At 33.7% G+C, this 144,179-nt stretch overlaps 10 protein-coding genes and 1 long non-coding RNA gene across 16 annotated transcripts in view; 5 read left to right on the forward strand and 6 right to left on the reverse strand.

The window, feature by feature from the left end:
• LOC144559619 (Pentatricopeptide repeat (PPR) superfamily protein) overlaps positions 1–3,869 on the reverse strand; it is a 4,546-nt gene extending 677 nt beyond the window's left edge. For both annotated transcript variants that reach the window (XM_078308684.1, XM_078308683.1), the window contains exon 1: positions 11–3,869. In XM_078308684.1, the coding sequence (XP_078164810.1) occupies positions 22–3,762 (3,741 nt within the window). In that variant the 5' untranslated portion in view covers positions 3,763–3,869 and the 3' untranslated portion in view covers positions 11–21. The remainder of the gene's footprint in view (positions 1–10) is intronic.
• A 2,785-nt stretch (positions 3,870–6,654) lies between these two features.
• On the reverse strand, positions 6,655–11,434 carry LOC144559621 (RNA-binding KH domain-containing protein). 2 transcript variants are annotated; one of them, XM_078308689.1, is made up of 7 exons: positions 10,642–11,434; positions 9,895–10,266; positions 9,402–9,653; positions 8,746–8,988; positions 7,864–7,922; positions 7,140–7,201; positions 6,655–6,980 (listed from the first exon to the last, which is right to left on the reverse strand). In XM_078308689.1, the coding sequence occupies exons 1-6, from the start codon at positions 11,260–11,262 to the stop codon at positions 7,174–7,176; spliced, it is 1,575 nt and encodes a 524-aa protein (XP_078164815.1). In that variant the 5' UTR covers positions 11,263–11,434; the 3' UTR covers positions 6,655–6,980; positions 7,140–7,173. The 2 variants fall into 2 exon arrangements, with proteins under 2 accessions (XP_078164815.1, XP_078164816.1); XM_078308690.1 differs by having other exon boundaries at positions 6,655–7,201; positions 10,642–11,433.
• A 14,251-nt stretch (positions 11,435–25,685) lies between these two features.
• Positions 25,686–29,487, forward strand: LOC144559592 (HNH endonuclease). The gene is made up of 4 exons (XM_078308657.1): positions 25,686–26,102; positions 28,904–28,942; positions 29,043–29,127; positions 29,249–29,487. The coding sequence occupies exons 1-4, from the start codon at positions 25,770–25,772 to the stop codon at positions 29,329–29,331; spliced, it is 540 nt and encodes a 179-aa protein (XP_078164783.1). The 5' UTR covers positions 25,686–25,769; the 3' UTR covers positions 29,332–29,487.
• An 8,249-nt stretch (positions 29,488–37,736) lies between these two features.
• Positions 37,737–84,038, forward strand: LOC144559894 (Ribosomal L18p/L5e family protein). Of its 2 annotated transcripts, XM_078309054.1 has the most exons (5): positions 37,737–37,746; positions 82,119–82,286; positions 82,381–82,466; positions 82,807–82,959; positions 83,625–84,038. In XM_078309054.1, the coding sequence occupies exons 2-5, from the start codon at positions 82,157–82,159 to the stop codon at positions 83,778–83,780; spliced, it is 525 nt and encodes a 174-aa protein (XP_078165180.1). In that variant the 5' UTR covers positions 37,737–37,746; positions 82,119–82,156; the 3' UTR covers positions 83,781–84,038. The 2 variants fall into 2 exon arrangements, with proteins under 2 accessions (XP_078165180.1, XP_078165179.1); XM_078309053.1 differs by lacking the exon at positions 37,737–37,746 and having other exon boundaries at positions 82,042–82,286.
• LOC144559444 (cyclic dof factor 1-like) lies at positions 46,883–49,646 on the reverse strand. Its single transcript, XM_078308467.1, has 2 exons — positions 49,411–49,646; positions 46,883–48,293 (listed from the first exon to the last, which is right to left on the reverse strand). The coding sequence occupies exons 1-2, from the start codon at positions 49,480–49,482 to the stop codon at positions 47,172–47,174; spliced, it is 1,194 nt and encodes a 397-aa protein (XP_078164593.1). The 5' UTR covers positions 49,483–49,646; the 3' UTR covers positions 46,883–47,171.
• Positions 48,229–48,826, forward strand: LOC144559445 (uncharacterized). The gene is made up of 2 exons (XR_013513141.1): positions 48,229–48,338; positions 48,385–48,826. It is a non-coding gene; the product is annotated as an uncharacterized LOC144559445 (long non-coding RNA).
• Positions 66,105–73,853, reverse strand: LOC144559326 (putative glucomannan 4-beta-mannosyltransferase 2). The gene is made up of 9 exons (XM_078308341.1): positions 73,432–73,853; positions 72,662–72,760; positions 70,860–71,112; positions 69,549–69,659; positions 68,723–68,859; positions 68,416–68,529; positions 67,696–67,895; positions 66,994–67,194; positions 66,105–66,613 (listed from the first exon to the last, which is right to left on the reverse strand). Exons 1-9 carry the CDS (start codon positions 73,777–73,779, stop codon positions 66,451–66,453), a joined length of 1,626 nt encoding a protein of 541 aa, XP_078164467.1. The 5' UTR covers positions 73,780–73,853; the 3' UTR covers positions 66,105–66,450.
• On the forward strand, positions 75,997–76,554 carry LOC144559382 (uncharacterized). Its single transcript, XM_078308396.1, has one exon. It carries the CDS (start codon positions 75,997–75,999, stop codon positions 76,552–76,554), a length of 558 nt encoding a protein of 185 aa, XP_078164522.1.
• Positions 84,039–87,047: 3,009 nt separating the features above from the next.
• On the forward strand, positions 87,048–93,536 carry ASY3 (asynaptic protein). Of its 2 annotated transcripts, none has more exons than XM_078308949.1 (11): positions 87,048–87,187; positions 88,248–88,319; positions 88,495–90,537; positions 90,819–90,963; positions 91,177–91,329; positions 91,425–91,485; positions 91,636–91,785; positions 91,873–91,931; positions 92,017–92,151; positions 92,239–92,330; positions 93,134–93,536. In XM_078308949.1, exons 2-11 carry the CDS (start codon positions 88,287–88,289, stop codon positions 93,200–93,202), a joined length of 2,940 nt encoding a protein of 979 aa, XP_078165075.1. In that variant the 5' UTR covers positions 87,048–87,187; positions 88,248–88,286; the 3' UTR covers positions 93,203–93,536. The 2 variants fall into 2 exon arrangements, with proteins under 2 accessions (XP_078165075.1, XP_078165076.1); XM_078308950.1 differs by having other exon boundaries at positions 91,876–91,931.
• A 4,256-nt stretch (positions 93,537–97,792) lies between these two features.
• On the reverse strand, positions 97,793–102,551 carry LOC144559272 (ATP-dependent 6-phosphofructokinase 5, chloroplastic-like). 2 transcript variants are annotated; one of them, XM_078308289.1, is made up of 14 exons: positions 102,345–102,551; positions 101,225–101,548; positions 100,897–100,978; positions 100,732–100,805; positions 100,315–100,426; positions 100,123–100,218; positions 99,918–100,019; positions 99,743–99,817; positions 99,513–99,653; positions 99,280–99,396; positions 98,654–98,758; positions 98,477–98,557; positions 98,261–98,389; positions 97,793–98,175 (listed from the first exon to the last, which is right to left on the reverse strand). In XM_078308289.1, exons 2-14 carry the CDS (start codon positions 101,527–101,529, stop codon positions 98,008–98,010), a joined length of 1,587 nt encoding a protein of 528 aa, XP_078164415.1. In that variant the 5' UTR covers positions 101,530–101,548; positions 102,345–102,551; the 3' UTR covers positions 97,793–98,007. The 2 variants fall into 2 exon arrangements, with proteins under 2 accessions (XP_078164415.1, XP_078164416.1); XM_078308290.1 differs by lacking the exon at positions 99,280–99,396 and having other exon boundaries at positions 102,345–102,547.
• A 15,440-nt stretch (positions 102,552–117,991) lies between these two features.
• LOC144559467 (sphinganine C4-monooxygenase 2-like) lies at positions 117,992–120,554 on the reverse strand. Its single transcript, XM_078308492.1, has 2 exons — positions 120,286–120,554; positions 117,992–118,733 (listed from the first exon to the last, which is right to left on the reverse strand). Exons 1-2 carry the CDS (start codon positions 120,499–120,501, stop codon positions 118,185–118,187), a joined length of 765 nt encoding a protein of 254 aa, XP_078164618.1. The 5' UTR covers positions 120,502–120,554; the 3' UTR covers positions 117,992–118,184.
• Positions 120,555–144,179: the final 23,625 nt, after the last annotated feature.

Raw genomic sequence — 144,179 nt, forward strand, 5'->3', positions numbered from 1 at the left:
AACAGCTTACTTATTGTAACATCATCCTTTTAACTTCAACTGGGCCCCACCTTTCAAGGAAAGAACCCTGGGCAAAATCGGTTTGCAGTCTCTCCCTGACTTATCCCCAGAACTGCGCAACTCACTTATAATAGACCACTGCATTTCAAATTTAGGCTTATGCCCAGCCTTTTGCATTTCATGTGTAATTTCAGCCGCCATTTCCAAATTTTTTACCTCATGATATTTCTCAAGTACATGGTTATAAATCTCATAACTCGGTACTGCACCGACCCGTACCATCACTTCCAAAACCGACTTAGCATCTGGTAATCTGCCTAGATCACAGAGGGCTCGAATTAGGGTTTCGGATGATTTTTTGCTCGGCCTCAATTGTTGTAATTCCATTTCAGTTAAAAAATTTAGAGCGGCATCAATATCCCTGTAACGGCAAAGAAGGTAAATTATTCCACTATAAGTGATTTCGCATGGTACATTGCCTCCTTTCAACATTTTGTTTGCCAAAGAGATTGCAGTTGTAATCTCTCCTTTCCTGCAAAATTGTCTGATCAGAGGGTCCAAGTACAAGTTCACAGGGGCCTTTTCAAAAATATGCTTTGCCTCCAAGCACTGACCAGATGAAATCAGGCGTAACCCAAGAGTGTTAACAATCGAGGAACCATACTTCCATTTCTTTAATTTAGTCAAATTAAATAGCTCAATTGCTTTGTCTAAACTACTCTTCCTGCAAAAATGGCTCATGATTATTCTAAGGCTTCTATTGCTCGGTTCAAATCCTTTAGAAATAGAAGCATCAAATGCTTCGACGGATTTGCCCATATTTCCACATTTATGATATCCATACAGTAGAAAATCATAGGTAACATTATCAGGGTCTATACCCCTACGTTGCATCTCAGTTAATACCCGGTCAACAAGAGGCTCACTTCTCATGCTAAAGAGACGAGATATGAGGATATTTTTGTAAATAATTTCACTTGGCTTGTTCACGCCTTGAATTATATTTGAAAGTTTCAAGGCCTTCTCAAAATTCTGTGTTGCACACATTCGACTTGTGAGAGCTCGGTATCCTGAGATGGACATGCAAGCACCTTTTCTTAGCATGTAACAAAGGATTTCCAGGGTATTCTTGAAATTATTTTCTCTGCAACTGCCTTGCAACAAGGTATTCAAGCATGATTCGTCAAAACGTAAATTTTTCAAACTTGTCCCTTGAAAAACTGAGCTCTCTTCTTTCCTCATCTCTCTCAAGCACAAGTCCAAGATAGAATTCGGTAATGTTTTTTCTGAAGGTTGTATCAAACAAAATACACTGTCAACACAGCCAAACTTGAGTATCAGTGGCCACACAAGTTGGAAAGTACCAGCATCTAAGGTGCTATTCCTCTCGATCCAAATTTTATATAGACCAAGCGCTTCAGCAGACTTTCTCTCCTTTATAAACCCCTCAATTAGATATAAAATGCTTGAACTATCCAAAAATAAACCATTGTTAAGGATTGCCTCCACTATTGCACATGCAAAATCTGTGTATCCTGTACTAGAAAGCAATTTCACAAGCACCTTGTATACATAATCCGAAGACCTGCGATGGTATCTCTCAATACTGTCAAGAAGTTCTAGGGTTTCACTTATAGCACCAAAATTGAGCAAAAAACAAAAAATAGCCTCTAATTCCTTTTTATCAGGCGACCAACTGCCTCTTTTTGCCAATTCCCAAGATTTCTTAAATCCATGGATATCTCTTTCTTCACAAAAACATAACAGGAGGGAACTGTAACTTCCTCTCTCTACCAGTATATCGTGAGAAATCAACCTCTCCAAAAGCAAACATGCCTTCGCTGCCATCTTATTCTCGCTGAAAATTCGAACGGCCAAATTCAAAATTCTCGAATCGACATTACATATCGATTCAGGTATCTCATCTATAATCCTCACAGCATCTTTCAAATACTGCACATTAGCAAGAAGGCACCTTAATAGTTCTTCATAAGCTTCTAGAGATAAATCATTCCCCAATTGCACAGCCCCATGTCGTGTCTCGAGTGCATTTCTGACATTGCCCCTCTTCAATTCACTAATCACAACCGAGTCAAAATTTGGCACCATTGCTAGGTTTAGAACCTCATCCAATGTACACTCGAATTCATCAATATCCATGTCCAAGTACAGACCATTTCCCAAATTGTCAAAAAATTCAGCCTTTTGAAACCCGGCACTGTTATCTCTCTTTAGCTTCACCCCAAGGTGACCTAACCCTAGAATTGACATAGCTTTAGAGAAAAAGCAACCTCCCCTTTGAACAGAAATTATGTTAGAATTATTCACCTCATCAATTACCTTTTCAACCTCGTCAAGCTTTCTATATTTACAATATCCTGCTACAAGAATTCTAAAAGTATATAAATCAGGCTTTAGACCTTTCTCGAGCATATCATCATACACATAACTCACATGCCTATACATTCCCTTTCTGAAAATACCTCCAATGATGGAATTATAAAAATACACTCTAGGCATTATTTTTCTCGAAAAACATTCTGATAAATAAATAAAAGCATCTCTTACATTTCCACCCCTACAGCTTTGACAAATTAAATTTCCAAAGGTTGCAGCGTCAGGTTTGAAACCCATCTTTTCCATTCTTTGCACAAAAATCCATGCTTTTTTAGAACCAAGGTTAGTACACAGGGAATTAACCATTTTACTGCAATTTTCAGATTTAGGAATCGCTGCTTGTCCTCTTAGAAAATTCATCATATCTCCAAAATCCTTTTTTATACAAAACCCTTCAGCAATTGCTGAGATGGCCTCCTGGCTAGGTCTAATTCCAAATTGTTTTAGAAGCCGAATGAGCCTTACTGCTTCTGAAAGTTTACCTATGTTTGCCAGCCTAGTAACAACAAATTCCAGCACAGGGTTTTCAGAATACGAGGCGAGTCCAGCATTTATCATGTCTCTATAGACTCTAACTACCAAATCAGCATCTGGAAATTTGATTAGAGAATTAAGAAGAGAATGATAGCATGAACCAGACAAAACCTGACCCATATCTCTTGCTTGATCAAAAAGAGACAAAGAATCGTTAACCTTGGATGCTTCAGCATAGGCTTGAATGACGCCGCTAAACAAAGCACCATAGTCAGATAACACGATGTTGTTTCTTACCATAGATGAAAGTAGAGATTTGGCCTCGTCAAACATCTGAGCACTTGAGAGAAGCGAAACCATAATTTCATAAGACCTTGATAGGTGCTGAAAATCTCCTCTTTGCAACTCACACCACCTAAAAAGCTTCCACAAATATGTCACTTCTCTGAGGTTAACCTCGTCACCAAAACCCAGTAATATTTCTAAAAAGTTTTCGGGTTTTAGTTCTGAGGCGCGCAGGAATCGTCGAAGAATCTCAGGCGAAAGATCGAGACCTAACTTTATCACCAATTGCAGAGGAGCAGCGTAGGGAAAGGTGTCAGCTTTCTTCTCCCAAATGTGATAAAACTTTGAAATAGCGAATTGGGCCACGGTAGTATGTACAGGTGGTGGAGAAATTTCATGGAAATTGAAAGGGATTTCAGAGTTGGGCTCTGAATGCGAGATGGCTTTGGAGGAAGTGGAGAAGGACAGAAACGGACAGAGCGGGAAGAAGTTGAAGAGGAGAGTGTGCAAGGTTGGAGGGAAATGGTGGTACAGAAGGGGAGATGTGCACTGGTGGGATCGAGTTAGAAAGAAAATGGAGCGGAATTTGCTACCCATCAGATGCATTCAAAGATTTCTGTACTTCCATGGAGTCTGTGGATGAACCGTGAACGCGCAGCGACACAGAACTGGTAACGAGGGAAAAGAGCAGGGGATGATTCATGAAGAGATCTGAGAAGCACAAAAAACTGTAGATGACCTCGTTCTGTGATCGTAACCGTTCGATCTCTATCGTGCAGCAGGGTCACATTGAACTGTCAATAGAAATCCTTTCACGATTGCAAATTTACTGAAAATTTTCAAGTGCATTCACGCTCAATTAGAATTTGAAGTTTTAAGTGCGAATTTGTTGAAAATTTACAGGGGAGTTCATATTTTATTATAATTTAAAGATTCAATTATGAATATGTATTTATTTTCTTAGCAGGTTTTAAATCATATTCAGATCTTGCATTAAAATATTTTAAATAAATTGCATGCATGATATGAATGAATATGAAATTATTTTTTATTTTGTAAAGGTACGGATGACATTAAAGAATTAAGTTTTTGTAAACTGAAGTTACTTTATTATTGTAATAAAATTATTTTAATAATCTTTCTATCAAAAAATCAGTGAGAAATTATTCCTTGATCCTTCAATCTTTTAAGAAAATAAAAATGGATATCGTTAAGTAAAATTATCTAATTTCTGGAAATCGTTACATCATTTAAGAAACATGGCATTTGAAAGGAAACATATTATCGCAAGTACCTCCATGATTTCTCATAAGAACTTTCAGTTCTGATATTCTCTTTTTCAAACCTTTCCTCGTAGTTGATTACGACCTTCGTTAACAATAAAGAAATAAACATTATTTTTTGTGCCACAATTTATTCTTCCTTTATATGTCATTTAATCTTCTTAATATTAAAGTGAACATTTCAAATTATAAGCATTATTTTAATCAAATTAATGAAGCCATGCATGACGAGTTAAAATGAGCATTCATATTGATCTATTAAATTTTGTTACGTTGTTCTTTTAGTACCTGTTCAGTGTCATCTCCTTGGGCTTCCTTTAGCCTTAATCTCTCTTAATCCAGCCTAACAGAAGTTCCTTAGACCAGATTAAAACATCATCTTAAATTAAATTACCAAGTCAGGTTCGAAACTTATTTTCACAATAGCTAGTCTAGGATTTGAATTTGATTGTTTGTTCTCGTTTAGTTTAATTGGCATCGTTGCTAAGGTACTATAAATTTAGCCCCTGCTAAATGAATTTTCAAGCTTTATTACTTATTTTTCACAATAGTTATTTCTGTCTACGCAGAATGTATAGAAAACATATATATTTTGTGGCAAATGCTTCTGTGCATACAAGGATCTATTTGTAAAATGAACATATTTTTATTTTCAAAGTTCAAACAGTCGATCCGAACCGTTCAACTTGTTCTCCATATTAATATGTGCTTGGAGACCAAATTTTACATTTTTCTGAATTTTTTTACTATTTATTAAGATGGGTACAAAATTCAATGGTCTGAATTTGATATTTTTTGTACTCATCTTAATAAATAGTAAAAAATTTCAGAAAAATGTAAAATTTAGTCTCCAAGCACATTAATATGGAGAACAAGATGAACGGTTCGGATCGACTGTTTGAACTTTGAAAATAAAAATATGTTCATTTTACAAATAGGTCCTTGTATGCACAGAAGCATCACTCATATTTTGTATACCCCGATCAACTCTACTATTAGAAAAAATAAACTTGCCGCACCAAAAAACATAGATGAAGCAATATTTTCTACATCAACAATTTGCAAAATTCATTAATGCAAAATAAGACATTCTACAACAACAAACCAACACAGAACATAATTCTTTTTCAACCAAACAGACTTCGAAAAAAAAAATGCGAAGGGGGTGAAAAAGGGTACAATTTATCACCCAAGTAATGTCAGCTGAAAATCTCTCTATCTCGGGAAAAAAAAAAGCCCAACTATTATTATGAAGACAGCTTAGAGTACAAATGAATGAATAAAAAAAAACAATTCCTTCAAAAAAAGAAGAAGAAGAGAATGCTCAAATTATGTGCAAGGCGGCATACTCAGATGTATTAATATTCTTCTTGCAAAATTGGTCACAAAAGTACCAGTATGAAGCCTTCCCTGATATCTTTCCCCCTCAAGTAACTTTCCCCAGTGAAAACCAACTATAACACATGTCACCAAATTAATCACCCAACTTATATTGGTCTCTATAGCGGCACAACTTTTCTGTCCCAATCAGGTCATTGGTCTTGCATCACAACTAAACAGACAAAATTCAACATTCCCACTTCTCACAGACAACATTCAGTATACTCGTCTTATTTTCAATTAACATGTGCACCTCTCACTCTGTCTCCTCTTTCCTTGGCCCCTCATTTCCACTTCTCCAATGTTGGATGTAGGAGAAGAAATGGAGCAATGGTGGAAGAGACAAATGGAGAGATGGAGATTTAGTCAAGTGGTTCAAACTAAATCAAAAGTTTAATGAACAAAAGAATTAAATCAAAGTGGAGTGCCAGACTCTAGACATGGTATAGCTCAGGAACCTTTGAAGAAATTTACCCTCGTCTATCCAGTTTTGGTTTGACCAAAACTAGTAAAACTGTTCACATCACCTTAAACATTAAACCCCCTTGTAAAATCAAAAGTTTAATTAACCGAGTAAAATCAAAGTGAAGTGCCAGACTCTAGAAATGAGTTCAGAAACCTTCAAAGAAATTTACCCTCTTGTCTATCCATTTTAGATTTCACCAAAACTAGTAAAACTGTTCACATCACCTTAAACATTAACCCCCCCCCCCCCCCCCCCCCATGGATCCAAAATAAAACATATACAATAATCAAATCCTAGCACCGGAGTGGTCCAGATGCTGTAAATTAGTAAATGTTTAGGTCAGTCTAGTAAAATTGAATAACACCAATATACTGTAGAAGGCTCAAGTGATCCAACTAAAACTCACCAGTCTTAATGGTTTAACAAGATAAGGGTGGTAGATGTTAATTTATAGGTCTGACCATCCTATCACCAATACATAAATGAATCCAAAACACACTTGAAAGCTCAGCTTAAATTTAATAGGGAAAGATAGAGAACGACACAAGGAAAGCAAGTTTTAGGCTAGGTTTAAAAAGTACATAGTTCATCTTAAAACATAATGAAGGTTTCATCAGAGGTAGGTAGGGCTGACGTCATCAAGGCTTCAGGTTTAGAGGGCTTGGATGTAGGCTTCACTTAGGCAGTAGGCAAGGCTGCAGATTTAATCATAGGAGGGTAAAGGTATAAGGTTAGATGTTGGTGAGACATATGTTAAGTCCACTTTAGGTGGCTTGGCTTGTTGGTACTGGAAATTAGTCAAGAGAGAGAGATAAAAGGATAAAGGATAAAAGGATGAAGGGTAGTGGTTCTACCTGGCAGGGACCCTAAACCAGTGAGGTGTAGAATTTAATGGTACCGTCCATGAGAACCAGGCCTGCTAAGAGAAGCTTCTTCATTAAGACTTAGGATTTGTACAGAAAAAATTGTAAGGTTTAGGGATAAAGAGGAAACATGGTACTCAGAAGATCATCAAGTTAAACAGATAGAATAAAATTCCCCAAAACCCCAATTTTATATGGTTTGTAGGGTCCCTCCCTCTCTTCCCATGCATCGGTCAAAATGTGGTTTTATTTTCACCTGCATGTTATAAATACCATGTCTCGTAGTCCTCTCACTAAACAAGAAGCACCTTACGTAGTATGAAAAAAAAAACACCCGTCCCCTCACCTTCCCACAAAAATAAATAGAAAAAAGAAAGGACGGAAGAAAGAAACAGCTCATCTTGTGGTGCCAACCCTTTCCACACAAAAAGCCAATAGACTTAACTTGGTTCTCAGTTACCAAAATTTGAGCCTTTGTCTTTTTCATCCCGATCTCCTTCATAAAACCCCAAGTAAACACAAAACAGGAAATTGTAATATTGAAGAACAGGTTTGGAGCCATACAATAACTGTACGGCACCAAAATCCAAGACCATAATGCTCATTGCAGCAGGTCTATAATAAAGTTTAGGAAGAAAAAAGCAAAATATATTTTTGGTAAAAGAAAGATAGCGAGTTTAGGAGTGTAGGTAACAAAAGCAACAATAGTACATACCCACTGCTGCCAGAACGTCCAGAGTATCCACCATAGGTTCCATAACTGCTTCCTCCACCCTACAGGGATTAATGGCCAATTCAAGCCTTAAAATACTTGATATAAAAGAGGTGGTTGCTTATAAGAAACCTCAAATATGCATGCCGTACCTATATTAGCTTTATAATGGTCCTTTATTGTAAAGAAAAAGGTACTATTTTTGTCCAACTTCAAAGCATGAATAATGTTAACTTCATCTTGTTTGGGAAAGTGATTTTTTTTTTCCATTCCTAAGCCCTTCAACAATTGCCCAAATCAAAGTATTTCAACACAAGTAGAAGCCTTAACAATACAAACTTAAGCTAACCAGTTACCCAAACAGGAGGTGCAACTTAACATTTTCTATAGTTCCACAGTAAAAATACTGGTTCTATCAATGCTGCAACTCCAGGGATATAGAGCCACTAATAGTAACTCTGGTCTATTGCATGCATTCCCCTAGTTTGTCTTAGAAGTTAATTTTACTTGTACAATGTCTACTCAACTTCCTGCACCTCATTACAGTCAGTGTAGTTCTAAAAAAACTCTATTTTTAATTTACTCAATCCTTCAAGCAAGTGTGGGAGGGGGGAAGCATGTATGTGGAAAGGGATCTTAACTACCAATTTATTGAGGGACTTAAGAAGAGAATTCAATTACATTTGCAAGGGAAGATTATAAATACTTCCTTAGAAAAAAAAAAAACCTCCAATGGAAAATATTTATTTGAAATAGCAACTTGATGATCTACAGGAATAATACCGCCTTTCTATATTCCAAATCAGATTGGGCGTAATTTTCTTTTGGTAATGATTGGGACTAATTATTGCAAAACCCAAATAATATATAAATGCAAATACATACATGTGAGCCGCCATATCTGCCATAGCTATTGAGGTCACTAGAAGAACTGTAAATGCCGTGAGAGCCACCATAACGACCACTGTCCCTGCCATAACGAGATGACTCGGGAGAGCGGGTCCGTACCTGGTGGTATGGTATGGAAGGGAAATGGGAAAGCTCATTTTCCCTCTCAAAGAAATTGGCCTTCAGACGTGTTGCCACTTCAATAAGGGCATTTTTAGCAACATCAGCCTCTCCACTTATCTGAAATAAGTGCAAAAGAACACAGTCCGTAAAGCTAATAAAAGCTCACAATCAATAACAAAACACACAAAGTAAAATGAAGCACAAGCCTTTCTGCAAAATGACACCAATATTTCACTGTATCGGAAAGTAATCCCCCAACATATTCCATATTTCCAGCTCAAAAGTTAAATTCAATAGTTTTTTATTTGTTTTGTAGTTGAAAGTAACACCAAGCTGGTAGAACAGAGGTAGAACAAGGTAAACTGGCTGTGTTGCCCTCACTAATCATTTTGTTAAGTGTTGTTAAACCAGCTAGCTATATTTTAGTTCCATCTATCTTAAAATAAAAAAGGATCATAAAAAGAACCTTAGTTCCAAATGCAGCAAAACAGTGTAACTTGGGAGAAAAATGAACAGAAACAGCAAGGTACCTGAACCATCTCATCGTCAAGAGTAGCAACCTTGGGAAGGTTATCTTTGGAAAGAATACGAATGTTGGCACGAGTGCTTCTTCTCATTTCAGTTACAATGCTGCCTCCTTTGCCAATAAGGCACCCAATTCGAGAGCTCGAAACCAGCATGCGGGTGGTGAGCACATCACCGTTCCCCGACTCGGCCCTTTCACTGCACTTCGGCTGGAGCCGTACAGCCGCATCTATTGATGGGGAAAGGTCTTCAAAGTACTGAAAAAGAGACATATCCAATAGGGTTAGGGCACCGGGTTGGTATGTATCCCCCTCTTGCAAAAACTGGCAGGGTAAGATTAGAAGTAACGAACGAATTGTAGAACCTTTATTGGCTGTGTACCGGTATGAACAGATGTTTTCTAGGCCAAATATCATTTATCACTGACTAGTACCCACTATGAAATCATTTCATAAGATGAAAAGATCTGACCTAGATCAGATTAACTAAAAACCATACCTCCTTGGCAGAAATAGAAATTATACAATCATCGTCGATAGCCTCACTATCGACCTTTATTGTGGCACCAGATTCTTGTCTGATCTGATTGATCACACTGCCATTTTTACCAATAACTGCTCCGATTAGCGATGATCGACAGACTATGCGCAAGGTGAACTCACGCGACGAGTGCTCGTCTCGAGGCAGCGGGTAGAAACTGGGCCAGTCAGCAGAACGGTGGTCCCGATCGTAGCTCCCATAAGAGCTGATAATTGGACCTGGCAATGGCGCATTTTGTGTCACTAAGCTGTTAGACCGGGATGGGTTTTCATGCAGTCGGGATGCAACTTGAATTAGAGCTTTCTTCACAACTGTCGGATCGCCTACAATCTTACAGGAAAAAAAAAAACAAGAAGAAAAAAATTGTAAGGTTTAGCAAAAATATCAGAGCTGGTAAAAGAACCTTAGGAACAATTCTGGTATAAGGTACTCCTAACTAAGCTGTGGAAGGTATAAGGTACATTAATACTTCAATAAATTTACTTAACATGAATAAACACGACCATGAATTTATTCAATTTAATCAATCAGCATTCAAGATAGAAGATACAAATAATTCACTGAGAATTTTTTAAAATCCTTAACTTCGTTGATTATGATAAACTTTCTGTCCTTCAATTACAAAATTACCTGCTTTTAGTGTTTGGAACTTGCCAGTTGATTTTTAAATCAAAAAAATGTGAAGAAAAAAACAACAAAATTTACCTGAATAAGCTCATCACTGGGCAAAGCACAAGTCGGCATATGCTCATCTTTCATAATACGAATTTGTGCACCAGTATCGCTCCTGATCGCTTGTACAATAGTGCCTCCTTTTCCAATCACACAACCGATCTGATCTGATGGCACCAACAAACGAGCGGTGACCTGACCAGCACCTGCTTCTCCCTCTTCTCCAACTGCCATGTCATCAACCACGATCTTGTCATGAACCTTGAATAACGCATCTTGCGCGGGACAGAGCATCTCTCCAGTTTCATCCGAGTTGTTGGTCTCTTGTCTGGAGCTCCAGATGGTGATAATTCGCTCATCGCAACCCGGTACGGTTTCGCCGATTCGGATCTTAGCCCTCGTGTCGCTCCTGAGTTGTTTCGCAATTTCACCACCTCGACCGAGGATGCTACCGATCTTTTTACCCGGACAGAGATAGCGATATACGGTGTCGTCCGGATCGGGTGTATAGCCGGGCCCTTCTTTGTTCCGGTGGCGGTCGCGCTCTCTGTCGCGCTCTCTGTCGCGGTCATCGCCAGAGCTACGCCTCTTCCCGCCACCGCCGTCGGAATAGTCAGCGCGGCGTTTACCGGAGCTATTTCTCTGGACGCCCATTAGAGAAAAGGAGGCGCGGACACGAGAGAGAGAGAGGGGGGGGGGGGGGAGGGCGTGGTAGCACGAACAGCGGGGCAGGGTTATCTAGGGTATTTTATGCAAGAACGCCTTTTATTGCACAGGAACTCCCAGTTCTCAGACGGTAGCGCTGGACGCTAGTTGCGGGATTTCTTTTATAAGCATAAACAAATAAAAATTTAATAGAGATGTTTCTGCGGCCATTTTTATTAATAACCTAAAAAAAAAAAAATTTAAAAATGCTCCTGTCATCTGTTTCTGCGGTCTAGATTAATTCTCAGCCTAAATAAATTCAATGTCTTAAGAAAGTATAAGATTATGTTTCAAGATGCGTGTCAAGTTAAAAAACAGTTAAGATTTTATAATTGATCCTCAAGTGTCTAGGATTTGAAGCATCAGACTTTCAAAAAAACGTCGTTTAGGACCTCAAAAATTCAGTTTAAGTTTTCGTTCGACGGTAGACATTAAAAAACGGCGATTTTCAAACCATCTTAATAAATAGTAAAAAAATTCAAAAAAATGTAAAATTTGGTCTCCAAGCACATTTTAATATAGATTAAACATCTAACGGTTTGGATCAGCTATTTGGACTTCGAAACTAGAGATATGAGTGCGAATTAAAACACCTCATTTAATTCACAAAGTAGCGTAGCCTTTATTCTACATGTATATATATGTGTATATAATATAATACATGTATATATATGTGTATATAATATAAGAGGAGGGATCAAGTTACAACACTTGAAAGTTACAACAAAGTTACAACATCATTTTTTTTCATTTTCAAAGTCCAAATCATCGATCCAAACCGTTAGATATTCAATCTATATTAAAATGTGCTTGCAGACCAAATTTTACATTTTTTGAAATTTTTTTGCTATTTATTAAGATGGGTACAAAATCGCTGTTTTTATTAAAATTCTGCACCATTAAAAACAGCAATTTTGTACCCATCTTAATAAATAGCAAAAAAATTTCAAAAAATGTAAAATTTGGTCTGCAAGCACATTTTAATATAGATTGAATATCTAACGGTTTGGATCGACGATTTGGACTTTGAAAATGAAAAAAAATGATGTTGTAACTTTGTTGTAACTTTCAAGTGTTGTAACTTTCAAGTGTTGTAACTTGATCCCTCCTCATAATATAATACATGTATATATATGTATATGGAGATAGGCTAATATGCTTTCGGTAGCATATGGGCCGAAATACACACAGTCCAAATTTGAAATTTCAAAATTCAAAAAGTTGATCTGAACCGTTCATCTTGTTCTCCATATTAATATGTGCTTGGAGACCAAATTTTACATTTTTTTGAATTTTTTTACTATTTATTAAGTCACTTTGAAAATTGCTGATTCAACAGTGGCTTAACAAAACAGTAAAACCGTTGGATCACCGATTTTTAAAGTGGCTTAATAAATAGTAAAAAGATTCAGAAAAATGTAAAATTTGGTCTCCAAGCACATATTAATATGGAGAACAAGATGAACGGTTCATATCGACTTTTTGGATTTTGAAATTTCAAATTTTAACCGTGTGTATTTCGGTCCATATGCTACCGAAAGCACATTAGCCTATCTCTATGTATATGTATATATTTTTATATACATATATTATAAAAAAATTAGTTTATAAAAAAAAATTGTATATATGTGTATGTATATATGTAGGAACCTCCTAGCATGCTACGCGTAGTATAGAGGGCCTCCGTGCAACGGTTCAATATTTGACTTTATTAAAATCTAACGGTCGATCCGAACCGTTCATCTTGTTCTCCATATTAATATGTATTTGGAGACCAAATTTTACATTTTTTCGAATTTTTTTACTATTTTTTTAGATTTATTTAAAATCGCTGTTTTTTTATGGTTAATATTTGCTGAAAATAGAGATTTTCAATAAATCTAAAAAAATAGTTAAAAAAATTTCAAAAAATGTAAAATTTGGTCTCCAAACACATATTAATATGGAGAACAAGATGAACGGTTCGGATCAACCGTTAGAATTTTGAAAAGTCGAATATTGAGCCATTGCACGGAGGCCCTCTATGCTACGCGTAGCATATTAGCATATTCTTATATACGTATATGTGTATATGTATATATGTATATGTATATGTATATGTGTATATGTGTATATGTGGATGTGTATATGTGTATATGTATGTATATATGTATATATGTATATAGGAATATGCTAGCATGTTACGCGTAGCATAGCTCCTCTTCGTGCAACGGCACTATATTTGACTTTTCTAAATCCTAACGGTCAATCCGAACCGTTCATCTTGTTCTCCATATTAATATGTGTTTGGAGACCAAATTTTATATTTTTTGGAATTGTTTTACTATTTTTTTTATTTATTGAAAATCGTTGTTTTCAGCAAATCTGGACCATAAAAAAATAGCGATTTTCAATAAATCTAAAAAAATTCAAAAAAATGTAAAATTTGGTCTCCAAACACATATTAATATGGAGAACAAGATGAACGGTTGGGATCGACCGTTAGGATTTTGAAAAGTTGAATATTGAGTCGTTGCATGGAGGGGAGCTATGCTACGCATAGCATGCTAGCAGGTTCCTCTACATATATGTATATGTATATATGTATATGTATATGTGTATATATTATACATATATTATAAAAACCATAAAAAGAGAAGAAGATTAACAATCTGTCAGAGCTTGAAAATTTTTGAATAAAGATCAAGTCCTTAATTAGTGTTATATTTAGACTTATGATATCCAACTGACAAATAAAATCAAAGTTATAAAGAGTTACGACATCACTTCATAAATATATCAAATGTCTTATTTTTTGGCATACACTTTAAATAAAGAAAATTTTTCTTCACAAAATTATTTAAATCAAAATACTAAGATCTCTAAAAAAAGAAGAGGACCGCCCGTGGGGGGGAGGGGGGGGAGGCGGTTTGGTGGATTTTTTGGGCCGCCTGTGAGCCTGAGGGTCGGGGCAGTTTAAAAAAAAAACAGACGACAGAGGCATTTTTAAAATTAACTTTTTTTTGTAGGATATTAATAAAAATGACGGATGTTTCTATTTATCCAAAAATCAACAAGTACATAAATGTCAAATTAACATGGAATTTTTTTTTTTTTTTTGTGTTGTTCCGAGATTCCAGCGCTAGTTGCGGGATTCTTTTTTAAAAAGTGTAAATAAATAAAATTTTAACATATATGGTTTCCGTTTTTATAAAAATTATAAATACCGTGATGCTAAATTGACACGAATTTTTTTTTTTTTTGCGTTGTGCCGAGATAATATATTAGATCAAGAGCTTTTACAAACTTTGAGTCATAGAAAATTAATTTTATTGTGTCAAAATAGCATGTGAGTTATTTTATTTTTATTTTTTTGTTGTACCGAAATACACGTCCTGTTAGTTTGTAATAATCTAGAAGTCAATAATACGATAATTTATCATAAAGCTTTGTTCATGAATTGAATGTTTATTTATATAGCATTTTGTTGCCTTGAGTATTATTGAATTTATGGATCATTTCGAGTTCATGACTGAAATTGTGAAACTCCATAATATAGATGATATATACTCTTAAAAGGTCACTGACCAAGGTAATTAGCAGGAACACTAATTACCGCGATAAGGTTAGTATGTGGATTAAAAGATGGTTAAGTTTTACAAACCACCTGACACGAGATGTCATTTTAATCACATAGATACATGTTTTAGAAACATGGTATTTGACAGACCCCGAATGAAACATTAAATAGAATTGTGTTCGTGTCATTTATGTTTTCATTCAGTGTCACGTTCTACAGTATGAGGTATTTATCGTTCCCACTGAGAAATATGTATGTGTGATTGTTATCCACCGCTGTCCGTAAAAAGCAGTCATAACAGTAGCTTTTCCATATGTATAGCTTAGCTGAGGAAGTGATAGTTTACCAAGAATACTATTTGTCCCTCGTATCTCTATACGAGCTATAGCATCACTGGGCCCCTTGATAGAGTAAGATTATCTGCTAGCGGTATAATTACAAGAGTAATTATATTTGATAATCTGCTCAAGATCAAGAAAAGATTAAGTTAGCAAGGATGACACACATCTACCTTGAAACTAATCTGATAGCTATGAGACAGAAGAACAGACACAAGTAAATTGTTTACTGGATCGTGATATTGTACAGTACAGCATCATCTGTGTAATTGGATGGTCATGATGTGTTGCCAGATGCCACCCATGACTAACAGAAGTTAAAACAGTTTTAACTCTGTTTACCAACATAACACAGATCCTATTGGGTCACACCATATAGGAGCTACTCGGAGAATCTTACTGATTAATTATAAATTGATTATAATTAATATTAAGATGGTTATAATTAATTATACGTGTTATAATTAAATTATAAATGTTATGTAAAAATAACAAGCAAAAACATTGGTTAATTTATAAACGTGTATGACACGTTGTATAAAAGTTAACCGGTTAATTTATAAATGTGCAGGACACATTGTATAAATTATCGAAACAACAAATAACCGCAAGAAAAATATATATAATTATTCAGAATAATTATACGAATATTATTTGTGTTCGGGCCGAGGGCATTCGAGTCTTTTCAGATTCGTCCTTATCCGCATGACACGTCATCGATCCTATCCAGATGACACGTCATCGATACCGAAACAAATAACCGAAAGAAAAATATATATATAATTGTTCAGAATAATTATACGAATATTATTTGTGTTCGGGCCGAGGGCATTCGGGTCTTTTCAGATTCGTGCTTATCCGCATGACACGTCATTGATCCTATCCAGATGACATGTCATCAATCCTATCCACAAGGGCAAAATGGTCATTTCACACCTATGCCACCTTGCATGTGTAGAAGCATGGAGAAGAATGTGGAAGGGTGTGGAAGGGGTATTTTGGTCATTTCACATATAAAAGGATGAGGTGTCAATGGCATATCTTGTAAATAGGCCGAACTTGGAGGGCATTTTGGTCTTTTGCAACCGAATCTAAACACTATAAATAGGGGTGGAGGGGTAGAGAGAGAAAGATATATTCACATATATACATATGCACATTCACATGTATCTTTTCGTGCAGAAACGAATCGGTATTTTCTCTCTTTCTCGGTTTCTCTCCCAAATAGTGTTTCGGTTGAGAAAAGAAAGTTATACGTAGTTGACGTATAATCTTGCGGGTTGTTGTGGAGAATATTTACGGGATCGATGAATAGTGTTTTACCGAATTTAGCGGTATGTCAGTTTTGCATATTGATGAAACTGAGCAACCGAAAATTCGTGTTTACGGGTTTTCGTCTTTTCCCCGTGAATAGTGTTTTTGCAGAATTCCGCGGTTTACGGTATTTCTGGCAGAAGAAATAAACCGCTCTCCGGTTAGTCCTGGTGGATAACCGATAGAGGTATCACACGTGTGATACTCCGAGTCGATTCCTTCCCTGGTGAGGCTCTACTCGCTCGGTCTGCATTCCAACTGTGATTTGGAAACAAGGTATAAATATGTTATATTAATCTATTTAATTTGTAAGTAGATTAAAGTTTTAGAAATCAATCATGGAGTAGATCTGTAAAAGGATTAAATTGGGTTTTGATGCCAAAGGAATACTGAAGGTGGATCGCCTTGGAAAGTTTCCTGACATACCCCGTTTAATCCTGAGCTTAAGTTGGCCGTAGAAATTTTTGTTCTACGGTCATTCCGCAACTTAAGCCTAAAAGGGGTTTTGGTTATACCACCCCGAAACCCCAACACGTCCGTCATATGTTTTTTGTTGTACCAATATGGCATTTTTGTTTTATTTTTTGCTTATTCTAAAGGAAGCATATAATTGTCTACAGCTTTTTGTCCACAGAAAAACTGTCATTTGACTTCTGTCAATCATATAAAATTACTAATGAGTATGGCTAATATAACATCAGTATCATTTCAGTCTATATAACACTAACTCCAAAACCTATCAAATCGAGTTCAAATGGTGAATCCAAACCGTTCAAACCGATCTACTTCATTAGTTGTGCGTTTACATGTAAAATTTATAAGTTTTTGAGTTTATTTGGTATCAAGTCAAGCGGTCAAATATGTGAGTTTTTAAGTTAATTTTAATACATTCATTTTTCAATTTTTTTTGCCACTTGATTTGATACCAAATAAACTCAAAAACTTATAAATTTTACATGTAAACGCACAACTAATGAAGTAGATCGGTTTGAACGGTTTGGATTCACCATTTGAACTCGATTTGATAGATTTGATAGGTTTTGGATTCACCATTTTTCAATTTTTTTTGCCACTTGATTTGATACTAAAATAACTTGAAAATATAAAAAGTTTGCATGTAAACGCATCACTCATAAAGTAAATTAGTTTGAACGGTTTGGATTCACTATTTGAACTCAATTTGATAAATTTTGAAGTTGATGTTATATAAACTGAAATGACACTGATATTATATTTGCCATACTCATTAACATTACCTCTATTTTGAAGTATGGCGAGTCAGGAACAGTGAATAAATAATGATTTTGTTCGATGTACTCAATTTTTGTAAAAATCATGGGAACCATTTCCGTGGAATTTTCTTTTGTAAGAGATGTTCAACTGACCATTTTTTACGCTGTTTGAGAAAATATTGTCACCGATTTTTATAGAAGATAATATGTTCTGACCTAATATTTTACCACAACTATTACATCCTATTTTCGTGATTTTTTTCACATTGACTGTTTGCTTAATACGTCACATAAGCTTGTTATCTTGAACCGTTTGATATTATCCGAATGGATCATCTATCATAGTATTATGACAGCAGATAACAACCGTTCACAACTCTACTCATGATAAGTATCGAATCAAATTTGATTTGATAGGCAATCTGAATCGCTCAATTCGCGTCGACATTTGTACGGATGGTTAAAATTATAATTCGCTCTGTGAATCTAAACTATACGTGCAAAAATCGTTGCAGATCGAACGGTCTGGGTATGTCCGTCATACCTCTTCGCTCCTAGGATGTGAAACTTAAAATTAAAATATGGTGAAATAGACATATTCTATGACAAATTTTGAATTAATACATAATATAGATAATAGAGTTAAAATTATCCTGTGTATACCTTGGGCTCATCATAAATTGAAAACTGCCCCATTAAAATGTGTATCCAACCTTTTTGCCTCCGCAAGGAAAAAGAGAATTGCAGAGTTATCTATTTTTGAAAAAAACAAAAACTTTTAAGTTATTTAATGATTGTTATTCAAAAAGAATTCTCAAAATAGATATAACTTTTTATAAATTAAATGTCCTAGAAGGATCACAATATTTTCTAGATTACCTAGAAGTGACTTTTGAACCGGGATCAATAACTCAGAATCTAAGCATTTTTATTTTTTTCTAATAACACATAAAGAAATATATTAATTTTTCTTACAGCCGCAAAAAAACCGAACTGAAAAATATTGATCCGGGTTATTTATTGCAGTCTTTCTAATAAATCAAATAATATTGTATTTCATCTATTTTCAAATAAATAAATTCAACATTTCTAATATTTTAATACAAAAAATAAAAAAAATTCTGTTTTATAAAAAAAAAATTGAGACCGTGCGAACCCCACAGTCTGGAAAAAAATTCTGTTTTTTTAAAAAAAAAAAAATTGAGACCGTGGGAACCCCACGGTCCTTATGGTTTTTGAAAAAAAAAATCAATCATATTGGTTCCGTAAAATTTGTTTTATTAATTATGGTTTATGAAAAAAATTCCAATTGAACCCACTTAGTTTTACACAAAAGTACCTTAAAATATGTATATTGATTTCCTTCTAAATAGTATGGATTGACTCTATTGATAATAAAAAAGAAAAGAAAAAAGGACTATCGATAAAATCACTGAAAATAAGCAATTAATCCTCGTAAAGGAAGATGTATCTGGCGAATCTAACCTTCCTAAAATCACAAAAAAGTACAACTGAAAAGGAGATTTAATTTTAAGTAGCCAGACATGCAAATTAATTTGTGCTTAATTTTAGTCCTACTTATTAAAGTACTCGCTGCATGTTGATATGAGACAGTCATAAGTCATAACGATACAAAACGTCAATTATAAACGAAAACATATTCGTCGGGTTTAAGCTTTTCAAAATATCTAAAAATAACCTAAAGAGATTTAATATTTGATTGCTGACCATACAAATTAGTTTGTACTGAATTAATATGAGATGGTCAGAACAACGCAGGATGTCAAAAATATAGATTAGGTCCTGTGTTCAACAGAGATTAAACTAATGGAATATTAGTTAAAGAAAAAAATAATCGAAAGTGACAGAATAATGCAGGATGTAAAAAAATGAAGACTAGGCCCGATGAGGCGATGAGTCGATGAGACGATGACCCGATGTCTAATTGAAACTAAAATAATCGAATATTAGAAGAAAAAAAAATAGACGAAAGTGACGATGTTCCTTTGCCTTTCACGATTTCTTCTCTCTGTGAAATAAGCTACTCGGGTTCACTATTCTCCCTTTCTCTCAACACTTGCTCGGTTGCTTGCTCGTTGCACCTCTTTCTCCTTCCTCGCCAAGCGACGCCACGCCCCCTGTGCCGATTTTTTTATTTTTATCCAAAAATTAAATTGAATTTCAAAAATCAACCGAACCGCATTTCAAATTTTAAAAGTACCCAAACCGCTAAACGGTTAACCGGACCCTAGGTTCGGTTAACGGTTTAGCGGACCAAGGGTTCGGTTAACCGTTTAGCGAACCCTTGGTTCGGTTAACCGTTTAGCGGACCAAGGGTTTGGGTTCGGTTAACGGTTAACCGGATTCGTTGGTTCGCTGAACCGTTAACCGAACCCTTTTTTTTTTTTTTTTTTTTTTTTTTTTTTTTTACTTTTTTTTAAAACAGAAAATTTTCAATTTTTTTTTCTATTGAAAATATACATGAAAATTCGTATTTAGATTTATCAAATTTACACCAAAAATTTTTGTAAATCAAATATAAAATTTAAAATTATAGAAAAATACACATACACATACACATATACATATACATAAATAATATACAGTTACCAATTTTTTTTACTTTTTTTTTACTTTTTTTTACTTTTTTTGAAATATACAGTTACTAATTTAAACTGAGAAATTCATTTTGATGGTTCATGATTACGGATCTTATACGACGAATTTAAACTGAGAAATTCATTTTGGACGAATTTTGGATTAATCCGAGAGTAAATTTTTTTTTGGGATTAATTACTAATTTTAATCGGAGAATTATTAATTTTATTTAATTCTTTGGTTCATATAAATTTTGAGAATTATTATTCTTGAATCAATTCATAATTATTCTCTATTATTAAAATTTATGGGAGATGCAAAAGTTGGAGACCTTTAACCTCCCAAGAGGCCTCACATGTGCATCTCTATTTTTGCTATATTGGATCTAATACAACTTAAGATGAACAAAAATTCGGTCCAACCTCAATGACAGCCATGCATTTTGGCAAAATGGGCCGAACTTGCTGAATTTTGGCCAAAAGTTGATTGCATGGCTAATAAAGGGGAAGGACCAAACTATGTGTTATATGTGTTGTATTGGATCTTGACTATATGTTATATGATAGGATAAGATGGGATTGCATGTACAAAAAACTATATGTGTGTATATGTTGCACAAATTGTATTATGTTGGTATTTTCTATGATTTTATATGAATTCATATATAATTTTCGGCCTAATTAATTTTCTGTTGCAGAAATTTATTATATATATTTTCATATAAATAATTTTAGACCTTATTATTATTATTATTATTATTATTTTAGACCTTAATAATTGGATGTTGCAGAAACTATATATATTCTGTCGGAATATTTATTTTATTAATATTCTATATAATCTATATACACTAACCCTAAACCCTAAACACTATATATTCTATATAATCTACATATACATATAAAATAAAATTCGTATTTAGATTTATCAAATTTACACAAAAAAAATTTGTAAATCAAATCTGAAATTTAAAATTATAGAAAAATATACATACACATATACATATACATATAAAATAAAAAAAATACATATACATATGCATTTAAAATTTTCTGTTTTAAAAAAAAAAAAAAAAAAAAAAAAAAAAAAAAAAAAATGGGTTCGGTTAACGGTTCAGCGAACCAACGAATCCGGTTAACCGTTAACCGGACCCATGGTTTGGGTCCGGTTAATGGTTAACCGAACCATTTTGAAAAGGTCCGGTTAACCGTTAACCGGAAATTTGGTCCGGTTAACGGTTAACCGGTTTGGGTAGATTTCAAATTTGACATCCGGTTCGGTTATTTTTTGAAATTTAATTTAATTTTTGGATATAAATAAAAAAATCGGCCCCCTGTGAGTTATCTTTTCTCTGTCTGTCTGTCTCTCTCTCTCTCTCTCTGATTTTCCATATCTTCAACATATTCCCGTAGGAGATGAAATTCCTTTAAATCAAACCGAATTACCTGAAATTTGATCACAATTCAAAATTCTAAATACAGTATTGTCCGATTAAAAAGTTTACTTCTTAGAGAAGGGAAAAGAGCTGACCGAATATGGATGCTATTTTTTTGACAAAACCCCTCTCCATCCATAGAAACTCAATAACCTAGGTACAATATATGAAGTTTGTAATTGTTCTTCTTTGCTCTTCCTAGTGAAGGAGCCCCCTCACGTTTGCCTTCCCAATTCAATTTTGCAATTTTTTTGTGCGGGCATCAGTTCAACCATAAAAACGCTGTGAGTTATTAACTGGGGTTTAGTGACCTCAAATTCAGATTAATTTGAAGCCCACATATGAAAACTTTGAGCTTTATTCTTATTCTGAGTCTTCTTTTCTGATCCAACGTTTGCCTTCTTTTAATCCCAAATTTATATATTCCAGAAAAGAAAGAAAAATAAATGCCATCTTTGAAAAATTGAAGCATAAGTTCTCTTTGTTGTGTGGCTGCGCGGCCACATGGTACAAGCAGTACTAATCGGGAGTGGCCTCTGACACCTACAGACCCATTCTGGTGCACTAATGCTAGCTTCTCTCTTGCACCAAGTGAGCAATTTTACCGGTACCATTCATGGAATCAGATCTCCTGCTCTCTGGGGTGCAGAAAATTTTTGCCTTCAGAGTCACTGCGGGGTGAGTCCGGTTACTATTAAAGGGTTTAGGATTAAAATAGTTTTGGATTTAGATTTTAATGGGGATCCACTCTGCAGTGACTCTGGGAGCAGAAATTTCCTGCCCTCAGAGGGCAGACGATTCGGTTCCACCATTCATTCCCCTCGCACAGATCTCAAGGCAGCATCGATGGCATATCCTTAAATTCTGCCTCGTCAGATTCCTTGGACGGTAGCGAGAGTTGGGAGAGTTGGGATATGTTTAAATGATTTCTTTTATAGCCGTCCGTGTCAAAGTAGCAAATATTCCACAACTTGCGGATTTTTTTTTTTAATTTTAAAAAAGCGGGGACCATGAAATATGCGATTAATGTGCCATAAAAGGTTCTTTGAACTCATAAACAAACCGAACAAATTGCAAGGCAAAATATATCTTGATTAGTAAATTGAAATGGAAGCGTCTAATTGTCCACAGCCTTTTGTCCACCATTTGTCCACAGCTTTGACTTGCGCGAATACTGTAAAATTACTTCTACATGCTGTATAATTATACAATATATCACATAAAATATATCAGTTAACTACAAAACATCCAGCAACTATTTGAAGTGGTCACATAATAGTTAGAAAAAGATTGCAACTTGCACAACATGACAAAATAAATGTACTTTCAAACTGTTCTTTCGGAAATTGCAGTTATAGGAAGTTATTGGCAGTTAGAGTTAGTTATTAGCGGTTATTGGCACTGAGTTGAATCTTGTATACTGTAAAATTGAATCTTGTATACTGTAAAATTGAATCTTGTATACAGTAAAATTTTCAATTTAATCTTGTATACTGTAAAATTGAATCTTGTATACTGTAAAATTGAATCTTGTATACTGTAAAATTGAATCTTCTACATAGTAAAATTTACAATTGAATCTTGTATATTGTAAATGTACAATTGAATCGTCTATACTGTAAAATTTTCACATAATACTGTAAATTTCAATTGAATCTTGTATATTGTAAAATTTCTAAAACTAAACCATAAAATATTACCATCTATACTGTAAGATAAAATGTAAAAAAATGCTACATTTCAGTTTAAACTACAATCTGCAAACAATCATGTATACTGTAAAATTGCAAAATATAAACCATAAAATAATACCATGTATACTATAAAATTGCTAAATCTATACATACATCCATCATCACACACAAAATCTATTCACCACAAAGTAACATCTGTTCACCACAAACAACATCTGTGTTCATTGTTCAGATGAGTAAGAAGTCTCTCTATCATCTTTTTCCTCCAGATTTTCACAAGATGAATATTGTAAAATTACAAAATGAATACTGTAAAATTACAAGATAAATACTGTAAAATTACAAGATAAATACTGTAAAATTAACAAATCATCTCTTTCTTTCAGATTTTCACAAGATGAATACTGTAAAATGACAAGATGAATACTGTAAAATTAACAAGGCAATACCGTAAAATTAACATATTCCATATCACCTCTCTATCATATATTTCCTCCATATTTTCACAAGATGAATACTGTAAAATGACAAGATGAATACTGTAAAATTAACGGGGCAATACAGTAAAATTAACAGATCAATACTCCATATCGCCTCTCTATCATCTCTTTTCTCCATATTTCATTTGAAATGCTAGATCTGTTATTGCATACAACGAAAACAACAAATTCAATAGAAATAACTTACCAGATTTGAAAATCAAGTGACGTCTTCTAAAATTTTGGAGTTACATAACAATAAAATCAGGCATGCGAGAAAATCCATTTCTATAAGAAGAATTTTGTCGAACACCTGGCAAGCATGGTTGAAACAATGCTCTAATCGAATTCTTCTTGATCTACGTAATATCTCATAAAATCAGAAGTCTACGTAACATATTAAACTAGGAGCGAATAGAGTTGGCTACCGAGTTGGCTACTGATCGTATAGAGCAGGACACGGCGGAGGGCCGATGGCTCCGCCATGGCAGAGAGAGAAATGACGGAGCAAGGTGCGGAGAGAGAAATAGCAGAGCTCGTGTGTACGTCGGTCAGAGCGTGAGGGAGATGGAGGCGGCTATGATCTGGTCGCCTGGATCTCCTCTGCTATCTGGATCTGGTCTCAATTTCAAAATGGAGAAAAGAAAGAGAGAAGAAATTTATGTAGCGTAAGGTTCCATCCGTCGGTGTTTAAATAGGCCGTTAGAAGTGGATAGCGCGGAGATAGTTAAACCGGGAATGGATAGTGCAGTGGACAGATGGTGGATAAAAGGCTGTGGACAGAAATATTTTCTCAATTGAAATATGTGATAAGTTATTTTTTTCCAATAACATACAACGAAATTAAGAATTGCAATAATTGTGAATCTGTATTCTTAAACGATATTTTAAAATTAAAAAAAGAAATACTAATCAGAAAATCGAGTATTTGATAATCAAATAAAAGAATTTAGGAAAAAAAAATGAGAAAATTAGAATATCTACATGTGGCGAGTATGTATCTGCATAAATTTAGACTTTTACATGTACAAGAATATATAAAGATACGTAAGATAGAAAAAGGCATAATATTTAATTGGAGTGTTGATATTCAATTCGAAGTTTCATCTTTTAATCGAAGGCATTGGGAAATCAGGACATCTACGTGCTTAATATAAAAATGAAGAAATGAAAATATATTCGAAGGTTTTAATCGGGTCATTGACTAAATGCAGGTGTAACGAACAAGGCAACAAGATGCAAGTGATTAGATCCTCCTAATCACAGTTTAATTTTCTAATCTCTTTTATAATTTAATTTGTAAATTACCTAGCTTAGGATTAATTTTTCAACAAGTTCATCGGTAGAGCAACCCAATTTATTTCAATCTGTAAGGGTCTAGAATTTAGGATCTAGTTTACTAACCAGGCATACAACCAATAGTTAAGCTACAATTTAACTATAATTTCGATTTAAAGAAAGTCTATATGATGTAATCTCCTGTACAGATTAATCAATAGCAAATTACAAATTCTCTTTACATTCATTGTCTTCTCTATTCCATTACCTATTAAGGTCCATCAAGGCCCATAGGCCAGTCAAAACCGCCGTCTTAGTTTCCTCTATTTTCCAAGTTAAGAGCCCATAATATAATATTAAGGCCTTTCTGTACTTGCACATTTTTCGTCTGCTCGATTGGCCGGGCTTTCCCTCTCTGTCACTCTCACAGAGGAGATGAGAAAGCTATCCGTATCCGATAATTAGAAACACAAACACATCTTTCACTGATTCCACTGTCCATTTTCCACCTCTCACTTTTGCAGCAGTAATGGCACCTCGCCGCCATGGTCGTGGCTATGGCAAGAACAGGCCCAACTCCAATCGCGACCGCAAACGCTCTCCAGCCTCTCCATCCTCTCCGCCCCCCGCTTTGCTACGGGACGACTCCAGCACCCTCGTCATCGACGACGATCGTGAAGGGAACCCTAGGAACTTCACATACACTGTGAAGCGACAGTGCTGGGAGAAAGCCGAGAAGGTCAAGGGCCGAGACCCTGACAGGTGGCGCCGCGACGCGTTTGGTAATATCTTGTTTAGGAAGCTCGTAGGTTGCCCGGGTTGCCTCTGCCATGATTACGACCATATAGTCCCTTACTCGAAGGTCCTTCTCTTTCCTTTTTCGTTTTTCTTTCATCGGTTACCTACTTCCCTCTGCTGTTTTCATTATTACTTTTCTTTGGCAACATATGCAATTAGGGACCCTCGTTGGGCTGAGTAAGCATAACTTTCTTCTTCTTCTTCTTCTTTTCCAAAAAAAGGTGATACATAACACCACTGTCTGTTTTAGCATATGAGGCCACATGTTTTTCACATCAGTACGGTCCAATATATATATGAAAAAAAAAGCCTGTTTTTCACACCACCCCTTCAATCACTTGATATTGCCTTGAGCCTCCCCAGGCTGTACCAGACTGGTACTGATCTCCTGGATCTCTGTCTCCCGGACTAGGAATGTCTTCAACATTATTAGGAATAAGCTGATGAATGTGTTGTCTCCAATCAATTCGTAAACCATCCATCCAGCAAATGGCACCAGGTTTTGGTCAATTTCTTTTTTTTTTTGAGCAAGCATAATTCGATTACTATAGTAGGAGTTACTTTAACATGTAGAAGTATTTGACGGCCTCCTTAAGGATGGAGATTACTATAGTAGGGCTTTTTGTTCCTACTAAAGTAATTGTAGCTTTGGAAGATATAATTTTGTCAATACAAATGACTGATCTAGTAGTCACCGGGAAACATGAAGTAGGCCTACTTGAAAACAGGTTGTGTGATTACAATACTAGAAATTTTCGAACCGGGCTTTTTGAAGTTGCAAAGCTTACTGGGGCAAGATTATAGATTAACCAAATTCATAGTGGTGAAATAGCCTCTCTACAATCTGCTCCAAATTCATCCCCCACGCCTTGTACCTATTGCTCCTTTTGGTAGCTGTCCTTTGTAAATTGGTTTTAACTTTAATGTGTTATAGCATATATAACATGTATCATGGTTTGGGAAATCCTGTTTACTACAAATTGATAGGTTACCTTGTTCTCTGCTATGATTATACCATACCATTTCGTCCCTTACTTGGTCCTCTCCCAAGTATGTAAAATGGGGTGAATGGGGAGAAAGCAAAGGGAAACGGGAAGGAAAGAAAACGGAGAGACGGTAAGATTGTAACCCTCAAATTGGTGCAGAATAAAGCTTGGAGAAATGCATAGAGTGATTCTCTCCATTTTCCTAAATTATTTTCTAAAATTCGAATTTGGGAGCAAGGGTAACATAAGCCCTTTCTTCCCTTTTCGTTCCTTTCTCTCCATTCAACTCATTTTACAAACTCAGGAGCAAACCCCGAGGTTCATCTTTTCAGTTTCTAATAAACTTGTAAATATATCCTTGTATTATTGGATAAATTCCTGAATAAGCCCGACAATGTGTCTGCTTTATGTGATTGGAAGAGGAGGGTTGCTGGGTGTTATTTCAAATGGGGTATTATCCTTTAGGCTTGTAATCCTTAACTAGCTCTTGGTTTTTAATTCTGTTTTTAATAACAGAAATACTCATCCTATGAGGCACTGAATTTTTTTTAAAAAAGTGTTCTTCTTAAGTACTGTTAATCTGCACTTCAAGAATGCTGTTTATTGTTACATGTACATGGCATAAAAATTAAGATCCAACTGATGGCTTCATTTTGCAAGCTCTGACATGTAAAACTAACTCTACTTCTTTTAGGGGTTAATTAGAGTTAATAATGGAACTGCCAGCACTGTCCAAGTGATTAGCAAAATTAGGGGCCACTGAACCATTATTTCATTATTATTATTTTTTTTTCTAGCACTAAGTTTCCAAGTTTTTAAACAGCTGTATTATTAATATCATGTTTCTAGCAAAAAAGTAATAATATCAAGATATGCCAAAAATATATACCATGGGAGTATGGCTAGGGTGCTTTTGTGAAGCATATCAATTGGTACTTTTGGCTCAAGATCTTCATTGAACGGTGGATTTAAGCAGTTAAAAATTTACATGTCAGAATCTTGTAAAAAACTAAATTTTATATTTTATGATGTTTGTTTAGACTATATTTAATTATTTATTGATACAAAGAGAACTGTTGCTATTGGATGGTCCAGAAATTTTGAAACCAATTATCTCCCACCCATTAACTAGTAGAAATAAAAATTATAAAATTTGGTCTCATATAAGGTTTCAATATGGCAAATATTGGTTCTTCAAATTTTGAGCCAAAGAACCAGTAGATCATTGCTTAACAATGAACTGCCTACCTTAAAAAGTAGGAGAGATCTTAAAATTCAACTAGTACTAGCTTGGTTAAAATGCTACAGCATCTTAAATTAAATAAGTACCAGCTTGGTTCATATACTAAAAGTACTCTCATACCAAATTTAGTGGATTTTAGTGGTTCATATACTAAAAGTACTCTCATACCAATAGTGGATGATAAATAATGTTAGATTCAGCTGCTCTATGCTAAAACCGCTAATCTGCAATTTTTATAGTGATTTTCTTTGAGGCATCCATGATAAGATAAAACGTTTTATTCTGCTATCACAAGATTTGTGTCATTACATTGTTGTTAACTCTTTTTATATGTGCATAAGAGTGATATTGTTAAGGCCTGACAACGAAGTTGCTTGTTTTTAATTTCTGTTAAATTCAGTCTCTGTGGTGAAAATTCTGCAACTTTTCACAATAATATCACCTTTTTTTCTACATTTTGATTCCTGTCCTGTTTTAGATTGCATCCACATTCTTTGGTTTACATGTATGTGGCTGAAATTTTAGAATAAATAGCCATACACATTACTAATTATCATTTGAACTGCATAAATTTTGCTCAGATTGAAAGCAGACATTTATTCATTATGTGTAATACTTTTTTTATGAATTTCTCAGGGTGGGAGGAGTACATTAGAGAATTGTCAAGTTCTACAGGTGCAAATTTTATTTATTTTTTTCTTTCCATTTGCAATGCCATAAGTCATACTCTGTTTTTAAATTTTTCTGAAGTCATTTTATTATGTAATTGTTGAAGGCAACTGTGAACCGGTCAAAAGGGAACAACACAGAAGTGTCGAGATCAGATCTTATGCAAAAGAGTGCTTATTGTAGAGTATCTGGTATGTATTATCTAATCTCAGTACGGTACCATTGTACAAACATTTTTTTAAGAGAACAAAACTTACTAATTATAGTGCTTAATAGACTTGAGATTTGATTTACGATGATGACAAATGGCAGGAAGAGACATGGATCTGCTTGAGCTTTCAGCTTTTGGCAATGTCAAACGTGAGCCTGATTCAGGGGGGTGCAATATACAATGATAAATTTATTTAATCATTTTAAGATTTCTAGGTCTGTGAGAACATGGCCTTTTTACAAGTAATATATTCAAAACCAAGTTCAATTTAATTTTATAGTTCGGACTTCGGAGAATTATCCGATCATTTAACTGTAGCAATTTAATTTTAGTGCGTTCATTTTGGACCTCATAATTTTGTTCAAAGCAAATTTTGAAGTAACTACAAAATTTTGTATGGACAAGTTCGGATTTGTTGTGTAAATTTTGAATTTTGAAATATTAACGTAAAAAAAGAAATTACGGTAACTTGTGAAACCCAAAAGTTGTGCGGCGAACCCTCACACCGGTTTATGTTGAAACAGTACAACTGCACAAGGTATGTCAGCTGGTATTTATTTATTCAGATACTTGTTTTGTTTTTCGCACTTTTGAGGAATGTACTGGCATGCCATTACAGTAAAAGCTTATGGCATGCCATTTCGCAGTAAAAGCTGACCTTGAATTTTCAGTCGGATTTGGATTATCTGTGTCTGTCTTATTGTCTAACTTAAAATCTCTGCTTTATTAAAAATTTGGCAGCGGCTGCCAAAACTCTCTCTGCGCTTCTGCAGTCAATACTCAATTATCTGTATTCGATTTATTAATAGGCGGAAATAAATCGGCTGTTATTCCAAAGGGATCCCAACTGTTCAAAATTTTCAATGCGTGAATCTCAATGAATAATTTTTTCCTTGCGCGCATTTCAACAAAATTAACGGTTGGGATCGGAATGACATGTTTCTATAGCAGATTTATTTCCCCGAATTTTTTATAAATATTCAAAAAAATAATTAAATTTAAAAAACTAACCAAAGTTGCACTAGATTTCGAAATCTACCCAAACCGCAATTTTTTTTTGCGGTAATTAAGTCTAAAACCGCAAAAAAAAATTGCGGTTTCAATTTTTTTTTCATTTTTCAGATTTTTTTTATTTTAATAGAAATATTTATAATTTATTTTTTTATTAAAATATTAGAAATATTTAATATATTTCTTTGAAAATAGATGGAATACTATATAATTTGATCTATTAGAAAGACTGCTACAAATAACTTGTATCAACATTTTTCATGCCTGATTTTCTGCGGATGTAAGAAAAATAACATATTTATTTATCTGTTATTGGAAAAAATAAAAATATTTGGATTCTCAGTTATTGATTCTGATTCAAAAGTCACTTCAAGTAAATACAGAAAATATTATCATCATTCTAGTAGATTTAATTTCTAAAAAGTTGTATCTATTTAAAAAAAAATTTAAGTAATTTAATGATTGTTATTAAAAAAGAATTCTCAAAATAGATACAACTTTTTATAAATTAAATGTACTATAAGATCACAATATTTTCTGTATTACTTAGAAGTGACTTTTAAACCGGGATAAATAATCAGAATCCAAGCATTTTTATTTATTTTTCCAATAACTCATAAAGAAATATATTAATTTTTCTTACAGCGGCAAAAAAATCCGGTACAAAAATGTGAATCCAGATTATTTGTAGCAATCTTTCTAATAAATCAAATTATATAGTTTTTCATCTATTTTCAAAGAAATATATTAAATTTTTCTCAAAAAAAAGAAATATATTAAATATTTCTAATATTTCAATACAAAAAATAAATAAATTATAAATATTTCTATTTAAATAAACAAATCTGAAAAAAAAATGGAAACCGCAAATTTTTTTTGCGGTTTTGGTAGATTTTGAAATCCTGTACAACTTTAGTTAGTTTTTGAAATTTAATTATTTTTTTGGACATTTACGAAAAATTCGGTTTATTTCCATTAATAGGCCGACTTAAATGACCAGTTGATTAGTTCACGAGGTCAGGGAACGTTGCTCCATATATTTTCACCAAATTATGTTTTGATAAAATAAATTCTCTATTTTCTCGTATAAAGCACCATCCTTGGTCTGACTTTTTTATGTGATCGGTTGAGTATGGTACATCTCCGTCAAATATATTTTATGTGGAAAAGAGGTCTTTTCCCACTTAGGCTGTGCTCCAGTATCGTCTCATTAAAGGGAAGGGAGGGAAGGGGACAGCGGGGGAGGCTACCCTCGTAACAGTAAAATCTACACTCCGATTCGGGAGTGACAGATTTTGTCCAAAATTGCGTTGGCTCTCCCCTCCGAACAGTGTTTGTTCCCTCTCGTTCCCCTTCGCTCCCTCTCGGATTCTCCTCTTCTGGAGCAGGGGATGAGATCTGGGCTGACCAGATTTTGAGATTTTTCACCTCCGCTGCCGTTCCTTCCCTCTGCGTCCCTCCTTCTGGAGCAAGCTCTTAAGTGAGGCCACCTTGGTTCCCACATACCTTTTTTTTATTATTCTTTCTTCTGGTTACCTTTGATGGGAAAGTGTATTAAGCTACTTCAAAAGTGGGCACTTTTTTGCCTTTTGAAATGTTTTTGGTCAAGTGCGTCACTTATAGGGGGAGGGGCTTTCACTGAGTTGAAGACAGCAAACGCCTCCCAATTTTTCTTATCATTGTTATATCAATTTGGGCTTTGAGTTAGTTGACTCCAAAAAATGTCAAAAAGAGTTAAAAGAGGCTTCATCTTTTTTCCCTCTGCATTGATCAGTAACCGAAAGGAAGTCGGATAAGGTCAGGCTGTTTTTTTAATACTTGGAAATTAAGCGGAGAAGACACATGTCTCACATGACATGTGCTGTCTGTTTATTACAGTACTTGAAGTAAAAGAAAACACTGCCGATCTTTATTTGTACAAGGTTTTTTTTTGTCCTTTCTCATACCGTTATTTGATAAATTAACGAAAATAGTATCTTTATTTGTATCTTTTAGTTAACGAAAAGAATTCTAATTCATATTCGTCTTATAAATATTTAATAAGACATAAATAGAATAAATAGATAAAAAAAAGTAACAATGACCATTTTCTTTAAACAAAATTATTAAATAAGAGAAGGGTTCAAATGTATTTCATGCCTCGTCATATTTCACATTCTTTATCTATGTTATCAACGTCTAAACAATTAATCTAATTGATCAACATGATTTTCATATTACAATGTGCTTGATGACAAACTTTATATTTTTTGAAAAAAAAAATACTGTTTGTTTAGACAAGTACAAAATCATTATTTCTAGACCATCAAAAACATTGATTTTGTACTTGTAAAAAATAGAAATAAAATAAAAAATATATAAATTTTGGTCTTCAAACAAATCTTAATATGAAAATCATATTGATCAGTTTGAATCGATTGTTTGCATTTTGCAAACAAAAATTAAAAAAAAAACATGAGTCATTTTATCCCTTTAAACAAATATAAAAAATCATTAAAACTTTTTTTTGAGATAAAAAGATGGTGGTTTAGCCTACTAACTTTTATTTAATTGTCTATTAAAAACTCCCCATTCAATTTTGAATCCACGATCTCTCGTACAGAGAGTGTTATCTTTTATCACTGGATCAAAAGCTAGTTCTAAAAAAATCTGACAAACTTGTACCATCCTTTTCTAAAAACTCAAGATACATCTGATGGCCTCAACAAGGCACCCATCCACATCTTTAACTGATTATTATATGTGTTAAGCATGTATACCAGTTGCATACTCTCAAAACTAGACACGCAGTAGTGCACTTTAAAAGTTTTCTTCAAAATTTAAAAGAAGAAACACATATAACATCTATAAATTTTCCTAATTTTATGAAATAAGTTGTTATACTACCCGTCGTTGCTCCAAAACACATTTTCCTCTTCATTTTTTATGTCTAAAAAGCATTAAATTTATAAGAATTTAAGTACATAGAAAAACTAGTTTTTGTTCTAATAATATAAGTTAGCATTTTACGGGTAAGAAATCACGGTTACAAATTCGAATGAAGATTCTTTATAAACATCAAAATTTAAAAACTAAAACTTTATTTTTTTAAAAGAAAAAATAATTTAAGTAGATACAATATCCCAAAATCCCAAATACAACTCCAACGAACACAATCACTGATTTGCATTTGTGGTGTCCTCCAATTTCTTTTACAGAACCGGAATTTAATTTTTTTTTCAGCCCCAGTAATCACGCTGCTGATGTCCATATATTAGTGTTTTAAATAGCACACTATAGTATTTTCAGATCTTAAACACTAAGTTATAGGATAAAAATGCGTTATTTCAACTATGACCACTATAGCAGTAATAACGGTCCGCTATTTGCGTTATTTGCGCTACGTGCTATAGTACATGCTATGATACATAGACTTTTATTTAAAGCCCTAAACTGAAAATTTATTTTAAAAATCATTTTTTTTAAGATTCAGGTTGATTTTGCTTTTAATTAGAAAAAGTTACATAGTTTATTCTATGATGCTTAGTTTTTTTTAATAGAAAAAAATTATAGTTTATGTCATGATGTTTAGGTTATTTTGAATGGAAAAAGATAGATAGTTTATGATATTATTAGAAATATTTTGAATGGCAATTTGAACTTTGTACTGGTTCAATATGAATATTCTAATTTCTTAATCAATTTTGTGTTACTTATTGTTTTATGAGACTTTAGATAATGTTGATAATTAGTAGAAATATAAAATATAATTTTTAAAGAAAAAATGCTATGTAGGATAACTTTCGTTATAGCTACGCTATTTCTGATAGTTTTTTTTTTCTAGCCTTTCTGCTATGACACGATAATTGCTATTTAGAACCTTTCATGATATTCCTAATTTGTTACTTTGAATAATGACATACACTTCTCTTGCTTGCAAGTAAAACGGTACAATATTTCATAACACTAGCACCAGGCCCGCATTTCAATGCAGATTTTTTCATGATAAAGGTCCCCATACACCGTGAGACCGAAACACAGGTATGACCGCGGATACGGGATGACACAATATGTGTGTACCGGTTATGTGTTATAATTTGTGTGATTTTTGTCGTAATTATATTTTAAAAAAATAGTACAGTATGTGAATTAGTATGATCACGACATGATGCGTGGTCATGTAAATCAAACGTGGCTATAACTATTTGATTTTGAATGGGATCTAGAGGTTAGACCTCCACATTTCTTCTTCAAAAAAACTATTTGATTTTGATCAAAATGATGAATATTTTTAGATAAACTAACTTAAATAAAGAAAAATAGCTAAATGTGACTAAACGTGATTAATAATACTGTGATTAACGTGCCGTGTCAGTTCCTCTGAATTTGATCACGGTATGTGAAAATTTTACTTGATTATAGTACAACACAGTAAGTGATCCATGCAAATCACCACACAAATTTATGAATTTATCCATAATAGGTGTATGCCATCTTACCAACAACACTCTTGAAAGGAACTATTTCATCTCCGATGAGAACTTAATGCAGTAATACTTGCCATGAATTAGGCATTTGCTAAACCCGGAACGGGTAGAACCCGTTTTGCCCGGCCCGTACCCGTTACCCGTGGTACCCGTACCCGTTGCCCGGGTACAAACGGGTAGACGGGTACGGGTAATAAACGGACCGGACAACCTAATTTGAAAAAAAACCCGTTATACCCGTACCCGTCTACCCGTACCCGTACCCATCTACCCGCATACCCGTACCCGTACCCATCTACCCACATACCCGTACCCGTTACCCGTACCCGACCCGTTTCACTTCAAAAAAATTTGAATTTTTTTGAAAAAAACAGAAAAAAAAAAAAAAAAACCGGGCGGACCGGACCCGTACCCGGATCCGTACCCGTACCCGTCAACCCGCAACGGGTACGGGTAATAAACGGACCGGATAGAGGTTTTGGAAAAATTACCCGTCTACCCGTTACGGGTTTTACCCGTACCCGACCTACCCCTTTACCCGTTCTACCCGTTACCCGTAACGGGTAACCCGGAACGGGTCACGGGTAACCCGTTAGCAAATGTCTACCATGAATATGTACCGAAATTTTTAAAAACACCATTTTCGGAAAATTAATAAACCAAAACACCCTTTTTGAAATTTTTTATTAAAAACAGCATGACCGCTTTTGTGGAAAGCGGCCACATACAATCGGGCCGCTTTGGGGGGCAACGGCCACTGGATTTTGCTTTTTTTTTTTTTTTTTTTTTTGGAAAACAGAAATTTTTATTTTTTGTATTAAAATATTAGAAATGTTGATTATATTTCTTTGAATATAGATGGAATACAATATAATTTGATTTATTAGAAAGACTGCAACAAATAATCCGGATTAATATTTTTTAGGCCGGATTTTTTGCGGCTGTAAAAAAAATTAATATATTTCTTTATGTGTTATTGGAAAAAAATAAAATATTTAGATTCTGAGTTATTGATACCGGTTCAAAAGTCACTTCTAGGTAATCCATAAAATATTATGATCCTTCTAGTACATTTAATTTATAAAAAGTTGTATCTATTTTTGAAAAAAAAAACTTTAATTTATTTAATGATTGTTTTTCAAAAATAATTCTCAAAATAGATATAATTTTTTATAAATTAAATGTATTAGAAAGATCACAATATTTTCTTAATTATCTAGAAGTGACTTTTGAACCAGGATCAATAACTCAGAATCTAAATATTTTTATTTTTTTCCAATAACACATAAAAAAATATATTAATTTTTCTTACAGCCGCGAAAAATCCGGCCTGAAAAATATTGATCCGGGTTATTTGTTGCAGTCTTTCTAATAAATCAAATTATATTACATTTCATCTATATTCAAAGAAATATATTCAACATTTCTAATATTTTAATAAAAAAATAAAATTTTTTTTTCTGTTTTCCAAAAAAAAAAAAAAAAAAAAAAGCAAAAAAAAAACAAAATCCAGTGGCCGCTGCCCCCCAAAGCGGCCCGATTGTATGTGGCCGCTTTCCACAGAAGCGGCCATGCTGTTTTTAATAAAAAATTCCAGAAAGGATGCTTTGGTTTATTAATTTTCCGAAAATGGTGTTTTTAAAAATTTCGGAAATATGTCTGTAGGGTCTAGGGACTTATCATGGCAAGTATTATTATTTATTTCATCTAGACCTACGGACATATTCATGGCAAGTATTATTATTATTTTTATTCGTAAATTATTATTTATTTCAATTAAATTTGCTCACGCAATAAATTTATCCTTTGAATCGAAGCTATTACGCGAGCAGTGACACATCGGACTTGCATATGTCACATGTTACTGGAAAAGAAAATTGGCTAAGGTTGAAAGCGTTCAGCATGTAATAATGAGTTAATAGACCCTACATCCAAATTTCAAAGTTTATAATTTTCAACTATTTTGGACTTGGACATTTTCCTACCTCCACTAATGATTTATTAGGTGTATGATTACATGTTTAAAGGAAAAATTGACCATGACATGATCATCTAATTGGATAAATGTTACCCAAGAAGCACTGTAGTTATGCTTGTTGTTTTCTTAAGATTATTTATATAGTGATAGAATATTCTAGAAGGACAACAGCTTTCTCCGAAGCATAATTATGGTACGTGTGCCTAATAATTTAGAATTCAGATGGGATAAAGGAAATACTGATCATATATAGTTCTTCAAGCCTCAAGATAATTTTGTTTTAGAGTCCTCGTCGCTCGCATGATGTATATTAATTCAGAATTTTTTTTCATGATTATTATTATTGCAATTATTTATTATATTCAAATTCGGTGAACCGAGATTTTTGCCTATTTTTCAAACAAAATTGGGTAAGGCTAAGGTGCTATGGGTTGCATAGTAACCTATGGTGCTATGGCTCAACATTCGAGTTTTCAAAATCTAAACGGTCGATCTGAACCGTTCATCTTGTTCTCCATATTAATATGTGTTTGGAGACCAAATTTTACATTTTTTGGAATTTTTTTACTATGTTTTTAGATAAGTAGAAAATCAAATATCTAAACGGTGCAGAATTTTTTAGATCAACTCATTTTCTACCTATCTAAAAAAAAGTAAAAATTTTTCAAAAAATGTAAAATTCGGTCTCCAAACACATATTAATATGGAGAACAAGATGAACGGTTCGGATCGACCGTTTGAATTTTAAAAACTCGAATATTGAGCCGTAGCACCGTAGGTCGCTATGCAACCCATAGCACCTTAGCCTTACCCAACAAAATTTGTATAAAATTTTGACATGAAGGACAGGAGCGGATCCACTGTAGCACAGGGGGGGGGGGGGTCAACTGGCCCCCGCTGGATTTTAAAAATAGTGCTAAAAACCTGCTTTTCGGACCTCTGCCCCTCCCTGAAATTCAAATTGCCCCCCTGTAGTCCATTCTGAAATTCTAATAGACGGAACGTAGCCCATATAAACTCTGAGCGAAACAAATTAGCGGAGTCTAAATAGGCACTGATCCCAAATAGCGAAAATTAGTTGAACCAAAATATTTTTTTTTTTTTTTTTTTTTTTTGAATTCAAAGGCAGAGGCTGCCAAGTTGAACCAAAATGTTGATTATTTCAAATTCCCTATAAATGTTGAATTGTTGATTTTTTTTCAAGTAATTTAGGATTTTTATTATATTGATTGGTATTTTTTTTGTTATGTTGAATTGTACCCGATAAGCTATTGGGTTTGAACCCGATAAGCTATTTGCATCCGATTATTACCCCGTCCTGACAAAAATCCTGCGTCCGCCCCTGATGAAGGACATATGTAGTTGTATATGCTTAAGCAGTATAAGGCTCCATGCATGTTCAATAACATCCTCTAGTTTTAAAAAAAAAAATGTATATAGAATTGTCATTTCATAAACTTATAATTATAATAGCATGTTGTTGTATTTTCCGCTGAGATATCTCATATTTTGCGCGACTTTTTGGAAAATATCAACCGTTACAATACGTTCTGTGCAAATCTCAAAGCTCAAATAATACTGGCCCCCTACGTCACCCCCGAATAGGCACCAGACACGTCGGTCACGCAAAAATATGAGATATCTCAGAGGATACGCACTCATATAAAAGGGAAAAAGGTCTAGTGTACCCGACTGACTTTTCTTTCCAAAAATATTTTATATTTCCAACTCTTTTTTGGACTGAAGTGGAAACTAGGCAACTAACGATGATTGGCTTTTAAATATGCACACACTCGTCATTCTGGACTTGGGAGTTGGGACTTGGGAGTAGGGCTGGCAAAAAAATTCGAGGTTCCTAATTTGATTCGGGTTTGATTCGAGTTTAATTCGATTCGAAATAGGTTCGAATTGGAACGAACCAAACCAGGTTCGGTTCGGAATTAAACCAAACCAAACCCAAACCTAGCCTGGTTCGATCGAAATAGGTTCGTGATTTTTTTGTGGTTCAAATCTCATAAAATCACCAACCATTCATTTTACCCGATTAAATCGAATCTCATAAAATCCAACCGTTCATTTTACCCGATCAAATTAAAATACAAAAGAGCCATTCATTTAACCTAGCCGTCCCAGACTCCCAGTCTCCCACGCTCTCTCTCTAACTCGCTCTCATCTCGCTCTCATGTCGCTCTAAACCCTAACTTGGCCGTCGCTCCTCTCTGTCTCGCAAGTCACAACTACTCTCTCTCCTCTCTCTAAGCCAACAGTACACCTCACGATCGGTTTCAGTACTGCACTAGACGGGCTTTAGAGCTAGGGTTTGGGCTTCGGAGCTAGGGTTTGGACTTCGGAGCTAGGATTCTAGCACCAAGGCGTAGCTCCATCGATTGAAGTCTTTCACTGACCTAGGGTTCCAGCACCGTCGTTAGCAAGGCGATTGAACACCAACAAAGGTAACCGATATACTGGTAAATCTCTACTTATCTGAATCTGATATACTGGTATATCCTTTAGTAAGAAACTGGTTCTTAGGCTCATCCATATTGAATCCGATATACTGGTTCTTATACTGGTCATTACCAGTAACTTATCTAAATCCTTGATGTAAATCTCTACTTTCATGCTCATCCATATTCTTTTATTTGCTTGCAAGTGGGTTTTGGCAATGAGAAGCATGGTCACCTTGCTCTCTGTATAATTCGGAGGCAATTTTTCTACCAAGTTCTTAGGCTTAGTATTGAAGTTGGCAACCTAGACAGAGTAGCAATGTGAGTTCTTTTTTTTATTTTTATTCTTAATTAGAGTGATTTCTGAACTTAATGTTGCTAACCTGTTGCTAACCTGTTGCAGATTTATGAACTTCTTGTTCTAGCTTTGCTTGGCTGCTGATCTAAATGGTTGTTTTGGCTGTGCTGGTTGTTTTGGCTGTGTTGGCTGTGTTGGATGTGCTGTGTTGTGCTTCTCTGTCAGTTGGCTGTGTTGACTATGTTGTGTTGGCTGTGTTGATTGTGTTGTGTTGGCTGTGCTGGTTATGCTTCTCTGTAAGCTGGTTGTGTTGACTATGTTGTGTGTTGGCTGTGCTGGTTGTGCTTATCTGTAAGCTGGTTGTGTTGACTATGTTGTGTGTTGGCTGTGCTGGTTGTGCTTCTCTGTAAGCTGGCTGTGTTGACTATATTGTGTTGGCTGTAGCTCCTCTCTGTGTTGACTATGTTAAGTGCTTTTACTGTCATGCCTTACCTGTTTTGCTGGCATGTCTGTAAGTTGTTGGCTATGGATATTAGGATGGGTGTAATTGTGTTTTGCCTATGGTCAATGATGTAAATAATCGACATGGCTGAAACCTTGATACTGCTTCTTTTGGAGTTCAGTGTCTAGTTTAGGATGCCACATATGATACTACACATGATACTGAGACCTATTATGGCATTGGTTTTCTGTTTCGGGTAGCTTTCTATTTTATGTTTCGGGTAGCTTTCTATTTTCTGTTTCGGGTAGCTTTCTATTTTTTGTCTATTTTTCATTTGAACTATTGTATGTGATTGGTTGTGCTATTGTATGCTGTTTAATGGATTAATCAATGGATTGTTTAATGGATTGTTCTATTTTCTGTTTATTTTTGCACTTTGTTTAATGGATTGTTCAAAATCAGATCTCATTTCGAACCTATTTCGAACCAAACCGAACCAGTTCGAATATGTACCGAACCAAACCCGAACTGATCTTTGAGGTTTGAAATCAGAATCAATTTCGAACCAGTTTGGTTCAAAATTATTTCGAATCCGAACCCGAACCTGGATTAGGTTTGGTTTGGTTCGGTTCGTTGCCAGCCCTACTTGGGAGTAGCCGAAGGGGACTGATCTGCGTTGGTTTTGTCTCTTTCTCCTATTTTTTTTCTCTCTTCCATTTTCATCCTTATTGTTCTTGAAATTGTGTTTATCAAACTTAAAAAAACAAACAATAAAACATTAAGGCCCTGTTCGGTTGCACCAGCGGAAATAGGAATGGGTATGAGAATCAAAAATTTTGAACTAAAATTACTGTTCACGTGGGAAAAAAAAATTTCAGTCTGAGTGAATTTTCATTTTCCCACGTGAACAGTAAACTTTAGTTTGCAGCCGAACAGGCCCTAAGGGAAAATTTCCAATGCACCCATTCAAACTTTCAAAATAGTTAATTTTTCCATGAATACAACATAATATCCAATATTCCCATACAAACTTAACTTTCTTTCTTTAATCTCCATTCATTCATTTTATCTTTTATTTAATTATTTTAAAAATTATAATGACCACAATATCCTTCCCTTCCCCTTCTCTTTCACAAGGAACGAGATCACCTGCACCCCTGGGGGTAGGAAATTCCTGTCTCTAGAGTCACTGCCGGGTGGAACTGTGGTCACTTTTAAAATTTAAATATTTGATATGGAGCTCATCTCGAACCCACCGGCAGTGATTCTAAAAGCAGGAATTTTCTTCCCACAGGGGCGCAGGAGATTCGGTTCCCTTTCACAGACTCAAATACAAAAGAGACTAACTTGGCCAGCCATCCAATTTGAATCACACAATCCTATTCTTGTGCATACTGCCAGGTAAAAGAACCCTTTCAATTGGACTTGATTCTAGACAGTAGGATCACTTCCAAACAAAGTTGAACCGATGGATGGAAGGGCTCTGACTCTGTACCAAAGGTATGCTGAAAATGGGATTTTAGCTTCTCATGAAGATGAGACAAAACTTGCTTGACCCTTTGTTTTAGGGGATCCAGAGTAAGCCTTTCATCTTGTCCGAAGTTCTCCCCCACAATGAATAAACATCAAAAGAAGGCGACATATCCGGAGATAAGACTAGGACTACTCACGAAGCAGCTATTTGATTTAATTCACTATTTCATTTTTTTTCATTTTCATAACAACTGAATCGATAGTAAAAAAGCAAGCCATCGACTCGAATGGATTCCAACTCAATTATTGAATTCTCTTTGGTGATGAAGAAAAGTAGTGAATTGGTTTAAAATAGAATATGAATTTGCTGAAGTTCGTTTCTTTTGTATTTGGGTCTGTGAAAGAGAAGAAGAAGGGAAGGGGACGGTATTGTAATCATTATAATTTTTAAAATAATTAAATAAAAGATAAAATAAATGAATGGGGATAGAAGAAAGAAAGTTAAGTTTGTATGGAGATATTAAATATTATGTTGTATTTCTTAGAAAATTAGTTATTTTGAAAGTTTGAATGGGTACATTAAATTTTTTTTCAAACATTTTTTTTTGATAAAAATGGTATTATACCACCTGTTTCCTTAGAAACTGGTACGAAATTACAAAACATGCTTAGAAGCAAGTCCAAAGCAACTCCAAAATATTACACAGAAAATATAAAATCTGAGCAGATGGAAAGCAGCTGCCAGATATCTAAATCATTTAGAAAAAACATAAAATCTGGGCAGTTGGAAAGCAGCTACCAGATATCTAAAGCATGCAAGAGGGAAGCTAACAGAGTAAGTAAGGTCATATGATACAAGAAAGGATAGAGTATTATCATATTCCAATTTTTAAGGTAACTAAGAGGCAACTGATGAGCTGGTATGAGATGAACTAGTATTAGTAGCCGGGTCAGAGACAGCAAAGTATTCAGCATCTATGGCATCACAGTCTGCACGGTCACGTAGATACTCAGAGAGGTCGGACCCCTCGAGACCATGACCAGGATCGTCCTCGGAATCCCAGGAATTGCTTTCCTCCTCTGATGTATCTATCCCCGATAGGGTTATAACGCCTGCCTGTGACAAAAAGGTTACATCCATTGGAAGAATCAAAGTTAGTTTAAAAAAAGAGTCATCTGAATTTGCTTTACACCAATAAGAGGTTAGAGAAATAATATGAGATCCTAAAGAAGCCGCTGTTGGTATTGGTGTGTTGTTAAAACACACTTTGTTCCTAGCTAACCAGACAACCCAAATGGTGGCTGCTCTTATCAATTCTAATAAGAAACAGTCTTTAAGGGGTATCCATGCATCTAAGAGCCATAAATCTGACAATTGTTCACAGTTATAAGAGAAGTTATTGTGTTGTGCTATCCAAGTCCAGATTCTTGAAATTAGGGGGCATGTTACAAAAAGGTGATCGATTGTCTCAACTGCATTACAAAAACAGCATGATTGATCCCCTGTCCAACCCTTTTTTGCTAGGTTATCCTTAGTTAAGATTTTACCCTCTTTAACTAACCAAATGAATATTTTGATTTTAAAAGGAATTTTGCATTTCCATAGTGTTGTATAGGTTGTATTATTAATACCCCCATATTCTAACCAAAGATATAAAGAGTGTACAGTAAAAGTTCCTGAGGAGTTCCATCTCCATATAATTCTGTCAGGTTGTGGGTTAGTAATAAAAATGGGGGGAGAAAAAACATGTGAAATCAGATTGTGCCATTCAGATAAAAGAGTTCCTGTTAATTGTCTATTGAACTGAAGAGATGTGTAAGGGGCATTAGGGGTGTTAAAGGCCTGAGCTACTGTAATAAGGGGATTAATAGATATGCGAAAGATATTAGGGTATAAAGAGTATAAAGCACTATCTCCTATCCATTTGTCTAGCCAGAAGGAAGTTTCCAGTCCATTACTAACTATTCTATTTAATCCTAATTCAACTATGTGTTTAATAGATAAGATACCCTTCCAAAAGGAAGAGCAGTTTGAAACTTCTAATCCAGAGGAACTATATTTATGTAGAAGTATGTCTTTCCATTTTCCAGAAACAGTGGGATCCTTAAACCTAAAGTACCACTTGGCTAACAGTGATATATTCATTCTTTCTAGGCTAGTAATCCCCAAACCTCCTTGATTTTTACTTAGACAAATTTGATCCCAGGCCACTAGGTGATATTTCTTCCTGGTAGAGGAATTGGAGCCTGAACATAGGAATTTTTTCCTAATTCTGTCTATTTTTGATCTGATATTAACTGGAATTCTATAAATGGAAAGCCAATAAAGAGGGATTGCTGATAAAACTGAGTTGAGTAAGGTAACTCTGCCTCCCAAGGAGAGTAGTGAGCCTTTCCAGGTTTGAAGTCTATTTTCTATTTTAGATACTAGAGGTTGCCATTCAGATGTGCTAAGTTTTTTCCAATGTAATGGTACTCCTAAATAAGTTATAGGCAGAGTTGTTAATTGGCAGCCTAGCTGTTGAGCAAACATCAATGCTATGTCATTGGTAATATTTAATGGGACTAGAGCACTTTTATCAAAATTGATCTTCAAACCTGAGAGAGATTCAAATCCTATAAGAAGAAATTTAAGATTTTCAACCATCACATGATTAGCTTCTAAAAAAAGAATGGTATCATCCGCAAAGTGCAGATTAAGGATGTTAGAACAGTTGGGGAAGTTGCCCAAACCAGAAATTAAACCAGCTGCTTGTGCTCTAGAAAGGATTTTATTTAAGGAGTCAGCTACTAAGTCAAAGAGGAGGGGTGAGATGGGATCTCCTTGTCTTAATCCCTTTTTACATGGAAAATATGGACCTTGAGTTCCATTAAATGAGATACAGGATCTACCACCCTCTAAAATGTCTTTAATCCAACTAATAAAAAGAGTACCAAATCCTCTGGCTTCAAGAATTTCTAAAAGGAAGTCCCAGTTAACTTTATCGAAAGCTTTCTCGAAATCCAGTTTAAGTAGGATGCCTTTTTGCTTTGATAATCTAACTCTGTGTAATACCTCATGTGCACAAATAATATTATCCCCGATTAACCTTCCCTTAATGAAGGCTGCCTGTGAATCATCTATTAAAGGATCTATCACCTGAGACAATCTATTGGTGAGGAGCTTTGTAATGATTTTGAAACTACAGTTTATTAAGCTTATTGGTCTATAGTTTTTGATTGATACAGAATCTTTTTTTTTGGGAATTAAACAAATTTTTCCAAACATTAAATGCTTGTCGGTACCGAAGTGCCGGGCCGAGTGAGTGCGTTCATAATGTGCCCACACTTTCAGAAAGGAAGCATGTGTGTCAATGACTTTTTTGAACTCTTTATTATAACTTGTGATTTGTGGCTCGAATTTGACTCGAATGTAGTTCGAGGTCAAATAAATAACTTTTACTGGTCTTATCTTAGCGGGGGCATAAGCACTATCAGCATATGAGGTGAATTAACTTTTAATTATTATTAAAAAAATTATACTTATACGTCATTTACTTTATAATTTATAATAAAATAATATAAATATGGTAAAATTTATCTCCACTTGCAGCAAATAAAATTATATGATTAATTCTAATTTAAGTTTGATCTTTATAGTTTGAAGGTCCGACTCTGCTTATATACAGTGGCGAAGTTAGAAATTTTGTCAGAGATAGGCGAACATATATAAATGAAAAAAAAAATCAACATAACAAATTTCAACATATATACTTCTAGTCCCGTATTCGTATCTGTATCCGGTATGTATCGTATCATATTGTTGTACCGATACTCGTATAGTATTGCTCGATACACAAATCGTGTTGAATTGCTGTGTCGTATGTCGTATCATATCTGATACAATACCCATATTCGTATCCATACAACATAATCCATAAGCAAAACATTGTTGAGAGTATTATAGATAAACTACAAGTAGCAAAGTTTCAAGCTTGATATCTATATTATATTATATAGATGGGCTCTCATTAATTTCCCTTTTATTTAAAAACATATCTTGGTTGATTAATAGTATAATATTTATTAGAGTAGAACTAGGGTGCTCTTAAGCTCACCAAAGTTTTGGTGAGCTTAACTTTAAAACTCATAAAATCGATTTTAAATGACGAATCCGAACCGTTGAAACCCGCCTACCTTACGTGTGATGCATCTACATGTGAAATTTTTAAACATTCGAATTAATTTAGTATAAAGTCAAACGGTCAAAAAACGTTCAAAAATGAATGCACTAAAATTAATTTATTAACCTTCTAATTTTGACCGCTTGACTTTATACTAAATTAATTCGAATGTTTAAAAATTTCACATGTAGATGCATCACACGTAAGGTAGGCGGGTTTCAACAGTTCGGATTCGTCATTTGAAATCGATTTGATGAGTTTTAGAGTTAAGCTTACCAAAACTTTGGTGAGCTTAAGAGCACCCTAGTTCTACTCTATTTATTAATATATTAAGAATCCACTATGATTGCATTAGAATTTTAAAATTGAGTACAAGTATAAATATGAAATTTCAGAGAGTAAAAAATGTCGGGGACTATTTTTAGAGAAAATATCTCATCTAACCAGCTGCAACGTCTTAGAAATGAACAAATTTAAGTGCATAGAATAGTTCTTCTTATCCTGTGCACCAAATAGCTCAACTGAAGGGACCAACTTAGCTCCTCTTTTCAGTACTAAAGAACACTTTTGAGGAGATTGATTGTAAATCGTGTCCACGCAAGAAAAAAACAAGTCAATCAAAAATTCCACACCCACGATTTCGGATCCTGCACATCTCCAATAGTGTGGCTTTCTGTGTAGATGAAATATGAACTGTTAATTACTTAATTATATATCAAACGATCTAGATAAAATATTTATTTAATTTTAAGTATCTATTAATTAATATAAGATTCTCGGTTTTCAACATAAATTTATATATTTTTAAAATTCATTGTAGGATAAATAAAATATTGATAATTAGATAAATGTTAATAATAATTATTAGTTATTTTCACTTATTAATTTTAATATAATAGACAAAATATATAAAATTGAGTAGTGTATTATTTGAGTTTGAATCCGACCAAATTTAATAGTTTGATTGATTTTTAATTTAAATTCAATTTGACCTCAACAAACAAACTAAAGATAGTATTAGCTCGCTCAGACCTTAATTTGTTTGCAACAAAAAAATCAACCGGTTGCACTAACCGCTGGACTTTGGTTCAACGAAGGAATATAATATATCTGTGTGCACATAAACTAATTTTTCATGTTTGGCATCATCGACACCGTCCAACCTCTCTGGATTAAATTTTACTTTTGTAATATATTAAACAAAGGTATCTTTTTCTGATGCGAAGGGAGTGCAAAAGATGATGCTTCTATTAACGTGTTTTATGACCCCACATTATGTAATTTAAGTGCATTGGTTTCTATTTGCAACTCGTTGGCTTAAATTTATTCTTAACAGAGAAGAAACCAAATTTGGATAGATGCAATGTTTTACATAATTTGATAATAATTATTTTTCCAATAAAAAAGTTGATAATCATATTTCCATCAACCAAAAATATTTTTGCAAGTAAAAAGTGTTTAATTAGGAAGAAAATTTATTTCCAAAACAGTTTGCAAAACAAAATTCTAAATTATACTTATTATGTACAAATAGCAACTAGCCTCTCCCTCCTAAGCCTACCTCTCCTCTTGCTCGGTTGCTCAATATCAACTATATATATATACATCTAATAAACACACCCAACTAAACAAACCAACAGGTGAAAGCAATCAAAAACACACCCCAATTGTTATACTCACGCACCTAATTTATACTATATTTCTATAATTTACAAAATTTTCACCTAGTGGAACCAAAGAGCTCCACTATGCATTCTCATGGAAATTCACCGATCTAGCAAGAGCAGCAGGGTTTGCAACCAGCATATGAGATTTCTTCAACATGTTGTTGTCCTTCACCTCTCCTTTTGGTTCAAACATTTTTGCAATATTTCCCTTAATTTTATCAGTTTTTTCATTTCTTGCCCCGACCATTGCCCAAATGGAACTCTTTGCCGCTTCTTCGGGGTTGTCAATCCTAAGTGTTTTCGGTACCCAGATATTACCATCCTTAGTACCATCTTTCCCTGCTTCTAAATTCAGTATACTTCCATCTCTAGAGTGTTTTCCTAAAGTAACGGGTCCTGCACACGCACCACCAGTCCATGGAATTGGCCATGCACTGTTTGTCCATGGAATACAACCCCAATATGGGTAGATCTGGACACCGATACTTAACCCGTTATACAGGGCAGGTACTGGGCCCCAGGCATAAGGCCATGGCGTACTACCATCCGTAGTGGTGCTAGTTTTCATGTTATCTCTCTTCTTTTCTTCATCTTTGCACTTTGAACCCTCAACTGAAGAAATGCTCGAGTTCTCATCCCCATTTTCTATTATATGGAATCCATTAAAAGGTGGGTTTGGTTCTGACCCAAAACTAAGCACTGTAGCAGAACCGTTAACTTTTGAATTGACTGAGTTGGATTGTAATGGTTGAAGAAGCGGATTTGGTATGTGTAAACTTCGGTAGAAGTGGGATCCAGGGAGAGAAGATGGATTACTCTTACTCTTTCTCCGGCCAGCACCAACCGGTACATTGCGCATGGAGCCACCAGCTGTCCAATACCTCTGACAATTTTTACAGAAGTGCCGAGGCTGATTTACATTATAGTTGTTGAAGTAACAGAATTTGGTATCCATGCTGTGGCATCGGGGGCATGGGATAATTTTGTCGGGTTTCTTTAGGGGAGCTTTATCATCTTCCTCCTTGGAGGTTTCAGTGCTTGTGTTGTTATTGTTTTCTTCATCTTCTTTGTTTCTGGAAGCAGATTCAGGGTTTTCGGGCTGGAAAGGTGTTAACAGGTTGGATGAGTCTTCGAGGTCTTTTTGTAAATCTTTATCTTCATATTTGGACTCATGAGGTGCACAATTAGGGGTGTTTGCTGCCTGAAATTAAAGGACATATTTGTTAGACAAAAAGTACACGACTGGGTGTAAGAAGCAGTGTTATAACATAGAAGGCTTATATTTTACAGAGTTAATTATAAAGTTCATACTAGCAAAAAAATTTCAATATGACATGAATTGAATAAAAGCAGGTATTTTGTAATTTTTGGAGAACAAGGGTTCAACATATAATTGTACAGAACCAAATGGAAGAATAAGAATCTTTTTGTCCATGAATATCAGCCTATCAAGCAACATCACTCTTTTTAGATTATACTTCTAGTTACTTCTATTACAAAATCAGTAAAACACATTATACACAGGAAAAGTCGGATATAATTGAGAAAGCTTTTATTAGAAGTCACCACACTAGATCTGAACTTGTACTGGTGACTTTCCACAACAGAAAAGAATTTGTAATAATTAAAACACGGACGGGCTTGTAAAGGCTATCCACTTCTAAAAATTTCTAAGCAAAAGAAGATTATATTAAACTACAGAATATATTCTTCTTTACTAGACAACTTTACAATGAATTAATCTATTTTATCTTTTGTGTAACTATACAAAATTAGTGAAGTCAGTTATATGGAAACCCAACAACTGCAATCTCACGAGAAGTTTGAGCTTCTTCAAATCGATATTAATTAATTAAAAAAAATAATCTTCGAATTTGATGTGCAAATTAAGATATTAAGTAGATAATCACATACTTGCTGATAGATTAAATGTGCCGCTTTCAGTTCGACTACCCCACCCCCCCCCCCCCCCCCCCCCCAAACACACACACACAAAAAGAAAAGAAAAGAATTTTTCAATGCTTAATTGAATACATTTGATCAAATCAAATTACAATAAAAGACCTATCGATTGTAAACGAAAAATCCAATATATCCAGTATATCTCAGGTGGAAATTGAAAACCGTTTTTGATTCTTCACAATGAAATAGAATACGAACCCGTCCTAATTTTTAACACAGATCGACCCGGTTTGATATCTGAAACCAATCTGCCTATCCTCTCTCTATTAATCAAATTTCTGCATCAATCCTAGCAGCCAAACAAGCCCGAATAGAAACACAAAAACAGCACAACTTTAAAATTCCTCAATTAATACCTTCTCTTCTTCTACTTCGACGGGTTGAAAAGGAATTCTCTTCCCAAACAGCTTTATTACACAGTCTGACATCCTCTGCCTCTCTCTCTCTCTCTCAACAATCTAACAAACAGTTGACTGAAATGGAATTTTGAGAAGAGGAGTTGTAGTGTGAATTGTCTGAACTGCGAGTTTTAAGAGGGGAATGGAGGTGGGGCCACATCAGCAGAAACGAAGGGATTCTGAGCCACAAGTTCGTCCTGTGGCCTTAGGGGAGCGTTTTTTGATTCTCTTCTCACCTTTTTCCTTTGCATTTTTGTCTTGCTATTCGTACCCGAGATAGTGACCCCCAATGCTTGCAATACCATATTCAGGCAATCATGCTATTTGAGTATTTATGCTTTCTATTTCTTTTTCTTTTTCTTTCTTTATAATATTTTTTCCTTTCTAGGAAGCTTTAAGAAATATTTATCAAGTCTGGTCATGTCCCACAATATATGTTTGAATAACTAAGGTTATGTACCAATGAGATAATTTGCACTTTAAGATTATTTGCTATAGAAAAGAAGGAGAAGATATCAATTGAAATAAATATATTTAAAGTAATATATTTAAAGGTAATGGATTTGATTTTTTATGAAGGCAAAAAAAATTATTTTGATATAAGATTTGTATATTTTTTTATTACGAGTCAAAAGTTTTTAGTAGAAATGAACTTTATGATATATAAAGATTTAAAAAACCCAAAACTATAATATATTTGTTACTTATTTATCTACTTTATTTTTTTTGTTTTTTGCTTAATATAAACAATTCAATACTTATATAATGTGAACATATTCAGATATATTGTTAAAGAAAAATAACTTTTACAAATATGGATATAAAAAATATTACACAAAAAATATATAGATACGGAGACATAGTAACATTATCCGTTTGTTATGGGTACATATTGTGAGATCTTGAATATTTCCCGTTTCTTTATTTCTCTTTTTGGAGAAAAATGCTTGATTTTTTAGATTTCGCCAAATGTAAAGGCGAAGTAAAGGGAAGGCTTTCTCACTTCTGTCCTGCTCAGCATCCATTATCTTCCACTAACGATGGATTTTCAACATAGACCTATTGTGCATTCAATAGTTAGACATACTCTAATAATTTTTTTAAATGCCAAATGAATTAGCTTTAATTTTCAGATTTAATCCACGGATGGGGAAATAAAAAATTTTAATGTTTTCATGGAGAAATTGACTATTCTGAAAGTTTGAATAGGTACACTGAAAATTTTCCCAAATTTCAATTATACATCCTTCAAAATCGAACACAATAAACTGATTCTACAAAGCTAGTAAAATTAGTTCTAATAAACTCTAATTCACTGCTCCGCCAATGATGTCCAATCCTCCCGTTTGTTCCCAAAATACGCCAATAATGTTCAATTCTCCCGCTTGTTTCCAAAAAATAGGTGTAATCAGTTTTTTTACATTCAACAATCATAGAAAACTTAAACATTTCACTATCCATGCATAGATGTGTGGCATGTGGCGGCTTAGAATAGATTGTATATCAATCTTCTTCCTCTGAAATATAGAAGAAAAAAAGAAATTTGTGTACCGATATATGTTATAAAAAGTGTAAGCTATACGGTGTAATTACATGCAACATAATAATTCAGATATAGTTAATTCTTTGAGACGCTGATATACTCAATAGTCAATAACAATCTTCATCTGGAAAAGAGTGCGTCTAATTGATATTGGACTAACTTTTGAGTCTGATGGATTTCTCTGTCGTTCGATCCGCTTAAAGATCCGTGCACACCAATTCAATATTCAGACATACTGATCTTAAAGTGAATCAGATAGCATAAGAGCTCATCAGACATATTTTGAGTCTGATGCCATCAAACACATTCTTTTCCCATCTTCATCTCCATCTCAAATTAAACCACAAAATAATAATAATTTTGTGCATTATTTTATTAAACCAAAATATATAAAGGAAATTTTTTTTATGCTACTCCAAAACAAGAAATTTAAGAATTTGTCACCTCAAAACCTTAAATTAGCTAATTGCCACTCCAAAATTATTATATTTAGCAAATTGCCACAATTATACATATAATTCAGATATTTGATTAAAATTTGCTGAAAAGTAGTGTATAATAAAATGTATTTTGATATTTCCAAAATTACCTTTCAATTCGACCTTGTTTTATCTATTGCCGTTACATCCAATTGGACTATCCGCCAACTCGATGTCCAAAATGCATTCTTGCACGGCGAGCTCACCGAACAAGTTTACATGTCTCAACCCCAAGGCTTTGTCGACTCTCAAAACCCCGACCATGTTTGTCTTCTTACCAAAGCCCTTTATGGTTTGAAGCAATCCTCCCGTGCTTGGTTCCATAAATTGAAGGCCGTCCTACTAAAATTTGGGTTTGAGAGTTCTCAACATGACCCCTCGCTATTTTTCTCTCATTCACCTGGCTTTTCCACCTTCATTCTTGTCTACGTAGACGACATAATCATCACTGGGAGTAATTCTAATTACTTGGCTACTTGCATTGCTCACCTTTCTAGTGAATTCAAACTTAAGGATCTTGGCAACTTACATTACTTCTTGGGTATTGAGGTTACACGTTCTTCTCATGGCATGCACATTTCACAATCCAAGTACCTTACTGATCTCATCCACAGAACCAATATGCAGCATTCAAAGCCCTGTAACACTCCCATGTCAACAGCCTCTACACTTTCTATTCATGACAAACCTTTATTTGATGATGCCCATCTTTATAGAAGTGTCGTCGGCGCACTTCAATATGCCACACTTACCCGGCCGGACATTTCATTTGCCGTGAACAAAGTTTCTCAATTTATGCATAATCCCGCTTCATCACATTGGGCCGCCGTTAAACGGATTATTCGTTACTTACTCGGGACTTTACATCATGGTTTATTCATTTCCTCGGCCACTTCTCTCACACTCCACGCATATAGCGACGCGGATTGGGCCGGTTCGATTGACGATAGGCGCTCCACTTCTAGTTTTTGCATATTTTTGGGGCGTAACCTTATTTCGTGGAGTGCAAAAAAACAAGCTACCGTCTCCCGCTCAAGTACCGAAGCGGAATACCGTAGCCTTGCAATCACTTGTGCCGAGTTACTTTGGATCCGTTATCTCCTTCATGAACTTCACATTCCTCTCGAGCATCCACCCACTCTATGGTGCGACAACATAGACGCTACATTTCTTGCCTCTAACTCCATGTTTCACGCTCGAACGAAGCATGTTGAGATTGATTACCATTTCATCCGCGAAAGAATTGCTAACAAGGAGCTAATAGTTCGGTTTGTTTGTTCTGCCGACCAGCTTGCTGACCTTATGACCAAGCCACTGCCTGCACCACGCTACCTATCTCTCATTCGCAAGCTGACAGTGAGACCCTCACTTCCGCTTGAGGGGGGGCTAATAGCAGACAGTCAAGACAATCAAGACAGTCAAGGCATAGTTAGGAAAGTCAAAGCATAGTTAGTCATAACCGTTTACTGTTAGAGATATCATAGGCAGTTAGTATTAGGCTGTTAGTCTCTGTAACAGAATGAATACACTGAAAGTCTATATATAGATAAAGTGAGACTATGTACAGAACAATTCAATCAATACAAGATTTACACTTTTCTCCATTCTCTAGTTACATTCATAGTATAATAAAATGTATTTTGATATTTCCAAAATTACCTTTCAATTCGACCTATGGGCATGTGGGGTGATTCTTTTTGTTTTATCATCAGGCTATCTTCCTTTCAATGATGTAAACCTTATGATGCTATACTAGAAAATTTACCAAGGCAGAATACCGCTTTCCAAAATGGATCTCACCTGATCTTCGAACACTTATATCCCGCATGTTAGATTCCAATACAGAGACACGTATCACAGTTGATGGGATCATAAATGACCCGTGGTTTCGCTATGGTCTAAATCAGAATCAAATTGATGAGCTAATGCAACATCGACCTGAAATAGAAGATCGGAAATCGGATATTGAAAATTGACGGAGAAGAAGAAAAAAGAGATTTGAATGCTTTCGACTTGATCTCTCTGTCATTGGGTTTTGATCTATCAGGCTTGTTTGTATCATAGAAAGCAAAAAAGGAGCGGCTCACATCATCAGGCACTGTAGAAGAAATATTAGACAAAGTAGAAGAGGTTGGAAGGAGAGAAGGGTGTTGATAGAGAAGCCGCGAGAAGAGAGCAAAGATGTCATTCAAGGCAGTGGGATCGAGGTTGGTTGGAGAGTAGTTGATAGAGAAGCTGCGAGAAGAGAGCTCCGAGTCAGGCAGGGACAACGATGAAGCGACAGCAGTTGGGGTGCATTTTGGGGTAATGTAACAGCGAAGGGAGAGGGGCAGGATGGAGGAGCGGAGCGGAGGTGAAGGGAGAAGAGCAATTCCATCTTCAGCTGGGGTATTTTGATCACTATTGAAATTTGTTGAATTTTCAGAAAAAAATTAATAAAATATTTGAATTATATGTATAATTGTAACAATTTGCTAAATATAATGATTTTGGAGTGACAATTAGCTAATTTAAAGTTTAGAGGTGGCAAATTCCTAAATTCCATGTTTTGGAGTGGCATAAAAAAGGGGATCGACTAACTATCCCCCAGTAAATTTCTTCCATTCATCCCCCAGTCAATAACTATTTGTGGAGACCATTAACTAACTGAATTTTATTAATTATTTGAAGACCACCTAATATTTGATAGATTTTATAACTGACGTGTGTAAATATGGATATCTATGCGCGCAAATGTTAATATATAATATATCAAGTATTCATACCTAAGATACCAAGTATTTTGAAAAAAACTGGACACATCACACACACATCTTTTACACATTTTTAGAGTTGGTTTTTTTTTTCTCTGTTCAATCTCGTCAATATTTATGACGATTTGTCAGAAAATTTACAAATCTAAAATCATGGACGTCTTCTACATAATTTTCTCTTTCAAATAAAATCGATGATAACGTACTTTCGGGTTGTCTGTCGTGTAAGTATTCATATCTCGTCATGCAAGTATTCATACATCGTCGTGAATACCTTGTCGTGTAAGTATTCATATCTTGTCGTGTAAGTATTCATACCTCGCCGTGTAAGTATTCATACCTCATCGTTCAAGTATTCATATCTCGTAATCCATGTGTATATAATTCATGTCTGAAGCGTTTGTATCTAACATATTTTATCAAAAAAAAATTCCAAAGGACACGGGATGACGTCTGAAAATATCAATATTAAGTAGTGCAAGTATTTATACATCGTCATGCAAGTGTAAATAGTTCATATGTCAAGTGTTAGTAACTAACAGAATATATGAAATTTTTATTTTTATTTCCATATGGCACGAGATGATGTATGAAAGTATTAATTTCAAATATTGCAAGTATTCATATACTGTCATGCAAATGTTAATAGTTTATGTATCAAGCGTTTTATCTAAAATATTTTATCAACAATTTTTTTTTCTTTTGACATCAGATGACGTTTGAAAGTACTAATATAAAGTATGTAAGTATTTAAACCTCCTCATGTAAGTGTAAATAGTTCATGTATCAAGTATATGTATTTAACAAATTCTATTTTTTTTTCTTTTCATATGGCACTGGATGATATATGAAAGTATTAATATAAAGTATTGCAAGTATTCATACATCGTCATGCAAGTGTGAATAGTTCATGTATCAAGTGTTTGTATCTCATAAATTCTATCAAAAAAATTTCGTATGGCACTGGATGATATCTAAAAGTATTAATATCAAGTATTGCAAGTATTCATACCTCTTCATGCAAGTGTGAATAGTTTGCGTATCAAGTGTTTATATCTAACATATTCTCTGTTTGGTGTTTGATTGTATTAATACGTAATATAGAAAATATTAACACCTGTGCATTTATGTACTAATATTTACGTTGTAGACTATGTTGCATGAATACGGGTACGGATATTGTATCAGATACGATACGAATACATCTATTATATATATTATTTTGAGTGAGTCTATGGTACTATGCATATTATGATTTGGCACCGTGCTACTGCTCTATATTCGAGTTTTCAAATCCTAACGGTCGATCCGAACCGTTCATATTGTTCTCCATATTAATATGTGTTTGGAGACCAAATTTTACATTTCTTGAAATTTTTTTACTATTTTTTAAAATTTATTGAAAATCACTGTTTTTGGATGGTCCAGAATTTTCATATCAAGTGATTTTCTAAATATCTAAAAAAATAGTAAAAAAAATTTCAAAAAATGTAAAATTTGGTCTCCAAACACATATTAATATGGAGAACAAGATGAACGGTTCGGATCGACCATTAGGATTTGAAAACTCGAATATAGAGTCGTAGCACGGTACCAAATCGTAATATGCATAGTACCATAGACACACTCTATTATTTTTATCATTTTAAATATATTATTAATTCAACACAACGATACAAACAAAATTGGTAAAGTTTGATGATTTTAATATGCTACCTGTCACATTTTTTTTTTAAAAAAGACCAAAAGGCCAGCTATATTCAAATCACCAGCAAGTATTCATATCGATGCTAGCAAGTATTTGTACCCATTAGTGTTAGTTTCCATTATATTTTAATTATTCAATGGCATCGTGCAAAAATATTAAAAATAAAAGAATAAACATAAGAATCAGATCAAAAACTCGAATTTTTTTGTAATAAAAAAAGAAATAAATTGTAAAAAATATAATTAATTCAAAATTAATATTAAGACATGTTTTCATGGGATAAATAGCATTGATGTTTGTGGGAACCTATATATACTGTACCAATCTGGTACTGTTCCAATCATGTATGGTTTTAACTTTTAATATGTACACTAACTAGATTACTCAATTTGGAGGCAATAGCAGCTTGAAGAGAAGTTGAATCTGCCGATGACCAAGGCCCGATTCCAATTCCCTTATTTTCTCGAGCCTTTGAGCAATTTTCCCCTCCGACTGCCACCTTATAAAATATGAGTTCTCATTAATTTTTATTTCGAAGTTCTAAGAATAAAGTCTATAAGAGAGAAAAAAATATGTTATTGTTAAAGATTCATATTTTGGATCAGTGAACAAGAGATGTACACCAATTAACAATCTTCACTCAATAAGGTAAAAAAGAAGTATTAGAATTCAGCTTGTATAAAAATATTAGTTACATATTTAAGATTGTATAGAAATATTCTTTGCTTGATTTAAACCATGTTGACCCGAAATTAACAAAATAAGTTCATACTATACGATCTAAAATTTGATCGGTAACTTGCAATTTTTCAAAATAAAATTGTCCTGATTTGGTCCGTTGAATTGTCACCTCTGAGCGTCTGAAGCTTTAATCGACAAAATACATATGGATGACACAAGATTCCAAAGCAAATATGAGAGCAAATTCCCATTGGATACTTGGAAAGTTCAAGTTATTTAATTGTGAATGAATCAGAGAATTAACAAGGGAATCTTAGTTTATCTGACGAACGAAGGTGGAGAGATATATTAATTGAAAGAGAGAAAGGTGCTGGAATTTTTTTTCTTTTTTTAGAAACAGTTAAGTCTTTAGTTTTGATGGTTAATGAGTTAGTTATGGAAAGGTAGTTAGATAGGGAATAAATGAGAGATAGGAGATGGGGAAAACAAATTCGCAATATATAAACACATTCATTGGTGCTCTTTGAGTTCTCTTTCAAGGCACACCCATCCCATCCGCAAGGCAAAATCTAACGGACTGTAAAAGTCATTGATCTGTTACACAAATATAACACTAATTGTCAAAAGCGAAGGAGGCCTGATGTTCGATCTGGGTCATTTGATCTGTATAGAAATTTGTGCAAAAAAAATAAAGTTATAAATATACACAAATTTCAACATGAATCAAATGACTTAGATCAAAAATCAAATCGAATTTGATTCAATGTTATCCCCTTCTTTCGAGTCTACATCTTCAGCATTAATGCACCGTTTAAATTTAGTTCCGGACCGTCCCATCATAATCCGGATCAATTTGATCAATACATGTAATGCACATGATCCTTCAATCTTCGTGCAGATTTAAATCGGACGGTCCTGATCTAAACTAAAAATTTGAGGATCCGAATTGCCTTCTTCTGGCATGTAATTGGTGTTGTGGCTCGGGCCTATTAACTTACAAATATAAAAAGGAGAGTGCTATACTCGGAGCATCATTTGAAATTTTTAAAGCTAAGAGAATTTTATCCTCTAAATACTCATTTTGTTCTTTTACTCTCTCTTTACTATGTGTCACAATTAATTGTGTCATAAACTCATAATTAATACAAAAGGTCAATTAAGAAAAAAATTAACAAAAAAAGTTACTTTGACAGAATAAAAAATTATAATTTTGATAAATCTCTTTCTCTCTCTCTCTTTATATGCTGAATTATAATCAGTACAACAAAATCCATTTACACCAACCCAATTACAGCAAAAGTAAAAAATTACAATCCCACTAAAGCACTAATATAACAGAGTATATAAACCAATCAGAGAACAATAAACGAATCAGAGAACAGAAATAGAATGCATAAGGCATGGAAACCACACAATTCGTGATCTTGCTCATCTAAACAGAGAATAAGTGTACCCTGCGTAATCAAAATGATGTAATTTTGCTTGGGCAGCTAAGAAATGACAACAATGAAAATTACGAAACTAAGACATAAAAATCCAAATTTCTATAACCTGTGAATGTGCCTGCCAATCCAAGACCTAGAAGTAACTGACAACAACCGGTACAATGGAGGCAAGGGGAATAGTCTATTTTAGTTGACACATCCTGGGACACAAATCAGAGAGCAGCAATCAGTATAGTACAATGATAAGGGATACCTGGAGTATATCACATATGTTAGGTAACAACTTCTGATCCTTTTCAAGCGGAGGCTCTAGCAATATGGCAGGTAAATCAACTGCATGGATGTAAGACTTTTGAAATTAAAGAATAAAATAAATTTTAGTTACTCCATGACGGTTGATTAATTGCAAAACTCATTTTATGGATGGAAATGCTCAAGATTTCATAATTTTACAAGTTCATTTAAATTAAATGATTAAATGCATATGGCTGATTTATTTTATGTTGGGAAGCATTGTAATGAGTCAGCTTGATAATTTTAACAATATTCCTCTTTTCAAACGAGTGCTCACTTATAATTGTTATATTGACAATCTTTACAACAAACTAAAAAAATAAATTAATAGATATGTTATTGGGCATACACCAAAGTTTGAGTCTAATAACAATCAAATTTCATGCAATTTTAAGTTTTTTTTAGTGATGGATTAAGGATTGTTAATATCATGTCGCTGAAATTTTGGGTCAGTGAAACATACACCAAAGTTTATTATATATAGACATCATATGTATATGAATCATGTTCACATTGTTGGATTTTAAATTCAAGATTAAAATTAAAATTAATGAAATAATTTCTTCTGTTTTCAAATTAAGTTTAAAAAGTTTGTAAACGCAAGGTTGGCCTTAGTTATGTATCGATTAATTGGGGTCCACTGCTTTTAGTATGCTTTCTTGTTTTATCTAGATATTATTCAAGTTAGTTAGAACAAGGAGCTCCGGAGGATTCCCTGACGGAAACCAAACATAATATCTATGGAAATGAAATGAAAGAAAAAATGTGTTAAATTTTTCAATCTAACCCTGAATTTATAAAAATAGCAACAGTCTCTCTGCTTCCAAAAAAAAAAACTAATTCTCTCTAACATTTGAATAGTGTGTTCAGAAATATTATATGTAAACATGTTCTTAAGATTTTTTATTGAATGCACTTTCAGACAACACTTTCTCGACAAATGCTATAATATTATTTCCTTAAATTGAGAACAGTTGATATTCTTCGTGAAAAACCAGTCTGGTTAGAAAAAGAGTTGGAGACAATTTCACGTCAGCCTTCAGTCTAAATTAATACGGCCATTTTTATTAATATTTTAAACAAAAGATATAATTTTAAAAATGCCATAATGTACAGTTTTTTTTTTTAAAAATGCCCCGACCGCCTGGGCCAGGGGCGGCCCAAAATTCCCAGTGAGGCGCCACCCTCACGGGCGCTCCATGCCCCTAGTGAGGAGCCCCCCACACGGGCGGCCTACAAGCCCAGTGAGGCGCCTCCATCACGGGCGCCCCACTATGGATCCCTATAAATTCTGTTTTTTCTCTCCTGCCCACTCCCAAACCAGGTCTATCCCAACTCAAAGGCAGAGAGAAGGGAGAAAGAGCTGAAGGCGATTTTTTGGGTGATTTCGGGCGATTTTCTGGGCGACTACAGCTACAGGTAATTTAAATATCTTTGTATTTATTTTTTTAAATACTTTAAATATTTTTTTAATTTAAATATTTTCTAATTATTTTTTAATTTGTCTCTGATTACTGTACAATTAGTATATGTTTAGTGTACACTTAGTCTTTAATTACGCACATAATTATCTTTTCAAATGCTATTTAGGATCAATACAAGTCTAATCAATTTCATTATCATTTGAAACCCTAGTTACAATGGCACCCAAAATTGACAAAAATAGAGGAAAAACTGAAACCGAACGCGAAGAAAAAATAACACTTATTAATATTTTTTGGACGGCTGAAGCCTACGCGATGAGGAATTTGGAAAAAAATGTTTTCACCCAAAAATAATGAAGAATTTCTTAGCACTCTTGATCCATCAATTAGAAAAATGCTGATGGAAGACTGAGTAAACAAGGTCCCTCCACTTGGATGGGGACAGTGCTGCTTATGTGAGGTGAAGGGAGATATGGTGGATATGTTCTTTTGTTATAAATGTGGCAAAGCTGTTGACCCCAATGGCATGGACCCGTATGCAGATCCGGTGAATGACGCTCATCTTACTAAGTGGGAGTGTCCTGCGTGCGTCCGTCGGGCTGAGGAGTGTTGGTGGTACCCCTGGTTGTCATAAGGGGGAGTGCTGGTGGTACCCCTGGTTGTCATAGGGGGAGTACTGGTGGTACCCCTGGTTGTCATAACCCGAATGCTGGTGGTACTGGTTGCCATAACTCAAATTGTCATCAGGGGCGGAACTAGAAAATGTAAATAGGGGGGGCTAATATATAAAATGTAATATATGAAAAAAAATAAAAATAAAATGTGGCTAGTGGGAATTGAATCCATGACCTCACACATAACAACTAGAACTCAAACCACTAGACTACTAACAAACATTTGTTATTTCATGAGGGGTGCTAGACTATATAAAAGTTCAAAAAACTCAAAAGTTTAACTAAAGTTTAATATACATAATTAAGAATTTTAAAATCATAGGGTGGCTTAGCACCCCCTGATCTATACATAAATCTGCCCCTGATTGTCATAACCTGAAAGTCCAGCCCTAGCCGCACTTGAAGGTCCAGCCCCAGCCCGGGGAACTCTCTTCGAATATATGTCCATTACCGGGACCCCATTGGACTCAAATAGAGTGTACACATATCTCCACAAATTCGCATCTGTTATAGGATATCTCACAAAGTGAGGTCTACCCCCCCTTTGTGAGTTGTCAATCCGTGTAGTCAATTCTATTTCATACCTGTTGGGGTTTATAGAAGTCTTTTCGTATACTAGTTGCTTAAGTTCCTGAAATGTGGTATTTTCATCAACATGGAAGTCAAATGCTGCCTCTTTCGTGTAATACACGTCATCTGTACCCTTAATTAGAATGCCGCCTATATGCAGTGCAACTAACATTTTTCCTTCACAACCTACATTTAAAAAGTAATTTTATAAGTATTACACTAATTATAAATGGCTAATTGGAAAATAACTAAAAAAAAATAAAAAATATCCACTTGCTACAGTAAAAAAAATCCATTTGCTACATCCTATGTACAGTAATTGCAACAATGATTGATACAGTAAGCAACAGTAATTGATACAGTAATTGCAACAGTGATTGATACAGTAAGCAACAGTAATTGATACAGTAATTGATACAGTAATTGCAACAGTGATTGATTAATTAGACTAATATTAGCTGTAGCAATCGCCTGAGAATCGTCAAAAATCGCCTTGTTTTTCTCTCTTTACTGTAGACAGGTAATTAAGGGTTTAGGATGGTTTGGAATGGTTTGGGAGTGGGCAGGAGAGAGAAAAAAAATGGAATTTATAGGAATCCATAGTGGGGCGCCTCACTGGGCTTGTGGGTCGCCCGTGTGGGAGGTGCCTCACTAGGGGCATGGAGCACCCGTGAGGGTGGCGCCTCACTGGGAATTTTGGGCCGCTCCTGACCCAGACGGTCGGGGCATTTTAAAAAAAAAACTGTACATTATGGCATTTTTAAAATTATATTTTTTGTTTAGGGTATTAATAAAAATGGCCGAAATTAATAGCACTTTATTATGTTGCTCACTCACTCTTTTTCCTTTTCCTTTTATTTTATTAATGTGGGTCAGCATTCCTTATTTCACCCAATGCAGCCTCAGCCTGCAGGTATAATATCAGCTGTCTAAATTTTAGCCCCAATTACTTTTTTTTTTTTGATAAAAACCCGTAGGCCTAGCCCCAATTACATCTACTTGGATAGCAGCCAGGTACAAATTCTACTCCGAAATTTTTATTGATAGAAAATATATTAAATAAATATTGAGATTAGATAATGTTTTTGGATTTGTTTTCGAGATATAGGAAAAATGTAATGAAAAATCACGGACTCTGGACGTTATAGCTTACCACGGCCAGCTTAGCGCTTAATTAATCACCCTCCATTTTAATTGAACCGCGCAAGGAAAAAAAATGAAAAAAACCCTAGCCGTAATAGATAGTAATGGCCAGAGGCGGAAAAATAAAAATAAAAACCCTAGCCGTGATAGATAGTAACGATCAGAGGAGGAAAAATAAATAAATAGGAAACCTAAATTTGACTAACAGCAAAAAGAAGGATAAAGGTCGTATACTTCTTCAAAACTTATATAAGTCACACTAGTCAGAGATGATCAATTACTCGATTCCCGTTACTTTTTCAATTTTGGAAAATCTCAACTGTTCAAATACTCTTTGATTGTAAACACCCCTGCAGTTGAATATTCAATCAGATGAGAAAGCATTAATTTTTCACCTGGCCATTTCTATCTATCGCGGACAGGCTTTTTTTTTCTGCAAACACTAATTATTCCTGTCTATCACGAACATGCTTTTTTTCTAATTCAGTTAGAAAATGGTTAATCTGCTATTAATCCGCCGTGATAAACTATAATGTCCAGATACCGTGATAAAACACCATGTTTTCTCTATATCTCGAAACAATCCAAAAACGTTCTCTAATCTCTATACTTATTTAATATATTTCCTATTAATAAAAATTTCGGAATTCTACTTTGAGAATAACAGTCCGGTTCAGATTTAGCAGTCTGTCAACTCTACAGTTGTACGGAATTCATTGGATTGTTCCTACGAAATCTAGAGCGTCCATTTTAAATCTAATGGTCTAAATCTTGATTGAACAAGCACATAGCCGGACCTTGTCCATTTTAGCCGATTTTAGTAACAAGTCAAATCCAGATTGTTCCTACGAAATCTAGAGCGTCCATTTTAAATCTAATGGTCTAAATCTTGCTTGAACAAGCACATAGCCGGACCTTGTCCATTTTAGCCGATTTTAGTAACAAGTCAAATCCAGATTGTTCCTACGAAATCTAGAGCGTCCATTTTAAATCTAATGGTCTAAATCTTGCTTGAACAAGCACATAGCCGGACCTTGTCCCTTTTAGCCGATTTTAGTAACAAGTCAAATCCAATTCCAACCGTCAGATGATAAACGGACAACCATATTTAGGGGTGTCGACGGGTACCCTTTATGATAACGAAATTTTTTTTTTATTCTTACCCGTCTTTTCGAATACGGTATGGGTTGGATAACGGATAAAAAAAATGTCATTAACATTTTAATTTGTGTTTTTGATAAAATATTTTTCAAAATAAGAAAAAAAAAATGAATACAACTAATTTGTATTATGAAAATTTAATAAAATACAAAATTTTATTGTATCATGTATCATCTTCATACAAATATATATATATAGAGAGAGAGAGAGAGAGATGGGCTATGGTGCATTGCAATGCATGAACTCCCTTGTGCATTGCACTATAATTACGGATTTAAAGTCCGAACGACCGATCCGAACCGTTAGATGTTTAATCCATATTGAAATGTGCTTGGAGACCAAATTTTACATTTTTTGGAATTTTTTTACTATTTATTAAGCATTTTTGAAAATTGCTGTTTTGCTGTGAACAGTAAATTTTTCTGAACCATCAGATCAGCGACTTTCAAAATTTCTTAATAAATAGTAAAAAAAAATCCAAAAAATGTAAAATTTGGTCCCCAAGCACATATTAATATGAAGAACAAGATGAACGGTTCGAATCGGTCGTTTGGACTTTAAATCCATGATTTAGAGTGCAATGCATAAGAGGGTTCATGCATTGCAATGCACCATAGCCCATCTCTATATATATATATAGAGAGAGAGAGAGAGAGAGATGGGCTATGGTGCATTGCAATGCATAAACCCTCTTATGCATTGCACTATAAATTATGGATTTAAAGTCCAAACGACCGATCCGAACCATTCATCTTGTTCTTCATATTAATATGTGCTTGGGGACCAAATTTTACATTTTTTGGAATTTGTTTACTATTTATTAAGCAATTTTGAAAGTCGCTGATCTGATGGTCCAGAAAATTTTACTGTTTTTTACTGTTCACAGCAAAACAGCAATTTTCAAAAATGCTTAATAAATAGTAAAAAAATTCCAAAAAATGTAAAATTTGGTCTCCAAGCACATTTCAATATGGATTAAACATCTAACGGTTCGGATCGGTCGTTTAGACTTTAAATCCGTGATTATAGTGCAATGCATAAGGGGGTTCATGCATTGCAATGCACCATAGCCCATCTCTCTCTCTCTATATATATATATATAGAGATAGGCTAATATCAAAACGTTTGCACCAACCCCTCCCGTGCAACCAAGTCATTTTCCGATTTGCAAAGTCTAAACGACCGATCCGAACCGTTATATGTTTAATCCATATTGAAATGTGCTTGGAGACCAAATTTTACATTTTTTGGAATTTTTTTGCTATTTATTAAGATGGTTTGAAAATCGCTGTTTTTATTAAAATTCTGCACCACTGGAAAACAGCGATTTCAAACCATCTTAATAAATAGAAAAAAAATTCCAAAAAATGTAAAATTTGGTCTCCAAGCACATTTCAATATGGATTAAACATCTAACGGTTCGGATCGGTCGTTTGGACTTTGCAAATCGGAAAATGACTTGGTTGCACGGGAGGGGTTGGTGCAAACGTTTTGATATTAGCCTATCTCTCTCTATATATATATATATATACGGCACGACTAAATTGCTGCCGGCAGCATTTCAGCGGAGGTGCTGCTGGAGCAATATCGTAAATTGTGATGTTCAAACAACAAATCCAAACCGTTAGATGTTTAATCTATATTATAATCTACTTGGAGACCAAATTTTACATTTTTTGGAATTTTTTTTACTATTTATTAAGCTAGTTTGAAAACCGTTGATTTCAGTAAATTTCTGCAGCATTGAAATCAGCTGTTTTCAAACCAACTTAATAAATAGTAAAAAAATTCCAAAAAATATAAAATTTGGTCTCCAAGTAGATTATAATATAGATCAAACATCTAACGGTTTAGATTTGTTGTTTGGACATCAGAAAATAAAAAAAGCCCCGGCAGCACCTCCGGCTAAAATGTTGTCGGCAGCAATTTAGCCGTGCCCTATATATATATATATAGAGAGAGATAGAGTTTGGACTACGGTGAGTTGCGAAGTAAAGCGACTATTTTACTTCACGCTCATATTTTGCGATTTTAAAGTTCAAAATGTCGATCCGAAACGCTCAACATGATCTCCATATTGAAATGTGCTTGGAGACCAAATTTTACATTTGTTAGAATTTTTTACTATTTATTAAGCCACTTTGAAAATCGCCGATCCAGCGGTCCAGAAATTTTTACTGTTTTTTACTATTCACCCGGATTTTCAGATTTTCAAAGTGGCTTAATAAATAGTAAAAAAAAATCCAAAAAATGTAAAATTTAGTTTCCAAGCATATTTTAATATAGATTAAACATCTAACTATTTGGATCAGCTATTTGAACTTTGAAAATGAAGATATTGCGTGAAGTAAAAACGTATTTTACTTCACAACTCACCGTAGCCTTACTCTCTCTCTCTCTCTCTATATATATATATATATATAATTTTATTTTTAAAAATTATCTTTTACAAAAACGGATAAGATAACGAAAAAAAATCATTACCCTTACCCGTACCCGATTAACTAACGGAAAAAAAATCTTACCCTTACCCGTGTTTTCGGATACAATACGGATCAGGTAAACGGGTAAAAGGGTGCCATTGACACCCCCTAACCATATTGGGAGAAGCTATTTAATGGATTTAGTAAGCCGGAGAGAAACTGAACATACTTGGCATAATTTGATACTATTTTAGCAGCCTGAGTAAAAATTGTGTTAACTTGATACTATTTTAGCAGCCTGAGTAAAAATTGTGTTAACTGAGTATTTCACAAGTAACAACACTTAGCACCAAATTTCAGTTCACACTGAATTCGCTCCCCGAAAAAAAAATTATTTTTATCTACAGTTTTCATCAATTGATCATGGATTAAAAATAAAATTAAACTCTTTTCCTAACAAAATACAAATTGATTTACAAAGAGGACATGGATCCAGAAACATATCTGGCCAGTAAACTCTCTAAATGTCATCTTTGCAAATTCCACATAAATTTAATACAATTGTATTTACAGAATCCTATGCATGATCCACCCCGCCCTGGGGCCCAGAGTCAATTTTTCTTCTGATGAAATTTAAAACAAACAAAAATTTCGAACCGTTTATAAAATTCAAATGAATGGGGATCCTGAATAACAGTTGTTATGAAGTAGGATTTGGAGCACCAATAAAACCAAATCCGACAATTGTAAATGCGACAGCTTGTAGGAATACGAATACATGGTAATTATTATTTCCAAAAACGAGATTATATGAAGCACACATAAATAGCAATGCTGCAAGTACAAGCTCCCATACATAAACCCTGAAAGCCAGAAATAATATAGTACATACTCTTTTGTCAATATTAACATGGTGCTGAAAATTTAAAGAATTATGCTGTGGAACAATGTATTTTAAAGTATCAACTCAGTTATGAAATAATTAAACAATTAAGGTGTGACTCATTGGACATAGTTCCATTGAACTTGTGGCACAGCACAGTAACCCTTAGATAAAAAAAGAAAATAAAAGAAATTGTACGCAACCACTTCAGGTAGAGATGGAGTGGTATAAATTAGTACAGTTTTTTATGCAACTTTCCCTTCAGAAATATTTAAGTATAGTGGGGGAAAAAAGATGAAAAATATAAAGATAAAAGTCAATTTGTAAGGAAATGTGAAAAGTATAAAAAATAGCATTCACCTTTCAGAGCATTTGGTAGGGGCAGGTTCAAGTAAAGGGACCTCTATATCAGCCTTGTCATTTATAAGCTGCCCTGTCTTCTCTGTAACAACCCACTGATTCACACTGGACGTCCCTAGTAGGCCAACAATGGCTGCTCTCATTCTGTGCATTGCCATCACGTTCTCAAACAATATCCATAAAGGCATCAAATGCAGAGAGCTGTGTAATTCAATGGTTTACATAAGAAGAAAAGGATGACAAGAAACTGTTAAGTTTGTGGTAATGCTATGCTAGTTTACCAATGCAAGGGGTAATAACTTTTTGAAACTTCTGCCTACATGCCTCCTGAGAATGCTGAGTTTGTTAAAAGGAGCCAATTGAAAGAAAAATACAAAAGAGAAACTAATGACTAGCATAGCAAAATTATCGTATATGCCCCTTGAAACATTATTGTTTTATGCACTTAAAATCACCTTAACGAGGATAACATCAGCAGAATTGCCAGGGGTGGATCTATGTATAATTCATGGGGTGCTTAGCCACCCCCATGATTTAAATTTTTTTAATTAGGTATATTGAATTTATATTTTTATTGAAGTTTTTATATAGTTCAGCCCCCCTCATAAATTATCACGCACGTGCTTGTAGCATAGTAGTTTTTTATATGATCCAGGGGCCCATGACAAAAGTTAACATTTTAATCAGAAAGAGAAAGATTACCTAGGATTTCTAACTGCATTGAGGATTGTAATTGTGGTCGGGATGTAGACCAATCCCCAAACAGGAATCTCCACTTCAGGGATTAAAATGGAGACAGGGATAACCACACAGTAGAAGCAAAATGTGACAATTGGGGCTATCACTCGCTTCACAAAGAAAAAACTATACAATACATGAATCTTTTTCAGTAGCGATACCTCCTGATCAAAGCAAAGATAAAACAGGTCAAGCCAGCACTAGACATCCTGCTACTGAGCTGGTAGGTTTCCCAACACTTTTGGTTTGATGCTAGATCTTACATTTTACCTTATTTGCAGTTAAACCCACAAGCTATTACACAAGTGCAACCAACATTAAGAATGGAAAATATTCATATTCCAAGAATGTTCGGTGTTAATCAGAAAATCAAAAGACGTGTGCTGGTTGTGGGTCGCAAATACAAGAAATGTTGAGTACTGTTCCAAATACAAATTTTGCAACAAATAACCTTTGTATAATTGTATTTATTTTGAACAGCAATTAATTTTCAGCTTTTCAGGTACTGTGTTTAAGATTTCAGACCAATATTATAGGCTGAAATAACATTGAGCTTTATTAATTAATGGACAGGGTAAATTTTCCAAATGCAGAACCTATAGGGCTCATGATGTTGTGCATAAACTCAAAAAGGTATGAAGGATCAGTAAAAACAGAGAAGATGCTTCTAAAAAAAAATGGAACCTTGTTGGTGGCAATGTCCCAGCCCATTTTTCTAAATAAATTAACTGCGCCACATGTCCACCGGTGTTGCTGGTGCCTGTATGCTTTGAGTGTACTTGGCAGTTCACTCTTTACCTATGAGACAACATAAAATCTATTAACATATGCTGAATGGGCACACATGATAATGGTATCAAATGGTTTACTTTGACATGTTCATTTGTCAGTATTGTATTTTTCTTCAATATGTTATTATATAATATCATGTTTTATTTCATCTAGTTTTATTTCTGTTAATCATAATGAACAGAGACAAGAAACAACATACTCTGATGTTACCGACATATAAAAATTTCCATCCCTTGAGAGTGGCTCTGACGGCCAAATCCATGTCTTCTACTGTAGTGCGGTCTTTCCACCCTCCAGCTTCATTTATGGCTGAAATACGCCACACACCAGCAGTACCTAATTCAGTGACCATGCTTCCGTCAGTCAACTTTAGTGACTGATTTAAAAAGGTACAAGTATAAGCTTGGATAACAAACATCAATAGATGTCCTTTTTTGTTAGCACAGGCCTTAGAGAAACTATTGGCTAACATAGTTGATCGCCCCAGGTTCTAAATAGGTACAAGTAATTAAGATCCAATCAGGTCACCGTTTTCCTTTTTCCCTTTGCAAATTGTAGCAATTATTCTACTGTATTTTGCAAATTGCAACAGCCAAAAATAAAAAAAATACCCCACATATGTCGTAACTGAAACTGATACTTTGGATATTGTGCATTAGTCACGTAGGTTACCAATTGCTAAAACCAAAGTCATGTCAAGCAATAGAAAAAAAAAACATAAGAGCAAAATGAACAAGAGGTTTATATAAACTTGGTTGATGGCCAGGTTTATATAAAATCTATACCAAACAAATAAAATATGCTTTTCTAAATTTTAGTTCATTTGCAAAAAAAAAAGGAAAAAGATACAGTTTATAATAAATAGAGGCCAAAATAACATCCAAAAGAAAATTCCTTTTTGGAGATGTTTATCTAAAGTTGAGGTGTCATTTGACAATACGTCAAACAAAGTTTGTGGACTGCTGCCAATCTGAGAAGTGTCAGCTGCAATTTGAAAAGACACTAAATGTTGAATTTGTCCTTACCGTTGAAGCCAAAGAAAGAGAAGGTGGTAGAGCCCGACTCCTGCTCGACTTTAAAATGGTAGTCGAGAGACATCTTCTGGATACGTGTCATCAGCAAGGCATTATAATTAACTGCAAAACATAACCCAGCCAAAAATAAAGGCCAGGTCAGTGTTCGAATCCAAACACATATTTGCAAGGAACACCCCTGTCAATCCAAACATTTTTTTCTAGTCAGGAGTGACCATTACATTTAAAATTCATTTAATGCACTGTATTTAGAAATATTTATTTACAAATAGAATGAATTCACTGACAGTACTAATTCCAGCTTGATCATTGTTTTATTTTGATTATTTGGCTATCTTTTTTCTTTCCTGAGGATCTGCCTGGAGTCCCAATTGAGACATAAATGCCCAGATGAGGTTAGCTGGTACAAAATTGAATTAAATTGAGGCTTTGTTTACAGAACAATGCTTGGCTGGGGCTTAGCATTTGGATTAACTTTGTTTCTTTAAACTGTGGTCCAATTTTTGCATACATAAACCCAGCACCTAAATTATATTAGTTTGGTTTTAGTTCAATATGGACTATAAAAAATTGACGAAATATAACCCTTCACATAAGAAATATAAAGGTAGGATGTCATATATTCAAATATCTCCAAAAGGTTTGGTCAAATTATGAAAAAAACAAATGTCAGGTATAACCTCCAATTAGAAGAAAGAAATCGTGTAATTTGCAAGACAAAAAAAAAAGATGGTTCATTATTAAATATATTGTCACGTCCCTGGCGAGCACGGGTCAATTTCAACCCGGTTCTATGTCACGAAGAAGGAGAAAGAAGAACTGGGCAGCAAGGGCAGGCAAAATGGGTCACGGTCAGGATAATAATTGAGATTAGTTCACTGTCAGGTGGGGACCGCTACTTTAGAACTGGAGGGAGAAATGGACAATAGCAATGGAGCTGTCCAGTGAAAGTAGGTTAGAGGTTTGTTACGCCAATTCAGCTCACTGTGGTGTATTCAAGCAATTCAGTTATAGGATTCATTCGATAGAGTTAGAATTTTATTTCTTAAGCACTGTCGCCTATAAATAGGCAGTAAGGGTAATTAGTTAGATTAGACTATTATCAAGTATTTTTGAGTGTTCTAGCTATGCTTTGGCCTTGTGCCGTGTATCTCCATTTTCCATTGAATTTCAATAAAATTGTTTGATTGTTCTCTGTCGTGTTCAATTCACGCTGTTCTAAGCCTCGTCAGATCTAGGATCTGACATATATGAGTAAAAAAATCTTCAAAAAATATATGAGTAAAATGAAAAAGAACTAACCAAAATCCCAGCGAGTTTGTACAAGGGCAATTTTAGGATTGTGCACAAGAAATGGAAGAGTTTTCAGGAGGAAATCAGAATCAGGCTGGAAATCTGCATCGAATATGGCAACAAAATCACACTGCTTAGCATAGTGGCGCTCCATGCCTTTCTTTAATGCACCAGCTTTGTAGCCTTTCCGGTTGCTTCTGACCTCGTACTTTATGTCTATTCCCTTCTTTGTCCATTCTTCACATTCTACCTTCACTAGATCCTTTATTGAAAAAAGGAGAAGAGGGGGAGAGATATCAGTTGATATGATAATAGACGAATTGTGAAAATATCCATGTCATATGAAATTATGTTTTTTTCTTGTAAGTAAATATCTCCTAAAGGAAAACTATAGAAATTTTATGTCTTTTTCTTGTGTAGCTAAACTAGATGCTTGTAAATTGTGGCATTTGCAGGATGTGAGATGAAGGTGTGAGATGAATTTTCCTCGATTCACATACCCATGTCATATGAAAAACATTATGTCCTTTTCTTATAAGTAAATATACAGAAGAAAAAATATTGGAATTCACAGGCCTATAGATTTTGTTATATGCAGCTAAACTTGGGTCACTGCACTAGCAATGTGTTAAGTATTCAAATATAACTATCTATTATGAGGTAGATGCCCTGAAAATGTACAAGTTCTTGAGTTGACATGAAAATAAGGTGATATAAGAACAAAAATTAATTTGAAATTGAAGTCATATAATGGTAGTATGTAAGATGCCTAATCACAATAAGATAAAAAATATTTTTTCTTGAAACATGACCAATCGTTGAAACTCAAGTTAATCAATCCATCAAATAAATATACATAATTAAACATGCTATTTTTGTCTTTGACCAAGTCTACGTTCATTGTTCAAAATTGAGTTGTTGATGTCCTTGTGCTCAGTTGGAAATAAGCAAAACGTGTTACAAAATGAAGAGTCAAAGGGTAAAGACTAACCAAAAGCTTACAAAAGGAACGGTTGGCCACATATATGAAGTAAAGACTGGCCAAATGCTTTCAATTGGGTAAGCTAAAGTAAAGACTGACCAATAGCTATCAATTCCCTACTTTTCCAAGACCAATTTGGTCTTAAGAATAAGATGGAAACATCACCAATTCATAACATTTCACAACTAGACTTAAATATGCCCAGATATTTCTGAAGAGCCAAATAATCTTGTAGTAGTTAACTACCTAACTTCATATATATTTAGAGGTATCTTTGTCTCTTTCCATGCACTAGCAAGTAGTTGCTTTATTCATACTTGTTGCCAACCAGATCTAGACCAGAACAGGCACCAAAGTACCAATCTTACGGAAAGAATCTAACTTTGACAGAAAACCTTTCACACAAGCTAGCTAAGTTTCCAACTATGGGACCCACATGTCACACCAATCTTTTAACAAAAGTTCTCCATTACTTCTGAATTTATTAGGAAGTAAATTACCTTGTTATTTTTTGGAAAAGTGAAATTCTTATACAAAGTGTTGTTAGCAGAAAAGGCTGTATACACATAACTGTACCGGTACATAATATGTTGGCTAGTGCTTGTACTAGATCATGTCAAGACTCCAGGAATCACAAAACAGCTACCTACCACCAGCCTGACATGCTGCCACGGTATTATCTTAGGTCTTATTCGAATTCTAAGCACAAAGTATCAATTTTTTTCTAGTACGAAGGCTCTCAGAAATTTTTCAGTCTGACCATCCTTCATGTGCTCAATTAAAAGTATACTGAGGTTATTCCACACAATGCTTTTGCATAAGACTATACCTTAATTAGCGGGTCAGTTGAATCATCTAATATCTGAATTATAATCCGATCGGGTGGCCAAGTCAGTGCACAAGCCGCTCTGATAGAAAGATGGTATACCTGTATATTACAAAAAGGCCCAAAAATTAATTAAACTCAAATCTCAGAAAAGATATGTAGTGGGAACCAATTAGTTACATATAGAACAAATATTTAGGCTAGGTCATTGAATGCCATCTGGAGAATTCATGAAATTGAGCTAATTGTACTGTTACCTCAAAAAAAAAAAAATTGTAGTGACAGTGTCCAGAATCCCAACTTGTTTGGGACTAAAGGCTTGGCTGTTGTTGACAGTGTCCAGAATTATCACTTTCCTGTTAATTCCTACAGATAAATAACTTCATATCTAGGAATAATAAAAATTGTAATCTCTAGGTCAAACTTTCGTTTTTGAATTGATTAATTCCAAGATAAACCAAGATCTATCTAATAGCTCTTCTTGTTCACTATAATGATAACATTTTTAAATTTAATTCGTCCCAACTCCCAAGCAAAAACTAACAAGTACCTCCTAGAACTCTGATTCCTGAATTATCTTGAAACAGTCCAGCTTTTGTTTGTGAAAGGCAGAAACAAAATAACTATACACTAATTTATTTATTTTTGGAAAGAGATGGAATCACAAGTCCCTCAGGAATTAAGATCTTTCTCTTCAAAAACCAATCCAATCTTAATTGATTCCCTAGTAAGCAAGCTAAAATCCCCAATGGTGAGAGAAAGAAATCGCTCACCTCCTTCTCATTGTACATGGGAATCTGAACAAGCACCATGGGGTAATCCAATCCCCCCTTCTCAACATCTCCTCCCATGGCCTCCCACTTGTACCTCTTCTCTGGCGTTCGCCGGAACAGTTTAACATATACGCTGACCGCGCTCATAAATACCGCCTCCAGCAACAGCATGAAGGACATAACCATGCATAGTACAACTGCCGCATCGAGGATAGGTGCGATCACGTGCGCGCGCACATGCGTCCCGATCAGGACGACATTGTCGAACGAGGACCGGAGGAGGAACGGACGGAGGACGTTCTGCCACGTGGCGGAGTTAAGACCGTCGGACGTGGCGGGGAGCGCCATTTTGTGCCGAGAGGGATGGTTTGGCTTGGAAAGGTTTATCTCTGACTCTGTATAGTGCCCAATGGAGAGAAACCGGGAACGGTGTAACGCTGTTATATACATAGGAATATAGGATGATAGAATTCACATCCTCCCCGGTAATGGAATCTTTTAGAATTAGTGGATCCGAACCGTTCTTTTAACTTGACACGAATCTCAAAGTCCAAATTATAATGCCCAAAGCGACTGAGAGTAAATCTCAAACCGGCAATTTTTAATATTTTTAATACATATTGGAGAGGATACTCCTCCGGATATTAGGACCCACGGTAATAAGAAACAACTTTTCCACCGTCTATGCTGTTTTTTCAAATGATTTAGAAAGCTATGATTTCTATGATTTTTGTTTTTTTTGCATGTAGCTATGATTACTTCAAAATAATTCAAGAACATTGGTCCAAACTTATTCTTCTGTGTGCTGTAGTATTCTATTATATGTGGGCCACCCCCTCCAGTCTCTCTGCTAAGATCCGACATGTTACTGCCCGTGGGCCAAATTATATTAAAGGGATCTACTAACAGTTCCCCTACTTCAGTCCCCTATCTGTCCCCCGCACTAAAAGACAAAAAAAATAGTTAAAACGTGCTAACTACCACCAAAGAGCAAAATTAATGTTAGTTTATTAATAGTCAAAACGTATAGTATTCATACCTACGAATTTATAGTATTCATACTTATTATCAGAATCATTCGTCATATGTAAACACAAGCTGGAGGGGACCAGTAACGACCAGGGGGACCGCTGACGTCTTGTGACAGCCTGGATTGGGGACCACAATCGTCTGAAAGCGACATTTGCCAAAATTGGAGACCACTACAGCGAATCTATATATTATTCATATCTAAATAAAGAAGTATTCATATCTAAACAAATGAAGTATTCATACATGTTTGAAATAATTTATACAATTCAAAATTCAAAGTCAGATTCATCTCTCACCCCACCTCTTCCAAGAAGTATTCATACTGACGATTACGAAGTATTCATACATGTTCGAAATAATTTATACAATTCAAAATTCATTGTCAAATTCATCTCTCTCACCCACCTCTTCCAAGAAGTATTCATATCTAACATGAAGTATGCATATCTAACAAATGAAGTATTCATATCTAACTAATGAAGTACTCAATATCTAACAAATGAAATATTCATATATATAATTATTCATATCTAACTAATGAAGTATTCACACATGACACTAACAATATTCACATCTGATACTAATAATATTCACACCTGCCCAGATTGGGACCACGTGACAACTGTCGGCGTGGGTAGATGGTGGCGAGCAGTAGAGGAGAAGAATAGGGTGAGTTTTGAGTTATGTTGAATTTTTTTTTCTTTCTAAGAGAAGATTGAAAAGGATGGGTTTTGACCACGTGAGGGAACAAAAAAGGAAGGTTGTTAGGGGGACAACCAGGGGCGGATTTAAGGGGGTGCGAGCAGGGGCCAGGCACCCCCCATAAAATTCAGAATTTGCTTAGGACCGGGATACTTGGCACCCCCAAAAAATTAATTTTTAAATTTCATAGAAGATTTAAGGGCCATTTTTGAAGGGAGGCCCATTTTTAAATTTCATAGAAGATTTTAAATATGAATACAAAGTCCATTTTGAATACAAGGCTAGTCAAAATCGATTCATATTCGCGTAATAGGGTGTCTATTTGAAGCATAAGATTCTTCGTTGGAGAATAAAGACAAAATCCCCTTCGCCAGTTCGCCTCATAGAAAGAATTCGCTCCAGACTCCAGAGTTCTTGAGTTGCCTGCTCTTGTTTAGAATCGCGTTAGAGATCGCAAGTTCATGACAGAGAATAGACCACAGTCCCAAAGTCAGAGAGGACTAGAATTCAGAGAAAACCCTTGACGGTGCCACCGTGCCAGGCTTAGGTTTGATGCTTCAATTGAAATAACGGTTGATTCAAGATTTGAGAAATGACGGTTGGGAACCCTTTTTTGAGAAGGTCAAATCTTTTTGTGCAAAGTATGAAATTGAGCTCCCTGATATGAATCATAGGTATGTTGATTTTATAATTTTCACTAAATCTTTTGCATCTTTTTTTTGTATAAAGCATGATATTGAGTTCTTTAATATGAATTGTAGGTATGTTGATCTCACTAAATCTCGAAAGAAGCACGATAACACTACAGTAGAGCATCATTATTGAGTGGACATGTTTGCGGTTGCAATAGATCAACAATTGCAGGAGTTAAATGCTCGATTTAGTGAGCAATCTACAGAGCTTTTGACACTAAGTGCCTCCTTAGATCCAAGATATGATTCCTTTAACATCTCCAATATATGTATTTTGGCTGAAAAATTCTATCCCGCTGACTTTTCTGATCAAGAGAGAGCTCAATTGGAGTGTCAACTACAACATTTTCAGCTTGATATATGCAGCGATCCGGATCTAAAGAGCTTACCTTCACTTGCTGATTTGACTTCTGGATTGGTTAAAACTGGTAAAGCTTCAATATATCCGATAGTTGATAGAATAATGCGGTTGGTGATAACTCTTCCTGTCTCGTCTGCAACGACAGAGCGTTCATTTTCAGCCATGAAGCTCATCAAGACGGGGCCGCGAAACAGAATGGGGGATGGTTTTCTTCGAGACTACATGGTGGTATATATTGAAATGGAAATTGCAGCGAAGTTCACTTCCAACGAAATTGTTGATATGTATGATTTGTTAGGAAGTCGTAGGGCTAAATTGAAATTAATAGAAATGTAGGGTTTAATTTTTATTTCAAAAAAGAAATTGTTATGCATACAACATACTTTTTGTTATAGAGATGTTATAATTTTGAATCTATTTAATATTTAATATTATTGTTAAGATGATTATTGTTTAATTAACTTTTATATTTACGGTTGTTCTTTTGTCTTTCAACGGCTCGCCCCCCCCCCCTCCCAAATTTTCATCCTGGTTCCGCCCCTGCATACAACATACTTTTTGTTATAGAGATGTTATAATTTTTAATCTATTTAATATTTAATATTATTATTAAGATGGTTATTGTTTAATTAACTTTTATATTTACGGTTGTTCTTTTGTCTTTCAACGGCTCGCCCCCCCCCCCCCCCCAAATTTTCATCCTGGTTCCGCCCCTGGGGACAACATCTTTACTCTATATTAAAAACCACATTAAAGTTTGCACATCTGAGGTTGTGCATGGCAGCTGAAAACATATCAAAGCTCCATGCACGGTAGTGCAAATAAAACCAAAAACACAGATGGAGCAAGTAGGGGTGTCAATGGCACCCTTTTATTCGTTTACCCGACCCGTATCGTATTCGATAAGATGGATATGGATAAGATTTTTTTTCGTAAACTTATCGGGTACAGGTACGGGTAAAGATTATTTTCCATTATCAAAACGGGTAAGGGTACGGGTAAACCCTATTCCGTACCCGTTACTCGATCGAATAATTATATATATTATATATCTTAATGAGCATTGAATTATTATCCATCTTCAACAGTCCAACTGGCATCTACTCTTGATCTTGGAAAACAAAATGTATTAAATTTTCTAACTTAAACAATTGATCATTTATGTAACTGTGTTAAACATAATTCACTGTTAAAGCATTTGAATAATTGATCGTCTTGCTTTTATTTGCATGCTTGATTTTTTTTAATTAAAGAAAAGAGATATTTGTTTTTTTGAATTTGTGTTTTGATAAAAAAAACAATTTAGTTGGAATTAATTTTCATATTAGTAATGTGATTATATATGTGACAAATAAATAAATGTGTCTTAGTGTTTTATTTAATAAATAATAAAAATAATTATTATATAAGTATTAACCGTTATTTACCCGCTACCGTTTCGTTCTCTGACAACTACAACGGATAAGAATAGAGTACAGGTAAAGCAATTTGTAATGGATAAGAATAAGATATGGATAAAGATAATTTATAATGAGTACGGGTATGAAAATGCTTTCATCCGATTCTTACCGTACCCGTTAACACCCCTAGGAGAAAGTGTATAGTGTGTCTGTGGTACTGAGCTCCCTATCCCGAAGCCGCATCATATCCCGTGAAGCATCTAGACCCCAACTCCGTACAAGATTGGTGGATATCTTTTGAATTAAATATGTACTATGTATATGCTTTCTATAAAATGAAAACAGCGGAGGGTGCTTGTTTTGATTTGATTTTTTTTTTTTTTTGGTTACAAAGACGGAAAGACCCGCAGGGCCCAGGCATAAAGAATTTACATTAAATAATCGGCTTTATAATCTCTGTATTGATATTGCAACTTGTTCGTTCTTACCTGATTGGCTACATGATCCGCCGCATGCGCCTCGAAAAATGAGTTCCCAATTAATTTTTTTGTTGTTGAATAGGCCCCGTTTGATTTTACAGCTTGAATATTGAGAAACCGTAGTTTGGAGTTTGGACTTTGGAGAACAACCGAGTTTCGTTTCCGTTTTTTTTTTCATACCACCCTCAAAAATCAGAATTAAATGAATATCATCCGAAAAATCAGAATTCAGATTCCGCCACGTTCGCACCATGGTACCTGAGGTGAGATTTAAAAGAACTAACGGTCCAGATTAATCCCAGTTGGGCCAAACTCAATCTGAAACCGGTTGGGACTGTAGAGAGTCTGCTTTGAGATTCGTGCCGCATAAAAACAAGGGTTCAGATTTATTGCTTGCACCTCAGGTACCTGGGGTGATACGGATTCGTTTTGAAAAGAGGAAAGCTGTTCGGTGTAATCAAAACATGAGGATGGTTGAAATGCTTTCATTTTTAAATTTTTTAATAATTTAAAATTTAAAATAAAATTGTTGGATATGAACTATATCATTTTATTTATGCATGTTTAAAAAATTATAGTATTTCAATTTTGTTTTGATTGTCATCTTAGTTTGTAAAAATATATACAAATGTAGATAATTTCTATACGTTAATTTTTCAACTTATTGATTCATATAAAAGCAAAATCAAAATGTGATAATTTTTTATGGACACATAAAGAAAATAACATAAATCACATCTAACGGTTTTATTTTAACGTTTAAGTTTTAAACTTTGAGTTATTTAAGTTTTTAAAAATAAAGATATGATAGAGACACAAAAAATAAAAGTATTTGAACCCTCCTCTCAAAACATTGCGGGTTTCACACTTCCTCAACAACAAAAAAAATCTAGTAGAACTTGATTTTCATATTGTTACACGTAACACTTGTTGCTATCTTTGAACCTTGCGATCATGTGATGTGCTCAGGCAGAGAAGTTTGCTTATTTGTTTTTTTGTCACTTTATGCTGGGATGGGCTCCATCATATGACAACCACCAATCACGTAACTAGATTATTTATTTCTTTTTAGTACTTTTGGCTGGGTAGTTACATTTTTTGCTTTTTTTTTTTACTTTAGTTTAAGTTAATTTGAGCGCACTGTTTACTTCTCGCTATGCAGCTACGTCGCTTTGTAACTGTAATTAACTAATTATCAATGAAATACGGGTACGAGTCTTATTTTTTCTCAATAAAAAAAAAGATTATTTGTTTCTTTTCTTTTTTTTTTGTTAAGATTGTTTAGAGTATTACACTACTGCCTATAAAAGGCCTCTTCTGTAATTGTATCATTAAGAAAAGGAGATTAATAAAAATATCTCGTTATACAATCTTCTTCTATACTTTACAAATACTCTTTTTTATTTCTCTCTATTTTTTTTAATATTTTCTACAGATAAATATTTTTCGAAAACCTAACCAATCTGACCACTGTATTCGAATCCGTATCCTCCCAGAAATATGAAAAAAAAAAATCTTTTATAAGAATACAGACAATTATTTTTAACTTGACACGATACTCAAAGTCCGATAGTTTTGCCTCTGCGCTAGTTTGAATTTAAATGGTCGAGAGGAAATCTCAAACCGTAAGGGTGTGCTCCAATTGGGTTATTCGGAGGAAGAGGAAGGAAAAAACACTGTGCTTCAGACTGCAGCTGTTCGAAGAGTTCACCTGCTCTGGAACAGACGAATCAAAGAGGAAGTGGAGGTGAACGCGTAGTGATTTTTGGCGACAATCTTCATCTCCAAATCGGGGTGTACAGATCACTGTTCGGAATGTAAACGCTTCCTTCCCCTTCCATTAATGAGGGTTTTCACCCTCAATTGCGGTGCACACCCTAAAGAGAGGGAAATCTTTTACGATACATGAGAATATACCTGTCCTCTATATACCGTCTCAAGTATTTTTTAAGCATCACCATCACTTGTATTCTTCGATCTATTTTAAGATATGGAAACGAAAAGACTGCGGCGTAAGGTCGATGTCCATCAAATTTATAAAATTTCGAATCAATTTAGTATAAAGTCAAGCAGTCAAAAATAATGAAAAATTAATATATTAAAATTAATTTGTAACTTTTTTACCGCTTGACTATATACTAAATTAATTTGAAAATTTATAAATTTGATATATAAACACACTACTTTTGAAATAAATCAATTTCAACAATTTAAATTTGTTATTTGAAATTAATTTAATAAATTTTTGAATTACGTTCATCGATACTGTTGTGAGCTTAAAAATATCCTAGTTCTACTCAAATAAAAAGATGAGAAGTGGCGACCTCAACACTATTATGCTATGTTAACGTGGGCACTCAATGAGCAGCTTTTTATTTTTAGAAATATCTTTTTTTTTTTATCGAAAATCATATTGATAGTTGTTTTCTTTAATAAGTATATGAAATTGAACCAATAATCATTGATTTTCACAATAACCACATCAACGACTGCATAATATGAAAAATCAATAATTCAGCCTTATTGATTTTCTTGTACAATATTTGTGTTTAATATAATAAAATCATAAAAATAATTGAGGCCATGGTGATATGTATATTACAAAGTAGCTCGTGTTGCGGACTCATATATTTGTTTTTGAAATTCAAGAAGTTGATCGGAATCGCTCAACATGGTATGCATATCAAAATGTACTTGCTGATCAATTTTTTATTTTTTATTATTATTTTAGATAGATAGAAAATCACTTAACCTAAAAGTTTTGGATAAGAAATTGAAGTTTCCTAATCCGTCTTCACAAACAACAGAGTAAAGTTTAAATCACTGAACTACAAGTATACATTTGACATTTCACGAAGAAGCTAAACATAAAACTTTCATAAATAAAAATTCAATGAAATTTCAATATATATAATTAATAATTTTAAAATTATGAAGATTGTTAAGCACTCCTGAGCTATATGTACATCCACATCTATTAAAAGTCAGAACGTATATTTGTATTTTTTCGTTAAATTTCTAAGACCTGCAAATCGAATAAAATTAAATAAACTAAAGATTAAACTTAATTTAACTCAACTGAACTTGATTTAATTGCCTAAATAAATAACAATTTAGTTCTACAATTTAATTCTGCATGAAATTATAACTAATACAACAATTTTAACAATTTGTAAATTAATTTCTACACGAAATCCACAGTTTTTACCGGTCCTAGTAGTTTACGGATTTTCCGTGGTCATGGTGAGCTACAACTCTTGGTAACTACTGGGACCGAATTATTGATTTAATTCCAGCGTGCCTTTCTAGTGGAACCGAATCAATAGCTCGATCCCATCTAAAATATAGAATAAAACTAATCAAACTCTTTACTGATAATTCAATTTTTTAATTTCGAACAAAAAAAAAAATGCTCAAAGAGCAGAGAGATTATAAAAAATAAAAGAGAAGTGATAATGGATAAGCATTTATTATCTATGTTTATCGTAGTTTAGGCGTGTTTATATGTTTTAAAAAAATTATATATAATAAGAAGAATATTATATTTCACGTTATTTCAATTTTAAATTTTAAAATTTGTACTTCTACTCATTCAGTAAAATTTATAGTTTAAATTTTCTGACTATACATAAAAAAGAGAAACTTTTTTTTTATAAATATAAATATTTATAAATCTAGATATAAATAATTGTATGTTTAGTATAAGAAAAAGTATCATTCTTTGATTCTTTCCCGTCGCATAGTCGTATCTGTTTGCTAACGAGAGAGAGAAAAAGCGAAGGGCAGAAAGACTCTTTGGAAAATCTCAACCGTTCAAGGACGTTCTGCACAAATCTCAAAGCTTAAATAATACTGGCCCCTTCGCTATCCTCGAATAGGCACCGGACACGTCGGTCACGCAAAATATGAGATATCTCAGAGGATATACACTTTTAACCTCTCAGCCTCAGCCCTCAGCGCCTTCAGTTTACCCCTCTGACCTATCCGGCTACCACGCAGGTAACCTGTTCGACAATTTGCTCCAGTGAATAACATTAAATTTACACACTCTGTTCGCCCATGGGCTTGGTTCCCACTTCCATTGGATGCGAATTCGGGTTTAGTACGATCCATTTTAAGACAGAGCTAACAAACCCGTTGGCGAATAGAGAGCGCTTCATATTTTCTCCTCAATCAAACACTTATAGAGGTTTGATACATTCTTCTGTGTGTCTTTTCGTTTTAAATTTTCAGCTAATGTTTCTCGATTTGATTCACAGGCATTATTTTTTCTGAATTTTCAGAGAATTTGCCAAAGCTCAGAGTAGAGGCGAGACATCCTGCTAGAAAAGATAGCGCTAAGGTCAGAAACCGCCGGATTCTAAAGAAGGTAAAAACTATTTATTTGATTAGCCTAAATTGTTATAAAACTAAACCAGACTAGATTTGATTGGAATAAGATATGAGTTATATAATGATTGCTCCAGCACAGTTGAATAATTCTATAATCATCAGTTGATGCCATTGAAGCTAAATTTACTCTCAGATCGTGCAATTAAGCACTTGCATACTTTAAAAAATTAAATTAAAAAATGGTTAAAAACTGGTAAGTTTGGTAGCAGCATTGGTATGGATCAACCCAGCCTGGTTAGCATCTAGTAGATATTTAAAATTTCAAGTGGACCTTAGGAAGGTTCTATTTATTTTTTATTTGTCAATTTGTTTTCTAGTTTAATGGCACTCCTACAAAACCGAGGCTGTCAGTATTTTGTTCGACTAGAGAGCTTTATGCGATGCTAGTTGACGATCAAAATAAAAAAATTCTTTTTTATGCAAGCACCCTTCAGAAATCCATTCGCGAAGACCCTTCTTATACTGTTATGGTATCTCTCTCTTTCTTTCTCACAGACACAAACATGTTCAAATCTGCAAATGTATATTATGATTAATTTTTGTGGATTTAAGAAATGAACACCAAATGATATTGCTGAAAGGAATCGATGCCTTTTAATAAAATCAACAAGTAAATACATAATTTGTTACATTGATTATTGAACATATTTTAAGACCTCAATAGTGAACTCTAAACCCATAAAAATCTTCAGTAAGGTGCTTTATCAATAAAAAGGTACACAAATTTCAAAAATGTATAATTTGTTATGACCACCATTTTTCATGCAAAAATCATTTTCATATAATCATATGCATTTGAGTACATCTTTCTTTGATTCTTTGCTTAGCGTGTCTATGCTGGCAATTGTGCAGTGTCATTGGCATGAGAATGTTTTGCTTTTGCATTTTGTTTCTATTTTGGGTTTTAACTTTGAGTACAGTAATTAAAGAGTCTTGATAGTGGCAGCCAAAACCTTGAAATAAAAGTGATATTCAGATTGCAAAAGTGTAGTGTACCAGACAGAGAATTAATTAATAGGCTTACATAGGTACAAGGCACATGTTACACCTGATCATCTCTATTCTTGCAAAAGTACTCAAGCTTTCTGTTATATGTATGGTTTATCTGTTCTAAATTCATTCCTAATATTTCAAGGAAGCGGCACAAAGAGTAGGAGAAGAGCTAGTGAAGGCATGTAAGGATATGAAAATAACAGAGATATCTTCTTATGATCGAAATGGTTTTGCAAGAGGTGAAAGAATTATGGCTTTTGAGATAGCCGTATCTGAATATGGATTTCTACCTCGATAAATACTAATGAAATTACTGTTCATTTGTTTATCTTTGATGGGGATTGGATTGTAGAACTTGTTTGGTTTAGACAGTCCTACTTGTGTATTTAGAACTTGTTTGGTTTGCAAAAGTTTTGTGCCTTCATTTATGTTCAATTGATTTATTCATCTTATTAGAAAAACCACCTAAATGCTTTTGGAATTTGGAAGAGTTGTTTTTCCCCACTTTTTGTTAATAACCTGTTGGATTGCAAAAATAAAGAGAAATCTGAAGAAATCTGGCTGTTTACATAAAATAAGTATGTCATTTTGTTATTTGTTTGCCCAAACTCTCGTTATTTCAAATCGTACAAAAAATATAACACGGTTAGGATTTATGCAATGTTTTTTAAAAACTTCCGTGGCTCGTAGCATTTATAAAAATAAAAATAAAAATAACAAAACGGACAAAAGGAATCAAATATATAGCATTGACACTATACATACTAATAGAATAAGTTAGATACACTAATAGTAATTTTCATTAAATCTATTGTCTTAACACTAATTTAAACCTGAAGAGCAGCAAAATCTTCATATTTCTGATACTCTTTCTGTCAGCAGCGGGACACAGAAGCAGATTTTTCTCGGACCTATCGTAAAAGCAAAATTGAGGTCTAAAAAACTCTAGAGCACTGATTATCGCTATTAAGATCCATCCTTCCTCCCTATATATAAGTTTACGGGCTGATAAGTATCTTTGTTTTGAATGGTACTTGCTGGTAAAGTTGCAAAATATTTGAACCCATTAGTAGTACCTCAATACAATTAGGTTCGGTTAATACGGTTATCCCATTTTATAATCCCAACAGTATAGAATTAGGGTCCGTTCGGCCACATACTATTCACCGTGAGAAAAATTATTTTGCTCAGAACTAAGTTTTTATTCTCACGATGAACAATAAAATTCAGTTCGGATTTTTTGATTCCCACACCCATTCTTATTCCCTACTGGGCTGCCGAATGGGCCTTAAGGGGGAGAGTAAATTTTGGCGACTGCCCGTTCTCTCCAGTAGTCAGGCCAACATCTTATCTGATATGAACTTGCCTGAGCATGAATTTCGACGGAGCATTATTTAGAATTTTAGAAGTAACTATCATATATACCTGAGAGAATATGGATCTTCTCTTATCAATTTATTTAAACCCATACGTGATTCAGTACGTTTCATTTGGTGTTGTATGATTTACGGTTGGTGGTCACTTCACGAGTCGCTCAGCATAGTGACAAATGGATTATTCGGGTTCGGTTCGGCGAGATCAAAAATTCGTGATTCGGGTATAATTTGGGTATAATTTGGAAATGATTCGGAATTATCCAGATCAGAAATCTCAGTCCTGCAAGAGAGCAAAAAAATAATTGTTTTTGAAAAAATTCAGGAAAAATTCGTGAATAATTCGTAAAATTCGGAAAAAGTTCGTAAAATTCGGGAATTATTCGGGTTTAATTCGGTCAAAGTTCGGTCAACTGAATAATTCGGTGTTCGGTTCGGCATCACCCCAAAAAAGAATTAAACGGGTATAATTCGGATATCTTGTCACTATGTTGCTCAGAAGAAAAAAAAAGGGTCAATTTTAGGATTAGGGGTGTATACCCTTTTAACCGTTTATTCGACCTGTATCGTATGGGATAAAGCAGGTATGGACATAGCTAGGATTTTTATTAGAGATAGACAAAACATAAATTATTAAAAAATAATTATTTTTTTTTTAATATATTATTACTTTTTTAATAAAAATTTTAAATCGTCAATGCACTCTTTCTTAATTTTTTTTTTAATATAGTTTATGATTAAGATGTTTTTTATGATAGTTTAAAAATAAATTGATTCACTATATGTTGAAATCATCAAATAGCAAGATACAATGGTCTAAAACTCTGAAATTGAATGTTAATGCCCTAATAATTTATAGATGCTCTTGGTTCTCTGTGAACCAATAATTTTTCTATTTTCATACATAATGGACTAATATACTAAGTCTATTTATAAAGAAGTATCAAATTATCTTTCTTCTCTAAAAAACCTCTACACAATAAAGACCGATCAGGCCACAACTAAAAGAGAATCGCAGCAGGGGCAGGCAATGGGCCGAAATAGAGGTAGGCAATGACCTAATTTTATACGAATGTATAGGTAATTTTCAAAATCCAAGGGTAGGCGGTTGCCTTGCCTACTCCTGGTCCAAGGGTAGGCGGTTGCCTTGCCTACTTCTGCCTATGGTAAAAGTTTTTTTTTTTTTTTTTTCTTTTGTTAGCTTACTGTGTATGGGTATGAATTAAGATTTTTTTTCGGTTAACTAAACAGATAAGGGTACGCGTAAAGGCTATTTCGTACCCGTTACTCTATAGGGTAATTATATAAAATAAAATCATATGATAATGTGGTGTAAAATAAAATTACATATTAGATAATTATATAAAATAATAATTAGTGTGGTGAAATTTATTTGTGTGATATATCATATGATAATGTTTGAGTAATAATTAGTAGTGTACTATAGTTATATAGTGTATGTTTGTTATTATAAGAAAAATGTTAAACATATTACTTTTATTTGTATGTCTTATTATTTAATTAAATAATTGAATTTGTCCGAAGAGATATTTATTTTTTTGAATTCTTTTGCTTAAAAAAATAATTTACTTGGAATTGATTGCACATTTATTTTTATTTTAATTTTTTTATTAATAATGTAATTACATATTGGTGAAGTGAATGAGTTTTGATTTTCTATTTATAAAATATAAAAAATATTATATTAATATTATTCGTTATTCATCCGTTACTGTTTTATTATTTGATAATTTTAACGAATAAGAGTAGAATATGAAAAGATCAATTCTTAATAAGTAAGAATAAAATATAGATAAAATTAGTTCTTAGCAAATATTAGTGGATATAAGTACGAAAATACTTCTATCTAATTCGTATCATATCGCATCTGCACCCGCATCCGCATCCATTGACACCCCCATTTGGGATATTCACAACTTAATCTTTCCTTCTATTTTTCTCCTGCCGAAATACCCTTTGTGGCCTTATTTAAGGATGAAACGGGCGCATGCAAAAGTTTAGGTAGGCCTTGTTACTCTCTTTATGTTTGCATCTAACTTTGGGCCCGAGACCGGTCCATTTCATTTTTCGAAACTCGTTCTTCAAACCTTTCTATTAGTTCCTACGTCGGAAGGACTAGATCATAAAAAGTAATATTATAAGGGATCCGATCATTATATATCCCCCACCAAAAGTTTGAAAAGTTGGTTTGGTTTGAACAGCGCGAAATCATTTGTTAATATTTGATGCTTTGGAGGGAAAACCGAGAGAAAGAGAACGAGAGACTGAGAGAGGCAATTGATCGGAGGTCGCTAAAGTGTTGGAAATATCGGTAAGCTTTAACATTTTGTTGCCCTTCCATGTTACTAATCTTTAAAACCTTTTACTTCAGTTTTTACACGAGATATACAGATGCAATTCCTTCCGAGCTACTGAGCTTGACCGTCAGTTCAGATCTCGAATTGATTCAACAGTTACATCCTTGATTTGTTTTCCTTACTTTTGATGCCGTGAAGCACCTCAATTAGTCACTTATTTCTGTTCGTTCAATTTTTTTTTTTTTCGCATTTGCTTTCTTCTGAGCTCCGTAATCAGTTTAGCTCTTGAAATGGATCCAATTCTGATATCTCTGATTTTGTTTCTTTTCTCCTTTTTTTACTTAACAATGAGAAAAAAGCTATCAAAATAGTTCTTGAAATGGATCCAATCCTGCATATCTATGCTTCCGTTGTTGGTTGGGCGATAAAAATAGTCTGATCTACATAATCTCTTCTCAGTTCGATATTTCTGCTACTCCTTTTCAAAGATCTAGTACAATATTCTCCTTCTGTAACCTTTTCTTGCTTCATCCTATTTTAGCTGTTTTTTTTCCTGCTATTTGATTGTCTATCTTCTCAGTATGCTTTCTAGTATTGCGGGAATAATCTCATTCCTAATCATAATGTATCCTGATGTTGCAGATAAATGTACCTTTTGTTTTATCTGAGAGTCTAACATAAGTAAAGCTTTATTGTCTCAAAATTTAGATACGTAAATCACATATTCAATTTATCTTGTCTGTCTGTTTCTGTCAAAGATAGCCTAATAACTTAACCTGATAGTTTGTAGAGATGCAGTTTAAATGAACTTACTCCTTTTGGTTCTGCATGTTATGAAGTTTAAATAGTGTCCTTACTGAGAACATATCACTACTGAGTCATGTTTATTTGGGTATTTAAATTGTGATTATAATTAAATTATTAAAAAAGAGTGTAACATTGGAATACTGTTGACAGTATATCGTGTAAACTTTTCCTGATCCAGCAAAGGTTTAATATCTTTAGTTCTTATGACAATATATATACATATCACTTGTTCGAATTGTCATATACATTTTTTCTATGGTATTTCAGGTTTCTGCCTCGCATGTATATTGAATTAATTAAGCATCAATGACAGAGGTTGAATTCCCAAAGCCCCCACGGGTTAGTTCTCTTATCTATTTAATATTTTGATTTTTCTTTAATGGCATATATGCTGTTGATTTGCCATGCTATTTCTAATTTAAAAGGAAATAATGTAATTAAGGAACATATATTTTCCATACTGTTGATTTATATATTTTTTTCATAATAACACCTGTATTTTGATTCTGTATAGGCAGTAGCAAGCGGCTGTTGGAGCTTGGGCAGCAACCAATATCCTTCTGGCCGTTTCCCAAAGGTCTCAATCACAATACCAGTCGATAAACCAAAAACGGGGACAAGTATCAATCTCTCTCAGGAGAAGCCCCCAAAAGAGCAAATTAAGCGGCATTCTCAAGAGATCACTAGTGAAAGGGCCCCTCCGTGGATAAGCCCTCGAGCTGTGCAAAGAGAAAACCTGAACCCGAACTTGAGTGAGAGTTTGTTGGGGAAGAGGAAGGAAACAGTACAAGAAGGGGCTGCAGCTGGTGCAACTGGTCTTAAGTTGAGACTGTGGGAGATTCTTGGCAGTGGTTCTCAAAATAAAGATGCAACTGATTCACCCAAAATTGGTAAAGAAGAAGCTGTTAAAAAGTTGAGTCAAAATCAAAGTAGTATTGAAAAGGGGAACAAGGGCACACTAAAATTAAGCCAACAGAATCTGGAAAAGTTGAAATTGCCAAGAGAGAACCCGTCTTCTGACCCCATCGAGACTGATTCTGGGAGCACAAAGCAGGCTGAGACGAGGCGTGTTACCCGCTCTCTTACCCGCACACGGCCCCCCCCTCAAGTAACCATCAACCAGGATAAAGGGAAATCTGAACCTGTTATGAATGCTGAGCCCAATAATTTTTCCTTTGATGAAACAGAGCCGAAGGAAAGAGGCACAAGAAGAAAGAATCCAACTGGAGGGTCAACTATATCTCCTAAAGGGCCTAGTGGGGCACGTAAAAGAGCTAAAATTGAGCCGAGAAAGATCAATTTTCCCAAAAGGCCCCTTGTTTTTGGGACAGAGTCGAAGGAAACTTGTCCAAATGAACACATCACATCTCCCAGCAAAGAACGAAGTGCATCTGCTAATGTGTCATACCAGAAAGAGAAAGCCGTTTCACTTAGTTCTGAAATTTCAAAAAAACACATTCTTCCCCCAAAACATGATGCTCGAAATTCTCTGAGAACACCTTTACCTCGGCATGCAAATCAGGCTGACAGAGAAAAGGAGCATTCGTGGGAGTTCCCTGTAACTCCACCAACTAGTACTGAAGAGCCTCAAGAGAAGGGGATTCCAAATCCAAGAAGGAACAGAAACCAAAAAAGGTCAGTTGAATGTAAGCGGCCTGCTTTTGTGAAACCTACTACCAGTTTTTCTACACATAGAAGGGAGCCGGTTCAGAATCCCCTAAGTTCCCCTACCAACAATGCTGAGCCACAAAGGAAGAATGTTCAAAGCCAATCAACCTACAGAAACACAAATGTGCTGAAGAACTTTAAAACACACCCTTCTGTTGAAACTGATACTGGTGTGTCTACACGTTCAAGGAAGCCAGTTAAGTTACTGGCAACTCCAGTTACAAGTAATGAGATGCAGTCCGAGAAAGCTGCTAGTACAAACAGAAGCTTGTCAAGTGGTTTTAAGCATTCTGCTTTTGCAAAATCCAACATTGGCACATCTACATACAGGAGGAAGCCAAGAGAGTTAGTGGCAAGTCCAATTGTAAGTAATGAGGTGCAACCTGAGAAAGAGGCCAGTGCATGTACACAAAGAAATCGTGCCGAATTGCCAGAAAGTCCAGCTGTCAGTAATGATATGCAAATAGAGAGAGAAATTGGTGCAACCAGAAGCATTTCAGGTGATTTGAAGTGTGTTGAGAAAAATAATGTTCAGTCAACAGCAGTTCCTGTCACTACTAATGATGTACAACCTGAGAAAAATACTCATGCAGGCAGCAAGTCACATGATTTCAATGTTCACACTTTCACACAGAGAAAGCAGTTTGAGTTTCCTGTAAGTCCAATTAATAAGGTGCAACCAGAGAAAGACGATGATAGTCCCTTGTGTGATGGAAACATAAGCATGTCAGATTATTTCAAAAGTCCTACTTTTGCAATGAATGGTACCAGCTCTTCACAGAGGAGAAAGGCTACTGAAGAAGTTTCGGACCAGCCAAGAAACCCTAAAATCCCAGAAAGTTCCAGATCTGTGTCTGATTCGGGTTCGGATTCGGATGTGCAACTATCGGTATCATTCATCTAAATACATGTCTTTCTTAAGCATTTTGTTTGTTTGAGGAAAAAGGACCAACGTTGAAGTGTCTTCCTAGCATTGTCTACCAGAAAATTGCATCAGATGCATTTCTTTTTTTTAACTTGGTCATTTTTATGTCTATGGCTGTTGCATAATATTTTGGTTAAGAGTAATATGCATATTATAAAAGAGTAACACAACATTTCTACTAAAGGATATAAATTTCTTTTACTTTTTTTAATATATAAATTTTACCTTAATTTTGATTATTTCAGGATGACACTAAAGATAGTCCCAACACATCAGAAGCTAAATCATCAGAAGTTGATGTTGAAAGAGAAGCGAAAAAACCATCTTATCGAACCCCAGTGGAAGTCTTAAAGGCAGAGAGTAGTGATGCAAATGGCTCCTTTAAAAAAGGTACACATTGACATGAGTATACTGCTCCTAAATCCAGCCATTATAGCATGTAACTGACACCTTGCCACCTTTTGTATTGGGTTTAAGAATGATCCTCTCAATCTAGCTTTGATCCTTGATGAATTATCAATTCAACACAACACTCATTTTTTTTCTGATACCTGACCTGACTGGTAGGTACTGAATTTAATGAACAATGATTGCAAATTGTAGGTTGTAGAGGAAAGTACAATCTCTTCTCCTCTCCAGATACTCCCATTGAACAATCCTTGCCAGTCAGGACAAGAGCAAGGGCAAAGGCAGTAAAAACAGATGTAAAAAGGAGCTCCATGGAACTTTCCCCACCTACTCCAGTTGGTTGCTCTGGTATTCATCTGTTATTCTGTATCTTCATCATGTACATATTTTGCTGTTCAACATTTAGTTTTCTTCTGATTTGTATTACTTTTTTCATTTTTCAGGAGGAGAAAGCAATGAATCTGAGGACATCTTGAATCAATTACCAGATAACTCGTTGGCAAGGTCTTTGTCTTGAAGATTTAACATTTATTTTTTCTTGATTTAAACATGTCAAAGTTACCTCAAGTAGTCATCTTCGAAAGAAAAGTGTTATATTGGAGGTTGCTTTCTTGAGTTTGTTATCTTTTTAACTTATCTTTTTTTTTTTTTTAGTGCTGTGGGCCAGCTTGCCATTATTTTAAGAAAACTCAAGTTAAAGATAAAGGCACAGAAGAACAAAAAGAGCTCTGACATACTCTCCATTGTCACTGAGAAGATTGAAAAGCAACTGAGGGATGCTGAACTTCAAATGCAAGAAGACACGTAAGAATGCATATACAATCTGAAACTCAAAATTTCATACCAAAGATCTCTTAAAAGTAACAATCTGACAATTTTCTATTTAATCAGAAGGAAGCTTGTTGTGAATAGCAAATCAAAGAGGAAGGAGTTGGAATCAAAATTTCAAGGTATTTGAATGATTTATGACAAATCTAACTTTTGTGAGGGCATATGAGAACATATCTGTTTAACAGTGTTATTTAAACTATGCAGAACAAGCTGAGAAGCTAAAAATGATACATGACAAGTTTAGAGAGGAGGTTAACCAATATTTAATGGACTGCAAGAGCTCTCTTGAGGAGTTTGATGCATTTCAGATGGAGCTCAAAGGAACTGCTGACAAACAAAGTAAGTTGGCATTTTTCAACTATTATTTTTCTTAGTTTTTCTCTTCTTTATGTTAATTAATTTTTTTGCCCTTGTTGGATATAATAGAGGCACAGCATAGGAAGCTTGTAAGGCATGTAGAAGAGAAGGTAGAGGCTCAGCTTACTGATGCTGAGACCAAGATAACAAGGGTGCAGAAGGTACATACACAATATTCACCTTTCAGTGAAAAATTACCTTTTTAAGTATTGCCTGTGTTTACCATATCTTCAAGTAATGCCAGCATTTCTCATTTTGTAAACCTAACATCTTTTTATATATTTTCAAGTAATGTAATTTAGTTATGACAAATGACGAAGTAACCCCTGAGTGTTTCTTTTTTATTCATCCAAGTTTATATAAATCAGTTATTACAACCAATCAGCAAAATGTGATTGGCTTGAATTAAATTCAGTTAGCTTACGTAAGGAACAGTTGGCCACTGTTAGGGGCAAAATTGTAATACTTAGTGGATGATACCTTTCTCAAGCAGTAATTTAGTGCTGGATATTGTCTGAAAATATCATTCCACTGTTTATTGTACAAATTAGGAATGATAGGTGTTGCTATTAATACAATAATTTTTGGTGTTATTTCCAAAAGTTCTGCATTCTTTTGCATGGCTTTGCTTTCTGTTGGGAAATTGGTGTATACTCTCTTATCTATCTCTGCTTTGCTTGAAGTTGCACTCGGGCTATGTCAAGGTTATGGTTGCAATTATGCAGCTTACAGGCCGCTTGGCTTCATGCATACAATATTTGTATCAAATGGTGAGCACCTGGCCAGTACTGGCCCTCTTTATGGCGAGCCTTTCTAAGATGTTCTGTTTAGGGCTTCTGGTATAATTAAGCTTTCTGTATGGATGACTCTTACAGTCCTGCTATGCTATATATTTAATTAACTAAATCTTGTAAAAGTAGATACATAATATGCTGTTAATATATATGCCTTTTACAATATGCAGGAAGCTGAGAAAAAGATGAATGGCTTAAAGCATGTGCTGAGGGGGTGGATTGCGGAAGGCGCTACTTAGGAAATAACGCACTTAATTGTATATTTTTACAAATACCATAATTTCCATACTTAGGTTATCGCTACATAAATTGATAGGAGGCCCCTCTTAGGTATGAACTTTTTTTTTTTTTAAATTTCAACTGCAAAATTGTTCTAGTCTCTAGAAACAAGAAAGAAATACATATAAAGCTGTCTTACTTTAGTTGGTAGTGTTTAATGTCGGTTGTTGTTTCTTGTGATAGGGATGGTGAATTTTTGCATTGCAGGTTACATTTTTCTGTCTTAGTCAGTCAGATAGATATACTTGTTTATTAGCACTTGCAGTAAATGATGCTATTCCTCTCTCTTTTTTTCTCGTGTATTATTTTCTTGAAGGTGGAAATGTTGGGGACTTTTACTTCACTGAATTAATTTTTAATAAATTTATCTGAAAGGAACATTAGTTACCAGATAGGAACTCAGTCATACTTACCAAGTTCCTGGAGACATCATCTTTTCGACTAATAATTAGTAAAGTTACTATTGATTTTCAATTTATGAAGGATTGAAATGATGAATAAAAAAAGGTTTTTACTATTCTGATCTTTTTTTACAAGAGGATTATAGTGGGCTATTAATACACACCCCAACGGTTGTCTATACCTATTATTAACGGTACTATTCTATTAATAGAAGAATGTAGAACTCTTTTTTGTAGCTCCCTGATTCTATTTTTAGCCAATGATGAAAATAAGCTATATAGCTTTGAGGCTAATTAAATAATTCTAAACCCTATTTAATTTTATTTCTCAACATTTACTCTGGGCAGCATGATATCATAAAACCATTTCTTCTATTGCTAATCTGGAATAAAGTAGGTGTCTAAGTACAAGGCTGAAAATGAATGGCTACAATGTGATGAAGTAAAAAAGAAAATACCCGCTTGATGTTCTATTAGATTCCCAGATGTATTACCTAAAATTTCACAAAAAAGACCTAAAGAAAGAACCTTCCTCTAGAAACATATTCCTATCTCAGCTCATCTTATGTTTTTGGTTTGATCATATTGTGTATCGGATCTGATCCTCTTTTCACTCTCCATTTTTTTGTCTCCTTTCTACTTTCACCATACAAATCTGATGCCGGCCTTGCTGTTTTCTCTAATACTTCTGTTCCATTCTTCCTGTGGAGATCTGCTTTTGCCGAGGTGAGATCTACTCTTCTAGTACCATGTACCATCCCTACATGGATAGACAAAGCGAGAATACATGCTAGGAGAACAAGGGGTATATTGGAATCTCTAATGGCAGCCATTGTGGGTATTTCAATGAGGTAGCAGTGTACATTTTGTGCCAGAGGTTAATATATGCCTCTGTTTCGAGTGATGTCTAAAAGCAAAAGAGAGTAATGCTGGAATGGGACCGCAAAAAAGTGGGGATTTGAACTTTAAAGAGTACTTCTGGATTCAGTTCAATCATTTTGGAATAAGTAAAGCATAATTCAAGGCTGTTTAAGAAGATTCCGACAGTGCCAAGGCAATTAAAGCGGAAGTGTCATCAAGAAGACTTTTACTTTAACTGTTTGTTAAAAAAAAGATTTGGAAACTTGGAATTCTCCGTGGCACTAGGGCTACGCCAGTCCAGGTAACGGGTCAGTCGTACTAGAGAAGAATGACCCGCTACCCTGAGTGATGGGGGTTTTCAGTTTGGAAATGAATTGATTGAACGAGATGTTTGGTCTTAGGCCACAATACCATTAGTTCGCTTTTTGATTCAACAAGTCCCTTTGATGGTTTTTCATCTTTCTTCCTTTTATTTTGCTTACATCCATTTCTTTTGCTTCTTTTTCCCTTCAAAAGCAATTTGGAGAAGCTCCTACTCTGACAATATCATCTTTGAAGGCAACTACGTACTTTCCTATTTTGTCACAAAATTATTAACATAGTTGAAGAGACAAAATAAAAGAAGAATAACTAAAATTGTTAATTCAAGCATGTGATGGAGCTAGAAAATCGTATGCGGGTGCCAAGTTTATAATATTAAACAAAATTGAAAGTAACAACATCATTTAATTTATAAGAGTAACCAATAATTTTTTTATGACATAAATTATACATTAAGAAGTGTTTGGTTGAGATCTAAGTTTATTTCAACTTAAGTTGATCTTAGCTATTTATATTTGGGACTAGAAACAGAGGCATATATAAACCGAGGAGGGTTCAAATGCCTCCATGTTTTTGTGTCTCCATCATGCCTCCATCTCTCTCCATTATTTTCAAAGTTCAAACAGTCGATCCGAACCGCTCAACCTAACATCCATACTAAAATATGTTTGGAGACCAAATTTTATATTTTTAAGAATTTTTTTACTATTTTTTTTAGATAGATATAAAATTAGTAAATCTGAACCATCTAAAAACAGTATTTTTTACCTGACTACAATTGTCTAAGAAACAGCAGTATAGTCCTTAACCAAACACCAAAACTAACTCTAAATTTATCCTTTATGAAACTATTTCTTCGCTATAAAATAAAATAAAGAATACAAATTCAACAATAAAAATAAAATAGCAAATAATTAAAATAATAAGTTAACTGTCTGGGAGTCATTGTCACAATTTGCATAATCCGGAAGAATCATCGTCAAAACTAAAAGTTTGAGAACCGAAAATATCACAAATAGAAAAATTAAGGGATCTTACACGATATTACTCCTTTCCATTATGATTCGAATTACACAAAAACATTCCTTTATAAAATCTTATGACATTTCTGCTACAATATATATACTCATTTCTTGGTGGACATCTGTCCGGCACTCTTGACTGAGAGATACTTCTTACTGTCAGATTCAATTGAGATTATTCACACAATCTTCTAATTAAACGACTCATATTTGTTTGTACATAGTGGGGGTTATTGATAAAACGCCATGAGCTGGAGTTTAAATCACCATATTAGATTAAATTCGAACCATTTATTATAAAATTGGTACGAATTTTAAGCTGCTCGTTTTTCTTATTGATTTGTTCGTGAATTTTGTAATGAATATTGATACGGCCCATGTCCAAACTGGACACGTGGTCCGAGCGTGTATTGTAACTGGATGTTTACATGTGCAATCAGCGTCCCGACTACGATAGGCCGTCCGAGAAGGGAATTCGGGGAAGGTAACCCGAGGGTAGTTGTGAGACACTTTTACTCTATCCTATCTCGTGTCTTAGTTCGAAGGTGCCAGCCCCTATTCACTGGAACCGCTTACCTTAAATAGTCCTCTCCAGTTCTGACATCCCGCGTTGTCAGAGCTGTCAGAGGGGATTGCACCAGAGCGACCAGGCTTACGTGTAACGCGGTAACATCCGCATAATAGATGGTGTGGTCCGCATAGGGGACGGTGACTAAATCGCACCCGACTTGTACGAAAGATCGTGGGAGGTAATCTTAAGCCTATTTCGGCCTGGGCTTGACGGCGATTTCCTCCCGCCTCGGGTTGGGTCATGGGCCACTTATATTATCTTATCTGGGGCTTTTTACTTAGTCCTGGGCCGACTTCATTCAAGTAGTTCTCGGCCCAGGTTATTTTTGGCCCCCTATTGTTTTATAAGGGTCTTGGGCACATGGCCCTATCAAATATAATAGTGGATGGTCCATTCATGTAACTCTCAATATTAATTCTTAATTTATTTCTCCACTACTTTATTCCCTACTATTGGAATTCATTTATCCATTTATTTAGATGATTTTTCATTTATAATTTGTAGTCTATAAGTAGAGTTTTTGTAATATTGTATTGTACACATATGAAAAATATATGAATAATAGATTGCTATCTTTTATCTCTATCTTGTTTATTCTTATTTATCTTTATTTTATAACAAATTTTAATTAGTCTCGAATTGTTTATCCGGTTAGATTTTGAATAATCTGATTGCTTAGATACAGAAGGGAATTTTCATTGTGAGCCGACGCGTGGCACCATTAGATGTTTGTCTGACCGACGATTAGACAATCGAAGAAAATTGAGTGAACCTGGGCCGTAGGTCCAAATCAACGGTGTTTTTCCTTTTTCCTTTTTTTTTTTTTCCGAAGAGATCAGTTGCAAACATTAATCTCACTTACAAAGCAATTATAAATAAATATTGTGGCTTTCAATTGCCGAATTGAATAATAATTGCTAATTTTAGAATATTTCTGAATTAATGTATATATTTAAAGCATCACGTCAGTATTCTTTTTGATTGAGAATATATTGCAAAGATGGTCAGACAGAGATGGCTGCAAAATGATTAAGAAATAATTAGTCATATAAATGCTCTAACGTGCTTAATATAATAGTAAGATAACATAATATAGGCGAACTTAATTTGCACTTCTGCTTTTAAGCAACATATGATTTTTCCTTTTTCTTTTCCCCTTACCTCTTTGCTAACAAATTTGTACATAAGAAATTTATTCTCTGGTTACACAACCTGCTACAATGAGGGCCCGTTTGAAATGGGAAGCCATGTGACAGATGGCTCACAGATTCAAATTTATTTAAACACCTTTAAAAGGAAACAATAACTAGTTAACTACAATACCACAAATCAGACTATACTGCTAGGCTTCATATACAAAGATAATTACAGTGCTACAAAATAAGAAGATCAGCTTTACTCCAAGAAAGTACATGATCATCATGGGCAAAACTGAAACCTGCTTGTATAGCAAGGATTTTAATGAAACTGTCTTTTATCTTTAAAACAGCTGTGTATAAATTCATTAACAAAATACCACAATTATCCTTATTGCGGTCCTAACCTATAAATAAGAAGGCATAAATGAGGAGGCTATCTGAAAAAATGGATCAAAGAAAATCAGGTTGACCCGTAGAGGTCAAACAACGGTGCCACATGCGACTATTAGGGTCAACATGCCTGGTGGACATAATAACTTCAGTTATAGGCAAATACACATAATGTGTGTTGCATGTACCAGTAGTAATTCCACTAAATCCTGCAAATGCACCATGTACCTGCACAGTATTGGATAAAACTGAGTTAAAATTAAATTTTTTTTTGTTAAATGTTAGATATAACTTGCAGAAATACCAATTATACCGCATTTTGGCCAAGAACAGTGCAAAGTATTGCGTCAGATGCATTGGCACGTACGGCTCGTACCATATAGGTCGGGTCAATGTACTTCACATCTGCATATAAACCCTTTTCCTTGAAATGCCTCTTTATCTGGAGGAAAAGAGGATCATCAAACATTGAAAAAAATAAGCTTACTAAAGATGCTAGAAATCTCAGAATTGCAAATTTAAGACCAACCTGCTGTTGAAGGTGAACTCCAATATCACTAAGAACTACATTCCCTGATGCATCAGTAGAATTTGACTTTTCTAATAGTTCCTAACAAAAAGAAAAAGAAAATACAGTAAAATATCAAGAATAATGAAGCAAAAATTCATAAAATTCATTATAGCTTCAAATGAGAAATAGTTATACTTGGCCTGCTCCTTCAGCAACACAAATCATCGCAAATCCCTTTTTCTCTATTAACTGCTCTAGATGTGCTAGTACGCCACTTTCGCCATCTAAGTTGAAGGGCACCTTCATTTTTCAAAAATCATTGTTACAGACTTACAGTGTATTCAATTATCAAATATGGTAGTTCATTGATATTTACTATAGAGTAATATAGTAGTATGAAGTATGTAATCCTATTTGTGTCATTTAAGCACTGTAAAAATGATTTTCAGAATTCATATCTGAGCAAGTATGACAAATTTTTAACTTTTAAGCGAGACACTTGCGCATCCATAAAATATAGACACTCCCCAGTTTCAGTGTCCGTTTCTAGTTTAAGAATGCTACAATTTTCTGGTGTCCACTAAGTTCATCTCCCATGATACACTATGCAAAGTTCTCCGCTGCAACTTCCAGACTAAGTTAATACATTATGTTCTCATGCCTGAGAGTATGCAGATAATCGTTCATGTCCAGAAAAATTGTGTGATCACTAAAATTATTTAACATCAGCTAACACATAAAAAAAGCATCTGAGGGAACTCACTTCTAGGGATCGAGCTTTACCCATGGTTAAATAAAGAAAAAGAGGAGGATGTAACTACCTCAGGAATGAGACACACATCAATTTGGCCACTAGAGAGAGATGCATGCATGGCAATGAAACCACTTGTTCTCCCCATTAGCTTTACTAGACCTATACCATGAAATGCTGATTGGGCCTGATTGAAAACAAACAACCAGACATTAGAATATAAATACACTAAAGAAATAAACGTCTGTTGATGAATAGCAGTGCAAAAATATTTTTTCTCGCCCTTTTCTTTTTGTCAATTACCTCAATATAGGCAGAATTGATAGCCTTTTGTGCAGCTTCAACAGCAGTGTCGAAACCAAAGGTTTTATCCATTAGCAAAATGTCATTATCAATTGTTTTAGGTACACCAACCACAGATACCTTCAATTTTCTCTTTCGGCACTAAGATGCATGAATAAAGGGGGTTAGCAGATAATAAGCTTTTAATCTGGCAAAATATTACATTTACAAAAATAAAATAGATATAAAACCTCTTCATGAATTGCATTAGCACCAGCATGGGTGCCATCTCCACCTAGTACAAAAAGCATATCAATGCCCCTTCCCTGAAAATAAAGATAACAAAAAACAAACAGAACATTAAATATAAACCAAAATTGTAAAATACCTCATATATCACAAAATACGGAAAAAGTGTATGCATACCTGAATACTATCTACAATGTCTGTAGTGCTGGCCGCACCACGTGATACCCCCAAGAAACTTCCTCCTTCTAGATTTATATTTTGGACAACATGTCTCGACAACTGCAATACGGCAAGTGATTTTAAGATTAAAGAATGTTTTGTTCTTACTTCTAAAATTGAGTCAATTGATAGATTCACATTACTAATATAATGATGAACTTACTGGTATTTCAGACAAACCCTTCTCAGTAAACCCGCGATAGCCAAAAGGGATGCCAGCAATATTTTTGACGCCGTATTTCTCAAGAGTAAACACAATCTACAAGCATAAATTATTGCGTTTCAAATCAGAATTTCCCTTTTAGAGGAGAAGTTTGAGAAAGACATTCAAAGCTAGATGTATGTAAGAATCAACCTGTCTGATCACATCATTAAGACCAGGACAGAGACCGCCACAAGTAACAATCGCGGCTTTAACACGACTTGGTTCATAATATATCATCTTTCTTGGGCCTGCACGATGTACCCTGAACACAGAAAATTGTTAATTTTAGAGGGACACAGACAGATAGGTTGTCAATTCACCCTCAACAAGGACATGACTTTCTGCCATTAAAAAGTAACACTGGCACCAAAAAGTACACTATCCCACTGACATGGTGTTGAAAATTGGCAGAACAATCATTTTTTCTTTCTCCATTCAGCAATATTTGTTAGATGGGAAAACCGATTGGCAAATAAAATAGAATTCCAACCAAAAATAATGATTATAAATTAACACCCAGAATTTTGAATATATTGAAACAAATTTAAAAACAGTTTAGTAACATACCATTGCTCGATGAAGGAGCAATCAGGATCGACGCACTCGGCTCCAGCAGAGTTTGGCGAAGCAAATTTTATCACCTGAAGTTTAGTTTAAGTGCAGCAGAAATTGTAACTCAATTTAATTAATCTTACAAAATGATTTAATTAAGACATGTATTTTGTGTTCTACCTTCAAAAGCGCTCTATCATCATCGTGAACATAGCCATTCCATCTATTAATTAAAGATCCATTTCCATCCCCAATAGGAATTCTACATATCAAAAGAAAATGTGTAACTGTGTAAAAACAATGACCAAACAACCCTTATCCCTTGAGAGAAAAGAAACTAGGAAGGAGCAACTTGGGTATTCTTTTAGGAATGAAGAAGGATGAGATTTTAATAATGAAAATTTCTTATGCGTATAGGAGAAACAAGTACTTCCATCTCTATTTGGGATATGCTTTAGATTATTTATGTTTTTTCATAACATGAAATTTTCCAAGGGGGAAAAGGTACCTGGCCTTGAGGGAAAAAGTGGTAGGTCTTGGTTCTACATGAATAACATCTCTAATATGGGGCAAATTATATCTCCTTTCAAAATCCTCCTGAATTTTCCTTTTCCAATCCGGGTCTGAAAAATCAAGCTCTGGTTTGGTGGCCACTGCTCTTATAACTAGTTTGCGAATTTCAGATTTCACTCTTTTCTGGAATATTCCGATTTTCAGGCTTCTTAAATTACACAACCGTACATTTTCATTGCAATTCTTATGATTTTGCCAAGCAGTATAACCGACTTTACTAAAAGTTGGTACTGAAGCCATGCTTTTATGACTTCCACTCCTGTTCACAATAGTCCAAAAAGTTGAGTTAACAGTTGATACTTCATAAATAAATAAATATTGAGCCAGTTAACATGATACATTTGATGTCCAGTGAGTATATATTCAGTTTACCAGATTAATAGGAGTAATAGGTATCTGCAACCTGACCCTTACCAGACCAGGACAGTGCTGAAGCAAAAATTGTAGTGCTAGTGTTGTTTTGGTTGTGAAGAACAATATTTGATGTTATGCTGGTCAGATTCAGAACTTACTGATCCGAATGCCGTAAATAAAAAAAGAATGAATCAAGACATGGTGATTCCGTAAATATCCCATTGCAACAATAGAAAGTTCGAAACAATGCAGTTACTAATTAATGATCTGGCAAATACAGAATGAAAACTTCATTCTCAAATCTATGAGAATTTTTATGAAAGCCTTTCATTTACTTCTCCATACTTGCACGAATTCTTATCTACCTTATTTAACAATTAATTTTTTGTTTCCCATTCATAAATTGGGGTTTTCAATAATTAACTCAGATATACCCGCTTTGTAATGTACTGGTATTAAATTTGTCAGGTCCTTAAGAGGTAAGCACCTGAACCAGCACCGTGGTACCTAATTCAGAATTGTAAAAGGGTAGGTCGTATCTAATCCGAATTCTCCCCAAAATAATTAAATAAGTACAATAGTTACGCACAAACCACAATTTCATGGATGAAAAAGAGAGACTCAGCAAATTGTAGGTAGATTTCGATACTATGGCAAATAGAAAACAAAAATTAAGAAAAATTAAAAAAAAAAAAACGCACTCAGGAGTTCTTCTCACCGATCCCTTCTTTTCAACTCAAATCTTTTTCCCTTTCTGCTCTCAACTTTTTCCTGTACCTCTCTACAAAGCTGGTTTTTGATCGACTTGAGAGAGCGACAGAGAAAGATTTACTATATTTTGGGGAAATTTATGGGCATATTGGAGAGAGCACTATTTGTAGAATGTCTTCTTTTAGAGTTGTTTAAATAAGGAGGGAACGCGAGAAAAGTAGAAAGGAAACGGGGCAAATATAATTAGGAATAAAGAAATAGAAAACCACCTTTGACCCTAAACTAATACAACCAAACAATTACATAGACCGAGAACAAATCAGACGTATGTACCAGGAATGATTGCGGGAGGTTGTTTGTGGGCCTATGGCTTACAACTTTAACGGAGTAGAACATTGATTGTGGACCGGGTGTATTGATATTAACTTGATTCCATTTGATTCCCATGGGAAGCCGCTGGTGGCCACGCGAGTCAGAAAGAAGGAAAGAAAAAGAAAGAAATATGAGAAGCCACGTCGTTAATAGGAAGTTGGGAAGTAATTGTAAAAGCCTTTTCTTTTTCTTTTGAAAAAGGCTGCGCCTAGATTACAAACTTATGATTAGACTGCCAATTTAGAGCTGCTATGTTTGGTTAATGATCAACTTGATTTGATAGGATTGACTTATATATAATATAAGGAAATATATTTTTTTACCAGAATATTAGATTATGATATAATTTACAGTAGATATATCTCAGCATCACAAACTGATATTGTGTGAATGAAAAAAAAAAAATGTACACAGAGTGTAGGGAAATATTTTAATTGCAAGTCCACCAACGTGCAATTAAGTTGGGCTGTCTTCTTTAGCTTAGAAATATTTTTCTCAGCCCAGTAACAATCATGCTCCAAGTCTCCGTTTGCTTTACATGATCACATCCATGTATCAAACACCCGACATAGCCCTTGTAAAGTGATCCTGAAAAGTAGGAGGTACGTTTTGTGAGATCCAAAATATAAATTATATGTGAAATACTTGGATTGTGAATAATATTCTTATCTTAAAAGGTCCATGTAGTGTGAACAACAGTTCTTGCAGATTTAGAGATAATAATAATAATAATTATAGTAATAAATATTGTATCTAATTACTTGAAATTAAAGACAGAACGAAAGACTGCAGGCAATTCTAAGACTGATCTCAGAGAGTACGGATCATTAAATAACCTATTTCAAGGCTTTATTTACAGTAGGGGTGTCAACGGGTACGATACGGGTCAGGTGGAGATATTTTCATACCCGTACCCACTATAATAACGAAAAAAATATTTACCTTTATCCGTCTTTTCAAATACGGTACGGATCGGATAAATGAATAAAAAAGAATCATTGACATTTTAATTTGTGATTTTGATAAAATATTTTTCAAAACAAGAAAAAAAGAAAATAATAATAATAATGTATTATGAAAATTTAATAAAATACAAAATTTTATTGTATCGTGTATCATCTTCATACAAATATATATTTATATATATAATTTTTTTTTAAATTATCTTATATGAAAACGGGTAAGATAACGAAAAAAAATCATTACCCATACCCGACAAGCTAACGAAAAAGAAATCTTATCCTTATCCGTGTTTTCGGATACGATACGGGTCGGATAAACGGTCCCATTAACAGCCCTAATTTACAGCAAACTTGCATAATAATACTTAATTTTATTAATGTTTCTCCAAATTTAGAGGATGTTTAATATTTTTATTAATGTTTCTCCAAATTAAGAGGATGTAAGACTATTACTTGTTGCGTAAACACTAGCTAGCCACAAAATATGAAAAATTTAATCAAACAGTGGTGTGACCAGTGGGGCGTATGCCCCTCCTAATCCGTTGTCTTCGCTATCATGGTTTGAAAAATTAATGACGTCAAATCATATAACGTAAATTATTATTTTTTATTTGAAAATTGTTTGAAAGCAATGTGAAGTAGTTATTTTCTGATTTATTTACCGCAAACGTGCTTTTGAGTTATTTCAGCATATTTTGCAGAAAACTGCATATTTAGACGATTATCAATTATCAATTAGGCCACCAATAGAGTAAAAATGTTATATTTAGACGATTATCAATTAGTTCTTAAAATAGAACATCGCATGGAATATGCAACACCTCACACAAAGTGCATAACATGCAAAATGACAAAATTTTAAGAAAATTCACTAAATCAGAAGACCCTATGACCTCCTCCATGCCATGCGCGACATAGTTCAGAGGTTGCACGATCCGTGTGCCATGTCTTCTTGGGATTTTTCACGGGCCTTTTAGAAGTTGCGCCTTTCTGATGGACCATGCTATTTTTAGGGTGAATCTTCTAGAAGCTATGCTATTTTTACAGGATACACTATTTTTAGTCAGGATTACCAAATCCTGCTAGATCATGGGTGGATCTCATGTCCCCCATGATATCCACTACTCACACTACTTTGAAAAGACTATGAATATCCCCTTTATAATAGGATCTAGTGTGTGTGTTCAATTGTGTCAAGTCCAGAATTATAGCTAGCAATCCTTATTATTAGGCTAGGTTAGAGAGTTAGTTAGAGAGAGAAGGATAGCCATTGGAAACCATGCAAGAGAAGACATCATCTAAGGAGACATAGTTTCTTTCATTTTCAATTGGGTTGTAATTTATGTTCTTTTTATTTATTTATTTATTGCCATGGCCATGAAAAGCTAAACTTCTCATCTCTAGGTGAGAGTTGTACTTGAATTCTTAATTATGTTTGAATATATGTTTATGTTTTATTTTGTGTTATGATTTGAATTTCTTTTGCACTTTAACATTTTTATACGTCATTGCATACATAGTTCTGTCTACTATATGCTAATGATCTCCACATACGAATAGATGTTTAGTCGTTGTATCCTTGTGTAAGAAGGATAATACATGTAAGTACTAACGCTTCGGCTAACGAAGCTTGGCAGCGGTTTAAAGACTAGAGTTAGAACCCAATGAACTCCCTTGGAAGGATAATCTAAAAAACATCTTAAAATAAGTTTGGTTCCTCTATAGACATACTAGACTTAGTTGGAACAATATTAGAAAGCACTTAGATTCGATGAGGTCTTTGGAATATAGGGAAAGAACATACTTTCTTACCTAAAACACTTTAGTCTTGGTAGTCCAAAAACAAATCGAAAGATCGGAAAACCTTTCAAATTGCATCAACAAACACTCGGTTCACCGTGCGGGTAGTGACAGTGCCGTACGCGGGGTACTCGGGGACAATCTATATTGTGAGTGGTGGTGACAGGGCCATACACGTCATAGATAAACGTCGAAACTTATATTTTACATGATTAAGAAGAATAAGAAATCTGAACCCTAGATACTCTCTATCTACAGTTTAACATTTTCTAGCTATAATACCTTGATTGTATTTGTCACCACTAACTCTTTTTAAAAAATTTGATAACCTAGACTAGTAAAAATTGTTTAAAATCTAATACACTATCTCTGTGGATCAACACCTCAATTATAATACACGGTAAAATCATGCGCTTGCGATCTAAACGTAAGTTGAAATTAGGATTTATAAATATTTAAAAGTTAATAGTCTCAATTTGAGTCATCAAAAATCTATAAGCAGAGATTAAATTATTGAGCGATTTTTTGAAACTACTGACCGCGTTTTGGGCGGAAGAACACTTAAATCGGAAGAGACTCGCTATCGCAGTTATGCCAATTCTTCCTTCTTTGTGACCGAGTGTTTCTTTAGATTTGATATTTTCCTCATGTTTTGATTTCTCGGAGAAAACAGCTTAGTGAGAGAGAAATTGGATGTGCGGGAGAGAGCAGATGACTTGGCAAAGAGAGAGCGAGAGGAAACAGGCGACACGGTGTGAGTTTAATCTTTTTGTCGAGTTTTAAATTTTTTAATTGACCAAATTCGTATTAGAAGCCTCCGTTAATTAATTAGATTCTTTAATCAAATTTCAATGAGAGATGAGATTCTAGGTAATGCTGCCCATTAGAATCAAAATAGATTCGATGGACATTGGACCCAAGCTGCTCCCCTAAGGAATTCACATCCTATGAGATATCTCAATCATTCAAATATATTTTGCACGAATCTCAAAGCTCAAATAATACTGGGGGTGTAAACGGTCGGATATGAATCAGATATTGATCAAACAATATCCTTATCCGTTATAATTTTTCGGATACGGATACAAATGCAAATAGTTCCGGATACGGATATGGATCATATATTAAATGAATACAGATACAAATCAGATATCGGATGAATACGAATACATATACAAATATAATTGACACAATTAAAAATAAATAAATAATGTATATTGTGAAAAATAAATAACATCTAAATATAATTTTCTTTCATTCATAACTTAAAAGTTTGTTGATGTACTGCCTCCAAGTATCAAGCAAGTGATCACTTTAGATCTGAACTTTTTAAACTAAACTTACCTTTTATTTAAACCCTAAATCTTAAATCCGGCCCAAGCCCAAGCCCGGGTTATATATGCATCATGCTATAGACGTCTTCAATTTTGCAAATGGTTTCGGATGATTCGAATAATTCAAAAATTCGGATGTGGATAATATCCGAATCAGTATCCAATATTATAATCAAAACTGTATCTGCATCCGTATTCGAGTGTAAATTATTCGGATCCGTATCTAATAATATCCGAATTCATTAATTTCTGTGGATTTGAAGAAAATCGGATAATATTCGATCCGTTTACACCCCATGCTATTCCTGAATAGGCACAACACATGTCGGTCACACAAACTATGAGATATACGCACTCGTACCTAAGCATGGGCAGAAGCCACGAAACCGCAAGCCATGCTCAGATTTTAGTTTAAAAAGTACCTTCCAAGCCACGCGGCCATTTTTATTAATATCCAAAAGAAAAAGTTAATTTTAAAAATAATATAACCGTCTGGCCCACGGGCGGCCCAGTAAATAAACAAACCGCCTGGCCCACGGGCGGTCTCCTAGGGGACCAAACCGCCTCCCCCCACCCATCCACGGGTGGTTTCCTTTTTTTTTTTTTTTTTTTTTTTTTTTTTATAGAGATCTGAGTATTTTTATTTAAATAATTTTGTGAAGAAAAAGTTTTCTTGTTTAGAGTGTATGTGTATATGTATATGTGTATATGTGTATATGTATGTATGTATGTATGTATGTATGTATGTATGTATGTATGTATGTATGTATGTATGTATGTATGTATGTATGTATGTCTGTATATGTGTGTATGTGTGTATGTGTGTATGTGTGTATGTATATAGGCTGTGGCTAATTTGCTGCCGGTAGCATTTCTGCCGATAGTGCTGCCGCTGTTTTTTTTTATTTTGTGATGTCCAAACAATAAATCCAAACCGTTAGATGTTTAATCTATATTATAATCTACTTGGAGACCAAATTTTACATTTTTTGGAATTTTTTTACTATATATTAAGCTGGTTTGAAAACCGCTGATTCCAATGCTGCAGAAATTACTGAAATCAGCGGTTTTCAAACCAGCTTAATATATAGTAAAAAAATTCCAAAAAATGTAAAATTTGGTCTCCAAGTAGATTATAATATAGATTAAACATCTAACGGTTTGGATTTGTTGTTTGGACATCACACGGCTAAATATAGCCCCGGCAGCACCTCTGCTGAAATGCTGCCAGCAGCAATTTAGACAGACCCTATGTATATATTATACATATATTATAAAAACCGGAAAAAGAGAAAAAGATCAACAAGTTGTCAGAGCTTGGAAATTTTTGAATAAAGGCCAAGTCCTTCATTAGTGTTATATTTAGACTTGTGATATCTAACTGACAAATAAAATCAAAGTTATAAAGAGTTACGATATCACTTCATGAATTTATCAAATATCTTATTCTGGCATACGCTCTAAACAAAAAAACTTTTTCTTCACAAAATTATTTAAATCAAAATACTCAGATCTCTAGAAAAAAAAAAAGAGGAGACCGCCCGTGGGGGGGGGGGGGGTTGGTCCCCTAGGAGATCGCCCGTGGGCCAGGCGGTTTGTTTATTTACTGGGCTGCCTGTGGGCCAAGCGGTTAGGTTATTTTTGAAAAAAAAAAAATGCAGGGTTATTTTTAAAATTAACTTTTTCTTTTGAGGTATTAAAAAAAATGGCCGCAACTGAAGCAAGTGATCACTTTAGATCTAAAAAAATAGTCCAGTATAGTGTCAGTACTCAGTACTACTGTTATAGGCTTTACTGAAGTTTTATGCCCAGGCTTATTTAGTTCTCTAGATTCTCCACTATTTATTGGATTGATCGGAATTCGTTTACATATTCAATCCAAATTGTAAAAACTCGGATTATAACACCTGTAATTTATAATCAATTACCATAACTTAATAGTCGTTAGTGTATTAATGGTCGGGCGGGTACGGGTACAACTGGGACATTTGATAAATTTAAATAATTTTGTGAAATTTTTTTTTATTGTTTAGAGTGTATGCCAAAAAAAAAAATAAGACATTTGATAAATTTATGAAGTGATGTCGTAACTCTTTATAATTTTGATTTTATTTGTCAGTTAGATATCACAAGTCTAAATATAACACTAATGAAGGACTTGGCCTTTATTCAAAAATTTCCAAGCTCTGACAGTTTGTTGATCTTTTTCTCTTTTTTCGGTTTTTATAATATATGTATAATATATACATATACATATATACATACACATATACACATATACATATACACATATACATATGTTCTCCATCTTGTTCTCCATATTATATAGTAGCGGCCATTTTTATTAATATGGAGAACAAGATGAACGGTTCAGATCGACTTTTTGAATTTTGAAATTTTAAATTTGGACCGTGCGTATTTCGGCCCATATGCTACCGAAAGCACATTAGCCTATCTCTATATAATATATGTATATGTATATATTTATATGTATATATATTTATATATACATATATTATAAAAAAATGAGTTTATAAAAAAAAATTGTATATATGTATATGTGTATATGTGTATATGTATATGTATATATGTATATGTATATATGTATATATGTATGTATGTATGTATGTATGTATGTATGTATGTATGTATGTATGTATGTATGTATATGTGTATATGTGTATGTGTATGTGTATATGTGTATATATATATATATATATATATATATATATATATGTATATATGTATATAGGGTCTGTCTAAATTGCTGCTGGCAGCATTTCGGCAGAGGTGCTGCCGGGACTATATTTAGCCGTGTGATGTCCAAACGACAAATCCAAACCGTTAGATGTTTAATCTATATTATAATCTACTTGGATACCAAATTTTACATTTTTTGGAATTTTTTTACTATATATTAAGCTGGTTTGAAAACCACTGATTTCAGTAAATTTCTGCAGCATTGAAATCAGCGGTTTTCAAACTAGCTTAATATATAGTAAAAAAATTCCAAAAAATGTAAAATTTGGTCTCCAAGTAGATTATAATATAGATTAAACATCTAACGGTTTGGATTTGTCGTTTGGACATCAAAAAATAGAAAAAACAGTGGCAGCACCGCCGGCAGAAATGCTGCCGGCAGCAAATTAGCCACAGCCTATGTATATATTATACATATATTATAAAAACCGGAAAAAGAGAAAAAGATCAACAAGCTGTCAGAGTTTGGAAATTTTTGAATAAAAACCAAGTCCTTCATTAGTGTTATATTTAGACTTGTGATATCTAACTAACAAATAAAATCAAAGTTATAAAAAGTTACGATATCACTTCATAAATTTATCAAATGTCTTATTTTTTTGGCATACACTCTAAATAAGAAAACTTTTTCTTCACAAAATTATTTAAATCAAAATACTCAGATCTCTAAAAAAAAAAAAAAAAGAGGAGACCGCCCGTGGGCCAGGCGGTTAGATTATTTTTGAAAAAAAATAGAATGCATGTTTATTTTTAAAATTAACTTTTTCTTTTTAGGTTTTAATAAAAATGGCCGCAACTGAAGCAAGTGATCACTTTAGATCTAAAAAAATAGTCCAGTATAGTGTCAGTACTCAGTACTACTGTTATAGGCTTTACTGAAGTTTTATCCTTTCCAAGTAATAATACAACCGAAAAAAGTAGGTTCCGAAGGTTTTATGCCCAGGCTTATTTAGTTCTCTAGATTCTCCACTATTTATTGGATTGATCGGAATTCGTTTACATATTCAATCCAAATTGTAAAAACTCGGATTATAACACCTGTAATTTATAATCAATTACCATAACTTAATAGTCGTTCAATACCAATATAGGATTTCACGGATTTCATCTACAAAAATAAATCAAATATTAAACAATAAATAATTATTTAAAAAATCTAAAAATTCAATAAAGAATAATAAAAATGATTACATAAATAAAGTTCTTTGAAAAAGTTTGTTAAGTAATATTATTGATGCATTAGCATCATGGTTCTAAATATTGCTACTATAGCATTTTCAGACCATTAAAAGGCGCTATAACAGTGCATATGAGCATAGCGTCGTTTTATTAGCCGTATTGCTATGACACAATAAACGCTATTTAAATCTTTAATAAGCATTGTTAATATAATCCAATTGACAGTGACAACAATATTTTATTTGACATTGGAAAGTACCATAGCTAGCTAGCCTCACTACTTTTATGGTATATTATAGTAGCAAATTGTTCAAATAAAATTAAAATATAAATAAATTTGACAATGGCTCAGCATAACTCATTTCTAGAATTATGTAAACTATAACACTCTTTGGAATTATGAAGAAATATCTTCAATTGTATCAAATTTAAATAGATATTATTTAGGGCGTCTAACAGTCTTCTAACTTTCATCTTTAGATTAGTCTTCTTAACTGTTTTATTATTTAGAATAACAAATAGTGACACACTGACACTCCTATCAATAAAAAGGAAAAAAAAAAAGACTTTATTTTTCATGCTCCAAGTAAAATCTTACACTCTTAATCTCGATCGTGCTGTTCGGCAACGCTTCTTTAAATTTGCTCCAAGTAAAATCTTACACTCTTAATCTCGATCGTGCTGTTCGGCAATGCTTCTTTAAATTTCCTTAAGATTAAAGGAGTTTCATTTAGCTTTTTTAGCCGCTTAATTATACTAAACATCAATTCTTTAGCATGGATTGAGATCACTTTATTTAGCCTATTTTTATCTGGGTCTTAAGACACCTCTATCCTTTTTTTTAGTTTAATTTTTTTAACTATCACTTACGGATTAAGACAATTAAACATCAGTTCCTTAAGTCACCGGGCCGTTCGGCAACAAAAGATTAAACCTCCTTAATACTTAATTTGCTTCTTTTAGCTTCCTTAGCCGATTAATCCTACCGAACACCGGTTCCTTAGTGCGGATTAAGAATACCTCCTTTAATTTTCTTTTGCCTGGATCTTAATCCTCTGTCCGAACTATAAGGCATTCATACTCCCTTTAGTTTCCTTGGCTTTTACCCGCGGATTAAGACAACAGAATATCGGTTTCTTAGCGCTCCTTAAACTCTTAATTCTTTGTTGCCGAACAGCCAGTTCTAATGCGGATTAAGAGGTGTTGCCAAACAACCTCAATAAATATAGATTCAGTGCAATAACTGAACGTGTAGAATGAGATATGAATCGTCTATTTTAATCTAGCACAAATTTCAATACAAACCATCCATATTCCAAAGACCACCGAATTAATTTTGTCCCGGTTGCGAGTATTCTACACGACCATATGTCTTAGCCTCTTAGGAGATACTCTATCCCGATATGGATCAAATGCCCAAATAAGGCGCCAAACAACATCAACGCAGAAAGCGTTTAGTTAAAAACTAAATCCCACTGTCCATGAGTAAAGAGAAATTAAATTAACCTTAATTTTTAAAAATCAACATCATTGAAATTAATTTTAATTTTTTTTATACCATATTAGCTAGGGTTGCAAATAAATCGAACTGAATCGAACGTACTCCAGTTTGAGTTTGGTTTGAATTAATTTCGAATTAAATTTTTTACGAACTCAATTTCGAATTTTTTATGAACTATTTTACCGCAAAGAAGAGTGATCGTAGTCGCCGAAAGCGAGAGATGAAAGTCGTCTAGAGTTTTAGAACTGAGAGCGAGGGTTACGACTTACGAGTTATGATTTATGGTTAGGCGGCCTTATGTTTTAACTTTTAAGTCATCAGCGGAAATAAACGGTTCACGTTACTTTGAGATTTGAACTAAAATAGTTCGCGAACCTATTTCGAACGAACCAGGTCCAATTTGAATTTGGTTTGAATTAATTTTAAACTATTTCGAATCAAATTTTTTATGAACTTTTTCGAATCAAACTTGAATTGAATAACGAACTACGAATTTTTTGTGCAGCCCTAATATCAGCGATATCTCTCTTCATTTTTCTTCTTTGAACTCTTAATTAATTACGGTTGGTAATCTTCCTGTGGGATGGACGCATCGGATCTAGCAATTAGCAACCAACACTTAATTAAATCGACAATAATTTTGGGTTATTTTGCTCGGACCTAATTATTCGGCCCATGCCATTATATTCTTTATTTTTTTGCCTTATAGCCCGTGGGCCACATTTCATTACTTTTGTATAGATATAAAGCTCCTCATCACTTAATGTCACGTGCAATCATCGTATGCACTAGTGAATTAGATAACAGACAAAAGTTGCTGTGTCAACAATATTTCATTAACTCCTGCATTCACAATAACTCAATTTCGTTACCCTCATTGCTACATTTTTCTTCGGCTTATTACTACAGTACAGAGAGTTACATCATGGTGCTTCATTAAGTAAAGAGGTATGTTACTCTGGCTTCGATTTTTAATTTTTGAAGTTTGAAACATTTAAATATTTAATGCTATCTACATATGTAGAATACTTAATTTTATGATTTTTAGAATATTGTTACTACTTTTTAAGGCTTTTTAAAGATGACCCTAATATAGTAAGAAAAATAAAATAATATGCATATGGAATACGATCGTTCAAAAATAATCAGAAAAAATAGAAAAAAAAATCTCAAATTAATAAAAATAAAGATTTAAGCAATTAATCGATCTCTTGGTTAATTCAAATTATAGCATTTGCTATAAAAATTATATAACTGATTATATTTAACCATTTGGTATATCACATGATCCAAATCAATTGTGTAATTAATTTTCCTTCTGGAAAAAAATGGTGAGCAGAATTCATAATTAAAATGGTATACGAAGTCTTGGCGATAATTAAGGTACTAGGATGATTTCGAAGAAATCTTAGGTTTAATAAATATTGAGAGGAATTTGAGAGTTTTTTTCGGTACTTCAAAAATTAAATAACCAAAATATACCACAAGCATACGCTATTCCGAGAACCAGCCTTTGATCCAGTGACAAATGCAATACTTTTTGTGTGAGAGGTTGCAGGTTCGAAATCCAGAAGGGACAATTCTTTGTGAATATTAATTAGTTGGGTGATTTGATATCCAACCTTTACTAAAAAAAACATGCGCTATTGCTCACAAAATTAATTGGTAGAAGTAGGGATAGATTCATAATTTCTACCAAGTGGGACAGGAATCTGATTTGTTGAATTTTAGAAAAAAAATAGAGGAGAAAGAGAAAATGGCTTATAGTAAAAATGCATTGTTTGTGTATTTGATTGTCCTTTTTTTTTTTTTTTCTTCTCTTTACACATATCTTACATGGTGTATTTATATACAAAGTTCTAACTGTAACTTTCTATTTAAATACATAGGTTCTAACAGTAACTTTGTATTTTAGAGAAAAAGTGGAGTTGTATAATTAGATTCCCTTTTCTTTTATTAGTTAACAATGAAAAAAAATTGTACAAGAACATGTATAATTAGAAAGATTATGAAATTGAAACAAATGACCAAATAAAAGAAAAAGAAGAAATACCAATGCCAATACGAGGAGCTAAAAACTCTGAAAAAAGGGGAAAAAATGTTACATGGATAATTTGTATTAATTTTACAAATTAATATAAATGATACATGGGTGTGTGTAGAGAGAGAGAGAGAGAGAGTTGAGCTGTGGTCCTCTCTAATACATTGGATTATAAATTGATGGATTCGAAGTTCAAACAATCAATCTAAAGAGCTAAACATGTTCTTCATATTAAAATATACTTGGAGACCAAATTTTATATTTTTTTGGAACTTTTTTACTATTTGTTTAAATTTTTTGAAAATCACTATTTTTCAGAAATTTTTGGACCACAAAAAAAAGCAAACAATTTAAAAAAAAATATAAAATTTGGTCTCCAAGCACATTTTAATATGGAGAACATGTTGAGCTCTTTAAATTGATTGTTTGAACTTCGAATCCACCAATTTATAATCCAATGTACAAGAGAGGCATATACATTGTAATGTACCATAGTCCAACTCTCTCTCTCTCTATATATGTATATATAAAGGTTGGTTGATATCAAAATGTTTATTCCTAGGCCGTGGAACAAACATTTCGGATTTTATATTTGTAAAGTTTAAAAAATCGATCAAAACCGTTCAACATTCAATTTATATTAAAATGTGCTTGGAGAGCAAATTTTACATTTTTTGGAATTTTTTTACTATTTATTAATTCAGTTTAAAATCGTAGTTTTCAATGATCCATAAATTTTTCACTGTTTATTAATATCAGCGATTTTACAACTAGCTTAATAAATAGTAAAAATTTCCCAAAAATTATAAAATTTGGTCTCTAAGTACATTTCAATATAGAGATCACATCTAACATTTGGACTTTAAAAATCAGAAAATTAATTGGTATTAGCCACTCTTTCTCTCTCTCTCTCTCTCTCTCTCTCTCTCTATATATATATATATATAGATGGGCTACGGTGAGTTGCGAAGTAAAACGCGTTTCTACTTCACGCCGTATTTTTATTTTGAAAGTTCAAATGACCGATCCGAACCGTTAGATATTTAATCCATATTGAAATGTGCTTGGAGACCAAATTTTACATTTTTTGGAATATTTTTACTATTAAGAAATTTTGAAAATCGCTGATCCGATGGTCCAAATTTTTTTACTGTTCACAACAAAACAACAGTTTTCAAAATTGCTTAATAAATAGTAAAAAAATTCCAAAAAATGTAAAATTTGGTCTCCAAGCACATTTCAATAATATAAGAATATAGATTTAGTACGTGAATTTTTTTATGGCATAGCAGGCGCTGAGTGGGTAACTTGGATTTAAATTTTGGAATTGAGTTGGTAGTTTGGGTCCAAAGTTTAAGTCGGAACCACTAATTCGGTTTCAAAGTTTGAATCTGAACTACTAACTTGGTTCAAAAGTTTTAATTCAAACCACTAACTCAGAGCCTTCTAGATCTTTGAAAATCTAACGTACTCAATCAATTTTTCTATATTATTTAATAATAATTTTAAAATTCAAAATTCTCTGGCAAAATTTTTGTGCTATAAAATGTTCAAAGTTTACTTTTTCATTTATATTTAAAAATTTATAACTCAAATTGATGTAAAATTTATTATATTGGAACTCTCTTCTATATAACTTACATTTTTTTTCATAGAAAAAAATCTTATGGTAATTTGTTATAAATTTATTTTACTTGTGGTATCATAATATAAGAATGGAGATTTCATAAAGATAAACTGGATTTTTTTTTTCTATTTTTGTTGACTGAGTCAATTTTTCTATGTTTAGAAATATTAATGACGGACCAAGTATTTAATTATTGTAAAAACCATCATTGAGAGATCTAAAACGTGGCAGACCAGAATTGGTTAGTTTTCATAGATGGCAGGAAAATTCTGCCCACCAGTGGGCAGAGGATTTGATTCCTTCATTTCTCCTCTTCCTCTATAGTTTCAACAATGAAAATAGAAACAATCATATTTTTTTGTATTTTGTTTATGGCTATTGTATTTTTGTGAATAGATGAATATTAGATCTTATGCTGACAAAAGTAATAAATCTTTCTGATATGAAGAGAAAATGAATAACATCTAAAACTTTCGTGTACATATATTTCTACTGTTAAAATAATTTTCATGAAGAATATATATGTAGGGAAAATCCTTATTTGAATCATTTAATTATATATTTTTCAAATTTGTTTGTTTACATATCATCTTCTCTAAATTGTTTAATGATCTATCTCGCTTGTAGAGAAAATTAGATATTGAATCGCAATGATATTTAAAAAAAATCATGTTATATTTGCTCTTTTTTTCATTTGTTGTTGTTTCTTTTATTTTTATTTATTATTTGGATTTATGTTTTTTTTTCAATTTGTCTTTTATTTTTATTTTTTTTAATTTTGTGTGAATGTCAAATAAAAAAGTCTCTTCATATTCTATTCAATCTTATAATATGTTTCCGTTGCAACGTACGGGCATGATACTAGTATATATATATAGAGGTTAGCTAAGATCAAAGTGGTAGTTCCTGAGCTTTGGTGCTACCAATTAGTTTTTCAGTTTTCAAAGTTCAAAACGTCGATCCGAACCGTTCAAGTTAATCTCTATATTAAAATATGTTTGGAGACCAAATTTTACATTTTTCTGATTTTTTTTTACTATTTATTAAGCCACTTTGAAAATCACTGATCCAACGGTGGCTTAACAAAACAGTAAAATCAGAAGTCACCGTTGGATCAGCGATTTTCAAAGTGGCTTAATAAATAGTAAATAAATTCAGAAAAATGTAAAATTTGGTCTCCAAGCACATTTTAATATAGAGATCAACTTAAACGGTTCAGATCGATATTTTAAACTTTGAAAATTGAAAAACGAATTAGTAGCACCAAAGCTCAAGAACTACCACTTTGATCTTTGCCAACCTCTATATATATTTTAGTCTTGAAAGTTTTGAATTTATTTGCTACACGGTCAAGTGGTCAAAGAAGGACAAAAAACAGTATTCAATTAAATGACCCACTTGACCTATTGCTTCTCTTCTTTAGGAGGCATCCATCTTTCGTCCTATGACTAAAATAAGGCGCACCAGAATTTGGTACATTACAAGATTAATTTATTGTGTGCATCTAATTCTGTCCCGGTGCAGATTGTAATCCGTTGGATAGAAAATTTCGATGTTTCATTTGCTAGCTACATGTGCGAGTTAATTAATACTTCAAGCGCAGGAAGTTGATATTAATATCTAAATTGATTCTGAGACTTAATTTGTTAATAATATAAACAGTATATTTATATTACAATTTTTATAAATTAGTGAGAATACTATAATTAGGTAATTTGGATAATTTGAAAAATAAAATATATGATCACTACAAACCGCACCAGAATTTGTATCCTGATCATATCCATATCAAATTTGAGCGTTTTTCAAAAACTAGAAAAAAAATGATAAGAACTAAAACTCTAAAATGAAGAAAATTTGATTTATCCTACAAGATCTAGATATATAGATTGTATGCGACTCTGATAAACGGTTCGAACTTTGGAAATCAAAATTTGAAACCGAAGCAGCGGCGCCTTTAATTACACCTCATGAAGGACCGTAACATAATTCATATTACGATGCAAAAAAAGAAAAAGAAAAAGAAAACATAATTCATACTAGATATATATGAAATGAAACTATTAATAACAACATAAAAGATTTGATATTCTTATAACATTTTTGTCCACCTTACATAATCGGTACAATCACTCCTAATTAAGATTCAATCTGTACGTATTAGATGAAAAACCATTTGCATTTACTTTATTTGCCTAAAACTTCTACAGTATAATTAACATTTTATTTCCATTATGGTATACACAATTAAGAGTTAAGACCTTTCTTTAACGGGCCTAGCCTCAAGGCCCCCTCCATCCCTTTTGACAAGAGTGTATGACATGTGGGTCCCAAGTATCTTATCCCATGTGATAAAGAATGGCTGTGAGAAGTTGTACTTATTTCCGTATAGCTGGTGATGCACATCATGGTAAGCTGTGTTATTCCAGAATAACAAGTGGAATACATTTCCCGGTAGCCAAAAGCCGCAATGGTCGTCGATCCCTTTTATTACAGAAAAAGAGAAGAAATAAATTGAAGTACGAGGGGACATGCCGGAGAGTGTAAATGAGAGGGCCGCACCGATGGTGTCTAGGAGGAGGCCTTCGATCGGGTGGTTATATTGGCTGCCAAAGCTGTAAGGGACGACAAGCCGGTGATGCCATGAGTGAATGTGCCGGTACAAGAACTTGTTAATGTGCATGTACCGGTGCCAGAAATACTGCCACGTATCCATCACAAACATGCCTATGAGGAATTGACCTGACACAGTAAGTAGGGATGGTTGGCGCATAGGAGAAGTTTGAGAGTTTTCTCCAGTATACTGAAAAACAGAAAAATGATATGTATTTTATTTTTTAATGATAGCACGCAGAGAAGTAAATACGTAATTGGAGATTAGGAAAAATAATATGTCAAAATCATGAAAACACATTAGTTGTTTAGTTATTATTTTTTCAATTATTGGTGGTTGCAAACTTGCAATCAAATTAATTAATAACCGATTGAAAAGGGAAGAGCCACAAGGAGAAGTAATTGACTTGCCTTATCATATGTGTGCATATAAATACAGATATATTAATGTGATGGATTCTAATCACAAATGTAATATATCACAAATGGAATTCTTTGTTACATATTTTTTGACACAGTTTTCCTGTCACGAGTTACTGACTAATGGGTCCCAATGAACCAAAATTAGAGTGCCATTCGTCATGCAGTGACTCGTAGCAGCAACTGCATGTGCTAGGAATTTGAAGAAGAGAATCAATTTTTTTGTGAATGTGAATTATTGATGAAAACATCCATCCACCTAGTGACCAGTTGTACACCACTTCTAATTAATTGCACTGCTTTCTCTCTGTTTATAATGAAGGAAGCTACATATAAGAAGTTGATATTCATGCATGCACATGCTTGTGTCACTTGGTGATGATAGACATTTCGTATCAGCTTGGACCCCTATAACAATTAAGATTAATTGCAAGCTACCTATATATATCTTCTATTATATATATAAACGCACTTCATTTTAGTAATATATTTTTTTTGGAGACAAATTCTATACACTTTATTTTCTTTCAATTATTCTATGAAGGAAATATCCGGTATATAATTTTTTTCTTAGCTTTATTTAGATTCTTACAGACAATACAAGTTTTGAATGATACCGTCATTTATTAAATCAGTAATTAACAATCATAAATGAAAAACAGCATATAGTCGTACGTGTAATTAAATATAATTATATATTTATATATCACAACACATTCAGCTTCTTTATAATTTATTCAATTATTTAAAAATGTGAGAAAAACATGTAGGATTTGATGTATTCATATATACTCACAGTAGGATCAGCTCAACACAAGTAAGAATCAACCTAGCTATATCGTTTTGTTTTCAGTAAACAGGTGAAAAGTGTAAATTAATAGTAGACTAACAGGATTGATTCCTAATTTTGTCTTTTGGCCAAAGCATGAAGAACCCAATTTCACTCGTCAATACTAGTTTGCATGTTTCCTTTTTCTCAGAATATATATCAAATGCGATATACAAAAAAGAAAGAAAAGCTGCATGGTAATTATGAAAATGGCACAAAAATTGGCTGAAATTTGAAATAATATGCGTCTTAATTTTATATGATTATGTTGTGAATCATCTATATATGTATGCATGTCCCTGTAACAACAGATATCAGAAATTCAGAATGCAGCCCGGAGTATCTGTCAACGTATTTAATTTTTTTTTCTTTTAATATGAAAGTTGCTTTATTAAGAAACTTCAGAAGACCCACGTACTATATATAAGTTAATTTTATTATTAAAGCAGTTAAAGTACAAGATATATAATCTCATAATGTTTGATAAATTTACCATGAACACGAGACATGCGACGGCAGACTGGACCAGCTGTTGAAGCAAAACTCCCTTAACGACATCTCGTTTTGGTACCAAGTTCTTCTTCGCTTCATCCTCTCTAGGATGCAACCTATACTGATCTAATGAGCCTAGCATCATGTACATTCCAGAATAGACCCAATACACCACAATTGGTACAAATATTGCCAAAAGTTCATCTGAGGGATCCATGCAAAACAAATTAAGTAGAGAGTTGTGAAATGCAACTAGCTAGGTTTTGAAGTGCGAAGAGATAATGAGAGGGTTGGTGCTTATATAGAGCAGTTTACATAGCTTTCACTTTTTTTAATATGATACGCTGCGCATGCATTTTCGAAAGGTAGGAATTCAACTGGTTCTAAATGACGGCTTTTGCTCCAATCCATTGTTTTACTTAATTTTACCTTTAAGCTTAGACATTTCTTATTAATTTGACCTGCAACTTTTGACCCAATATGATAATATATGATCCAAACACATTTACAGTAACATTTGTTACTTGAAATATTCAGAAAGAGTTTACAAATTTACCTCAACATGAAAGAAGCATGCTTCAAGACAAATTAGAGTTGTTGATGTTGATATATATACTTGACGACCCAATGTTTTGCACTCATGATTCTCTATTTTTCGAGTTATTTAATATAATATCATGATCAAATTTATCTCTTAATTATCATGATATATTGCACAATTTGTAGGGAAGGATGATTGTCAAAAATAAAACTTCGAGTGTCAACTCGCCACAAGTCAAAAATTTGATTGCCTCCCATGACATTACACAAATGTTGATTCAAAGTGTTAATTTTGACGAGTCATATATATATATTCTATTTTCTATTCTTGATTTTGAAGTTTGTTTTCCTAGTTAATTTACTACTCAATGCTCAATTTTAAATACAAAATTATCATGATATCCAGAATGAATTTATCTTTATTTAAATATTTCGATCAATTGTATTACTTTCTAATTTCCAACATTAATTTTAATTTAATGATAATTCTTCTTTCGTAATGTTTGATATTCTTTTATGTATAATGAAATGTCTTGCCAATTTAATTACTTGAAACTATATTTTTCTATAAAAAAAATAAAGAATACGACATAAAAAAAAAAATAGCATGTATATCATATATTATGAATATTTATCAAGTGCATGTTTTTTAAAGAAAATCATCAACTTCCTACAAATTAAAAAGCCATAAATAACAAATATTCCAAATATTATAATATAAACAACCAAGAATATTGTGATCATTTCATACTTCAAATTGAGCATTATGTAACAAATTAACTGCTGGAGTGTTTGTCATTGATTACATAATTCGTATGGATGATGTTAAAATTGAAAATTTGATCAAGTGGTAAAGATAATGCTATTTGTATGGGAGGTCGCATATTCAAAGTAAGATGGAAAACCTCTTGTTGATATCAAAATAGTTGAGTGGCTTGATCCCATTCCATTGTTGATATCAAAATATTTTTTCTTCTAAAATATGCTTCTTTTCTTTTCATGACCCTGTTATATATATATGAGTTAGGCTGGGGTGCTATGGATAGCATAGTGGCCACTATGCTACGGCTCAATATTCGAGTTTTCAAAATTCAAACGGTCGATCCGAACCGTTCATCTTATTCTCCATATTAATATCTGCTTGGAGACCAAATTTTATAATTTTTTGAATTTTTTTACTATTTATTAAGCCACTTTGAAAATTGCTAATCCAACGGTTTTACTGTTTTGTGCAGCCACCGTTGGATCAACAATTTTGTAAAATACTTAATAAATAGTAAAAAAATTCAGAAAAATGTAAAATTTGGTCTTCAAGCAGATATTAATATGGAGAATAAGATGAACGGTTCGGATCGACCGTTTGGATTTTGAAAACTCGAATATTGAGCCGTAGCATAGAGGGCCACTATGCTATCCATAGCACCCCAGCCTAACTCTATATATATATATATATATATATATATATATATATATATTTTGTGTTTTTTTGGCTCCGTCTCTGAATTGGAGAGGCTGATAATTAAATGCATTTCGAATAAGTAAATAGGAAGTATAAACAACAACAGAAGTTGTGTGGAGACAAGAGAGCAAGAAAATTTGAATGGAAAGGCAGTTTTCTCAACCCCATATAAGCAAAATTAATTAATTTGTATGTGTGAAAGGTGAGGTCAAATTAACCTACGTACGACGATTCCAAAAATCAGAACTAAACCTTATATATGAAATCAGAGAGAGAACAGTTCTAGATTTGTTTCTGCATGGTATACGTATAACTGTTACATGCTGCTAATTTTTCAAAGTTATGGATCCTTCCCTATTCTTCAATTTTAAAATTGTTTAACATTATATGGTCGTTACTGATTGTGACACATACAGAGCTGGCTACCTAGAAACGGGTGCTAATAACGTTGAAGTTATTGCAATATTCATTTTTATTTTGATATTTTTAAATTATTTTTCTTTCGGTTCCTCCGGGACCATATATTTTAATCATGAATCCCCTACCTTTTGTCCTTTTGCATTGTTAATTACAACGTGTCCTTTGATCCAATACAAAAAGTGGAGGGTTCAAATGCCTCTATTTTTTGTGCTTTCATCATGTCTCCATTTTTAAAAAACTTAAATAACTTAAAGTTTAAAACTTAAACGTCAAAATAAAACCGTTAGATGTAATCTATGTTATTTTCTCTATGTGCCCATAAAAAATTATCACATTTTGCTTTTATATGAATCAATAAGTTGAAAAATCAACGTCTAGAAATTATCCACATTTGTATACATTTTTACAAGCTCAAGATGACAATCAAAACAAAGTTGAAATGCCATAATTTTTTACATGTGCATAGATAAAATGATATAGTTCATATCTAACGGTTTTATTTTGAATTTTAAGATTTAAATTTTGAGTTATTAAAGTTTTTAAAAATGGAGGCATGATGGAGGCACAAAAAATGGGGGCATTTGAACCCTCCTCATACAAAAATTGGCGTACAACCAACTTTGGAATAAAAATAAATATATAATAGTACTGTTGTTATCTCCGAAATTAGCGCCGTAAATGAGCCGAATTTGAGCGAGTTACCTTCAACTCGAACTCAGCTCATTTAATAAACGAGCGAGTCAACTCGAGTTGGGATGATAATAACGAGCTGTAGAGCCAACTCGAACTCAGCTCGTTATCAACTCGAGTTGAATCGCAACTCGTTTATAACTTATTTAACCAGTCAAGTTCTTAGGTATTATATATTATACACTAATATGTGTTTATCTATACACAAACAATCTAACACAGAGATAATAAGTTAACTCAAAGCAAACAACAACTTAGAATCACTAGTGGAAAATATGGAATCAGGATTGGTTATATACGCATATTAGTATCGGAATACAACCGATCCTGATGAAGGCGATATTGATACTACACTAATCTGGATCGGTTAAATAACCGATCCTAATAGTAACTATCAGGATCGGTTGTTTGAAACAACTGATCCTGATAACCGATCCTGATGTTATATTGGATCTAAAAAAATATTTTTTTTTATTTGGCCAGCTTCCATATATATTTGCTGGCCAGCATAAAATATATTTTTTTATTTACCATTGATTTATTGGAGCTCAAAACCAATTAAGAACACAAAATAAAATTCATGAAACACAAAAAGAAGTACAATAGTTGAAGAAATTTGGTGCAATAGCAAAATAAAATTCAGCCACATGTATGACACTCCCTCTTTTATTGTCTCCACCAGTGCAAACTTCAAAATCTGAACAAATATTTATATCATTAATTGTTTGCTTGTGCATCTTCGATACATGTATTATTTAAATTGAAAGACAAGGAAAACCTAGCTAGCATACCTCAAAGTGTACCTCTTCACCACCGATGGAATAATCTCAAAAAGTCATGCTCAAATGAAAAAAAAAATATTGAAACCATGAACTGTAATACTGCAATTTAGTGTAAATTAAAAATACAAAAGATGCTCAAATGTACATAAGAGATTTGAGGAAATAAATAATATGTACCTTAAGTATAATTTAAGGGCATAAGCCGAGGCATCATCATTCATCTCATTCCATGAACTTGGAAGAGATGGATGGCACATCCTTGTCAGTTTTCGTCTTCTTCACCTTTTTTTTGACATGATCGAGACAAAGAGAGACAGAGATCGCTAAGTTGAGAGGCACCGGAGACAGAGAGAGAGAGACGGACGAGTTGAGAGGCGGGTTTGATTTTTGCTAAGTTGAAAATGAGAGGTGCGAAATGAAAATAAGAACCTTAGAAGAGGGAGAGACTGAGACAGAGAGAGAGAGAGAGACGGAGGAGTTGAGAGGCGGGTTTGATTTTTGCTAAGTTGAAAATGAGAGGCGCGGAATGAAAATAAAAACCCTAGGGAGTTATCAGGATCGGTTGTTTCGAAATAACTGATCCTGATAGTATTAGGACCAGTTGTTTGAAACAATTGATCCTGATAGTAACTATTAGGATCAATTTAATTTTTTGTTTTGCTAATTTCATAAAATTATATAATATGTGGTATAAATCAATCTTGTCATAAATTAATATTTTTTATAGAGTATTGTATAAATAAATGTCATCATAATATTAAATATTATATAACTGTATGTACAAATATAAAATTTAGTACTATATATAATATTGTATATATCTATACTGTCTGGACATTATCCACCTAAATTAGGTATATGAAGGATACAGACTTGAAACCTTCAAATACGAAATATTATATTTTTGGACAGTTGAAAATTTAGCAAGTACCCTGAAAATCGTACTCAATTGTAAAATTGAAAAACTGTCAAAGAAAAACCTTTCTATTTTTACATGAACTCTCTATATTTATAACATTATCGAATTCCTAAATGTAGTTTTCCAGTTTCCAAAATAAAATGTTCCCAGTAAAAAACCTAAATTACATTAGAGGGGGAACACAGTGGGAAATAATTAAGAGATGATTCTCAAGCTTATAATGTGGTTTTTGAGATCATTAACACAAGTAACCACACTTTTTGTTCTTAGAGGGACCACATTTCTGCTCATAACGCATGGATTTGTAATTGATGATTTAGTAGACTTCATTGCGAGCACCTTCAGCACAATCGGCAAATATGTAGTTAGGATAATCTTTTATATTGTAGCTTCTGTTATCTCTGCATTTTTCAAGTTTCTTAGCACCATTGTTAGGGGATTTTTTGGGCTTATATTCAGTGCAATTATGGGGATGATGCATCTACCTAAGGGCAGGATTGTGGATTTGTCCGGTTTGAATTTGATACCGGCAAGTTTCAGAGGATTATCAGAAAATGACAATAAATTGGTGTTGCTTGGGATAATCATAATAATATTATGGGTATTATCTGTTAGTTTGTAATAATCTAGAAGTCAATAATACGATAAATTATCATAAAGCTTTGTTCATGAATTGAATGTTTATTTATATATTATTTTGTTGCCTTGAGTATTATTGAATTTATGGATCATTTCGAGTTCATGACTGAAATTGTGAAACTCCATAATATAGATGATATATACTCTTAAAAGGTCACTGACCAAGGTAATTAGCAGGAACACTAATTACCGCGATAAGGTTAGTATGTGGATTAAAAGATGGTTAAGTTTTACAAACCACCTGACACAAGATGTCATTTTAATCACATAGATACATGTTCTAGGAACATGGTATTTGACAGACCCCGAATGAAACATTAAATAAAATTGTGTTCGTGTCATTTATGTTTTCATTCAGTGTCAAGTTCTACAGTATGAGGTATTTATCGTTCCCACTGAAAAATATGTATGTGTGATTGTTATCCACTGCTGTCTGTAAAAAACAGTCATAACGGTAGCTTTTCCATATGTATAGCTTAGCTGAGGAAGTGATAGTTTACCAAGAATACTATTTGTCCCTCGTATCTCTATACGAGCTATAACATCACTGGGCCCCTTGGTAGAGTTAGATTATCTGCATGCGGTATAATTACAAGAGTAATTATATTTGATAATCTACTCAAGGTCAAGAAAAGATACAGTTAGCAAGGATGACACACATTTACCTTGAAACTGATCTGATAACTATGAGACAGAAGAACAGACACAAGTAAATTGTTTACTGGATCGTGATATTGTACAGTACAGCATCATCTGTGTAATTGGATGGTCATGATGTGTTGCCAGATGCCGCTCATGATTATAGAAGTTAAAACAGTTTTAACTCTATTTACCAACATAACACAGATCCTATTGGGTCACACCATATAGGAGTTAATCGGAGAATCTTATTGTGATTGATTATAAATTGGTTATGATCAATAGTAAGATGGTTATAATTAATTATACGTGTTATAATTAAATTATAAATGTTATGTAAAAATAACAAGCAAAAACATTGGTTAATTTATAAACGTGTGTGACACGTTGTATAAAAGTTAACCGGTTAATTTATAAATGTGCAGGACACGTTGTATAAATTACCGAAACAACAACCGCAAGAAAAATATATATAATTGTTCAGAATAATTATACGAATATTATTTGTATTCGGGCCGAGGGCATTCGGGTCTTTTTAGATTCGTCCTTATCCGCATGACATGTCATCGATCATATCCAGATGACACGTCATCGATCTTATCCACATGACATGTCATCCTTATCCATTCAATGACATATCTTGTAAATAGGCCGAACTTGGAGAGCATTTTGGTCTTTTGGCAACCGACCCTAAACCCTATAAATAGGGGTGGAGGGGAGAGAGAAAAATCACTAATTCACACGTATCGTTTCGTGCAGAATCGAATCGGTATTTTCTCTCTTTCTCGGTTTCTCTCCCAAATAGTGTTTCGGTTGAGAAAAGAAAGTTATACGTAGTTGACGTATAATCTTGCGAGTTGTTGTGAAGTATATTTACGGGATCGATGAATAGTATTTTACCAAATTTCACGGTATGTCAGTTTTGCATATTGATGAAACTAAGCAACCGAAAATTCGTGTTTATGGGTTTTCGTCTTTTTCCCCGTAAATAGTGTTTTTGCATAATTCTGCGGTTTACGGTATTTCTGGCAGAAGAAATAAACCGCTCTCCGGTTAGTCCTGGTGGATAACCGATAGAGGTATCACACGTGTGATACTCCGAGTCGATTCCTTCCTTGGTGAGGCTCTACTCGCTCGGTCTGCATTCCAACTGTGATTTGGAAACAAGGTATAAATATGCTATATTAATCTATTTAATTGGTAAGTAGATTAAAGTTTTAGAAATCAATCATGGAGTAGATCTGTAAAAATGATTAAATTGGGTTTTGATGCCAAAGGAATACTGAAGGTGGACCGCCTTGGAAAGTTTCCTGACATACCCCGTTTAATCCCGAGCTTAAGTTGGCTGTAGAAATTTTTGTTCTACGGTCATTCCGCAGCTTAAGCCTAAACGGGTTTTGGTTACAGCACCGTAAACCCCAACATTATCATGAAGAGACCTGAGCTTTTGTATCTATTGTTGTATATATAAAAATTAGGATCGGATGAGCACATACAACGATTATGAACAGATGCAGATGGAATTTTTTCGCTTTTGATTTTTGAGATGTAAATTGATCTTGCAAGAATTATCCATGCTTTATGTATATTTGTTGATTATTTTTATTTTCTTAAAGGCTATATTTGTTTTGGATCTACACTTTTTTCTCAGTTTAGTGATACGTCCAAAGGGTATGTAAAAAGTTTCAGTACAATGAGATGTACCTTTTAACCCTAAATACACTTTTTAGTTCGGATTGCAAGTATACAATCCTACCTTGTAGTATATTGTCGGGTATCGATCCACAAAGAGTACGTTTAATTACTATGCTAAAACTTTAGTAATAAATTTCAGAAAATATAATAAAGTAAAGTGCAATAAAAGTAAATTGGGGGGGGGGGGGGGGGGGTTGTTCTAACAATTCCTAAGGCTGGGTTCAATACCCAAAAGAAATGAGTTTGAAACAATAATTGTAAATAAAAGAAATAAAGATTGGTTTGCTTTCTAGTTTGAGAAGATCTAGGGGCATTCGGTCTACAATCCATTGCCAACTCTATCTATTCGGTATTTGTTTAAGTTCATGTATGATTTAATGAGGTTTCTAACCTAATATGTTATTAAGGGTCACTTTCGTGAATTAATAACGTGTCTAAGTAATTCGAACTTCACGATTAAGTCCTTCATCCTAGCTACCTAGACCATATGCTCTTGTTAGTCTCTCTTCTCCTAAAATATTGATATTTCACGATTAAGTCCTTCATACCAATACCCGATTCGATTTGAGATGTCATAATTAGGGTTTGCCTTCACGGTTAGGTCCTTCACAAATTCCTAACCTTAATTTATGTAGTTCCGGCTTAGATTACAAATTGGTTAGATCCTAATCCAAACCTAGGGTATTTGCATTCATAATTTGGTACTCTCCTCTCATCCTAGCAATATTGGTTCTTTCGAATCCAACACGGAACTACTGCGATTTCAAGTACTAACTATGTAATTAACACAAATGATAAATCACAGAAATTAACATCAAATCCCATAAAACAATCATAACAAAAACAAATAACCGAATAAGATACAATTAAACAAGTTCATGCATTGACCTAAACCCCTAGAGAGAGATCTACTCCCTCATGGAGAGATCTATTACAAAAGTTGGCAAAAGTAAGAAAAAATGAAATAAAGAAATGATAACACCCTTTATTGGATCAAAACCCTCAATCTTGCCGACTTCTTACTCGAATCTCCTTCTTCTCCTTCCTAGAAAAGCTTTCCTTACTTCAGAATTTATCGCTAAGTATTGTGTATGTGGAGAGAGAGAATGAGATAATGGATTGATAATGTTGTGTTGTATGAAAATGAACCTCCTCTTTTATAGCCAAGGACCATGTCCAATTAAGAGGCTAGGAAGTGGAGTTAGTGGGTTCTATATTTGGATTGTTTCCCCATGATGCCTTGTCCAAGTTTAGCTGTAAAAACGTGTCCTTGGTGCGCCAAAAATAGAAACCGTGTTGAAAACGTGTAATTTTGGCTTTCTGCGAGTTTAGTGCGTCCAACTGACTCCAAATTTCCTTTTTTAGTTTCTCATGTTGTAGATCTTCTTTCTAGCTTTCCAAAAAGTGGTCACAAGCCTTAATCGGAGTTACGAGTCAAAAGTTATGGCTATTTTAAGTTCAGGCTGCAGTTATGCGTTCTGCTACAGTGCGGTCAGGCCACCCGCACTGGGCTTGGATTTTTCCTGTGCGTCCAGATTTCATCCGCATCAATATCCGTGCGTCCGCACGGATTTTGACGAATAGCTTATTATACCTTTTTAAATTGGCGCGCGTCCATAAATCCATCTAAGTACTTAGTGCGGACGTATCGTAAAGCGTGCGTCCGCACTGAGTATTTTTCTTCGTTTTTTATCATTTTTCTTCATTTTCTGCAAATTAAAATCAAACAAACGCAATAACTTGATCCTAGGTGCATTCTATTCACTTTATATTCAAAATACAAGATATTTGGTATTATTTCGTGATAAAAATCAGATCGAATACGTATATAATTTAGGCCTATCATTTAGCACAATTTTTGCTTTGCATTTTATACTCTGGACTCCTTCCAAGTCATATATTCTGACTTAGAGCATGTTCGGCAGCAAAAAAAATTTGTGTGAATGAATTTTTTTAATATGAGAATATTCTCAATTTGTCCAAAGTTATTTAACCCATGAGAAATTTTACAATATAGGTGTTCGGCAAATGTAAGATAAAAGAGGGAGTGCCATACATGTGGCTGAATTTTATTTTGCTATTGCAACAAATTTCTTCAATTATTGTACTTCTTTTTGTGTTTCATGAATTTTATTTTGTGTTCTTAATTGGTTTTGAGCTCCAATAAATCAATGGTAAATAAAAAAAATATTTTATATTGGCCAGCAAATATATATGAAAATTGGCCAAATAAAAAAATATTTTTTTAGATCCAATATAACATCAGGATCAGTTGTTTGAAACAACCGATCCTGATAGTATCAGGATCAGTTATTTCGAAACAACCGATCCTGATAGTATTAGGATCAGTTTTTATAAACAATCGATCCTAATTAATGAACTATTATGATTGGTTGTTTGTAAAAACCGATCCTGATAGTATCTGGATCGGTTGTTTGTAAAAACCGATCGGTTTTTAGGATCGGTTTTTTTTAAGAAAACCGATATAGATAGTTATTAGGATAAGTTGTTTTATATAGCCGATCCTGATTCTAGTTTTTCCACTAGTGAATCCAACAATTTTTCATACAACTTAGTACATAAGTTGAGTTATAAATAAGTGAGTTATGTAACTCGAGTTATAAATGAGCGAGTTGGACTCAGTTCAAACTCAGCTCATTTATTAAACGAGTCAGTCAACTCGAGTTGAAACTGACTCGAGTTGTAAATGAGCGAGTTAAAGCGCGCGAGCCATTAACGAGCAAGTTATGAGCGAGTTGCGAGTTCGAGCAATTTTGTACAGCCCTGTCCAGAATCTAGCCAGCTAAGCTAACGTATAAGAAATGCCACATGAAAGGAAAACAGAGCACGTACGGGGAAATTGCATAGTGCACACACTAATGTAAATCTCTCAAAATGTACATGAACTATGATTGACTGCGCACTTAAAAATCTCTCAAAATGTACATGAACTATGAAAGACCGCGCACTTAAAAATTGCATAATGCACACACTAATTGTCCGAACCACTTGTAATATATATATATACTTATCTATTACATAATTAATGCTTGACTTATCTAAATAGTGGAGGGTGTTTCAAGGGGGAAATAAATCTGCTACGATTACAAAGGATAGCAGGGTCCCTGCCATTTTTTTTTTTTTTTTAGAAAAAATGAGGGTCTAGACCTTCATTTGATTTTGATTAAACGGATTAGGTTTACATGAGATTTTGTATCCCAATTTTTAAAAGAGGATACAAGTAGCTCAATACAGTTGAGCTTGAAACAAAAGAAAAGAAAAAATAAGAGAAAATGAAATAAAAAAGTAAAAGCTGAAAAGTCTAAAACCCCTTAAGTAGAGGATTTACCAGTATACTGATTTTGAGTCAGTAACTGTTTAATTGGCTTGGGCCTATGTTATTGCATGCCTGCTTGTCTCCATGGTAATTGTCCATTGATCCTGAATTTGTTGAATAAGTTGCTCAATTTCATTTGATTTATCGGTGAAGATCCTTGAACATCGCTCCCGCCAAATAACAAATTGTGCTATTAGTAGCAATGACCTTTCTTCCTTGTTGAGCTCTCTGTTGATGAGGGCGTCCCTTGCTTTTTGTAGTGGCAATCTCATTCTCATTGTTACTGACAATTGCCGGTATAACTGTTTTGTCACGGTACACTCTTCAAATAGATGTGGTACTGTTTCTAATTGCGACTTGCACATGGTACAGCGGTTGACAATATTCAGTCCCCGTTTCATGAGGTTGTCTATTGTTAAAATCTTATTTGACATCATTAGCCAAGTGAACACTTGCATCCTTGGTGGTGCCTTAATCTTACAGATTTTGTGTGTTGCTGAGATGGTTGGAGGGTGCTTAATAGTCTGGTAATATGATTTAACGCTGAATTTTTCTGATGTGGACCATTTCCATCTTGCTTCATCAGGATTGTTGGTGAGAAGAGTTGGATACTGCCGTAATCTTGTAGTCAGTTGTGTGAGTTGTGTTGTTGCCTCCTGAGAAAGAGTTCCCCTGAAGAGTTCTCTTATTTAGCCTGTACCGATTGCTTGCTGTACCGAAATTGTTTGATCTAGCGCATACGTGAATAGTATTTGGAATTCATGCAGTAGCACTCCTGCACCCCAATCATGCCACCAAAATGGTTGGAATTAAAATGGCGAACGGATTTATGTGTATGGTAAGGGGTGCTAAGCCACCCTATGATTTTAAAATTAGTAATTATGCATATTAAAATTTAGTTGAACTTTTATATAGTTTAGCCCCCCTCATAACATAACAAAAGTGTATTAGTAGTCTAGTTGTTTGTGCTCTAGTTGGTATGTGCAAGGTCATGGGTTCAATTCCCACTAACCACATTTTTTTTTTTTTTTGTCTTTTTAACATATTACATTTTATAGATTAGCCCCTCTATTCAAATTTTCTAGTTCAGCCCCTGTGACGGCCACAATTAAGTAGGGGTGTAAATGGATCGGATATTATCCGATTTCGTCTGGATCCGAATCCGGAAAATTATCTAAATTATCCGATCCGTATTTCTATCTAAGACTATTCGAATCCGTATCCGTATCTGAAAAATTATAATGGATAAGGATACAGTAAGACTTTTAACTATTTGTATCCGACCGTTTATACTCTTAAACCACAAAAAATGTAATATATGTTCTTAAATTGATTTATTAATTGTATATTATATCAATTATTTATTAAATTACATATAGATATATATTTTGATGAACAATATAACACTATGACATAATTAGTGACTAATATTTTTAATAATATAATAGATGTTTTGAAACCAACAAACTAATTATGAAAAATATCTGTATCCATCCAATATCCAATCCATATCCATAACGTTTAATATCCGATATGTATCCGTATCCGAAAAATTATAATGGATAAGAATACGGTAAGACCACTATCCATCTGTATCCGACCGTTTACATCCCTACAATTAAGTATCATGTTAAGCTGTTATTTTACTTGGGTCTAAAAAAGATGCCTGCCAATAATTTTTTTAATATAATTAAGCTGGTCTAGACAAAATGGGGGAGAATTCGGACCAAAGATTGTGGACAAAATTTCATAGGAAGAAGTTCAATATTTGATTCAAAAAATCATGTGTCAACCTTCCATTTTGGACCAATTCCACTTGCACCTAGGGGTGGCAACGAACCGAACCGAACCGAACTTACCTTAGGTTTGAGTTTGGTTTGAATTAATTTCGAACCGAACCTGGTTTGATTCGTTTCGAATCGAACCCATTTCGAACTACACATTTTTCGAATCGAACCCGAATCGAATCACGAACTAAATTATTTTTTAGCAGTCCTAGTTATACCGGTAGTTTATACATTAATTTTTTCTCGCAGGACAATTCACATGGCTTCCTTTTACCGGTATGAACTATGAAATGAGTGTTTTTAAGTTGAAAAATTGTTCATGAAAAAATACATCAGAGATGGCTTTCCTGGTATGAACTATGAGAGACGACCGAAGAGAGAGGAGAGGTGGAGAGAGAACTAGGTTATTGAGATTTGAGAGCGAGGGAGTGTCGGCTAAGTTAAATTATGACTCTCTATCTTGGATTTTAATTTCATCAGGTAAATGGACGGCTGTCACACCCTGAGACAACCCGCCACGTATTTATACGTAAGGCGTAAACACATCACATACATTATCAATAACATCCACAAATGCCACATTAATTTCACAAATAATAGTCTTACAATAACAAATAAAGTGGTTCAACAACAGTCACGACCAACATGGTTAGGAATACGGCATCAACCATGCTTGTTCACGTGTACTGTTTTATTGGAAAATAAACACACAAAACAAAATAAACATAAGTGGCATTTAAGTTAAACATGGATTCTTTTGCTTGTCGTTACTCACATCCTTGTTATGGCGCCTCTTCCTTCTTATCTAGAACCCACATAAAAGTGGAACGGGTGAGAGATCGAACATTCTCTCAGTGCAGGATTTAGTTCCAGCCCGAATATTTGTAAAATGTTCTTTTTTTTTTTATCATACTAAACAATTATATTCATTCAAAGATTACAATGCAATCTATATTATCCTATGATGCAATGACTATCATTCGTTTAAGCACTTGTTACTTTAACATCTTTATTAATCACTTACTATTACTTTGCTTGTGATACGTTATATCTCACACTCAACCATGACTAGCATCCTCCGCATATCGTCCCCGACCGCGACTAGCAATCCCCGCGTATCGGCCTTTCCAGTATCGAACCCGACTGCGACTAGCATTCCCCGCATATCGATCCCGACCACGACTAGCAGTTCCCGTGTATCGGCCTTTCCAATTTTTGAACCCGATTGCGACTAGCATTCCCCGCATATCGGTCCCGACCACGACTAGCAATCCTCGTGTATCGGCCTTTTCAACATCGAACCCGACTGTGACTAGTAGTCCCCGCATATCGGTCTCGACCGCGACTAGCAGCCCCCGCGTATCGGCCTTTCCATTCATTCGTCTCACGGTGATCGTTCATTTTCTTATGCTAATGTTATACTTAATCGATTTATTCCATTCAAGGCATATGTTCCAAACGAAATAATTATATTCTTTATTCTCTAAACAAAATCAAAAGGGGTTGTTCGAATCAACATGCACAATTTTGTAAGTAAAAATAAAATGCACACAAAGGAATAAGTAAATAATTTTACAAAAAGTCCAGGAAACCCGCACCTGATATCTGAGTAATTTTCTTGATCGTCCCTTGTGTTGTTTAAACCTTTAAAAGAAAATCTGATACAATAATACACCTCTAATTAATAATTAATATATAATATTCGCTTGTTCTCATTTGCCAAAACTCCTTGATTATATCATTAGTATTATATTTATGTGTTATTAACTCTAACCCATAAACTTTAATTAGTTTACTTTAGCAATTCATTTTATTGCAAACAAATCAGAAATCTTATTATGGTTATCATAAATTTAACCTAAAATAAGTAAGTATAAAATTAAGGAGAAAATCTTTTAGTTATTTTATTTTCTATTACAATTTTTAATTAAGAAGGGATGTTTAAATTTTATATTTGCTCAAATTTAGATTTTCTAAATTTTATATTTACAGAAGTTTATTTTTTTACATCTACGAAAACATTGTGAGCAATCATGAAAGTCAAATATTTATTTCTAATTTAAATATAGGAATATTCAATATTTATACTTTCTAGAATTAAACTAAAATCTACAAAAATATTATTTTACTATGATTTCTCTTTATTAAGAGATTACAATAATTATATGAATAATTCTCACGAAGAAAGAGGAAACAATTTAAGAAATATTTTTAAATTAAAAAAAAAGAAGAAAAAAGAACAAACTTGATTTCACGTTACTAGAAAATAAGTACTATTTGATTACAACGTAAATACTACATTTAATGAAATCCAAAAGACAATTTAGTTTAGATTTTTATATAATTAGAGTAATACTTGTAATTAAATTATATTTCCAGATTTCTAATATTATTAAAGAGATTTTTACTAACAAATTTATATTATATTATAATTAACAAACGAAACTAATTTTTCAGATTATAAGAAGATATATACTACATAACAAATTCCAGATTTTAATTATCACAAAATTTATTCTAACTCAATAAACCTGATTATTGTATTCCAATCAATTCAACTTATTGTACAGTAAATTTAACATCAATTGATATATTTCAATTACCTTGGTTGCAGATTTACCAAACGAAAGAGGAGAGAAATCGTTCATTAATCCTTCATAACTTCAGACCATGAGATTTATAAATACAAATATTTAATAGTTTTGAGATAAAAAGTGGGAGGTTTGAGACAAATCAAAAATAGAGGAGTTGGGCGGCTTGAGACAGACAAAAAAATTGGGGCGGCAGGTAATTAAGTAAAGGGTGTCTAGTTTAGGGTTTAGTGTTTAATTAGGAAGGGGTGCGTAGTTTCCAAAATCGAAGGAAAGGCTGTTAACAGGGTTCATGTAGTTTAAATTTTGAAAGGTTGATTAATTTGAGAAATGGGCCGCTGGAAATAAATTGGGCTGACATCTCCTTTAGATTTGGTCTTGTGGCCTATCAATTTATTTAATTAATAAAACAAAAATTTAAGTTGGGTCGTTGCTCAAATTTTTATTTCTTTTAATTTATGTAACATTACATCTATATTTATTATTTCATTAAATCTCTCAAGATAATTTATGTTAATAATATTGAATCTTAATAATAATAAAAAAAAAATTAACGTGACAAAATGTTACAACGGCCGATGTTATTATGAGATTCGAACCATAAAAATGATCGAACCCATTTCGATCGAACCAGGCTAGGTTTGGGTTTGGTTTGAATTAATTCCGAACCGAACCTGGTTTGGTTCGTTTCAATTCGAACCCATTTCGAATCGAATTAAACTCGAATCAAACCCGAATCGAATCACGAACCTCGAATTTTTTTTGCCAGCCCTACTTGCACCATTTGCATTATGGACACATTTAATTCTTTTTAAATATCTTTTCAACGAACATCATTGATATTATGATTATTTATTAATAATTTAGTTTTTCTTGTTATATTCTTTGTAAAAGACATAATAATTTAACTAGTATCGAAAAAAAAATATAGCCAAATAATAAGAAACTAAGAATATATATATATATATATATATATATATATATATATAGGGCACGGCTAAATTGCTGCCGGCAGCATTTCAGCGGAGGTGCTGCCGGGATAATATCGTAATTTGTGATGTTCAAACAACAAATCCAAACCGTTAGATATTTAATCTATATTATAATCTACTTGGAGATCAAATTTTATATTTTTTGGATTTTTTTTAGTATTTATTAAGCTGGTTTGAAAACCGCTGTTTTCAGTAAATTTCTGTAGCATTGAAAACAACGGTTTTCAAACCAGCTTAATAAATAGTAAAAAATTCCAAAAAATGTAAAAAATTCCAGCTTAACGATTTGGATTTGTTGTCTGAACATCAAAAATTACGATATTGCCCCGACAGCACTTGGCTGAAATGCTGCCGGCCGCAATTTAGCCGTGCCCTATATATCTCCATTCTATTATTATGTACGTTGGGTGTCCGATCCGCCAACGGCTACGATTGAGAGATGAAACTTCGGATTTGATCTCAGCTCTCCAATTACATAATTTGTCTTCTTTTGATTAAATGCATTTCTTTTATGTATAGAAGTCTAAATTTAGTTAAAAACATACCCACCACATGTGCTGCCACACGATACGTTACAATTTAAAATGAACAAAATTTGAAATATAGCTATATATTTATTTGTTTCCTTATTCCTTTATTTCTATATTTTTTTCCTCTTCAATTGAGAAGACTCCACCTTTCATTTTCTTATTTATTGTTTCCTTACTTCTTCGTTTCTATACGAATCACAATGGAAATCATTTTTTTTTTAATTTCCTTATTTTTCTTTTTTTTGTTTCTATAGATATTGGTGTGGGCAATTTAGAATATATTTCCAATATATAATATATCAATGTGTGTATGTATGTGTGTATTCTAAATTGGAAACAAAGAATAATATAAATTGGAACATGTGTGTGAATATATATTTTTCTTATAATATGTGTGTGTGTGTGTGTATACATCCTATATATACAAACGATAACACTTTTTATTTATGTTTTTTGATATCATATTATATGTTGATATTGAATTGTTGTATGATATTTGATATTATATTCGAATCGAGCTATTATTTGATATCATATTATATGTTGATATTAAATTGTTGTATGATATTTGATATTAGATTCGAATCGAGCTATTATTTGATATCATTGGTACTTAAAAATAAAGAATCATCACATCATCAAATTGTTATCAGAGATCATGATTAAAGTTAATTAAAAATACATAATCATATAAATTTTCTATTCACATGTGTTTTAATTTTTAGATAATTATTATTTTCATTGATATATTTGTTTCTTATAATATGTCCTCGTTGCAACGCACGGGTATGATACTAGTATATATATATAGAGGTTGGGTAAGATTAAAGTGCTAGTTCCTAAGCTTTGGTGCTACCAATTAGTTTTTCAATTTTCAAAGTTCAAAATGTAGATCCGAACCGTTCAAGTTGATCTATATATTAAAATGTGCTTGGAGACCAAATTTTACATTTTTCTGAATTTTTTTACTATTTATAAGCCACTTTGAAAATCGTTGATCCAACGGTGGCTTGACAAAACAGTAAAATAAGAAGCCACCCTTGGATCAGCGATTTTCGAAGTGGCTTAATAAATAGTAAAAAAATTCAGAAAAATGTAAAATTTGGTCTTCAAGCACATTTTAATATAGAGATCAACTTGAATGGTTCAGATTGACGTTTTGAACTTTGAAAATTGAAAAACTAATTGGTAGCACCAAAGCTCAGGAACTACCACTTTGATCTTAGCCAACCTCTCTCTCTCTCTCTCTATATATATATATAGTAAAGCTAGGGTGTGATGTGCTTACCAAGAGAGTTTGGTGAGCACAACTTCAAAAGTATATCGGATCAACTTCAAATGCCGAATCCAAACCGATGAAATCCATGTACTTCATGAGTGATGCATGTACATGCAAAATTTTGAAAGTTTCGAGTTTATTTACTAGAAGGTCAAGCGGTCAAAAAAATGATAAAAATTGAATATATAAAACAACTTATAAATTAACTTATAAAATGTTTATTCCTTTGATCGCTTGACCTTGTAGCAAATAAACTCGAAACTTTCAAAATTTTGCGTGTACATGCATCACTCATGAAGTACATGGATTTCAACGGTTTGGATTCAGCATTTGAAGTCGATCCGATATACTTTTGGAGTTGTTCTCACCAAACCCTCTTGGTGAGCACATCACACCCTAGCTTTACTCATATATATATATATATATATGAATATGCTAGCATGCTATGCATAGCATAGAGCCCCTCCATGCAACGGCTCGGATTTCGAGTTTTCAAAATCCTAACGGTCAATCCGAACCGTTCATCTTGTTCTCCATATTAATATGTGTTTGGAGACCAAATTTTACATTTTTTGGAATTTTTTACTATTTCTTTAGATTTATTGAAAATCGCTATTTTTTATGGTCCAGATTTGCTGAAAACAGGGATTTTCAATAAATCTAAAGAAATAGTAAAAAAATTTCCAAAAAATATAAAATTTAGTCTCCAAACACATATTAATATGGAGAGCAAGATGAACGGTTCGGATCGACCGATAGGATTTTAAAAACTCGAAATACGAGCCGTTGCATGGAGGGGCTCTATGCTATGCATAGCATGCTAGCATATTCCTATATATATATATATATAGAGAGAGAGAGAGAGTAATGCTACGCTACTTCATAAATTAAACCGCCTATTTTACTTCACTTTTCTGACCCTCCGATCTAGTTCAAAAATTGTGTTGATCTGATCAAAAACGGGCGGAACTGAACATCTCCAGTTGAACAAGGCTATGTATATCCTATCTAATTATATGAAATGGAGATCTCCAATTAAACCCCAGTTGAGCTCCCTCCCACTGTTTCTCCTTCTCTCTCACGCGAAAAAGAAAACAACGCCTCTAAACCCTAAGTCGCGATCCTCTCTCTCTCAGAGGCGATCAGCGCCTCTCTAAGTCGCTCAGTTGCCTCTATCTCTCAGGTAAAGTTCCCATTCTTCCTTTAAGCCGTTCTAGTCGTTTGTTGTGTGATTTCGGATAAAGTCGTGAAGTTTCGATTGAATTTTGGACTTGCTCGGGTTGTTGATTTTCCTGGCAAGCCGATGGATTTGAGAGTGGCTGTTGCCTTGTGCCTTGTTGTCTTGTTGTTTGGTGTTTTTCCTGTCTTGTTGCCCTCTAACTTGTTGCCATGTTCTATTCATATACATGAATTAATCAAAGTTTTGTTTTGATTTATAAAAGTGCTCCATGCTAGTACATAATGCACTGACATATGTTGCTAACTGAATTTTAATTAAAATTCTGCTTTAGTGAAGTAATAATTAAGCATACTATTAATTAACTGAAACAAGTTCTAATTTTGTTTCTCATCTTATATTAATGTTGTATAGATAACTAGAAGCACAGAGACTGCAGATGGGCAACTAAGTCCACAGGAGCGCTTGACTACTGATGCTATTGTCAAAGCCAGGTACAGTTCATTTAATTAGTCACTTAATTTCATATCTACATATATATATATTCTAATTTTACAAGCTACATATTTTTTATTTGTGGCATTGAATTCTCTTTATCCATTGTTCTAGTTGGAGTAGGAGATGGCCCAAGGGATATGATGAGAGAATTAGATGATAATATCCCCGCAAGATCATTCGACAACTTTCAAGTATGTTAATTTAATAATTAATGAGGCTGAGAGCATGAATGTATCTTAGTATTTATTATCATATATGAAATTAAATGAATTTTGATTCTCTCCAGATGACCCGAATTCTAAATTTTGTTTTTACTTAACATCAATCTTCTTATAATAATTTGGCAGATGATGAGGAGAGTGGTATTCAAAAGCTGGCAGAAATTTACGAGTCTGAAGAAGAAGAATGAATTGTGTATTTAGACTATGTTAATTTGGACTGTGTTATTTGGACTATGTTAATTTGTTTATACTATGTTATAATTTGGACTATGTTAATTTGTTTAGACTATGTTATTTGGACTATATTAATTTGTTTAGATTTTTTTTCTTAGACTATGTTAATTTGTTTAGATTTTTTTTCTTTAACCTTTTCTTTTGACATGTATTTAATCTTTTATAATTGTTTGCTCATCCTGATGATATGCATTTTTGATCTCATAGAGAAGGTATATATAATAGTTATCACAACTATTCAAATAATTGATATTCTGTTTGTCTCAAAAGTTGGATTTGAAATCCTGGGAACAAATTTGCAACTGCTTTTGAGAGCTGATTTCTTCATTTGGTTATTGAAAAAGAATCAGGATGTGATGTACAAGGGAAGCATCTCTGTTCTGATTTGATTCGGCACTTTAGCAATCAGATTATTGGGTCTGTAATATGTAGAACTCATGATTAAAAATCTATATAATATAAGTTTTTTTTTTTTGTCTTTTGATCTATGCGTGGAAAAAAAAAATCAAAACTAAAAATATACAGCTTTTTGTACATCTTTACAAAGAACCCGTAGGGTTTTTTTCATAAACCATAATTAATAAAACGTTTTTTACGGAACCAATATGATTGATTTTTTTTTTCAAAAATCATAAGGACCGTGGGGTTCCCACGGTCTCAACTTTTTTTTTTTTTTTTTTAAATATATTTTTTTTCTCATTTTTTTTTATAAAACATAATTTTTTTTAATTTTTTAATTTTTTGTATTAAAATATTAGAAATGTTGAATATATTTCTTTGAAAATAGATGAAATATAATATAATTTGATTTATTAGAAAGACTGCAATAAATAACCCGGATCAATATTTTTCATGTCGGATTTTTCGCGGCTGTAAGAAAAATTAATATATTTCTTTATGTGTTATTAGAAAAAAATAAAAATGCTTAGATTCTGAGTTATTGATCCCGGTTCAAAAGTCACTTCTAGGTAATCCAGAAAATATTGTGATCCTTCTAGTACATTTAATTTATGAAAAGTTGTATCTATTTTTGAAAAAAACAAAAACTTTTAAGTTATTTAATGATTGTTATTCAAAAAGAATTATCAAAATAGATATAACTTTTTATAAATTAAATGTCCTAGAAGGATCACAATATTTTCTGGATTACCTAGAAGTGACTTTTGAACCGGGATCAATAACTCAGAATCTAAGCATTTTTATTTTTTTCTAATAACACATATAGAAATATATTAATTTTTCTTACAGCCGCAAAAAATCCGACCTGAAAAATATTGATCCGGATTATTTATTACAGTCTTTCTAATAAATCAAATTATATTATATTTTATCTATTTTCAAAGAAATATATTCAACATTTCTAATATTTTAATACAAAAAATTAAAAAATTAAAAAAAATTCTGTTTTATAAAAAAAAAAAAAATGAGACCGTGGGAACCCCACGGTCTGGAAAAAAAATCTATTTTAAAAAAAAAAAAAAAAAAAGTTGAGACCGTGGGAACCCCACGGTCCTTATGGTTTTTAAAAAAAAAAATCAATCATATTGGTTCCGTAAAAAACGTTTTATTAATTATGATTTATGAAAAAAATCCGTTTTTACAGGGCATATACATATCTCTTGAACCCTTTTTGTGATGTTGCAGTTGAGTTATGTTATTGAAATCAATAATGATGTCGCACCAACTATTCCACTCATTGCAATTTGGACAACTATAAAATTCTTTTCCATAGTTTTTCTTGGTCCTTGCAACCTTCACAGTCGTAGACTTATAGCATGCCTTGCAAGAAGGGTTTGATGAAGAATGACTATATTGGCTACTCATTTTACCTATACAAATAAAATCAAAACATGTTTAGATATTAAGCTAGAAGACACAAATAAAATTAAAAATGAAGATACCATTCGTACATAGTAGCTGGTACCGAATTTCCAAACCAGGTAGCAAGCCCCTCTTAGACCATTCCAAAGTATTATTCAACAAATTTCGCATCTGATATGATTCTGCATCCAACTATAGATGCAAAATATATATGAACTATTATTTGCATTATAACATTTGCCTAACAGAGTATATACATACAATAGTTTATTTGAACCTGAGCTATTGTGGAAAATGAACATATATTCTCTAGTTTGAATTCAAGAAAAGAGACCAAAAAGAGACCAATTCTGTAACCATTCAAGGAAAGCAATTTGTATAATTCTTTTATTAAAAAAAACATGCAATGTCACTTCTGGACATAAATCTGACCAATTCAAGAATAATGCATTACTTCTCTCAGAGTCATAATTTAAGACACCAAAATAATGTGATTGGTACATAAATCTGACCAATGTATAAATTTAAGTCATCAATAATGTAACTGGTACCACTATTTGGGTCTGGTACAAGGGTTCCATACAGTACGGGACTTATTTATGCATTAGTTCAGATCTAAGATTATTTGGAAAAAATTACCCCTATGCCCATAGAAAATTTTAAAATAGCCAATTATCCACATAAACCCCAATTAATGCACATAAAAAGCAAAACCATATAGATCTGCTACGATTACATTAATTCCCGTTCATACAATACCAAACAACAAGACAGCAAGGCACAAGGCAACAGCCACTCTCAAATCCATCGGCTTGCCTGGAAAATCAACAACCCGAGCAAGCCCAAAATTCAATCGAAACTTCATGACTTTATCCGAAATCACACAACAAACGACTAGAACGGCTTAAAGGAAGAATGGGAACTTTACTTGAGAGAGAGAGGCGACTGAGCGACTTAGAGAGGCGCTGATCGCCTCTGAGAGAGAGAGGATCGCGACTTAGGGTTTAGAGGCGCTGTTTTCTTTTTCGCGTGAGAGAGAAGGAGAAACAGCGGGAGGGAGCTCAACTGGGGTTTAATTGGAGATCTCCATTTCATATAATTAGATAGGATATACATAGCCTTGTTCAACTGGAGATGTCCAGTTCCGCCCGTTTTAGATTAGATCAGCATAATTTTTGAACCAGATCGGAGGGTCAGAAACATGAAGTAAAACAGGCGGTTTAATTCATGAAATAGCGTAGTATTATTCTCTCTCTCTCTATATATATATATATAGAGAGAGAGAGAGGAGGGATCAACTTACAATAATTTTTGAGTTATAATAAGTTACCACAATTATTTTTTACATTTTCAAAGTCCAAATCGTCGATCCAAACCGTTCAACATGATCTCCACAAAAAAAATGTATTTCCAGATCAAATTTTATATTTTTTGAAATTTTTTTACTATTTATTAAGATAGGTATAAAATTCAATGGTCTGAATTTGACTAGTTTTTATACCCATCTTAATAAATAGTAAAAAAATTCCAAAAGATATAAATTTGGTCTCCAAGCACATTTTATTGTAGAGATCACATCTAACGGTTTGGATCGATGATTTGGACTTTGAAAATGTAGAAAATGGTTGTGGTAACTTGTTGTAAC

This window comes from Carex rostrata, chromosome 9, assembly GCF_964058835.1.
Source record: "Carex rostrata chromosome 9, lpCarRost1.2, whole genome shotgun sequence".
Classification (NCBI taxonomy): domain Eukaryota; kingdom Viridiplantae; phylum Streptophyta; class Magnoliopsida; order Poales; family Cyperaceae; genus Carex; species Carex rostrata.

What these genes read in the sequence shown, in the direction of transcription:
- LOC144559894 (XM_078309054.1), top strand. Translation starts at nt 82,157, where the DNA reads ATGGGCTTGGTTCCCACTTCCATTGGATGCGAATTCGGGTTTAGTACG. An exon ending in TCAATCAAACACTTATAGAG is followed by an intron (nt 82,287 to 82,380) that starts GTTTGATACATT and finishes CTGAATTTTCAG; the next exon opens with AGAATTTGCCAAAGCTCAGA. An exon ending in ACCCTTCTTATACTGTTATG is followed by an intron (nt 82,960 to 83,624) that starts GTATCTCTCTCT and finishes TAATATTTCAAG; the next exon opens with GAAGCGGCACAAAGAGTAGG.
- LOC144559272 (XM_078308289.1), bottom strand. Translation starts at nt 101,529, where the DNA reads ATGGCTTCAGTACCAACTTTTAGTAAAGTCGGTTATACTGCTTGGCAA. An exon ending in ACTTTTTCCCTCAAGGCCAG is followed by an intron (nt 100,979 to 101,224) that starts GTACCTTTTCCC and finishes TTTGATATGTAG; the next exon opens with AATTCCTATTGGGGATGGAA. An exon ending in GAGTTCACCTTCAACAGCAG is followed by an intron (nt 98,390 to 98,476) that starts GTTGGTCTTAAA and finishes CTTTTCCTCCAG; the next exon opens with ATAAAGAGGCATTTCAAGGA.
- LOC144559326 (XM_078308341.1), bottom strand. Translation starts at nt 73,779, where the DNA reads ATGGCGCTCCCCGCCACGTCCGACGGTCTTAACTCCGCCACGTGGCAG. An exon ending in CTCTTTCTTTGGCTTCAACG is followed by an intron (nt 68,860 to 69,548) that starts GTAAGGACAAAT and finishes TCACTGAATTAG; the next exon opens with GTACTGCTGGTGTGTGGCGT. An exon ending in CCTACCAAATGCTCTGAAAG is followed by an intron (nt 66,614 to 66,993) that starts GTGAATGCTATT and finishes TCTGGCTTTCAG; the next exon opens with GGTTTATGTATGGGAGCTTG.
- LOC144559382 (XM_078308396.1), top strand. Translation starts at nt 75,997, where the DNA reads ATGTTTGCGGTTGCAATAGATCAACAATTGCAGGAGTTAAATGCTCGA.
- LOC144559592 (XM_078308657.1), top strand. Translation starts at nt 25,770, where the DNA reads ATGGCACCTCGCCGCCATGGTCGTGGCTATGGCAAGAACAGGCCCAAC. An exon ending in AGAATTGTCAAGTTCTACAG is followed by an intron (nt 28,943 to 29,042) that starts GTGCAAATTTTA and finishes TAATTGTTGAAG; the next exon opens with GCAACTGTGAACCGGTCAAA. An exon ending in TGCTTATTGTAGAGTATCTG is followed by an intron (nt 29,128 to 29,248) that starts GTATGTATTATC and finishes GACAAATGGCAG; the next exon opens with GAAGAGACATGGATCTGCTT.
- LOC144559467 (XM_078308492.1), bottom strand. Translation starts at nt 120,501, where the DNA reads ATGGATCCCTCAGATGAACTTTTGGCAATATTTGTACCAATTGTGGTG. An exon ending in TCGCATGTCTCGTGTTCATG is followed by an intron (nt 118,734 to 120,285) that starts GTAAATTTATCA and finishes TCTGTTTTTCAG; the next exon opens with TATACTGGAGAAAACTCTCA.
- ASY3 (XM_078308949.1), top strand. Translation starts at nt 88,287, where the DNA reads ATGACAGAGGTTGAATTCCCAAAGCCCCCACGG. An exon ending in TACTCCAGTTGGTTGCTCTG is followed by an intron (nt 91,330 to 91,424) that starts GTATTCATCTGT and finishes TTCATTTTTCAG; the next exon opens with GAGGAGAAAGCAATGAATCT. An exon ending in CTTCAAATGCAAGAAGACAC is followed by an intron (nt 91,786 to 91,872) that starts GTAAGAATGCAT and finishes CTATTTAATCAG; the next exon opens with AAGGAAGCTTGTTGTGAATA.
- LOC144559444 (XM_078308467.1), bottom strand. Translation starts at nt 49,482, where the DNA reads ATGTCAGACTGTGTAATAAAGCTGTTTGGGAAGAGAATTCCTTTTCAA. An exon ending in TCGAAGTAGAAGAAGAGAAG is followed by an intron (nt 48,294 to 49,410) that starts GTATTAATTGAG and finishes CTTTAATTTCAG; the next exon opens with GCAGCAAACACCCCTAATTG.
- LOC144559621 (XM_078308689.1), bottom strand. Translation starts at nt 11,262, where the DNA reads ATGGGCGTCCAGAGAAATAGCTCCGGTAAACGCCGCGCTGACTATTCC. An exon ending in TTGACGATGAGATGGTTCAG is followed by an intron (nt 8,989 to 9,401) that starts GTACCTTGCTGT and finishes CACTTATTTCAG; the next exon opens with ATAAGTGGAGAGGCTGATGT. An exon ending in GCAGATATGGCGGCTCACAT is followed by an intron (nt 7,923 to 8,745) that starts GTATGTATTTGC and finishes TAATCCCTGTAG; the next exon opens with GGTGGAGGAAGCAGTTATGG.